Source organism: Cynocephalus volans, chromosome 7 (assembly GCF_027409185.1).
Source record: "Cynocephalus volans isolate mCynVol1 chromosome 7, mCynVol1.pri, whole genome shotgun sequence".
Classification (NCBI taxonomy): domain Eukaryota; kingdom Metazoa; phylum Chordata; class Mammalia; order Dermoptera; family Cynocephalidae; genus Cynocephalus; species Cynocephalus volans.
The window spans coordinates 107,149,643-107,293,821 of record NC_084466.1 but is presented as its reverse complement, the minus strand read 5'-3'; the positions used below and the strand labels follow the sequence as shown (position 1 = coordinate 107,293,821).

The window sequence follows — 144,179 nt, the reverse complement described above, 5'->3', positions numbered from 1 at the left end:
ACTTTGAGACAACTCAAGAAGAAATGATCAAATCACCTTTTCCAGTTTCTATTTTTATTTTTTAAATTTTTGTTTTATGTTTTCTTCCCCCCCCCCCACCCATCAACATCATATCTGTTCACTTGTCTTAACAAGTTCAAGGAATTGTTGTGATTGTTGTGTCCTCTCCCCTGCCCCATTTACTTGTTTGTATATTTATTTATTTATTTAAGCTCCCACAAAGAAGTGAGAACGTGTGGTATTTATCTTTCTGTGCCTGACTTATTTCACTTAATATAATTTTCTCTAAGTCCATCCGTGTTGCTGTGAATGGTACTATTTTATTCTTTTTATAGCAGAGTAGTATTCCATTGTGTAGATGCACCACAGTTTCCTTATCCACTCTCCTGATGATGGACATTTGGGCTGGTTCCAACTCTTTGCTATTGTAAATAGTGCTGCAGTAAACACTGGAGTGCAGGTATCCCTTGGACATGATGATTTCCATTCCTCTGGGTATATTCCCATGGAATAGCTGGGTCATATGGTAGATCTATCTGTAATTGAGGAGCCTCCATACCATTTTCTGTAAAGACTGAACCATTTTGTAGTCCCACCAACAAAGTAAAAAGGTTCCTTTTTTCACTGCATTCTCACCAGCATTTATCATTCTCAATCTTTTTCATATTAGCCATCCTAATATGAGTGAGATAGTATCTCAAAGTGGTTTTGGTCTGCATTTCCCAAATGCTGAGTGATGTTGAGCATTTTTTCATGTGTCTGTTGGCCATTTCTATATCTTCATTTGAGAAATGCCTATTTAGCTCCTTTGTCCATTTTTTAACTGGGTTACTTGTGTTTTTGCTGTTAAGTTGTTTGAGTTCCTTATGTATTCTGGTTATTAATCATTTGTCAGATGTATATTTTGCAAATATTTTCTCCCACTCTGTTGGTTGTCTTTTTGCTTTGTTAACTGTTTCTTTTGTTGTGCAGAAACTTTTTAGTTTGATATAATCCCATTTGTTTTTCTTTTTCCTTTGGGTGCCTGTGCTTTTGGGTCATATTCATGAGTCTGTACTGAATAATACTTCTTGAAGTTTTTCCCCTATGTTTTCTAAAGGAGTTTTATTGTTTCTGGACACATATTTAATTCTTTAATCCACTTTGAATTGATTTTGGTATGTGGTGAGAGGTACAGGTCTAGTTTCATTCTCTTGCATATGAATGACCAATTTTTTTATAGTTTCCGGAGTTTCATTTGTTATTGATTTCTAGTTTTAATCCATGTGGTCTAAAAAAATATATGTAATAAGTCCAATTTTTTGAATTTGTTGAGACTTGATTTGTGACCTAACTTGTGGTTTGTACTGGAGAATGTGCTGTGTGCTGATGAGAAGAATGAATAGTCTGAGGCTGTTGGATGAAATGTTCTGTAGATATCTGCCAAATCCAATTGGTCTGAAGTATTGTTTAGATCTTGTGTTTCTCTGTTGATTTTTTGCCTAGATGATCTGTCCGATGTTGAAGTGGGTGTTCAAGTTCCCTACTATTATGGTATTAGTATCTGTCTCTTTCTTTAGGTCTAATAGTGTTTGCTTTATAAATCTGACTGCTCTGATATTGGGTGCATATATATATTTATGATTGTGATGTCTTCTTGTTGGATAGATCCTTTTATCATTGAGTAGTGGTCTTCTTTATCTTTCTTAATGGTTTTTGGTTTAAAGTCTATTTTATCTGATGTAAGAATAGCTATTCCAGCTCGTTTTTCACTTCTATTTGCATGGTATATTTTTTCCCATTGTTTCGCTCTTAGTCTATGTGTGTCTTTACAGGTGAGGTGAGTCTCTTGAAAGCAGCGTATTGTTGGGTCCGTCTGTTTACGAATGTGCCTCAGGATAATTCAAATAATTAATAATTAATTAATAATATAAAGAAGTCTGACTTTTAGTACATAGAAATGGAATTTACACCCTTGCCAGACTATTTTTGGTTCCAAAGATGACTTTTTCTAGACAGGGTACAAAGAAGATAATTTAATTACTTTTTCTAAACTTTGGGACATCTCAAAGAGAAATGGTTAAATCAATTTTTCTAGTTTTTAAAAAATATATTAAAAAGAGTTTTAATCTTCTTACAAAAACAATGTATATTGCTGTAGAAAACAACTCCAATTTCACCAATGAGAGAGCACTTTTCTTGATATTTAATATTTAATATATACCAGGGATAACAATTGTTTCATGCTTGTGCTTTAAAATTGGCCAGCTGGGATCATGGCAAAATATTCATTTTTCATGGTACTTTCTTTTCTTTTTCCTTTTTTTTTTTTTTTTCTGATCCTGAATTTGCCCTCAGAATCTTTCTCAACACAGTGCCTACGGAATCCATAAACACTTCGTCCATGAGTTTAAACCTATTTTCTATCTCTTGTGCTCTTCCAAAGCCTTCACTGTAAGCCCACCTAATCACATATAGAGAAGCATATACATATATTTTAATAAAATTTACTGAGTTGACTGGCTTCAAAGCATGCAACTGCCTTATTAAAGTGGTGCCATCTACCCTGTTTTCTATAAAAGGTACATCTCTTGAACACTAATCAAAGGATTTTCTCTGCAGCTTCAGGGAATGGTGAGATAAGGGTAGAAATTTGAAAGGACTTACACAGACAATCACAAAAAAAGTTCTGAAAACGAGCTTTAATTTGAACAGTTTAAGTGCAGAATTTTCAAAAAGAAACTTTGTGCTGAAACTACTTAATACCCAATATTTTGTGTTAAGTCTGTGTGCTTTCCAAATAAGGTGTCCCCTGTCCTTCTAAATTACCAAGTATAAAAGCTATAATGTTATATATTCCCAAGGGGCAAAGAGTAATTCAGACATGAAGTAATTTTAATAGAAATCATTCCTCTTTTCTTGGCAAGAGAAGAATTTCAGTAGGAATTTTTCAAAATTACAAAATATCCTTCCCTGGGGGATCCACGCCGCCACTTAGCAGATTTCTCATTTCATTTAACACAAATATTTTGATCCTCAAGGGGAAATGTGCTCAGTTACAGTTTCTGCATTACTGTCTCCCAAAGATAAATGAGGTGCTTTTCTCCAAAATGGACACAGGAGAGGTAAGGTGGAAGGAAAATGGTATAAATCCCAGGAAAATATGTCTAAAAACAAATCATTTACCAAAGCCCTTAAGAAATAAAAACAACCTTTTTATTTCATTTTCTTCTCAGAATGTTTTCAAACAGGAGAGATACTAATTGTCCTGGGAAAATTAGCTTGAAAATCCACCTGAAGGAAAAAGAGAAGGTGATCTTGGAAGGAGACCTGGTTTTCCCCCCACCTTCTAGTGCCAGTGATCACCGAGGCTTCCTGGATGGGTGGATGGTGAGAAGCTGTGGGTCTGCACTTGGACCTGGCTGGACAGGGCTCTGACTGAATAGCTGGTCAGTGTCTGCTACTGTGTTGTGGACGAGGATGCTCTCCTTTGCTGATCTTGTGCTAGATGACATTTCTGGAAGTGCTAGCATACCTGTGAAGAATGTGCAACTTGTCATCCATGCCTGTCCCGAAGTGTCCTCTGCCCTCAAGTTCTTCTGCAACTGAGCACTTAAACCTGTCCTTTTCAACCAGCATGAAAAACGACAGCTTGTCCCACTGCTACTTTCATTGGGATTCTGCTCTTTGACAAATAACAGGAAGACTAATTTCCCACAATTCATGATGAGGCATCAGTGGGTCCTGCCATGGTCATCAGTGGTCCTGTAGAAAATGCTGAGCTTGACGAAAATAACTCGAGTGATAATGTTAGGCACCATGAGCCGCTAGGGAAAATATTTGGAAGAAGGTAGGTCTTTCTGTGTTCATCAAAGTAGGCATCTTCTTATTCTGTCTCTCTGAAAGACTGACATTGCTCTTGAGGTCAGCTTCAGCAAGCACTACATTTTGGTGATGAAAACATTCCTTTTTTAGAAGGTAAATGGTTGTAAGGCTTTCGGTGGAGGAGACACTAAATGAGCTTTCAGATAAACCTTGGTGTCTTCAAATAAATTCAGGTTCAAAGCCCCTTACATTCTCACCTTAGCATCAGGCCTCAGATCTCTGTACTTGAATTAAAAACCCCAGAACCTAAAAACACGATGCCATGGACCATGTCTGTCGTTTAATCATTTTACCCCAAGGATAATCACAGTGGCTGGGTACATAGTGATCAATAAATGTTTTTGTCCCAGCAGTCTAGAAAGGTTAGCAACACCAAGGGAAATGGCTTAAATAGACTCATCAGAAGTCTGCTTCAGTCATACAACATGTCTGTCATGGACTCATGGTTGTTAAAAAATTCAGGATAAGGAACAATTTTAACACACAGGCAGTCAGATGTCACAGTTATTTTTATGTCCTAATGGAATATTAGAAGTTTCATGGCCCAATGAATTGACGTCAGTGTCCAAGGTAACTGCCAGATGTTTTGGTGTTAGGCTGCAAGCCCTTTTGGAGGAGAGAAAAATCAACTCTCTAAAACCACAAGCCGTTGTTTAAAAATGCTTTTTTTTTAAAGTAGAGTTTTCTGTGACCATTTAAGATCTAAGAAACTTTAAAGTGATATGAAAAAACACCATAATATCATTACTTTAAATTAGACTTCAAATGAGCCTTTTTGGAAGGAAACAGACTTTGTTAGGCTGATAACCTCTTTTCTCTTCTCTGTCTTCTGCTTTGACTATGACGGGCTTAGCAGAGTCATTCCTAAGTAGAGAACATCACTTAAACCCTGTACTAATAAGGCCAGGATGGGTGATAAATTTCCTGTGGCCAATTTCAGAATGAACAAGGGTTCACTTAACTCTGATCATTTTTTCAAATGTGTGCCATGAAATGTATCCCCTGAGATGTGGGACAAGAGTGTGTACATCCATCTCTACTACTAAAGAACTAATACTAATAATATTAGTTATTAATATCAATAATAAGAACTAGTATATTTTGAGTGCCTACTATGGACCAAACTCTGTGCTAAGCACTTCACATATAATCTTCACAGCAATCTTAAAAGATAATATAAACAATCTCATTTTATAGAAGAGTAAACTAAGGTTCATAGAGGTTGGATAACTTCCCCAGGATCACATGCTACTAAATGACAGGTGTCAGATTTGAAGCCAGGTTCTTCCAACTCCAAGCCCACCCTGAATCCTTTATGCCGGTCTGCCTCCAATAATACCATTTGTAAAGCAATTTATAATTGGTAAAAGACTTTTCCTTTATTCTGTTTCATTGAGTGCTGAGACTTACTCATTAGGTATGTGATACTTGTCATTGCCTTATGGATAGGGAATGAATGTTAAAAGCAGTTAAGAAGCTCATTCATGCAGATGGGGAAAGACCAAGTTGAGCCTGGAATCCAGGTGGGCTCTTACATTACACCAAGGACATCCAAGATTTCAGGGCCAGGGAATGTCCATAACTTGACCTTTTGCTAAAGTGAGTTGTTCCAGGACAGGGACCATACTTTATTTTTAACAACTTCTTACTCTTCCACATCCATTGCTTTACAGTGTCCAGAAACAGCATTCTTAACCAAAGGTTATGGATTGGCTTAAGGACATCTGTATACCCCTGATATTAAAAAAGTAGAACAAAAGGTATGTGCGCATTTTTTCTGCAGAGTAAGCCCATATATTTCATTGGATCCTTGGAATGCAAAACCACTAGCCTAAGGTGGCTCTCCATAGTGGCTACATGTTAAAAGCATTTGTTCAGCTCTTGAAAAATCATGAATGGACCTCACTGGGACTTTAGAATCAGAATAACCTGGGATGGGGAGACTAGGGTAGAGATTAAGAAAGTACTGTACAGATTATTGTAGTGCACTAAGAGTGTTGAACACCACTGATCTAGAACATCGCATTTTCATCTTATTTGAATGAGGAGAGACAAGAGAAATTGGGAAATCATTTCTTGAGGGTGGTGTAAGTGGAGAAGGAGCAAACTGAAGACAATATTTGTTTCCTCTCACTTGTATTGGTTTTTGTCTTCTGCTTTGAGCAATAGCTTTTGGTCTCGTTATGCCAATGTTTTTCTTATAACTGCCTTAAACCTTTTCTATAAGTAGGTGGAAGAGTGGTAGAGTGTTGTGTTTTGGATTATTTACTGTTGTTTTTGTGGCAAGAAAGAGAAATAGATTTTTGAATAGTTAAACAAAAAGTGGGAGAATTGAAGTTGTCAGGAATGCTTACAGAACTGAAGATAAAGCTGAAGATCCAGGCTTCTGCGAAGGCCAGAACATGAGAGTTCCTGGAGCCCCTCAGCTCAGCTCCCAAGACCCCCAGCTCCTGGGTTCCTCTAACCAAGGTTCAAAATCTGTGAGGCTCAGATTGGTTCAGGTGTCTTCTAGCTATGGCCAAGAGGTGGGTACAGTCACTAGGAGTCCACCTCTGTGTACTGGGGACAATTCCAGGAAGAGGAGGAGTTTCACAAACTTAGCAGTCATGTAAGTTGAGGCCTCTTCTATTCATTAATAAATTCAGGTTTAATCTAGTCCAAGACCCAGTGTCAAGAAATAAAAGTGGAGGCAAAATAGAAGAGTCACAACTTCAGAAGAGAATCCGCTAGAGGATTATATTTATGGCTTGAGTTGATTGTGGCTGAAATGCAAGCAAGATTATCAAGAGACAGTGATTTTATGGTACTTACCCTCATACAACTGGTAAAGGATCTATTGGAAGAACCATATAACTGGCTGAAGCGAGGCTTAGATGGGGGCTGGAAGGGCATGGAATGGAGAGGGCCTGGGCCTAAAGCGGGGTTCTCAGCTTCAGCACGCTGTTGGCTGGGTCTGGATAATTCTTCGTTGTGCATGTGTGTATGCGTGTGTGTGGATGTGGGTGTCCTATACATTTTTTAGGATGTTTTATAGCATCCCTGGCTTCTACTCAATAGATGCCAGTCATGACAAACAAAAATGTCTCCACACTGAGAAATGTATCCTTCAGAGCAAAATTGTCCTTGCTTGAGAAGCACTGACCTAGAGGATAATTCGTGAGTGACTGGTTCAATTCACGAGTGATTATTTAGCTCTTACTGTATGCATTGTGCTGGTCACTGGAGTTATAGAGATGATTGAGACACATTCCCTCCCTTCAAACAGTTCATACAATAATAATAGGAGAGAAACAGACACAAACAGAAAATAGTAAGTTTTGTTCTCTGTTGTATCATCAGCACCCAGGACATTCCTTGGAACATATTACTTGCTCGAATAGTTGTTGAAAGAATTAATAAAAATATATCCTTTATTAATTGTGTGACTTAGAACAAATTTGATCATCTCAAAGAACCTCAGCATCCTCATTTATAACTTAGGTATAATAATACTCACTTACAGGATTGTAGTGAGCTTTAAATAAAATAACCCTTGCTTGGAACATGCTAGGCAGTCAATTAAAAATTATTATAAAATGTAAAATGTAAAATGCCAATTGGAAATGTTTACTGGTTCTCTGCAATTGCTGACGAACACACACAGCTGAACAGCCAGGCACAGAGAGACGTGATTTTAAATCTAGGGGAAGACCCGAGAGCAAGCTCACCCCAGCTCTTATAAGAGGGGTCATTCCAGCAGCACCATCCCCCTTGATTGTATAAAGAAAGCTGGAGCTGGAGAGAGGGAGTTACCTTTGGAGAAAGCTGAATTCTTCTCCTCTCTACGGGATGGAACTTACCAAGTGCTAACCCCCTGTAGTCAGAAACATATAAGATATCCATCCCCTTAAGTAAGGCAAGGGTGAGGTTGCCCCATGTAACAGTTGCTGTATGTGATGTTGCAGGGGAGTGGAGAAGGGTGTGGAAGACAGAGTGCACCTGAGAAACGGGGGAACCCAGGCGGGGGGAGGGAATGCCTGCAACACTTGGTCTGGCAAGAAGACCCGTAGCCTGGTGAGAGCAGTTGGGGCACACCTCAGCTCACTGGGAAACCCTGGTGTGTGGGACCCGAGAGTAGGTGGCTGAGGGGTGGACATGTGCAGAGGCTGAGGACCGAAGCACATTTATAGCCATGGTGTAGAGGAGGAGGCCAGTTTGTGCCAGCATCTCCCACAGGGAGGGACACTCAGGGGTCCTCTGAAGAAATAGCAATTGTGTCCTTCCCCCACAAAAAAGCCAGTGTTTGGAAGCTAGGTGTCCTCAAACACCTAAATGCTGCTCAATAGAGCAAGCAGCAGAAAAGAGACAGAGGGGCTGGACGGTTAGCTCAGTTGGTTAGAGTGTGCCCTTGTAACACCAAGGTCACAGGTTGAGTTCCTCATATTAGGCAGCTGCCCCCATCCCCAAAAGAAAGACAGAGAACTCATGACCATGGACACATCGATGGTCCAGTTATGGGAATCAAGGTTTATGGCCACAGCAGAACTAAATAAGGCTGACTTGATGAAAAGTAATGGGGCTCCTGGTCTAAGGATCCTTCCATCCCCTCTAACTAGAATCGGGATAGGTCTCTGAGGCTGGGGCAAGGCTGAGCCTGAAGTGGGATGGGATTCGAGGTCTGCAGAGCAGAAGGGTGAACAGTTCATTACCCCAACCCAATCTCACAGATGTTTTGTGCTTGTGTGGCACGATAGCTGGTTTTGTGCAGAAACCCTGACTTCTACAAAAAAAAAAAGCATCTCACTTCGTGTTCTATCAACAGCACCAGAGGGAGTCTTCATTTCCAAAAGTAATTGCCGCAAACCTGTTACACAATATCACTCATTAGTTGCTAGGACTGAGCGTTGAAAGTACATTTCACAAGATAATGAAGTTGTTTCCCAGGACTAAAATAACCGGTTATCTGACTCTTAGGTTCATCCCACATTAGATGTATTACACATACACCTGTCAAAATAAATAACTTACTTGAGATGTGTCAGAGCTCACAACAAGCTGATGAGGAATGCATAAGCTTGTAGAAAGCAAATCAGACAGGCTGAGTGAGTGAGGGGAAAATAATGGTCCGTGTCAGCAAAGGGACAGCCCAGCAAGAGAGATGAAAGCCTGGGGAGATTTTAAAATGTCCACGTTCCCATTCCTGCAGGTTTCAGCGAACAAATAGGGCCACATGTGGTCACACCAAAAATATCAGTTTGAAATGAATTCCTGGCTTCAGTGGTGTCTCATGAAGCTGGCTCTGTAATTTACAAAGGTGACAGCCACAGCCATAGAACTAAAATGGGAGTTTTCAATGCAGTAGCATGAGACAAGTGGGGGGAATCATGTGCTAGTTGGGACAATACATTTTATCTGCAACAGGTGTCATTTAACAAACAAACAAAGAAAAACAAACAAACAACACCCCCCCCCCCCACCCCCGGACATCCTGCGCCAAGCAGGAAGAGCTGCAGGTGTGGACTTACAACCTACCTAATAAATGGAAAATTCCTTTTAAGGACGTTTTAGAGAATAATCAGAGTAGCTTCCAAGTGGAAATAATGAGCTTGGGAAGGTATGGATAAGTCAGATAATAATAACAACAGTGAAGAAGGAGAAATAAATCTTGCCCGATCCAGCTAAATAAAGAAAGAAACATGACATACACATGGTATACACAAATGAGTAAGTGCAATAGAAAAGGGGGGTGAGGACGAGGAAGATGAACATGAGTAAATATTCTAGGGTTGACAGTGTTGTTTCAATGGCAACAGTCATCTGTCTCACATGTCATTCTTGAACAATACCATCTAATAAAACACCCTGAGTGGCGCCAGCAGTTTGCAGCTGTGACTGGTGTGTACCTAAAGAGCTCCAATTCGATGGAGTACCCTTCAAGCCAAATGGCCATGTGGAAGGCCTAGTTTTGTCTGTCTCTGGGCTGACAAAGTCTGAGAACTAACTGAGCACGAGCAGTTGGCCCAGGCGTTTGAGTCTTGGTGTCCCCCTCCTGAATTTTGCAGCTTTCATCTCCCTCAGCAAGACAAATCACAGTTAAGGCAATTTTGTGATCTGGCCATCAGAAGCTTCACTTAGCCAAAGACGGAGGAAGAATGAAGAGAGGGAGAAAATTCCCTGAAGGGAAAGCTATAGTGAGAGCTAATGAGCCCATATTAGGGTTAGTTTTCCAGCCTCCAATGATATGGCTATTATGAGCATTACTATTATAATAAAATGAATAGAATAAATAGAGTCATAACTATGAGGAAAGAATCGTGGACTGTGGGGGCAGATGAATATGGATTCACACCCTGCCTACTTATGGCAAATTGCTTAATCTCTGTAAGCCTGTGTTCTATAGAAGAACACTATGTATCTTGTGAAGTTATGGGAATTAATTGAATGAGACTTGCCTTTACTGAGTACTCTCTACATGTTAGAGCTTCTGCTAAAGTAGCTACAGTATCTCAGTTAAAGTGCACATTTATGAGATGTGAATAATGATTTGCCCCTATTTTACAAAGAAAAGAGGCTAAGAAAGGGTGAATAATTTGTGTGAGGTCACAGGGCTTATAAGTGGTGGAACTGGGATTTGAACTAGGTCTGTTTGGCTCCAGAATCTGTGCGCTTAACCTCCAAGTGAAAATGCCCAGCACAACCCTTGTCGTATGGTGGACACAATAAATGGCAGCTCCTACTATTATGACCACTGCCTTAAATCCATTATATAACAAGAAGAGATGTAAATAAAATAATTATTATTGTTGCTGGTGTCTTTTTAATCAAAAGAAGTATAAAATGCCCTGCCAGCTCTCATAGATAGTTTGTTTAGAAAACTATTATGGCTTTCACTTTATAGGGACATAAATCAAGTGAACAAAATCAAAAGGCAGAAAAACTTCTTACATCTGAAAAGGCTTAGAGAAATCTTCCACTAAAACATGAGGTTCCTTGAGAAGGCTGATGTTCCTGCAATATCTTGGGATGCTTGGAAGTATAAGCTCTTTTGTTAGAAAAATAAAGGGGTTGATTAGATTTTCCAAGGACTTGCTTTAACAGACTCTACATTGTTTATTCTGAAAGTCCAAACAATATAAAATTTTATCCCAGATTAAAAGCATTTATTTATTGGAAATACTGGGATAGACAAGATTTAAGAAAGAGCTTTCAGTTGCCTGCTGCAGTCCAAATTGGGATGGGATTTGCTTAGATATTTTATTTCCTTCTGCAATTGTACTTTTTGGTATAAGAAACCATAAACATGTTTAAAGAAGACAATTTATCAGACAAAGCTCCTATTAAAGAATGTACACTTAATTTTTTAATTGGGTGGATAAGAATTGCCAAGGTCTGGTCAAAAGAGTTTTTTGAAAAATAACAACAGTTAGGAAATAGGCCAGGTGATTAGCAACCTATTTTTAGGACTTGGCAGGCCAGTTTTATTCCTAAGAAGAAAAAGGGCTTAATCTATTTGTAGAACTTGATCATAGCCCAAAGCCATTTGTCACTTCAGGTTAAAAAACTCTGTCCTAATTTACTATGTTAAACAGTCTATGCTAATCTCTCTGGAAACCCAATCTTTTCACCTCATCACCAGATGGCACCAAACATCTTTATGGGAGAAGAGAGGTGAATGGAAATATTTACTTTCTGGTTTTTTATCTTCAAAAAATCCATTTAAAATGCTAAATGCTCAGAGAACAAGATATACACAGCAGTAGAGATAATTTACCGTGTTAAACAGTCCCACAGCCCTGGATCAATTCCATATTTTCTAAAAGATTGAATCTGATAATCCCAGGAAAAACCAGTCTTTCTAGAGTCATTTTTTTTTATTGTGGTAAAATATACACAACATAAAATTGAGCCTTTTGACTATTTTAAGTATGCAGTTCATTGGCATTATATAGACTCATAATGTTGTACAATCATCAACACTTTATATTTCCAGAACTTTTTCATCATCCCAAACAGAAACTCTGTACCCATCTAGTCATTAAAAAATTTTTAAAAAAATAATTATATATTTAGAAAAAGTTACAACAATAATACAGAGAGGTCCCGATACACCTCACCCAGTTCCTTCCAGTGGTTACAGCTTATGTCTTAGTCCATTTGGGCTGCTATAACAGACTGCTGTAGACCAGGTGGCTTATAAACAATAGAAATTTATCTTGTACAGGTCTGGAGTCTGAGAAGTTCAAGCTCAAGGTGCCAGCAAATTCAGTGTCTGGTGAAGTCCTGCTTCCTAGTTCACAGACAGCTTTCTTCTCTCTGTAAGCTCACATGGCAGAAGGAGCAGGGAGCTCTCTGGGGTCCCTTTTATAGAGTCACTAATCCTACTCGTGAGGAACCTACCCTCATAACCTTATCACCTCTCAGAGACCCCACCTTCAAATACCATTATACTGGGCATTAGATTTCAACATATGAATCTGTGAGGGACATGAACATTTACTCTACAGCACCTTATGTAACCATAGTACAATATAAAAAGCAGGAAATCGACATTGGTCAATGTTTGTACATAGTTCTAAGACATTTTATCATACGTGTAATTTGTGTAACAACTGCTGCTATCAAGATATAGGACAGTTTGAGTGAAGTGTACAAATCTCACCTCCCTAAAGTCCTTTACCCTCCCCTGTTCATAATACAGCTGTCTCATACATTTACTCTATAGATATTGAGAGCCACATCACACATTATACCTTTTGCTCCAACCATCAAACAATCTAGAAAACTGAGGAAAAGAATGTATCGTATTTACCCATGTTTTTGTTCTTTCTGTTGTTATTTCTTCCTTCTTGATGTTTTTAGATTCCTTCTTTAATCACTTCCTTTCTGTTTCAAGAACTTCCTTTAGGAGACATCTACTGCTGACAAATTCTCTTGGTTTTATTCATCTGAGAATGTCTTTCTTTCCTCTTCTTTCCTGAAAGATAATTTTGCTGCATATAGATTTTGGCACTGACAGTTCTTTTCTTTCAGCACTTGAAAACTATGTCACCTCTTCTGTCCTCCATAGTTTCTGGTGGGAAAGTCACTGTATTTGAATTGTTTAGCCCTATAAGTAATGTGTCTCTTTCCTCTTGCTGATTTCAAGATTTTTTTTTTTTTCTGTATTTTTCTGAAGTTTAACTATAATGCATATTGATGTGGGTATTTTGGAGTTTACCCTATTTGGAGTTTACTCAACCTCTTAATCTGTAAGTTTAAGACTTTTGCCAATTTGGGGGCTACTCCCCACACTCTTTCTCTTCTCCTGGAATTCTAGTAACATAAATGTATAAATGTTAGCTCTTCTGTTATAGTTCCACAGCTCCTTCAGGATCCGTTCTTTGTTGTTTTTCTTTTTTTCCTTTTTTTTTTCTGCTTTGTTTTTGTTAGTCTGTGTTCTTTTGTTCTCTCTGCTGCTCAGATTTGGTCATTTCTATTATTCTATCTTCAAGGTCATTGAGTTTTTTCCCCTCTGTCTTCTTCAGTCTACTACTGGCCCTATCCATTGAGTTTTTTATTTTGGTTAAAGTGTGCATTTGATTCTTCTCTATATTTTCTACTTTTTCTTTTTTACTGAGACTTTCTATTTTTAAATTTCTTTCCAGTGTGATTTTAATTGCTTGTAGAAGCATTTTTGTGATGGTTGCTTTAAAATCCTTGTTGGATAATGACACGACCGTGTCATTCCTTGGGCCCCACAGTTTTCTCCACCTTTCAACATCTGCTTGTGTTTGCTTTATATACAGCGTGTAGGACTTTTGGTTGTACTTAGTGGGAGGAATAAGGAGAAATACATCTATATCATATTGGTTCTGAACCAGATGTCCTAGAGTCATTCATTTTATTCATTTTATTTATTTTATTTTATTTTATTTTATTTTGTTGTGTAGTTGGTGAAACACAGGCTGCAAGTAAAGCTACAGCAATAATAATGCTTTTCAGCTGAAAATCTGGGGTTCTTGTAGACCTCACCAGTTTATTAACTTCTTTCTGAATTGTACACTTTGGGAGAAAAGCAACACTCATTGGTCAATGATTATTTCTACCATATGAAGTGGTGGCAGCTTTTTGTTTTTGTAAAAGTGTAGGAAAAGAGGTTTCTTTTTTTTTTTTTTTTTTCCTTAAAAACATCAACTGACTTTTTTCTTAGAAACTGTCTGAAGAGCCCATTTAAACACACCTGAAGACTTGGAAGTTATATTCATTCTAAGCTTTTTGATCTTGACAGGGAAGAGTTATGCTCTAAAGTGACACAATGTCATTGATTATTAAATAAAGGCGCCATGGAGGGGGAAGGAAAGCACAGTCTACAGTGTGTTTTATTCTTGTTCCTGACTAAAATAAAGCTGCTGAGTTATGAGCTTTAACTATCATGTCACAGTGAAAGCAGTCAAGGTTGAGTACACCTGCTAATTACAGGCCACGCTTAGTAGGAACACTCAGTTGCTACCAGCAGTCTAGACAAACCACAACCTTTTTCTTAGACTGGAAATATCCTCATTGTAGCTCCAAAGTTAGCAAGTAGATTTAAGAGCTTTTAGTTTTAAATTGCTACGATTCCCAGCTCCAACGACACTGTGCAGTATGGCATCCATCAGGAATTGGCAATTTTTTTTTTATGTAAGGAGCCAGATAATGACATTTTAGTTTTTGCAAGCTGCACATATGTTGTTACTACTCGACTTCACCCTTGAAGCATGAGAGAAGACAGACAATGCACAAATAAATGAGTGTGGCTGTGTTCCAATAAAACTTTATTTACAAAACTGGGCAACAGGCTATATTTTGCCAATGGACCATAGTTTCCCGACTCTTGGTATATACCATGTGGCAGGAAACTTTACTGAAGTATTATTTATATTTTTCTTCCTATAGATTCTCATTTTTTCATTCCCCATGTGTAGACAGGTTCTTTTATGCTTTCTTGTTTTAGGGATTTTGATAGGGAAAAATCAGAAGTAGCTTGAAATCAACTTTTCTTCCTACCTATTCTGAAATGCAAGGCAGAAGCTACAAGCTGGTGTCTGGAAGCCTGCATGTCGCCAATGACATATTTTTCTTGGCCCAAGTGATATTTTGAAAACATTTAAATTATTAACTAACAGTTAACAATCAGAATGTTTCATATAAAAATGAAAATTTCTGACTTTTCTAGAAAAATGAGCAGATATGGTAAAATAGAGCCTGCATGCCTCGTGGCAACAACTGGCTAGAGCAGAATGGCAGCTGCTCCTTTGGACAGTTTGCCCCAGTCCCCACCACTCTCTGTTGTCTTCTAAAATAAATTCCAGTGTTAGTTGCCATTTATAATTTTTTTCTTTGGCTTTTTTTTATGGTAAAGAATTTTTATCTTAGTGTCTATACTAGTGTCCATACTTATAGTTATAAACCCTTGGGCTTCATTTTTCCTTATCTGTCATCCTTGGCATGAAGCCATTATGGGAATAATGCTAAATGTCCCATGTGAGGATGCGAGAAGAAAAAGAATTTAAAAGGAAAGGAGAAAGAAGAAATTTCTTTAAACTGACAAGTGTTTAGATGACTGTGGAACCCCAGAGAAATAGGGCCACTATTATGCTCTGTGGCCCTGGTAGCTCTAAAATGTGCTGCAAATCCCTTGACTCTGTTTGCTTGAAACAGGGCCAGCCTTTGTAAATGCCTCAAGGAGAAGAACGTGATGGAGTTGATACTGGGTGATGTTTGAAGCAAGAAGCCATGCCATTTCTGCTGCTTTATCTTGGGACACTCCTGCTGGGAACCTTCATCAACCATGCAAGAAGTCTGGCTACTGTGAAGTGATCATGTGGAAAGACCACCTAGAGAGATCTCAGTGAGAAAGAGAGATGCTCAAGGAGCCCAGCTGTTCCAGCTTCCAGCTTCTTGAACATTCTCAGCCCAGATCCCAGATATATAAGTAAGAAGCCTTCAAGATGGCACCAGCCTCAATCACCATCTACTGCAACTTAAAGGCAGATCCTGAGTGAGAACCACCTAGCAGAGCTGAGTCAAGCCCTAGCGCAAGATAAATGATTATTACTTTAAGCCACCATTCTGGGGCAGTTTTTTATATAGTAACAGGTAGCCAGAACAGTAGAAATGCTGGGAAAGAATGGAAAAACCCCAGAGGGACAGCTGCATGATGCGAGGTGGCTCCTTGTCTTACCTGAGGTTTCTATAAACAGAGAGCAGCTGATCTTCAAGGGACTTCTGTGGAATTGGCCAGAGGTTACAGATGGTGACCAGAGGAGAAGGGGATTAATGACTAGTGATCCCATTTTCCTGGCACTACACAATTCTGGGACAACTGTTGGAGGGACAGCCAGAAGGAAAAAGAAGGAGAGAAGATTCTAACTTTGGAGCTTGAATTTCCTGTCAGTCCAGCTGATGGCATCTTGGAGTCAGTATTAAGTGGATTTAAAGGCAATTTCAAATGCAATTATTTCTTAAACATTCTAATTTGAGGACTGTAATTCAAATTAGTGTAAGAAAGGAAGTACTTGGTTGGTCCAGTATTTGAAACAACACCTCTTTTCCTCTGACTCAGCCAATTACAAGTTTGGTAATATGACGGATGCTATTTAACCAAAAATGTTGTAAGATTGGTAAACATATGACATTTATCAGCTCTAACAAATACAGTGAATAGAATATAATTGAAGAAAAATATTTTTGTGGGGAGAGGTCCTGGGGGTAGGAGAGTAAGATCCTGAAAAAACTGCTTCTAGATCCTGTCCTCCTTCCTTCTGCTCTCTCTCGATAGCATTTAACCTGAACTTAGTTATGGGGCAAATACCACACTAATCTACTGCACAGACAGTGTCCATTTTCTTTGCAAAACTGGTTTGACAGTTTTGACTAGCATGTTTATGAATTATTTTGACTGACCTGATTGTTTTGGTAAAAGCTATTTTAGAGGCCACTTTTCACTGATTTATGTTGTTTGGGTTTCATGAATAAGGACATGAAATAGGACATAAAGAAGAAAAGCCTGACTTTTTTTTTTTTTTGCTTTGTGTTATTGAAATTTCTTAAAAATTAAAAAAAGGAAAATATAGAAAGGTTGCTCAATTCTAATGGTATATTTTCTTTAGTGAACGAATTGAAAGTTGATTTGAAAATAAACATTGGCTTGAAATGGATGTTTCCATGGATTATGATTAGACATTCAGATCTGTGTGTGTGCATGTGTGAATGCATGTGTGTATATGTGTATTTGCGCATGCACGTGTACAGTGAGTGTGGGTGTGTGAGTGTGTAAGCACTTCTCACTTTGTTTTCCAGTCCAGCGCTTTGGATGAAGAGTTTGGAAAGTTCTCAGTGAGCTCTCTGAACTTCTTTCCACTTCAAGTAGTTGCATTTTAAACAAATAAATAAATACAACAGTGAGTTAATTTTGTGAAGCTTCCCTATCTTGTGTAGGCTTCTAAATACAATTTCTTGAAATCACAGCAATTTGGATATGGAAATGGGTTTGAGATTGTTTTAGAAAATAAAGGTGGCAGGTTCAGAGCCTGTCTGAATGAAAAGGATTTTGAAAAGTAATCGAGAAAGGAACCTGCGGAGAGACTTAAAAATGAGAGAAAAAGCCTTTGATGAGGCCCCAGAAAGCTTTCCTGCAAATGAAGAGCAGCTAAATGAGCCATTTACAAGCAAATAACTGGAGACTTGAAGAAAAAGGAAGAAGGGACAGTTTTTGTGGAGGTCAAGTAATATGGTAGTGCTAAGTTTGGCAGCAGCAGAACTGAGGAAGCAGTAAGACTCTTAATTGCAATTTCTGAACCTTCTAGTTGATGGGAAGAAGAGGGAGAGCCAGGGAAAGATGTCTGAGCGCTCCTCATCCTGATAAGAAGTCTCGTGAAAATAGGTGGTTGGATTCTCTTTTGGCCCCCATAATTCCTATGACCCTCAGTTTTCTCAGCTTTGGGAGAAAAAAAGTGTTGTAGGATTTCTTCAAAATAAATTCTCCTCAAATCCATGACCCCTTAGAAGTCAAATATGTACCTGCAGAGACCATCATATGCTAACACACACACACACACACACACATACACACACGCACGCATGCACGCACGCACACACACACACACACACACAGAAAATTGTGCAGCTAAAACCGAGACATACTCTTTCATGGCAAACAATGTTTTCCATAGAGTTGGCCTCTGAGTTTCACATATTAAGATGATACAGTGGCTTAAGCAGAAGGACAAAACCAAGTCTACAAGGAGCAAAAAGGAAATTGGAAGCAGGATGTCTTAGTCATCTCTCAGAAAGGCATCATCATTTTATTTGTGGTAATGAGACCTGGGCCATCCTCACCTGAGTTACCTAAGACTCCTCTTCAATGCTTCTAATTGCAGAGAGAGCCAAGATTCTGTTTAAGGTCGGGAGAGAGATGAAGATACTCTGACCCCCTCATCTGACGGTGGTAAGTAAAGAGGGCTCTTGGTTCACATATGTTCATTCTTGCCACAGTATGTAGAGAAAATTACCTCAGAATCAAGACCTGGGCCTCCTAAGGGCCATAAATTCAGGAAAGGAGATGATTCCAGAAGGCAATGAATTCTTTCTCCATTAATGTGCATCCCTTAAGACAGTCACAATGAAATGGTTGTTAGCAGCAAGATGAGTTGTTCCAGAAAGTAGGATGGATGGAAATAAACGATTCTTTCTTTGATTTAAGTCAACTGTAAGTGTCTGAGAAATGGATTGTCAGGAAAAAGTGCAAATAGAAACATTGCCAAAAAAAAAAAAGGAAGAATGAAAGAAACTTAAGAATTACATCAGACACCCAGATAAAAAATAACCTCAAAGGACCCATCAGGATAAAATCAGAAGTGTCTTATTCATAGCCTTCAATTAAAATAGCAGCACTTATAATTACCATACAGTACAGTGACCCCATTTTCATAAATAATCTGAACGTTGCTGTTAATGACAATGGTGTCAGAAAGAAATGAATTCTTCCAAACAAATCAGTCAAGGTTCCTTGCACCATTTCTATAGCAACTAGAAGCAAGTTACAAGACTAGGCAATGGGCGATTCTAAGTAAGAGAAGGCAAACCACTTTAGGTTGCTTATCAAGTTCAATAAAAATAATAAAAACTATTCATCTCATTGGACTCTCTAATGAAGACTGTTTAAAGTCCTTCAGTTTTATCAACCTCATCTAAGGAATGAGTTCCCAACCGGGCGCCCTTGAACACCTCAGAATGCTCACAGGTAATAGCTGGGTCCTCTAGCTATTTGCAGTATTTCAAAAAGCCTAATGCAAATGGTGCATTTATTTGTGTAACCCTTATGAATTCTGAACCTACATCATCCAATATTTATGTGAAACCACATTCAAACAAAACATAGTCCTAAACTGTATTAAAAAAAAAGGAGTTTCACTTTTCATCCGAGACACTTGAACAATATTCCTTCATAATCTCATCAGCATTCCAGTGTCCCCCTTCCAGTCTTCCTTTTTCTTCCACCTGCCACCACCCCAGAGCCTTTCACTTATGAAAACTCCCTAAAATTCTCCCTCCACCAGCTGCCCCAGGAGCTTTTTCTCTTTTACTCCCACTTTCTTCTCTCTCTTGATTTTGTTTTTTCTCACCTATTTCTATGCAGCTCCCTCTAACTTCTCTCATACTCTTTCCCTACCTCTTTCCATTTCCTCTTGTCCATTTTCCTGTTTCTGCCTCATCCAAGTGCAGGGAAGAGCACTCTGCTCAGCGGTAGAAACCTTACAAGCAAGGACAGCAGTGACATCATTTCATTTATTGAATGAAAATGTATCCATTAATCATTTGAGCATTGTACAATAACAGGATCTTGTCTTAAAGTGACATCTTATTTGCTAAATCAGGGGTAGCAACTGAAGCCCTTTCTGGCTAACTTTCTTCTTAACCATTCCTCCCTACAGGTGCCCCTGTGGTACTTTCAAGGAATCTCTAAGGTGCCACCACACATACCTTAAAAAAGTGTTGTGTCATGATTATTTTCTCAGCCACTAGTTTGGCACTGTCCCATGAAGTAACTTTTCAGGTGTGTGTGTCATGTTTTCCCAACCAGTCTGCATATACTTGGAGACAGGAGACAAGGACTGGATGTCTTCTATACCATGTTTCACCGTGCTAGGCAGTCAGCTGGCATTTTATAAATATCATACTGTTAGTGATACTAAAAATCATGAGCCTAATTTTTCTAGCAAATTTATTTTTCCAAGGGGCATACACTTGGGGAAATTCTATAAAATAGTTTTCAATAGAAGTATTCACTGCAAACATATCCCTTTGGAGATTCATGATGCTTATCAGTGTATTGTTTTACTTAGCATATCTCAAATTTACTTTGTGTCTCAGTCTGTTTGTACTGCGATAACAAAATACCCGAGACTGGATAATTTGTAAGAACAGAAGTTCCTTCCTTACAGTCCTGGAGACCAGGAAATCCAAGATCAAGGCATCAGCAGATGTGGTGTTTGGTGAGGGCTGCTCTCTGCTTCCAAAATGGTGCCTTGTAGCTGTGTCCGCATATGGCAGAAGGTGGAAGGGCAAAAGGCCTAGCTAGTTCTTTCCAACCTTTTCACAAGAACATTCACCCCATTCATAAAGGCAGAGCCCTGTGACCTAATCACCTCCCAAAGACCCAACCTTCTAATACCATCACCTTGGGGCTTAAATTCCAACATACAAATTTTGGAAGGACACATACATTCAAACTATAGCACTTGGTCATAAAACCTCATTTCCCCTTTCAAAACATTTCTCAACATCCCTTAGAATGAACATGGATCTCCCTTTGGTAAACTTTGGCCTAGGATCATATAATAAACCGGGAGATGAATCTAAAATAAAATCGTTTTCTTTTGGCTTTTCTGTTTCTGAACTCTATCTTTTCTTCTGAACAAAAAATAAAGCTGTAATCAGGTGTGAAGAGGAAAAACAAAAGCGCAGGGGTAAAAACATACAACTTTAGAATTTTCCTTTTATATCATCTGCAGTGCATTTAATCCTGGCAGCCTTTGTTTAGTCCATTTTCCCCTTGTGCGGGTCAGACTTGAAGTGATACATGCTTTCTGTTTTCTCTGGACACCAATCAGAGAAATTTTCTTTTAACATCTGGTACTGCTTAGAAGCTAAAAAAAAAAAAAAAAAAAAAAAAAAAAAGAGAGAGAGAGAGAGAGAGAGAGAGAGAAAACCACTTCATGAAAAAGCTATTAGTAGACAGAGAAATGAGGTCTTGGTGTTCTCACAAAGGAAGGAACACTTAAGGAAATTAAAACACATACACACACAAACTAGAAATTTGAATGTGGCTGATATTTTTTTTTCCATTGACAGTTTATTGTCTGTTCTGTATATAAAATGACCCACAACAAAACACGGTGCCTTCCTTACATAAAGCAAAAGCTGTCAGACACTTACACAAAAAGGACAGCCCAGGGGGAAATTATATGAACGATGCATTGAATTGTGTTAAATGGGTCATGGCTAGCCACTAAGAGGACATTTCCTAAGAAGGCAAACAATCACTTATTCAAGAGTAGCCCCACGAAGTAGGCAGAATGGTGAGGAAGAGACACAGCGATGATCACAGGCTCCAAGAGATGCCTCACTCCTGGGGAAAGCTGTTAAGATATTGCTGAGTATGCTCAGGGGGAAGCCCTTGCATTTCAGTGAGGCCATGAAAGATTAAAAATAAAATTAAGCAGCACAACAACAAAAATACAGAAGAAATCATTCACTCATTTAGAAAACCTTTTTTTTTTTTTTTTTTTTTTTTTTTTTTTTTTTAGCACTTATCAGGGAATATATAGAAAGATTGAAAACAGCATGGTCTCTACCCTCTAGGAGTTTAGATCCTAGGAGGGAATAGAAACATTTGCATGGGTTACTCTAATACCAGGCAGGATACAACGATTGCTGTAAGAGTTACAAATCACTCTGAACATTCAGAGGAGGATCCCTTTGATTTTTTTTCTTTTACAATATGTTCTTTTCTGTGTTGATCAGATCAATATTACTAGTATATATTGTTACAAATTGTACTTTTTCTTTATGACCCTTGTCCAATCCCTCCCTATCCCTCTCTCCCTCCCCCCCCATCACTGACAACCCTAGGTTTCTTCTCTCCTGAAAGAGTAATGGTTACTCTGTTGATTTGTTGCCTCAATGATCTGTCCAATGTGGAGAGGTGTGTTCAGGTCCCCCAGTATTATCACAGAGCAGATGCTTCTGTCACTCTGGAATGCGCTTTGTGGAGAGAGACATCCTCTTCTTTTCTTTGGTCTCTGCTGGTAACTCTCTTTGTGTCAATGCACTCTAGTTACAAAGTGTTTTCTGAGAATTTATGTGCAAGGTACTGTTTGAGACAAAGATAAGTAAAATGATTTCTGCCCTCTGTTGACTAATATCTGTAATGACAGTTTCAATGATTTTGTTGGTACCCAGCCACCCACCTTTTAAAATAGGATTTAGGAAACTATAACCTGTGTGGCATATCTGGTCCACTGCCTGTTTTTAAAAGTAAAGTTTTACTGGAATACAGGCACATCCATTTGTTTACAGATTGCAGCTGGCCAGTACGGGAAACCAAAACCTTGACCCTGGTGTTACAAGGCTGAACTCTAACCAACTGAGCTAACCAGCCAGCCCTTGTTGCTGCTTTTAAGCTGTAACAGCAGGGTTGAGAGTTGCGATGGAGATAGTATAACCAGCAAAACCTAAAATATTTAACATCTGACCCTTTACAGACAAAGTTTACTGTTCCCTGTACTAGAAGACAATCCGAAATATTAGTTAAGGAATCTCTTCCGTAAACTATTTGTGTACTAAACAACCCCCCATTACAGACACAGGGTGATTGTTCCCATTTCAGTATGATGTTAGGAAGTACAACTGCTAACTGCAGACTCTTAGAGGTTGGAAGATCCTTTAGGATTTTAACATTTCCTTATTATCCGGAAAAGTGGATACATTTGATCTAACTTCCATGCTTGTTTTTTCTTCACCCGTTGTATCTCTGGTGCTGAGTACTAAATAGATATTTCTGGGATGAAGATTAGGCTCAGAGAGAACTATAAACTAGCCCAAAGGCACACAAAGACACTGGTGCAGAACCAGAATTCAGGGTCTCTCTTTCCCCAGTGAATGCTCCTTCCTTTTGTTCTAGAAGTTTCTCCCCTGGACTCTTGCAATGGCCTCTTCTTGTCTCACAGATTATATCCTTGCCTGCAAGGTCCATTGCTACCGGAAGGATTTTTCTAGAGCTCTGTTCAAAAATCTCTAGTGCTTTACCGTTACTGAAATTCAATCTATATTTCAACTCTTCTCCTATGAAGACTTCTTAAATCTCTCACCATTCTTGCCCCCTCCAAATAAAATGAACCCTCCTATGTGACTCCATAATTTCTGTCTATTTATTGTAGGGAAAAATGTGTGTTAGAGTAGAAAACTATGCACCGTTTAGAGCCCATTCTTCCAAATTATCTGATTCTATCTTTGTTAGTTTGTAGTTAACTGAGAGTAATGCAAAAACAATATCTATAAATATGCAAACAATTCTATCAGGTGAAAGTTTAATTGACTTCCCTCACTAGTATGGAAGAAGTCAGTTTTGTCGCAGTTTGCACAGTCATTACAGTACTTCAGATCTATAAATGGATTTTATATAGCTGTCTTTTGACTTCTTTGAATCAGTTTAACATCTGTCTCATTCTCTCATTAATAATGACTTATCGTCTTTAGTACATTTGTATTTTATATCTGTATGAAAATCATGATTTGACCTTTTTAAAATTTACCCTTTAACACATTTCTTCAATGTTTATTGTGCAACTACTGTATGCCAAGCTGAGTGCTAGGAGCTGGTTATGTAACGATGATCCAAACAGTCATGATCCGTGACTTCAAGGATTTTATGGCTTAGCGGGGGAGATAGATATTTTCAAAAAAATCACAGATATAAATAATATTTAAGGGCCATAAACAAATTATGGGTGTTCTAAGAGAAAATCAAGAGAAATTGGTTTAGGGTGACCATGGGCAGTGAGGAAGTTAGGGACGTCCCCCTCAGACAGTGGCATCGGAGCAGAGAATTAACAAGGCAAAGAGAAGGTGGTAGAAGAGTTCACAGGGAAGTGACAGGGGCAGAGCCCCCATAGTGGGGTTGGGGGGGCGTGCAATGTAAGAGGGACAGAGCGACAGCAAATGAGGTCTTTAGATACCAGTTTAGGCCTGGCAGTCCATAGTAAGTAGTTTGGGTTTTAAGTTCAACAGGAGAGGACTAAAAGGTTTTATGAAGATCTCTCTATTTCTACATAGAGAATAGACAAGAATAAGGGTCAGAATTAAGAAGCTACTGTAGTCATATAGTGTCTCTTCTAAACCCTCATCTCAGTCTACATTCTGAGATAATGGGGAACACGAGGGTTAACCCCTTAAACTAAGGACAGAGATCATGTGTTATTTATCTCTGAATCTATCTAATTTCTTGTGTACACAGAAGGCATGAAATAAGTGCCCACTGACTTAAATGTAAATCAGTGTTCTAATAATAATGGTTAACCTTTATTAAGTCCTTACTATGCTTCAGACTCTGTATGAAAAGCTTTGCATGAATTATGTGATTTAAAACTCATAATAGTTCTGTCAGGCAGGTTTGATAATTATTTTCATTTTACAGATGAGATAACAGAGGCTTAGGGAGGTAAATGACTTGCCTGAGGTCATGCAATCAGTAAGTGGGGTAAAAGCAGTTTTGCTTTACTCTAGAACTTGAGCTCCTAATCAGAAACTGTACTACTTCCCATTCAAGTATTTGAATAATGAGTTTACTTAAACAGATGCTGGTTCATTGTATCTGTCTTTCTTTTTAACCCTCCAGAAGATTTACAATTTAACACATCATATTTTAAATTTTATTCAAGCTCTAAGTCATCATTTTGGAAACCGCAGCCTCCATTCAGACATTGCCATATATACTTTCTCTTATCCCTTCAAAGGGGTTTGCTATTAGAATACAGCACACAAATCTCTCTTCCATTAGTGATTTATGTCATCTCCAAAATAATTTTACACCTAACAACATCACCTATATTGTTTGACAGCAGGAGTCAAGTTGTAATAAAAATGGACCCATTCATTGCATCTCCAATTGAAACATAGATAAAAGAATAAATATTTGCCAATGTAAAGGAGCCAAACTCAATAGGAAAAGGACCATTTTGTTCCAGATTCTGTGGGGATTTCAAACGATGTAGGAAGAGAAGAAAAAATACAATCTAACTGAGTATTTGACTTCATTACATTAATGCATCTTCACTGTATTCATCTACTCAGACAATTACAAGTGACAAGATATCATAGTAGCAAATTCTCTCCACATGAATAAAGAGCAATTTTGGATTATCTTGCTATATTGACTTCTCATCACAAAGAGTTCAGTTTCTTTCTTTTGCATGTAGCTGGGGAAAATTGTAATTGCTTTAACTGGTTTTGATTGACCAACTGATTTAACAGGACCATAAATATAGATGTCAGAACAGCAAACACTGAATGTTTATTTCTATGATCCTTCTCTAGATATTGACAATCTGACCCATGAATCCGCCAGCAGGTAATCTCATAGATCATTTTCTCTACAGGAGATTCTTGCAGTTGGACAGGTTTGTCAATATTCCACGCAGAGGGTTTTGATCAAGGACTGCTTTGTAATTGTCTGGAAGATACATTAAACACCTCACTTTCCCTAGTGTTCTAAAGACAGAACAGTCACTTCAAGTGTAAATTGCTCACACCAAGATTTTTCTATCTAGCTATTTTAAAAAGTGTGTTTCAGATCCTTGCTGCTTAGAAAATTCACAATCATATAAACATGACATTCTCATCCATTTCTCTGAAGCTATTCCCTTGCTCGTCAAATCAGAGTGTTTAAAAAAATCCCTAGTTGACAAATCTTTTTAAATTTAAAGAATACAACTGCTTGTTGATCTAGCCAACTAACTCCTGCCGTATAAATGTCTTTAGGAGTTCATATGTTTCGGTTCATACTGCCATAGTTAGACATTAATAGGTAGCTGCTGAGCATGCAAAACAGACAATTGACAGCATCATCTGGATAATTCACACCCTCAACTCTCTTTCATCAGAAATGTTTAGCAAAGGGTGGGGAGACTTGATGGGGGTGTGTGGAACCTCAACTGATAGCATGAGATAGTTGAAAGGGGAAGAAAGGAGCTAGGAAATAGAGGTAAAGAAGAAAAGGTAGAAACATTGAGGTCAGGGCTGCTCCTTAGGCAGGTGGGAAGTGAAGGAGGTCAGCGCCCTTGTCCCTGCCTTGCTTGGACCTCTCTCCCCCTCCTTCCACACCGATCCCAGTTTGTATGGAAAGTCAGAATTTGACCACAATATCTGTCCAATTCCTTCTGTTTCCAAGAATTTTTTTTTTCAGTATTCCTTTCTAACATCATCAGGAAAATGAATTGGAGAACATCTGTTCTGATTTGTTTTTCCCTGAGTGTGAGTTAGCAGAAGGGAGGAATAATAGGATACTTTTAAATTACCAAGATTGTGAAATTTTGACCACATTAGTAGGGTGTATGGTTGGGGGATAGGAATGGGGTGGGTGTTAAAACATTTGTGTAAGAAAAAGTCTATAAATTGTACTCGCCTCGTTAAGACACTAGTCAAGCTGGGGTAGCTTGCCATAGGCCATAAGGAAGAAATAGTTTTAGTGCACAATGAGGCAAGCCCAGCAGAGGGAAGAATTAGAGATCAATTTTAGCTTGGGCATAACCACGCATCTGCAATGGGAGAATGCTAAGGTCTGCTACCTGAGAAGACACCTGTGAATTCACTGTCTAGATGACAGCTGTTTTCTCTCTAGCCAAGACTTCGTGCTGAACGTCACAAATTCATTGAGAGCCTTGCTGTAGGTAAGCTCAGAGGCTTTCAGGTTTCAGTGGACTTAAAATAGGGTTAGTTTTAGTATTGATTGGCCAAGAAAGCTGTCATAGATTATAAGAAGGAACCTCTTTCTAACAAATCCTACTCTATACATAATTCAGTTAAAAACAGGATTCCCATTTGAGAGAAACCTGGAGAGATTTAATAGGGGAGGGGATTTAGGAGTTAGAGGACTCCTGACCACCCTTCTTAACTCACTCTACTGACATTTAAAAATTGCAAATTAGGGAGTAAAGGAGACAGTCAGTTTCTCTGTATATTTCATCCTCTTGCTCTAGGAACTGATAAAACAGCTCTTCAACACACAGGTGGAAGTGTGAATCTGAGAGCTAATGAATATTGGAAATGTTCCCAAAAAATCACAGTTTGAGAACAAGTTGTCATGAATTAATTTTGTCTCAGCACCCCGTTCAAATGGGTTGTAAAATAGACTTAAATTTCAAGCTTCCCATGGGCAATCTTATCTTGTCTTTGAGGTCCAATTTGAAATGGGGGGTGCAGTATTTGCTATGGTTAGTGGCAGGCATTACATTCCACATTAAAATGCTCATACACTCTCCCTCCTCAACCTGTCTAGCTTTTGTGTGAATACTGGCAAGAGTTATGACTAAATCTTTAATCATAGCTGTACAATGATTAAAAATATATCACATATTCCCTCTCCCAGTCCTTCCGCAGAGGGGCAGGTTTACATCATAGTGACAGTTTGGGTTTTATAGAGACGAACTTGAACCTGAGTCTCCGCTCTTCTGCTTGCTGACTATGTGACCCTGGGCAAGTTACCTCATATCCCTGAGCTTCAGTTTCCTCATCTATAAAATGGGGATAATAACATATGCACCTTCCCATGTTGTGAGGATACAATGATATAATGTGAAGGGGTTTTCTCAGCGTCTGGCACATGTGAAGTACTCAGTAAAAATGAGCTGCTGCCATTATGCCAAAGTTTTGACCTGCCACCTGGTAGACCTTGGTGATTTATTACATTTTTTTCTTGAGACCAATTAACAATTTCAAATACTATCAAGAAAGTGTCAAGGTAGGTATCTCTCATATACTGAAAGAAATAGAAGAGCAATATTATATACTGCTATGGTATTTCCAAGCTCTTATGCTTATTATCTCCTTTGATCCCTGAAACATCTTTATGAAACAAGGTGGATGTTATTATCCCTATTCTGTAGGTGAGTTCACTGTGGTTCAGAGGGCAAAAGGGACTTGACCTGTTTTGTTCTCTGTGGTAGACTCAGGTGAAGTTCTCAGGTCTTTTTACTCCTATGTAGAACAAACAAAAGAAATGTGATTATCTCTGTCCAGTCTTCTGCATAGCTGGGTGTCCTGGTCAAATGCCTACATTTTCCCCAGGTCTTTGTCAATTCTATCCTGGACTAACTGGCTTATGAAGCTTCTGGACCAACAATGTTATCTGCTCTCCAGGTATGTTTCAGAAAACAAGCCTTCATATTTTTCAGTATAATTTTCTTTAGAAAGTCAATTGAGAAAAACAATACTGATGGAACCTCATCTGAAGAATAATCGTCCATTCCTCCATGATAAAAATGTTATTATTAGGTCAAGTGAAATAGTCAAAGAAAAAGATTCATAAAGATGTGCTTTTTGTCTGCATAAGGATGTGCTTTTTGGCTACTTGTGAAATTGGTTTTATTGAATGGCCATCAGGCATTGTTGCCTTCAGTTTAATTCATTCATGTTAAAATAAAAATAGTCCAGGGAACAAGTGTGTGGTCATTATATTGATATGAGGATATTGTCCATTGAACAGATTTCACCATGTTTGAGTGGTTGCATTGTGCTAGGGGTTAGATCCTAGGGATGTAATAATAGTGTACAAGACACAGTCCCTGTTTTTGGATAGTAAATAGGCAAAAGCTTCATAGGGCAATACATGTGCCATAGTAAGTGAAGGGCCACTGTGGGAGTCCCCCAAACTACCCCTCACTTCTGATACCAAATGCAAATTTGGGGGCCCCCAAGACCACCTCAGATTTGCTAGAAGCACTCACAGAACTCACTGACAGGTGTTACACTCATCATTATGGCTTATTGCGGCAAAAGGACACAGATTAAGCTCATTCAAGGGAAGTGGTTAATAGGGCAGAGCATAAGAGAGTTCCAAATGCATGTGACCAGTTGTCCTGTTGCAGTGCAATTGTGGGCAGTGCAAACTTCTCCCAGCAGCAATTCTGACCTACATATGGAGTACTAGTGTCCCAAGGAAAGCTCACCTGAGACTTGATGTCCAGAGTTTTTATTGGAGCTCATTTACATAGGTAAGGATGACCACTCATGAGGCTGACCTTAGTTTTCAGCCCCTCTGGAGGTTAAGCTGATACCTCGTGGCCCAATGCTTCCACCATAAATCACATTGTTAATTTATACTGTAGGGTGTGGCCCAAGTAAACAAAGACCTTATCAGGAAGGACTCTCCAAAGATTTAGAGATTATCTCTGAGAGCCAAGGACTGAGGTCAGTTTTGGGCAGGGTTAATTCTTCCCTGCACAATCCCACACCAGTTTACAGTGCCAGAGAAGGCATTTTGGAGGGAAAAATGTGTAAATCAAGATCTACAGAACAAGTCAGAGCTAGCCGGGGTCTTCCAGACAGAGGAAGCAGCGCATACAAAAGCTCTGAAATAAGAAACAGCTTAGATTATTTGTGGTACTTCAGGATGTCCAGAGCAGAAGGTGTGCGAGAGCAACTGGCCAAAGATGAGCCTGGGGAATACAGCTGGGGACAGACTTGTCAAGCATCAGAAGTTGTGGTGTGTTGGAGCCTGCTTGTTACAAGCTTGAGAGAGTTAATTGCCAACTATGCAGAAACTTTGCAAGCTACTTTTAAATACAGTTATCATTAAAACTTAAATTATATAAGCTTATCACTAAATAAATTGTATTAAAAAATTAACACTTAAAATGTGTAATTTCCTAATTACTTTATTATATTTTCCTATTATCTATGAGGTTAGTTATTTCTATTATGTCTCTATGGTAAAAACTCCTCCCAATCCACTTTCAGCGACATCCCTTTGGCAGCTAGAAATCAACCATGGTAGGAGCACTTATACCACCGTAATTGGCAAGTGTTATAAGTCAAGGCCCTGCCTCCTTCCAAGAACTGATTGTTAAACATTTACCAGCACAACACTTCTCAGAAGCAATATTTCCCTGAGGACAAAAAGACATCTAAGATTGTTATGTTGGAAAGATATAATAAATTTTGCACATTGGGGAGATAATTTTGGTTTCTGAGTGGAGAGTGGACAAGAATGGATGCATGGAGTCTAGTTGGAAGGTAGTGATACTGTCCGCCTTTGTAAGGACTCATGGGCAAAATCTGCCTTCTGTACTAATACCAGGGACAGCCCCACCTCACCAGTGTTTGCCTTTTTGTCTTATGCTTGCTATTTATCTTATAATTGATCATTTTTCTTTCTTCCCACTTGGAAGTATGAAACCAAGTTTGTGGTCCACCTCTATACTGTGGTCTGCAATTTATGCCACGTGTTTTTTATGCCCTTGTCTCAGCTTCCTTTTATTTTCCCACCCTTATTTTCCCCTTTGATACGATATTCTCATTTCCAAAATTTATCTGTGTCCAGTGGATTTCTAACACAAGGTAGGCAGTAATTAAAGATACAGATTTAAAAGGCAGCCTATATCCTCCCAGGTTCACATTTATAAGAAACATCAGCAAGGACCCACAACTTTTTTGTTGTTGTTGAGAGACTTTCTTTCACCAGTTTTAGCTTGGGTTTGAGGCTCCTTCATATAATCAGGAAAAAGGGAGGATATTTATTCTCTCAATTAGCTCTGAAAGGGGGCTTTATTGAAAAGGTGAACCACACAGGGGAGTCTTGAAGGAACAGAGCTGGTGGAAGCCAAATATGCTGGATGGTATTTAGGACCCTCACCTGTCACTCCATCCTGGGGCTGGATATGCAATAAACAGGTCCAGCTCATTTGTAGATATCATCGTGTTGTGGTAGGAGCCTGGCAACTTTCAGAGGTTCATTAAAGAGGGATTCTTTTGAATTTAGGATAGGTGTCTTTAGGGGTCACCCTGGGCAGGAAACACATTGCTCTGTTTCCTCCCATACTAATATTTTTACATTTATTCTTTCATTCAGTCTAATAATAACAATCCTATAGGTGGATATTTTTATTGCTTCTTTAGAGAGGAGGAAGTAAGGATTCGTAGTGCTGAAAGAACTTGTCCGAGTGGCAGAGACAGGATGTGGGTCTGTACTACCCACCTCCAGCGCACCCTTGTTCCCTTCCTCAGTAAATTCTCTACACGAAGTGCAGGTTCAGCTTTGAACCACTCAGAAGGGGAACAGGGGAGGGAGGAAGCTTGATTGTCTGCACAGCTAAAAGGACTGGACATTTCAAAGGTGTGTATAGTGACACACCAACAAATCTTGGGAGAAAGGTCCCAACATCCTGAACTGTATTTTAGGAAAACTTCAAAAATGTTTCGTCTATTTTCATTTTTGTTTTGTTTCTGAACATCCAAGATAATTATGTTAACACTTATGATAATGATAGCAGCTAACATTTATTGAGCGTTTACTATGTGCCTGGCACTGTGCAAAGGCCTTTACATGAATTGTCGTTAACCCTCATGACTATGACGTATATACTATTATTATCCCCATTTTATGGTTGAAGAAACTGACACTCAGGGAGCAAGTTAAGTAATTTGCACAAGGATGCACAGTTTATAAGTGCTGAAGCCAGGAGATACCAAATCCCGAGAGCTGTCTTACAAAATCTAACATGTGTCAAGGCATTGGGATAACCTCTGGACTTTAAAGCCACAGAAAGTATAAAATGTATGCTTCCTCATGATTGCATTCTGAGGAATATTCTTTATATACATAACATCTGCCACCTAAAGGACATTCACATAGAAATTGTAGCATTACGTGTCATTATTCTTGAGAAAATAGTTCCAGGTATTAGAAGCGTCGGATTTCAAAAGGAGGCTGGCGGCCCCGTCCCACCCTCCTCTCCCACCTCCACTCTCCTCCAAAAGGGACTAACACATTAAATGCAATGTCAAAAATGATCTATGTGTGTGTGTGGACAGGGAGCAGGAGTGGAGAAGGGATGAGCGGGCTAGAGAGGAGAGGGTCAGATGACACTGGCACATTCATTTGCCATACAGGACTCAGATCTGATGATCTTTTATCATACTTCCAAAACTGCTATAATCAGCTTCACTTGCATCCTGCAAATCAAGCATTTCTATGAAACAATTTCTTCCTGTGCTCCCAACTCTCAACTATAATTAGAATCAGCACAGCCATTTAAAAAAAAAAAAAAAGATATAGTCACATGCTCAACATATACATTTACTGAATTTTTAAACTAATTGTGGGCAATTGATCCATTTCAGCTGTCCTCTTGGTGCTGTGTGGGCAGTCCACATTCAAGCAATGAGCTCAGAGCTGGTGTCTGGAAATGCAGGGGCTCTGAGCCTGCTTCAGTGTGCCCTAAAGATAAAGCCACCGATGTTCTCTGACTCTTCCTGAGCGGTGAGCCTTAACTTAGCTGCTCTCCTTGTTGGCATACTGCTTTTGATATACTGTATCCTTTTAATAAAGAGCAGTGATGCTTGGTTCTGTACGATAATGAATAATTCAAGATTTTATTTGGGGTTCATTGTGAATAAAGAGATTTGCCATCCTGAGGATTCAAGACAATAGAAATATTGTTAGAAAAGAGCTCCCCTGATGTTACAAGGTCTGTTTGCCAAGGCCCTAAAACATAAAACACTTCACCATTATGGTATACTTTGTGGATAGGTGACTTAAACGAAACAAAACAATAAAAAACAAGAAACAAGAACCACAACCCTCACAGGTACCGTGCAATAGGAGAAACTCAATTCACTCCATTCGTAAATGTAAATATCTGCATTCTGAGAGAGCTAGAAGAATGCTGCCTTCCATTTTCTAAACCCAGTGCTCTTTCTAGGCCTCCATCACTAATCCTCAGGATTTTGGCCATTATCTTCTCACTGCTCTGGGCCCCTTTTGTCTATTTCCTACCTCCTCTCTAATCAACTTGCATAGTACTCCCTCTGTGATTTCTTTAAAATGCAAATTTGACCTTGTCTTTCCCCTGCATAAAGCCCTTTAATTACTTGGTTGCCTGCAATAACATCTCACCTTCTTAGTATGACATGTAAGACCTTCCATGATGTGACCTTTGCCCAGCCTGTAACTTTTCTCCAGTGGTCCTAGATCTAATTATTACAACTAGACTTTCTTGACATAAATATCTAAGTTAATTTTTGCAGCAATCCTATGAGAACCAGGTGATAATCCCCATTTATAAATAAGATACTGGATTCCAGAGGGATTAAATAAATTGTCCTTACGATGATGGTACTGAGATTCAACACTTACTGGCATCAACATTTTTGACCAGTTTTTTATACTGTCTCATAGTTTTGTCCTTTGAAACTACGTAAGTAGCAAACAAACCCAACTGATATGCTAGAGTTTGGATGTGTTGTCCTCCTAAAACTCATGTGGAAATCTGATCCCCAACTTGGCAATGATGGGGGTGGTTTGGGTCATGGAGGCGGATCCCTCATGAATGGATTAATGTTTGCCGGGGGTGGTTGGGTGGGTAGTGATTGAGTTCTAGCTTATTAGTTCTCGCAAGAGAACTTTATGGGAGCCTGGCACTTCCCCCCTCTCTCTCTTGCTTCCTCTCGCCATGTGATCTGCTTGTACCTGCTGGCTGCCTGCCACCTTCTGCCAGGAGTAGAAGCAGCCTGAGGCCCGCACCAGATGCAGCTGTCCCAGAATCATGAGCCAAATAAGCTTCTTTTCTTTATAAATTATCCAGTTTCAGGTATTCTGTTATATGCAACACAAAAACAGACTAATACACCAATCCAGAGAAAGTACCCCTTTCTCTGCATTTCTACCCTATTTTGGTTGGTTCTTGTACAAAAATGGGAGCATCTCATGGAGCCCTGGAACCTGAACTCAGAAGATCTGGAATCAGGTAAAGGAAAAGCACCAGAACTCAGAGAAGATTCACTCTCAATGTCTCACCTCTGCTTTTCACTCCATTCCTCTCTCCCTGCAGAAAGGATTTCTCATGTGTCAGCAGATGGCCTACTCACAGCCCCCGAGTTCAAGAAAGAAATCTGCATTTGAATCGAATTTTAGTTGTGCCTACAACACAGCAGGAAGAGGAATCAGATTGGCTCAGCTTGGAGCAGGTGAACACGATGTTTAATTGTCAACCATAACATGGCTCCCCAGAAGCCATCTTCATGAGTGACCTGAAAAATGAGCAAAAGAAACCCCTCAATTCAAACACTTAAAATTTTCTTTATTAGCCAATAAAATATAATCATTGCATTTGGTTCATGTAAGGTTCATGGTTTTAGTGCAGTTTATTCCAGATTTTTTTTTCCCTTGGGTATGGTTGTTCCAAGATACTTATGTGCAGATATACATTACGGGAAATGCCATTAGTGATAAATACAGAAAACAGCTTTTCATTCCAATGCCTAGAACTGCCCTCACTCACTGAAGTAGCCGCAGGGTTGTCTCCCCCTCATATTCAGTGTGGAATTTCAGGGAGTCCAGGATGGCCCCTTGGACCTTTGAGAATTTGTATGCTGGGACTTTGGTCTTTTTCCCTTGATATTTTCCTGAATTGCATAACTCTTCTAATTCCTTGCAGATATTTTACACTTTGAAGGTAATGAGTGTAGAGCCTTCCTTGAAAACAAATTTAAAGAAGATGAATACTTGCATGAAGTCACTGGTACCTAAAGGAAGTGAGAAGAACACTTTACCAGAGGCCAACGGTCCCAGTGGCAGACCTGCCATCACAGTTGTGCCCAGATGCAGAACCACACAGGCAGACACACTCTCTCATCATGCCTAGCTTAGAGTAGCTTCTAGACAACAGCCAGACATTGTGAAGGCTGTCCCCTCCTGCTCTTCACAACAGCCTAGAGACAATAGTGGCTGCAAATTAATAGCTATACCTTCCCGACAGCAGCTGGTCTCCTCTGGACAGGGTGAGTTCTTAATGACTCTCAAGGTAAGCATGGGAACACAGTCCAACATGAATACAGAATTATTTATGGTTCAAAGACTCAAACACACAATGGCTACATCTACATCAAAGCAAGTTATTTCTTCTTTCCAGGTCTCAGTTTATTTATCTGTAATATGGGGATAATAATACCTTTCTCATAAGGTTGTTTTAAGTATTAACCAAGAAAAAAAATACATAGTGTATAGTACCTTTCAATAGATACAGCAAGCCTATAATAAATGGTAGCAAAGAAGCTACTTAATTGCTTTTGCTCCACCTTGTTTTATAAATAAAATGAATAATTTGTAAAGCCTCAGAAGAATATGCTCATCAATGCTTTTATGGTTGGCACTTTAGCCCTACGTTCATTAGAAAAAATAGTCAATGTCATTAATGAAACAATCATTCTTCCCTACTCTCGTTTGTGGACACTTGCCAGTCTGCTTCCATCAGGAGGCTGGAAAGGCAGAGAGGAAACTGGGTATCAGGTCTGTCACTCAACCCGGCAGTGGTGCAAGCTAGGAAAAAATGGCTTAACCACGCCTCAGTTTCCTCATCAAACATCTGGCCTGTATCATAGAGTTGTTACAACCGATAGAAACCATAGCTGGGAAAGTACTTTTTTAAAAAAAGTTTAAATTTTACAAACTTGAGTTGTGCCTACAAGATCCAGAACAGAAACCTTGCAGCCAAGATATTTACTCAGACTGATTCCCTTTAAATAGAGACCATTCTGGGAGAAGTTCAGGAGGAAAATCACTGGTTCCTGCTAGAAATTCTAGCTGTCTTCTATGGGCTAAACCTATAGATTTATCTTACTAGAGTTAATTCAATTCTTTCAGTGACAGGAGAGGAAATAATTTTGTTAGAATCCCTGACATAATTTTAACAAACATAAACTGGAGCTTATCAAACAGTCATTGCTTAGTTGCTTGGATTAGCACGTTCATAGAAACAAGTAATCCTGGCTCTAAATTTCCTCTCCCACGCACTGACCCATCATTCTCCCATCACTCCTCAAGGACGAGCATGTCCTCATGGATGCTCTGGGCCACCATTCTGGTGACACTCCAGGAGAAGGCATGAAGGGGATCATAGTCCTCATCCTGCTTGTGGCTCTTTTTTTCTTATTCCTGTCACAAAATATGAGGTTGGACTGGGTTGCTTACCCTTCAGGACACGCCCTTTACTATTGTCAACATCATTATAAATAACAGTATTAATAAACCTGAGGTGAAATATCGTCAGTTTCTTTTATTTTTTTCAACTAAATCCCGTTTGAGTTCTGTATGTCAGAAGAGCATGAAGTTTGGGCCGGGCCCATGGTGCACTCGGGAGAGTGCGGCGCTGGGCGCGCAGCGACACTCCCGCAGCGAGTTCGGATCCTATATAGGAATGGCCGGTGCATTCACTGGCTGAGTGCCGGTCACGAAAAAGACAAAAAAAAAAAAAGAAGAGCATGAAGTTTTGCATCTCTGTCTTTGAGGTTTCCATCCTTTGAATTTTTCAAGAGCTATAAATTAGGTTCTAGGAGCACAAAAGGATGTAAATGTCATTCAGGCTCCTACATGCAAGAGGAGTCACTCTGTCATTACCTATTGCTGCCACATGGGGTTACTGTTGACAACTGGTCCTGAGCAGTCTGGCAGTTGACACTGGAAGCTGATGAGCCATGTCCTGGCTCCTTTGCAGGAGGGTGAACCTACTCCCTCACTGCCGAGTTTCCAAGAGTGCTCCTTGCTACGCTTAGACTCCCATGGTCACAGTTCTTGGTTCTTAGCAATTTTTGTCTGTCCCAAGCTATCTCCTAAACTTCCATCCAGGTAGCTGGGATCTTGCCCTCACTTGGATCTCAGTTCCCTTTCTCTCCTAGAAGTCAGAAAGAGTTTTCTTTTCAACAGTCATAACACAAAAATATTTTATTACACTGCCTTTTCACAGCTGTGAAGCTAGCAGCCCTCTCTCGTAAGAGTGACTGAGCTAAATGCCACCAACAGACTCAACCTCTATTAAAACGAATGCCCTGAAGATGTCTCCTTTCCCTACTGTTACCACTATGTAGTCACTCTTCTAATGGCATCGATCTCAGGAGTGCTATGTCCCGCTATGTTTGGGAGAGGGAACTACCTCTAATGCCCTGACATGGTGTATCCTTCTGAGGACAGTGCAGAACTGCTGGAACTGCTCTTGTTGGAGCAAAAAAAAAAAAAAAGAAAAAGAAAAAGAAAAAAAGAAAAAGCAGAAATGTAATATTATTGGGCATCTAAGCACATAACAATAAAAACAGATTAAATGTATTGGGCACTTATTCTTTGTCAGGTATTGTTCTAAACACTTTATACTTACTCCCTTTGTTAAGCTAGTAAGGACAGAGCCAGAGTACAACCTCAGATATAATCGATACCCAAACTCAGCAGCTGCTACCCACTCTGAGTAGATTCAGCCCTGTGGCTCACAATTTGGTGAGCTGAATTTTAGCCCCCTCAGGCTCCCCTGTGAATGCCATTGACTGCACAACAACAGTAGCCCTGTCCAAACCCATGTTTTAAGTTGACAAGGAGAGGCAACAGTAGCAGGGTGTTTAAGTACCAGGGCTTGGGGACTAGAGGACTTTGACCAAATCCTTTCTTCTCTAGTACTAATTCTAGTACTAATTTATTTCATTTGATTTTGTTTCTCCATCTGTTAAATAGGAGTAATACTTGTCTTATGGGGTTTTTGTAAGGGTAATTGATTTTTATTCATTTAGAGTGCTTAGACTTAGCACATAGCAAATGCTCAACAAATATTAGCTTCTGCAAAATTGGCATTTTAACCTCAACATCATCAGTGAAGGACTTGCAGGAAAGGGGTATGATCCAAAGGAAATATTTCATGGAACAGACTTCTTAGAAAAAGAAGGCATTAGAAGAAAAAGGTAAAGGAATGAAGGACCCATGAGATTCACAAGTGTTCCCAGAGGAGGTGAACTGGTAAGAATTCAGGGCAGAATCCCTGTTGAGGAATAATAAATATATGTTTATCTAAGGTATCGCATTTCTCCAGGGTCTTTGTCTTTCAGAAACCTGAAGCATGATGGCAGGTGATCAGCTGAGAAGCAAAGGAACCCCATTGTCCAGAAGTCTCATCCAATAGCACCTCTTCCACCACTGAACTAAGGGCTCCCCTGGGCCAGCAAGCCACCACTTCCCACCAGTCCTCAATGACTGTTAAAGACAATGAGAGCACACAAATATCTGAATTGCACCAAGGTCTCCATGATGAAACATAACTTGTAATCAGTTTTGAGCCAATGGCCTCCTGAAGCATGCGGGACCACCCTCAGGATGTCTGGATAGCATAATGCCATCTCACCCCCCGGACTCAGTACTTAGCAGAAGACTCTAGTATATGATGTCCTTGTTTTAGACAAAGGTACTTGGTCTCTGAGATGAGCCACCATGGACAGGGCTATGATATCCATGGACATCTTGGTCCACTTGACTGTTTTTAAATGTTATATCATTGTGCATCGACTATTAATCACAGCTAAGGGTTAGAGAACAGAGGAGAAAGAAAGCCCGTGGTGGGAACTGAGAAATCATTCAGCAATGGGGGAAAAGTCAATGGTCTCCTTTCTTAAGAAAAGCATCGTAGTATGCTTCACTGTCATTCCACCCCTTCTGACACTGAATACCTAGTAACTTTAATTGTCACCACTAAGGTGACAATATAGTCTCTAAGGACTGGCAGACCTCAAGAAAAAGAGTGAGGATTCCAATATTGATTATTCCCAAATAAATGGGTTTTGATGAAATCAGGAAGTTGGCTTTATTACTTGCTTTTTGGGTATGCAATGACTGAATTGTCAACAGGTAAATCAAGACCATGAGAAAGTGATGGCAAGCCTTGACTAGCTACTCAAAAGCAAAAGATGACCTCAAATCTCTACCTCATTGCAGAGGTTTCTGGCTGATAAGTTCAAATTTAAGTTAACCCACTTGTCTCCAGTGTGCAAGAAAAAAGAGAGACATTTTTTGTCTCTCCTGTGCCATGTGTTTTTCATTTCATGTGGGACTTACATGTGGTCCCTAAATTTTCATTGCTGGATAACAGGAGACACATTGGCAGCAGATCCCTGTACATTTGGTTTGAAGCAACGAAAACAGCATTGGAGACAAGACCTGGGTCTTTGTCCTGCCTCTGTTGTTTATTAGTGTGTGATAGGGCATAAGTTACTTAATATCTCAGGTCTCATTATTTTATTTTATAAATGAGGAAGCTAGTACTTGACTTCCTGGCCATACAATGGGATTGTAAAGCAGTTAAGTAATGTGAGTTAGGAAATTAGGGACTGTGGATTAAAGCTCTTTGAATAACCACAACAGAGAAGTGCAAACAGTTAACAAATTCAAAGACTCACTGCAGGTAACGTTGGCTGGGGGCTTTTCCCCATTCGGGGTATGCTGCCAAATTTCTCAAAACCAGTCTATTCCCAAGCACCATTTTTATTCTTTTGTGACGTGAAAGGGGATCACAACCCTTGGCTTGGGGTGTTCTTCATCACACTCAGCCAGTGAGCGCACCGGCCATCCCTATATAGGATCCGAACCCGTGACGGGAGCTCCACTGTGCTCCTAGTGCCCCACTCTCCCAAGTGAGCCACGCGGCCGGCCCCCCAAGCACCATTTTTAAATCTCACATGCACCTATTGACTTTGTGTACTCTGCCTTTTGACTTCACATCTCTACTGAAATTGTTTTTTGAAGGTCACTAGTGATTTCCTCATCTTTAAATTTAATCTGTACTTTTCTTCAGTTTTCATCCTTGACCTCTCTGTAGCTATGGCGCCTTTTATCTACACCTTGAAGTTTCCTTCTATGTAGGTGACTCTGTACTCTTCGGGCTCTCCTCTGACATCTCTGTTTCTTTCCCACTGATTTCTTTTTTCACCCCTAAGATAGAGGAGTTCTCCAAGGTTCTCCTTCCTACTTCCCCTGTGATTTCATTCACCTCAAGTCTTCTTCAGGTTGTACCATGAACCCTTCAAAACCATTATGTCTTTTTGGCCTTGGCACAATCCTTCCTTCCATGATCTATAAATTTTATAATGACCCATTATTTAATTAGTCATAGATGTGAGGAACTTCATTTAATTTGGGTATGCCACTGCCCAACCAGTGATCAATCCTGCCAACTTTTCTCTAAAATGTTCTGACTGCCCCCTTCAAATCTAGGCCCTCATATCTCTCACCAGGACTCCTTAGGACCTCCAACCTTTGGGGTAACCATCTTAAAAGCAGAGCCCCAATCATTTCTGGTGATTCTCTTGATCACAAATATCCTCTATTACTCTCCCTTCCCATACATGGAATCATAGCATGGTATCCATATGTTCTCCATGCCTGAGTTCCACCCTACCTGTTCAGGGAGGCATTCCTGACATCCCCACACATGTTCAGGATTCCAACCAAACTTAGTAGTTCTCTGATCCCCAAACGCCCAATTTTTATCACACAAATGAATAAATGAATGAATGTGTGTAGGAATATACTAAGTTCCTTTCATTTCTTATTTCTGAGCCTATCTCTTCCTATTCATTCCTTTAATCATATTATCTGCAGTCACTTCCATCTCTCAAAAACCTACTGATTCTTCTAGACTAAATACAAATGCCTCCTCCTTCTTGAAGCTTTCCCTGATCACACCAGTCGACACAATTGCTCCCCCTCTGAGATTAGAAAGTTCTTTGATGGCCATATGGCACTTATTAGAGTCCATTGTATTTCTCAGTGATTTCCCTTCCCCTCTCTTAGATTTAGTGTTCTCTGAAAGGGGAAACCAGGTCTTCTTCATCCATGTAACCCACACTGTCAAGAATCCAGCTTTATATGTAGCTGAATTAAATGGAAAGACGTTGCTTAGGGAAGCTCCCAATTTTGATTGATTTAAAACTAGCTTTCAAGCTATTGGCTTAAAAACATATGAGCATAATTACTGCTTTTTTTAGGTCAGACCCATCGTCTATCAATATTCAACTGCTTTCCTCAGATCTATAACACTTAATCGAGGCTTACTGTGCACGAAGTATCATGGCAAGTGTTCACCAAGAATCATATATAACCCTCACAGAATCCTTTTAATGTAAGTATGTTATCTTTGCTTCACAAATGTGGAAGCTGAAGCTCAGAGAGGTTGAGTAAAATCCAAAGATTACACAGTTAGCAAATGGCAGAGTTGAGATTTGAGCTAAAAAAAAAATGTGGTCTTAGCCTTGACCACATAATAAATATTAAGGCCAAAAGTTTCTCTTGGTACATCTGAGTTTTTCTCCCTAACCCACATTGATTTGTTTATCCATGAATCTTAATTTATTCTCTTGCAAATCAATTTCTATTTTTATCTTGTGCTACCTATTGCATTCATGAGTTGAGTCTTGTCCTAATCTCTTTTGGCATGAATGCAACACTTGGGAAAGTGCTGCTGTGTCTTAATGTACTCAGCTGTTCACTGAAGGGGATAAAGACATAGATATTTCCAGTGGCAGCTGTCTGTAAACCCCTGCCCTGTTTAAAAACAAACTTAGAAAACTAGGCTCCTGGGGCCAGAGAACCATGTGTAATTTATCGTAAGATGGAAATACTTTGGGAAGCCCAAGAGGCAAAAGAAATCCTTTCACCTACTTCTTGCAGGAGCTCCAAATGGCCAGGCTTATATATTTTTCCAGTTGCAAAGGCAGATTTTTCCCTGTGAAACTCAGAAAGGCCTTTGTGGTAACTATGAAGTGAGGCAAAAGCACACTCAAATAACTTTTGAGGTTGTAGTGCTTGCTTTCTATAAATCTGATGAGCAATGACCCCTAGCAATGGCATGTTATTTCAAAATAAAGCAATCAAATTCATCAAACATTTATTGGGTTGCTACTTTGTTCTTATCTCAGATTATGGTTGGGGAATATTCTGGGATCCCTAGAATCAGGAAGTCAAACACATAGTAAGTGCTCAATAAGTATGTGCTAAATTGAAATCAGTATGGCCTTGGAACTGAAGCGTTTCTCTGAAATAGCCTTTATTTTTTCCCATATAAATGGGTGAGGTAAACCAGGTGATCTCAAAGTCTTTTTCAATTTTTAAACAATGTAAAAAAAGAGTGCTTTCACAAACTTATTCTGTACTCTGTTGTCCTAATCAAGTGGGACATATAGAATACATAATCCTATGAATTGGATAAATGTCATGCAAGATAGTGAACTAGCCATGTAGCTGATTCCAATGTAGTAATTAGGACCATATACAAGTTCTAGTAAAAAACATAAACATTAAATAACAAGTGAGGATATCAGTACTAAAAATGTACCATTAAGTATAGCAAGAAAAATTATAAAATACTCAGGAATAAACTTACATAAAGTATGAAGAATCTATATTGACAAAACCATACAACTTTACCCTGGGATATAAATAAGGTGAGGAAATGGAATGATCCAATATGTTTTGGCTAAGAAATTTCAATTTACTTAACAAAACCTGTAAGTTGAACCCCATTTGGGCTTTTTTTGGGGAATACAAGTAAAGTTAACTTAAAGGTAACTTGGAAAGATGATATATTTGTGAATACCCAGGTAGTTTTGAAAAGAATAACAATAGGTTGTCCCCCAAAAAACATCATATTGTGTTATGAAAGCTACAAAAATCATAGAGCTTGATATTAGTATCAGAAAGAACAGATAGATCAATAGAATAGACTGGAAATTCTAAAAAGCATAAATTCTTGTAATAATTTAGTGTGTAATTTCCAATCACTATGCTTATCAATCAGACAAGGCTATGCCATGTAACAAATTATTGCCAAACTCAATAGATTAATACAAAAAAAGTTTATATCATGTCTACTGTATAATCTAGTGGAGATCACAGAATGAGGAGAGGAAAGGATTTTGCTCCACAGAGTCATTAATGGATCTAGGCTGATTGATCTCCACTATGATGTAGCTGAAAAATTTTAAATATATGGCCTCCAGGATTGATTGCAGCACCAGAGAGCTAAGGAAGACTTTATACATGCTATTAAATGCTTTTCCTGGAAGAAACAAACTTACAGGCCTTATGACCTGCCTAATTGTAAGAGCGCTGAGAAGAATGAGTAGGCCATGAACATTTTGTAAGGAATAAATGTCTCCGCTACAATAAAGAATATATGACTTATTTTTTCAAAAATGGTATATGGGTAAACTAATTCAGTATTTTCAGATCAACTAAAGCTAAGATAATCTGTTACCAGCAAAAATGCATTATAAGAAATGCTAAAGTAAGTTCTGCAGGCTGAAAGGACATGACAGGAAACAAAATTTAGATCTGCAGAAAGGAATAAAGAACATCAAAAATGGCAAATATGTGAATAAAAATATATTTTTTCTTCTCTTAATTTCTTTAAAAGACACCTGATGCTTTAAAAAATGTTAACATTCCATTGTAGGGTTTATTTTCTAACATGCATAAATGTAAAATATATGATGACAATTGGCAAAGAAGGTGATTATAAGGAATCATACTGTTGCAGGGTGACTACATTTTATGTGAAAGGATACACTATTAACTATAAATAGACTATGATAAATTATGGATACATTTTGTAATTTTAGATCAGACACACATACACGCAGAGACAATAGAGAAATTAAAAAGGGACACTGAAATCTATTAAATTAACCAATAAGAAGTCAGAAAATTAGCAGCACAGGAAGATCCACAAAAGAATGACGGGACAAATAGAAAACAAGTAGCAAAATGGTGAATTTAAATCCAACCATATCAGCAACTACATCAAACATAAATGCCAAATAAAAGACAGAGATAATCCAGCTGGGTGAAAAGTGCAAGAACCAACTATATGATATTGACAAGAGATGCATATTAAATACAAAGGTGCAGAAAGTTTGAAAGTAAAAAGAATGGAAAAAAGATATACCATGCAACAGTAAGCAGAAGAAAGCTGGTGTAACCGTATCAATGTCAGACAAAGTAGGCTTAAAGATAAGAACTATTATCAGAGATAAAGACAGACATTTTACAATTAATAAATTGGTCAATTCATTAGGAAGATTTAACAATCCTAAATGTATATGCATCTAATAATAGAGATGAAAAATACATGAAGCAAAAGCAACCCCATCTAAAGGGAGAGAAACAAGTACACAATTATAGTCGGAAAATTCAAAATATCTCGTAATGAGAAAAAATTCACAAAGATGTAGATAATTTGTACAACATTCAACAACTGCAGATTAAACATTCTTGTTAAGTAGACCATATGTTAGAGTATAAAACAAGTTATACATTTTACAAATTGAAATAAAACAGGATACATTCTCTGATGACAACAAAATTAAACTAGAAATAATAAATAATAATAATAGCATGTCTCAAAAGCCCTCATATATTTGTATATTAAACAGCACATTTCTTTTTCTTCTTCTTCATCTTCTTCTTTCTTTCCTTCTTCCTTTTTTTTTTTTTTTTTCGTGGCTGGCCAGTACAGGGATCAAACTCTAGACCTTGGTGTTATCAGCACTGTACTCAACTGAGCTTAGTGGCCAGCCCTAAATAGTATGTTTCTAAATAACCCTTTGGTGAAAAAAAAAATCACAAGGAAAATGATAATCAAAAAATGTTATGCACAACTTCACATCAACAATGTTAGATGAAATGTACAAATGCATTAAAACACAACAATTACCAACACTTACACAAGGCACAATAGAAAATCTGGATATTTCTGTATCTATTAAAAAACTGAATTCATTTAGAAAACTTCCTAAAAGAATATCTCAGGCCTAGATATTTTCAGTGTTAAATTTTATAAAATATTTAAGAAAGTCATAATATCATTCTTACACAAAACTCTTGTGGGAAGGAGGAAAAAGGAACACTTCCTTATTCATTTTTAAAGGCCAGCATAACCCCAATAGCAAAACCTGACAGAGATATTACAAGAAATAAAAATAAAAGAATAATAAGCCTCATAAAAATAGATGTGAAAATCCTTGACAAAATAATAGTAAATGGAACACGGAAATATATAAAAAGGACAAAACAGCATGATCAAGTGAGCTTTATCCCAAGAATGCAAGACTGAACCACCACTCAAAAATCAATCAATGTAATTTACATCATTAGTGGACTAATAGAGCAAAGCCATATGATGATACAATAAATTCAGGAAAAGCAATTGTCAAAATTGAACATCCATTTATGAAAAAAGAAAAAAACAGAAAACACCAGTAACATACTTGGTGTTGAGAAATTGAATGCTTTCTCCCAAGATTGGGACCCAGACAAGGGTATCTACTCTTATTATTTCTATTTAATTTGTATTGGAGGTTCTAGCCAGTGCAATAAAGTAAGTAAAAAAAGTAAATTTACAAAGATTGGGAAGGAACAAATACAACTATCTTGACTCACAGGTAACATGATTGTTTATGTAGAAAATACTAAACAATTGTAAAAAAGAAAACTACCACTATTAATAAAAATGTAGGAAGTTTCCAGGATTCAAGTCAAACATACAACAATCAAATGAATTCTATATATTAGCACCAAACAATTAAAAAATAAAATTAAGAAAAATAATCCATTTATAATAGCACTAAAAACATAAAATATTTATAAATAATTACAACAAAAGATACATAAGATGCCTCTGCTGAAAACTACAAAACATTGCTGAGAGAAATAAAAGACCTAAATAAATGAAGTGATATACCATGTATTGAAGACTACATGTTAAGATGTTAATTTTCACTAAATTGATCTATAGATTTAAAGCAATTCAAATCAAAATCCCAAAACACTTTTTGGTAGAAATTGACAAGGTGATGTAGAAATGTATACAGAAATCCACAGGATGCACAATAGCCAAAGCAATCTTTAAAGACAACAGTTGGAAAACCCACTGTACCTGATTTCAAGACTTATTATAAAGGCTACTGCAATCAAGATGAGATGGTACTGGCATGAGGGGAGATAAATACATCAAAGGAACACAGCAGAGAGTCCAGAAAGACACACACACATAAACAGTCATTGATTTTCCACAAAGGAATCAATTCAATGAAGAAAGGAAAATTCTTTTAACAAATAGGCTGGAATAACTGGATGAGCATATGAAAAAAAAAATAACCTTAGTCCCTACCTTTATACCACACTAAAAAGTAATTTGAGATGGATCACAGACCTAAGTGAGAAAGCAGTATCTCTAAACTGAAGAGGGGGTGAGTGAAGAAGAGGACCTCTAATGAGGGTATGAGAATTTTAGACAAGAAAAAGACCCTTAAATCCATTTTCTCCGTTTTGTATTTGAGAAAACTGGCTCAGAGAGGTAATAAATTTATCCAAAATCACACTCATCGTGTATCTTGGTGGCACGTCAGTATTCTCATTTCATTTCTTCCTACATTTTAGGACTTCCCCAGAAAGCTAAATCTTAACAGTGTCAGGATAGCCTGACAGTACCCCAAATCCAATTGCAACAGTTTATTGTCTGCATTCAATCTAAGGGTATCACACATCAATCAAAATAGAGTCAGGCTGTAAATTAAAGCTGCTGATCTGATGTATAGAAGAAAAAAAGTAGTCGAGAATGGACTCATGGTGTCCCACATCTGATTTATGACACATGATTTATCAATTAGAAGACCATATAACAAATTATCCCTTACATATCAGGGAATCACAGACATAAAACAAATAGTAAAACATTCTTCCAATCCAGAATCCGTAGATTTTTTTATATTGATATATCTATCATCTATCATATTTAATATATTAATCTATCCATAATAGATATATTTTGGATGTTATATATTATTCTATATTACAATTATAACATATACTATATTATAGTATATTGTGTATATATTATATTAACATATGTTATACATATGTTATAAATATATATTATACAATATGTTATGGATATTTTATACTGTTGTATATTATAAATATAGTGTATTATGGATAGACCAATAGATATGATAGGTGATAGATATATCAATATATAGGTATATGTGATATAAATAGATATACATGTATATAGAGATATACAGTTGCCCAACATTTCTGGTCCCATTGCAAAGATGAAACTGAGATTCAAAGAAGTTAAGATTCTTTCCATTGCTAAGTGAAATGCCAAGCACAGAAAGACAAATACTGTATAATCTTACTTACATCTCGAACCTAAAAAAGTCAAACTCATAGAAGCAGAGAGTAGAAAGTTGGTTACCAAAGGCTGGGGTGGGGGATGGGGCAAGGGGAGATGTTGTTCCAAGGACACAAAGTTTCAGTTAGCCAGGAGGAATAAATTTTAGAAATCTATTGCACAGCATGGTGATTATAGTTTATAATACCCTATTCTATATTTCAAATTGTAAAAGAGTAGATTTTAAATGCTCTCACTATAAAAAAAATGGTAAGGGTGTGAGGTAATGGATATGTTAAGTATGTTAATTAGCTTGAGTTAATCATTCCACAATGTAAACATATATAAACACATCACATTGTACTCTGTAAATGTATACAATTATTACTTGTCAATTACATAAAAACAAAGAAATTGTGACATTTGGCCATCATCAACTAGCTAGTAAACAATATGTCTGAGACTTGAAGCTGGATGTATTTAGAACCAAATTCGATGGTTCAATAGTTTAGCCATTGCAATGACAATGTCTTCCCAATATTTGAATCTACCAAACCTGATGGCGCTGAAAATAGTGTTTGATGGAAACTGAACCAAGAAAAACTAGATCAAGCCACAATTTTCTGGGTTTTGGAAGAAAACACTCCAATGCAGCCAACTGGCTTTCAAGATTGAACTTTCTCTGGGAAATGAGCACACTGTTTATTCATCACCTGTGCAATGCTGGGCACACAGACATGATTAGAAATATTTGCCTAATGTCATAACACATTTATGTATATGTGGCAGTCTAAGGAGTTGAGATTTCCAAATGACTCACTCTATTTAGTTTTATCTAGCTATTCAGCATGCTAAAGTAAATGAATGCAGCCTGCCTCAGCTATCAAACTAATCTCTTAATTCCAAGGCACCCAAACGTGTATGTTATTTTTCTCCCTTTTCTTTTTAATACAGGTCAGTAGTTCCAATAATGCCACCTGATAAAGAAGTCAAGGTCTTTTAAAATTAATGTTCACATGTTCTCAGAAATTCAGTTCTCATTTTAATTTAAAACAAGTTCTTTTCTGTCTCTCTCTTTTTCTTTCAGAGAGTTTTCTATTTGAAAGCAGTCAAGTGTATGTTATCATTGTACTGGCAGTTCCTGAATGATTTTGGAAAAGATCAAAGTCCTTTGTTAATTGCTAAATATAAGATATTTAATCATTTCATTGTGATTTATTGGGTGAAAATAAAATATGACAGCCTCCTCCAAAATTAATGTAATAGTAATAAGTGGATGATATAGCAAAATATAATACGATTTCTAAATGTTAAATCAGTATAGATTTGTGGAGGAGTTTGTTAAACTTGCCAACTTACTTCTTTCCCCCTTTGAGAGTGGAAACTTTCTCCAGTTGACCCTGGGAAGAAAACTTGTGCAAATACATACCTCTTTGTTGGCTCAATTGAATCACAAGAGAAAGAGGATGCTATTTTGCTCTTCACAGAATCAAGAGCTGTTTTGTTGGACAACAAGGTGTTTGACTAAGAATTCTGTCCTTTCTACTCTCAGCAGTCAGAAAACAGTTGATTGAGAATGTTTTACATGTCCTCTGCTTTTTTGTATTTTTAGTTTTGATATTTGAATCTATGTAACTGAAAGCACACTCACCACACTACTAAATCTCAGGTGGATTTCCATTTTTCACTAGAAACTTTCTGTGAAAGCTTCGACTAATGTCTTTAAAATGAACTTTTGATTCACTTAGCCTTGTGGTTTGATAGGTCAATGGTCATATTATGGCATCTGTAGGGACCTACCTAAATCAGACATTGACTGGCTCTCAGTATTTCTTCTGTTGGGTTGATCTTGGAGCACTGAGAAATATGCATCCATAAATAAACTGACCCTTCATGTCCTACAGCCTTGCCTCCATGGTGCAGAGACTCTGAGGCTCAATATTTGAAACTTATTAAATATGCAGTAAAGGCTAGGTATTATTATTAATAATATTTTGAATAATACTTTTTTGTATTGTACCATTATTGCAACTTACCACATACTTTCATGTTTATTCTCTCAGACACTTCAAGATGAAGAAAAATAATTGTTCTCTGCTGGGATTATTTAATTGGTTTAGGCTCAAATGTAGAAAAATGAGTTAAACATTATAAAGCATTAATTAGTGGAAATCCAAAAGATCTAGCATTTAAATTTAACTGGAATTCTCTGCTCTCAACTTGTAGGAGAAAGAAAAATTATGAGAAAGTATGCTCATATCAAGTACTTATTTATTTATTTTTTTAAATTTTATTTTGTCGATATACAATGTGGTTGATTATTGTGGCCCATTACCGAAACCTCCCTCCCTCCTCCCTCTCCTCCCTCCCACCCAGCAATGTCCTTTCTGTTTGCTTGTCGTATCAACTTCAAGGAATTGTAGTTGTTATGTCTTCTTCCTGCCCCCCCCCCCGGTTTATTTTTCGTGTGTGTGTGTGTAAATTTATTTGTTTATTTTTAGCTCCCACCAATAAGTGAGAACATGTGGTATTTCTCTTTCTGTGCCTGACTCGTTTCACTTAATATAATTCTCTCAAGGTCCATCCATGTTGTTGCAAATGGCAGTATTTCATTCATTTTCATAGCTGAGTAGTATTCCATTGTGTAGATATACCACATTTTCCTTATCCACTCATCCGATGATGGACATTTGCGCTGGTTCCAGCTCTTGGTCATTGTACAGAGTGCTGCGATGAACATTGGGGAACAGGTATACCTTCGACTTGATGATTTCCATTCCTCTGGGTATATTCCCAGCAGTGGGATAGCTGGGTCATATGGTAGATCTATCTGCAATTGTTTGAGGAACCTCCATACCATTTTCCATAGAGGCTGCACCATCTTGTAGTCCCACCAACAATGTATGAGAGTTCCTTTCTCTCCGCCACCTCGCCAGCATTTATCGTTCAGAGTCTTTTGGATTTTAGCCATCCTAACTGGGGTTAGATGGTATCTCAGTGTAGTTTTGATTTGCATTTCCCGGATGCTGAGTGATGTTGAGCATTTTTTCATATGTCTGTTGGCCATTTGTATATCTTCCTTAGAGAAATGCCTACTTAGCTCTTTTGCCCATTTTTTAATTGGGTTCCTTGTTTTTTTCTTGTAAAGTTGTTTGAGTTCCTTGTATATTCTTGATATTAATCCTTTGTCAGATGTATATTTTGCAAATATTTTCTCCCACTCTGTTGGTTGTCTTTTAACTCTGTTAATTGTTTCTTTTGCTGTGCAGAAGCGTTTTAGTTTGATATAATCCCATTTGTTTATTTTTCCTTTGGTTGCCCATGCTTTTGGGGTTGTATTCATGAAGTCTGTGTCCAGTCCTATTTCCTGAAGTGTTTCTCCTATGCTTTCTTTAAGAAGTTTTATTGTTTCAGGGTGTATATTTAAATCCTTAATCCATTTTGAGTTGATTTTAGTATACAGTGAGAGGTATGGGTCTAGTTTCATTCTCCTGCATATGGATATCCGGTTATCCCAGAACCATTTGCTGAAGAGGCAGTCTCTTCCCGAGTGTATAGGCTTGGTGCCTTTGTCAAAGATCAGATGGAAGTAAGTGTGTGGGTTGATTTCTGGATTCTCTATTCTATTCCATTGGTCAGTGTGTCTGTTTTAATGCCAGTACCATACTGTTTTGGTTATTATAGCTTTGTAGTATAGTTTAAAGTCAGTAGTGTTATGCCTCCAGCTTTATTGTTTTTGCTCAGCATTGCTTTGGCTATGCATGGTCTTTTATTGTTCCATATAAATGTCTGGATTGTTTTTTCCATTTCTGAGAAAAATGTCTTTGGAATTTTGATGGGGATTGCATTGAATTTGGATATCACTTTGGGTAGTATGGACATTTTCACTATGTTGATTCTTCCAATCCAAGAGCATAGGATATCTTTCCATCTTCTTGTATCCTCTCTAATTTCTCTCAGCAGTGGTTTGTAGTTCTCATTATAGAGATATTTCACATCCTTGGTTAACTCAATTCCTAAGTATTTTATTTTTTTGGTGGCTATTGTAAATGGGCAGGCTTTCTTGATTTCTCTTTCTGCATGTTCACTATTGGAGAAAAGAAATGCTACTGATTTTTGTGTGTTGATTTTGTATCCTGCTACTGTGCTGAAATCATTTATCAATTGCAAGAGTTTTTTTGTAGAGGTTTTAGGCTTTTCGATATATAGGATCATGTCATCTGCAAACAGGGACAGTTTGACTTCATCTTTTCCAATCTGGATGCCCTTTATTTCCTTCTCTTCTCTGATTGCTCTGGCTAGTATTTCCAACACTATGTTGAATAGGAGTGGTGAGAGTGGGCATCCTTGTCTAGTTCCTGTTCTTAAAGGAAAAGCTTTCAGCTTTTCCCCATTCAGGATGATATTGGCAGTGGGTCTGTCATATATGGCTTTAATTATGTTGAGATACTTTCCATCTATATCTAACTTATAGAGGGCCTTTGTCATGAATGAGTGCTGAATTTTATCAAATGCTTTTTCAGCATCTATAGAGATGATCATATGGTCCTTGTGTTTGACTTTATTAATATGGTGTATCACATTTATTGATTTGTGTATGTTGAACCAACCTTGCATCTCTGGGATGAATCCCACTTGATCGTGGTGAATAATTTTACGTATGTGTTGCTGTATTCTGTTTGCTAGTATTTTAGTGAGGATTTTTGCGTCTATATTCATCAAGAATATTGGCCTGTAGTGTTCTTTTTAGGTTATATCTTTACCTGGTTTTGGTATCAGGATGATGCTTGCTTCATAGAATGAGTTTGGGAGATCTGCATCTGTTTCAATCTTTTGGGATAGTTTGTAAAGAATCAGTGTCAATTCCACTTTGAATGTTTGGTAAAATTCTGCTGTGAATCCATCTGGCCCTGGGCTTTTCTTTTTTGGGAGCCTTCTGATAACAGCTTCAATCTCCTTTATTGTTATTGGTCTGTTCAGATTTTCTGCGTCTTCATGGTTCAGTTTTGGGAGCTTGTGTGTGTCCAGAAATTTATCCATTTCCTCCAGATTTTCAAATTTGTTGGTGTATAGTTGTTTATAGTAGTCTCGAATGATTCCTTGTATTTCCAATAAATCAGTTGTAATATCACCTTTTTCATTTCTAATTTTTGTTATTTGAATCTTCTCTCTTCTTTTTTTTGTTAGCCATGCTAATGGTTTTTCAATTTTATTTATCTTAAAAAAAACCCAACTTTTTGATTCATTGATCTTTTGTATTGTTTTTTCGGTTTCAATTTCATTAAGTTCTGCTCTGATCTTAATGATTTCTTTCCGTCTGCTAACTTTAGGTTGGGATTGTTCTTGTTTTTCTAGTTCTTTAAAGTGAAGTGTTAGTTTGTTCACTTGCCATCTTTCCATTCTTCTGAGGTCAGCATTTAATGCAATAAATTTCCCCCTTAATACTGCTTTTGCAGTATCCCACAGGTTTTGGTATGATGTATCATTGTTTTCATTAGTTTCAATAAATTTTTTGATTTCCTGCTTGATTTCTTCTTGGTCCCATATGTCATTAAGTAGAATGCAGTTTAATTTCCATGTGTTTGTATAGTTTCCAGAGTTTCGTTTGTTATTAATTTCTAGTTTTAATCCATTGTGGTCTGAGAAGATACATGGGATAATTCCAATTTTTTTGAATTTATTGAGACTTGATTTGTGACCTAATATGTGATCTATCCTGGAGAATGATCCATGTGCTGATGAGAAGAATGAATATTCTGAGGTTGTTGGGTGGAATGTTCTGTAGATATCTGCCCATTCCAATTGGTCTAGAGTCTTGTTTAGATCTTGTGTTTCTCTACTGATTCTTTGCCTAGATGATCTGTCTAATATTGACAGTGGGGTGTTCAGGTCCCCTGCTATTATGGTATTAGTGTCTATTTCCTTCTTTAGGTCTAATAGAGTTTGTTTTATAAATCTGGCTGCTCCAACATTGGGTGCATAGATATTTATGAATGTTATGACTTCTTCATGGATCAGTCCTTTTATCATTAAGTAGTGTCCCTCATTGTCTCTTTTTATGGTTTTTAGTTTAAAGTCTATTTTGTCAGATATAAGAATAGCTACTCCAGCTCGTTTTTCTTTTCTGTTTGCATGGTAAATCTTTTTCCATCCTTTCACTCTTAGTCTATTTGAGTCTTTATGGGTGAGGTGGGTCTCTTGTAGGCAGCATATAGTTGGGTCCTTCTTTTTAATCCAGTCAGCCAGTCTGTGTCTTTTGATTGGGGCATTTAAGCCTTTTACATTAAGAGTTGTTATTGAAAGGTGTTGATTTATTCCTAGCATTTTATTGGTTGTTTGGTTGTCTTAGGTGTCTTTTGTTCCTTGCTTTCTGATTTGCTGTTTGTTTTCTGTGTTTGTTGGTTCCTTAGGTTGTAAATAGTGTTTTTGTTTGTCTGTTTTCTCTTCATGAATGCCATTTTTATTATACTAGTGGGTTTTGATTTTTCTTGGGTTTTTATGGCAGTGGTAGTTATTTTCCGGGACCAAACCCAGTACTCCCTTGAGAATTTCTTGTAAGGGTGGTCATGTGGTGGTGAACTCCTGCAGTTTTTGTTTGTCTGAGAAATATACGATTTGCCCTTCATTTTGGAAGGATAGCCTTGCAGGGTAGAGTATTCTTGGCTGGAAATCTCTGTCTTTTAGTATTTTGAATATATCATCCCATTCCTTTCTGGCTTTTAGGGTTTGTGATGAAAAGTCTGATGTTAGCCTGATTGGGGCTCCCTTATAGGTGATTTGATGCTTCTCTCTTGCAGCTTTTAAGATTCTCTCTTTGTCTTTGAGTTTTGCCAATTTGACTATAACATGTCTTGGAGAAGACCTTTTTGGGTTGAATACATTTGGCGATTGTTGAGCTTCCTTGATCTGAAGATCTGTAATTTTTCCTATACCTGGGAAGTTTTCTGCCATTATTTTGTTGAATATGTTTTCAATGCAATCTCCTTTTTCCTCCCCTTCTGGAATACCCATGACTCGGATATTTGAACACTTAAGGTTGTCTGATATCTCTCTCAGATTTTCTTGAATGCCTTTGATTCTTTTTCTTTTTTATTTTTTTTTTGTCTGCTTGTGTTATTTCAAACAGCCCATGTTCAAGCTCAGAGGTTCTCTCTTCAACTTTCACAAGCCTGCTGGTTAAACTCTCCGTTGTGTTTTTTATTTCGCTGAATAGCTTCTTCAGTTCGGCAAGTTCTGCTACATTTATTTTCAGGACATTGATTTCCTTGTATATGTCCTCTTTCAGTTCCTGTATATTTTTCCTCATTTCATCATGATGTATAACTGAGTTTTCTTGTGTCTCGTTCAGTTTCCTTAGAATTATTACTCGAAATTCCTTGTCAGTCATTTCAAGGGCTTCTTGTTCTGTAGGATCTAGAGCTTGAGATTTATTAACTTTTGGTGGTGTACTTTCTTGATTTTTTGTATTTCTGGTATCTTTTTTTTGATATTTATTCATTGTGGCAGGGGTTTCACAGTCCACAGGTTTGACACTATTGACTAATTAAGATGTTGATGTGGTTGCCAATTTGGTATGGCTACCTCTGTGACTGCTCAGTTGGCCACTAGTGGCTTGCGTGTGTGGTTGCCTCGGGTCTTGGGCCTCTCTGGGGAGCCACCTCTCTGGTCGGCTTGGACTCTGCCGGGCTGCTGGATCACCGGGCGGTACCGCAGGGTATGTGGTCTCTGCTGAGCTTCCACCTCCCGTGCAGGACTTCTCCCTGTTCCATGCGCTCTGGCCCGGGCTGCTGGGATGCACCGTGGCACCGCAGAGCATATGATCTCTGCAGAGCTTCCCCTTCCCCTACAGGATGTCTCCCTGCTCTGTGTGCGCTAGGCCAGGCTTGGGATGGAACCGGGTGGCAGCAGTGAAGCCTACCTGCTGCTGGATCACGCAGCGGCAGTCCCCTCACAGGGTGTGTGGACTCTATGGAGCTTCTATCTCCCTTGTTGGACGTCTCTGTGCTCCATAGCATTGGGCCGGGCTGCTGGATCGCGTGGCAGCAGTGTGGTCCCCGTGGAGTTTCGCCTCCCCTGCCGGACGTCTCCCTTCTCCGAGCGCACTAGGCGGGGCTGGGAATGGAGCCGGGTGCCTGCGGTGAAGCCTCCCTGCTGGATCATGCAGTTGCAGCCCCACAGGGTGTGTGGTTTCTGCTGAGCCCCTGCCTCCCTTGCTGGACGTCTCCCCACTCTCTGCGCATGCGGCTGGGCTGAGAATGGAGCTGGGTGGCTGCAGTGAAGCCTATCTGCCGGATCATGCAACTGCGGCCCCATAGGGCATGTGGTCTCCGTGGAGCTTCTGCCTCCCCTGCTGGACGTCTCCCTGTTCCATATGCACTTGTTGTTATGTTATTATAGTTTAAATCAGTTGATTTGTGGGAGGGAGTGACGCTAGGGACCGTCTATTCCGCCATCTTGACATCCAATGTGCTTCCGAGTGTTCAAAATGATGGACATTGTGAACATGGATAGCAGCATATAATAAATTTACAGATGCAAAAACCTGATTGACAAATAGCTGGTCCAAAAACAAGCGTCCCTGACTGACTCCACCTCCGCAGTGTCCAGGCTCCGCCCCCCCCCGTGACACGCTGGTGCCGGCGTAGTCCCGGAGGAGGCTCGCCTGTTCCAGTTGGGGTTGTCATGGTTCAAGTACTTATTTTTTAAAATTAATTTTAGAGAAATGTACTAGGGATAAAACATTTCATTCCATGCTGCTGTATTTCACATCTTTATTCAAAACACTTCAATGCAAATCTTTGTTTACAACAAATGTTGGAAAATTAACCCATTCAATCATTTGTTTTTTCAACCATTGCTCTTGAATGCCTACTATGTACACCATGTTGGAGGGTCCTAAGTGAACAAAGATACATATAGTTATGTTTATTTTTCTCATATTAACTTAGAAAGGTAGAGTAATGTATTTCTTAAAATGTTTTAATAGTAAAGGCCAGTCCAAAAGTATTTTCAAGATATCCTTACTTAATGAAAAAATGAAATTAATAAGAATTATTCCATTCCCTGAAAATTCTAATTGAGATTTTGTTATATAAGTAAGGTATGAAATAGCTTTTCCATTAAGTGAATATGTATAGATTTTTTTTTTCTGGAAAAATCTCATTTAAATGAAGAAGCAATCTTTTGAGCACTGTAGAGTCATTTAATGAGGCCATAGTTACCTGAAATAATAGTGAAGCAAATATCGAGATAGGGAAGCAGTAGTTTCCATAAATCTGTGACAGTTAGGTTTGTGCAGACTATTTTGCAATTAACTTTTAAAATAGACTTACTGATATTTGTACATTTGAATGAATGCCATTTCTTTCAGGGTAACAACCTTGGAAAACATTGACTTAATTCCCACAATATAGATACCACTCCAAATAATATTTTTAAATCCTTTAAACATTTGAGCATTGCCCATTTAAAAAAAATTCTCATTGGTAGCACATTTTCACTCTTTGAGCAGCTAACACTTTAATAAATAATTAATACATACGCTGTCATACTTGAGGAATGATTCAAAATACAAAGACACATAAAATAATATTAAGAATATTCACCTTTTTTCCCTCTGAATTTCTTTAAAGATTTTTAAAAAATTTAATCTTTAAATTCTCTGTGATTTATATTGATGCATGACAAGGCTATCTTATGTTCCTCCTAAATTTTTGTTTTCTCCCCCAAGAGAGTTTAGTGAATGCGTTTTCCTTTTCCTCCTTGGTTGAAAATGTTACCTACAGTGGAGACTTTGGGAAGAAGCTTCCCAGTTCATGATGATTGCAGTTTTCTAAAAACTGGCTCTACCCTCCACCCCTAAGCCATAGAGGTGGAACACTGAGTCCTGATGGCCTGGGCTAGTCAATTTTTCCTGAGAATTTGGAGTCAGGACTGAGGGTCGGGTGACCTGGAACTAAGAGCATCTAAATGGAAACGGTGCTATGTGAATGGAGAAGCAGGTCTGTAGAGAGAAAGGAAGAAAACAGGTGCACACAGAAAGAGGTGAGAGGCACGTTGGGGAAGTTAGAGAATGGGAACAGACTCAGAAAATTGTTATCAGTTCCCGGTTTCAACCACTGTGTAGTCTCTGCTTTTGGGTGCCAGAGAGTCACCTAATGGTAAAACTTCACCTTCTTACTGAAGTTAATTAGAATTAAGTTTTCTTCATCTGTGTTCAAGAAGTACATTGACTAAGCTTTTGGGTGCCAGAGAGTAACCTTACGGTAAAACATCACCTTTTTACTGAAGTTAATTAGAATTAAGTTTTCTTCATGTGTTCAAGAGGTACATTGACTTAAGTTCAATTGTGTTTTCCCCAAATTTATGTTCACCTGGAACCTATGAATGTGACCATTTTTGGAAATAAGGTTGGGTCTTTGCAGATATAATCAAGTTAAGAAGTCATACTGGATCAGGGAAGGCCCTAATGCAATGACTAATGTCCTTATAAAAAGAGGGAAATTTGGACACAGGCACCCAGGGAGAACACCATGTGACTACAGAGGTAGAGACTGGAAGGATGCCTTTGCAAGGCAGTGAACACCAAGGATTGCCAATAACCACCAGAACCTAGGAAGAGGCAATAAGTATCCTCCTTTAGAGCTTTCGGAGAGGAAGTGGCCTTTGATTTCGAATTTCTAGCCTCCAGGACTGTGAGGCAATACATTTTCGTTGTTGTAGCCACCCAGTTTGTAGTAATTTGTTATGGAAGCCAATACACTAATAAAATACCTTTAGCACACACTAGTCTCTAGTTTTTAGTTCTGTTTAATTGCCATGTCTGCTTATTCCTACAAGAACATCATATTGCTTTCCTTCTTTCTGCTTTTTAGTATCTTAATGTGGTTTGGCAGTTCTGTCATTCTTCTTAAATGTTTTCTTAACTATTATCACTAGCTTATTATTCCAGGATGACATTAGACTCATTTTTACAAAGTCCAGGGGACCTTATAAAATAAATTTAACTGGCTTGATGAGTTTTTGTTTTTCTTACTCTTAATTTATAAGATTATATTATTGTGATCAGAGAATGACTCTTACAATTTCTACTTTGGGGAATTTATTAAGGTTTCTTTATGACCTGGTATAGTGACAATTTTGGCAAATGATTTTTACATATTTGAAAGAAGGGTGTGTATCTTCTCTTGAAGGACACTGTTAAACATATGATTTATTCAAATCATAGTTATTTCTTATTTCTAATTTCTTATTTCCCCAGCCTATCAAAAACAGTGAGGTGGGTAAATATGACCCAATGTGACTGTGACTTTGCTAAATAATCTTTACATTTGGTTGATGCATTTAGATGCCATGTTGTTTAGTGAGTAAGACTTACAGTATTCATTTTGAACTATACTTTCTATCACTAGCAGTTGTTTATCTTTACCTTATTAAAGGCTCCTTGATTTGAATTCCACTTTATTTTCTATTATTATTGTCAGCTTCTTTCTTCTTTTAAAGCATTTGTATTCCTTTCTCCATTCTTTAATATAGGATTTTTCATTTTATATTGTTTTTAATTACCAAAAACATGCAACCTTGCTTAAAAATTCAAACAACATGGAAGCATGTAGGGAAAAATCTGAAAATTCCCACTTCATCAACCATCCACTGCAATCTCCATCCCAATCCTAACCACCTTCTCCCAAATAATTAATATCAACAATTTGGTGGGTATCTTTTCAGATAATCTTCTTTTTAATTACCACTACACATTTATTCAACACTTTATTTAGACAGTAGTAAAACAAAAATAAAACCAATGAAATATTTACATATAAAATATAAATTTAGAAGTATAGATTATAAATAGTAAGCACACAAATAGGAGCTCTTACATGCAAATGCTCATACTGTTCCCACATCTGCATTGTGTAAAGCAGCTACTCTGACAGCTATATAAAATATAGAAATCATCTCTTATAAGACAGAGGAGAGCTCAGTAGACATTCAAACTGGAGGACCTAAGTTTTCAGAGAGGGGGAAACCTCTAGGAGGTGAGCTGAACTCTGTAGCCTTGACCTTTTGGCAATTTGCTAATTCTGGGTATGGGTAGTTGCCAAGAATATGGACTTCTCACCTATGAAGAGCCACCACTGGGGAACAGAGAACAAGCAAAGCTTTTTGCATAGACTTGCTGGGATCTCATATTGACACTTTGGCTGTGTAGACTTGCAGTGGATGGGAGGTTTTCATGTATATGGGTAATTTTTCTTTTAGGATTCTTGCTAAATGTCAAATGAGCATTTCCAGTGCTCCGTCTCAACCCTGACTCAACACAACCCCTGACTGGGTTAAAATGACTAGCCACCACTTTATTGGTCTACTAGAAGGAGAGTGAGCATTCTCTGGAAGAAGATAACATCATTCGAAGCCATTGCAATTTTTAATGCACAATGTGCAGCATGCAGAACAATCACTAGACATTCCAAAAAGCAACAACACATGACAAAAAACCACAAAAAAATATGGACAATAAAACAGATCTATAGATAATACAGATATTATTGTTAGCTGAAAAGGACTTTAAAAGTACTATGATTAGTAAATTCAAGAAAATAGAGAGAAAGATGAAAAAATATATAAAAAGATAGTAAGTTTCACCAGAAAATCGGTAACTTAAGATCAAATGGAGATTCTAGAAATTAAAAAATGGATCTTACTAAATGAATTTTTCTGAAATTGTTTTCTTATTCACTAATTTCTTAAGATCTAATTTATTGGCAATAAATATAGTTTAGTACTTTCTCCATCTACCTTTTGTCAGAGATCACTCTATGGAAGTAGATAGGGGTATCACTCACTCCTTATCATGGCTGCATATCATATGATATACTGTAGGTTATTTAGTCAGTTTCTTATTAACAGATATTTGAGCCATTTCTCATCTTTTGTTACTATGAACAGTGAGGTAATAAGTAGCCATGTGTGTACATCTGTTCCCATTTTTGTCAGGGTACTTTTAGGTTAGATTCCAGAAAGTGAGATAGTTCGTCAAAGGATAAATGTGTAGGTAATTTTAATCCCTTCATACAGCTGCACTATTTTGCGTTCCCTCTTGCAATGCCTGAGAATGGTTATGATCCTCTGTGGTACAGGATCCTAAGTGGGTCTTTCTGAGTCTCTTGTGCTCCAAAAAACCTCACCCACTCAAGTAAAATTAACTTACATCATTGTAGAATGATTTTTGGAAAAGCAGATCACTCAGATCAAACAATCAGATTCTAGGTACAATTTCCTACTACGTCATAAGCACCATGTGGCCGCAATGTACCCAAGTTGTATAATGATGATCAGTCATTTTACATTCTCAGCTGCATTACAATAATTTAATGATGCAGTCTGGGGATACAATTGATCATTTAGTTATTGCACCAAAGACCTAGGAGGCCATGGTCTACCACAACTGAACAAGGGTATTCTTGTAATTAAACCAACTTGCAACATCACTCATCCTTCTCTATAGTTTTCCCTTTTTTCTCATTCCTATTATTTTCTCTCTCTTTTTTTCCCCCTTTTTTCTGACCGGAAAGGGGATCGCAACCCTCATCACAGTGTCGTCTGCACCACGCTCAGCCAGTGAGTGCACAGGACATCCCCATATAGGATCCGAACCCGTGTCCTCGGTGCTACCAGCACCGCACTCTCCCGAGTGAGCCACGGGGCCGGCCCTATTTTCTCTTTTCTTGATTCCACTTGTTATGGATTTTCTATTTTATTGCTCTTTCCAAGGCCTTGGCTTCTGGATTGACTAGTTAAGATTGCTTTTATGTTTTCAATTCCATCAGTTTCTGAGTTAATCTTTAATAGCTGCTTCCTTCTACTTATTTAGAGTAATTTTAAAGCTATTTAGATAATTTGGTTTTTTATTGTGGTAAAATCCACATAACATAAAATTTACCATATTAATTGTTTTTAAGTGTACAGGACAATTAAAATGCATACAGTGCATGAGAGAGCCCACTGTATGCACAGTATTGTGCAACAGATCTCTAGAACTTTCTCATCTTGCAAAATTGAAGCTCTAGACTCGTTGAGCAACAACTCTCCATTTTCGCCTCCCACGCCCCTTCCTCTTACCCCCAGCCCTTGGTATCTACATTCTACTTTTTGGGTCTATGAGTTTGACTACTTTAGCTACCTCATGCAAGTGGAATCATGCAGTATTTATCTTTTTGTGGCTGATTGATCTCACTCAGCATAATTTCCTTCACCCATGTTGCAGTGTATGACAGACAGAATAGTCTTCCTTTTAGAGGCTGAATAATATTCCATTGCATGTATATGTCACATTTTGTTTGTACATTCGTCCACTGACAGTCATCTAGGTTGCTTCCACCTCTTGACTATTGTGAACAATGTTGCAATGAATATGGGTGTTCTCCCATATCCTGCTTCAATTCCTTTCGATTTATACCCATATATTTCCCATATTCTCTTTTCAGTTCCTTTGAACATATACCCAGAAGTGGTATTACTGGATCATATGGTTATTTTATTCTTATTTTTTTTCGAGGAATCACAATATTGTTTTCCCCAGTGTATGCACCATTTTACATTCCCATCAACAGAAACAAGGGCTCCGATTTCTTCACATCCTCAATGGCATTTGTTATTATGTGTTCTTCTTTTTTCTTAAATAGCGGCCATCCTAACAGATGTGAGTGATATCTCATTGTGATTTTAATTTGCATTTCCCTGATGATTAGTATTGAACACTTTTTCAATATTCATGTTGGCCATTTATTTATTTGTTGATCTATTTATTTATTTTTAATATTTACCTGTACATATTTGTGGGGTACAGTGTGTTATTTCAATACATGCATATACTGCATAATGATTCACTTCAGATAGACAGCACACTTTTGTGCCTGTTAGTCCACCATTTCTCCTCCCTAGCCCCCACTCCCCTTCCTGGCCCTTGGTAACCATTATTCTACTCTCTACTTCTATGAAAACCACTTTTATTTTTTACATTCCACATATGGATGAGATCATGTGGTATTTGTCTTTCTGTGCCTGACTTACTTCACTCATAGTTTCCAGTTCCATCTATGTTTCTGCAAATGGCAGGATAGCATTTCCTTTCATAGCTGAATAGTATTCCACTGTGTATATATACCACAGTTTTTTTTATTCATTCATTCATTGGTGGGCATTTAGCTTGATTCTATCTTTTGGCTATTGTGAATAGTATTGTGATGAGCATGGGAGTGCAACTGTCTTTTTGATATATTGATTTCATTTCCTTTGGGGATATACCCAGTAGTGTGATAGCTGAGTCATAATGTAGATCTATTTTTAGTTCTCTGAGGAAGCTCTATACTGTTTTTCACAATGGCTGTACCAATTTACATTCCCACCAACAATGTAGGAGGATTCCCTTTTCTCTGCATCCTTGCCAGCATTTGTTATTTTCTGTCTTGTTGGTAATAGCCATTCTAACTAGGGTGAGATGATATCTCATTATGGTTTTAATTTGCATTTCCCAGACGATTAGTGATTTTGAGTATTTTTTCATGTGCTTGCTGGTCATTTGTATGTAGTCTTCTGAGAAATGTCTGTCTAGGTTCTTTGATATTTGTATGTCTTCTTCGGAGAAATGTATAATCAGGTACTTTGTCCATTTAAAAAATTGGGTTATTTGTTTACCTGATATTGAGTTATTTGAATTTCTTTCATATTTTTGGTTTTAATCCCTTATCAGGTACATCACTTACAAATATTTTCTCTCATCTTGTAGGTTGCCTTTTCATTTGTTGATTGTTTCCTTTGCTGTGCCAAAGGTTTTAAGTTTGATGTAGTACCAATTATCTATTTTTGCTTTTGTTGCCTGTGTTTTTGGCATCATATCTTTGTTTTGGGTGTCATATGCACTGCCAAATCCAATGTCATGAAGCTTTTCTCCAGTATTTTCTTCTATAAGTTTTATAGTTTCTTATCTTATGTTTAAGTCTTTAATACGATTTGAGTGGATTTTTGTGTATGATGTAAGATAAGGATCAAACTTCATTCTATTGAAATTGGATATCCAGTTTTCCTAACACCATTTGTGGAAGAGACTATTCTCTCCTCACTGTGTCATCTTGGCACCCTTTTTGAAGGTCATTTGACCATACACACGAGGGCTTATTTCTGGGCTCTCCATTCTGTTCCATTGGTCTGTATGTCTGTATTTATGCCAGTCCCATACTGTTTTAATCACTGAAGCTTCATAATATGTTTTGAAATAAGGAATTTTGATGTCTCCTGCTTTGATGTTCCTTCTCAGAACTGTTTTGGCTATTCAGGATCCTTTGAGATTCCATATAAATTTTAGTATGGTTTTTTTGTTTCTGCAAAAAATGTCATTTGGAATTTGATGGGGATTTCATTGAATAGTTTTGGAGCCAATATTTTAACAATATTAAGTATTTCAATCCATGAACATGGGATGTCTTTCCATTTATTTGTGACTTCCTGAATTTTCTTCAGCAATGATTATAGTTTACCATGCAAGTTTTTGCCTCCTTGGTTAAGTTTATTCTTAAATATTTTATTATTTTTGGTGCTATCATAAATGGAATTGTTTTTTAAATCTATTTTTCAAAATTTTTATTGTTAGTGTGCAGAAACACAACTAATTTGTGTGGGTTTATTTTGTATCCTGCAACTTTGCTAAAAGATAATTCATTTTTAATCATTCTTGTTTATATACTCCTTTAATATACATGATTCAATGTACACAGTTTTCTCTAAATATATCTTTGAGTACTCCCTATAGATTTAGATACATAGTGTTCTTGCTGTTATTAACTTTTAAATAGTTAATAATTTTCATTTTTGTTGCTCTTTAACTCAAGATTTATTCAGAAGAATGTTTTAAATTTCAAAGTGGCTATAAATGTGTATATGTAAAGATTTTTTTGGAAGTTCTTATTTTATTGCCTTATTCTTAAAGGATATGGCTTGTTTGATTTCTGCTTTATCACATTTTTAACTCTTTAATGGCTTGACACTTGGCTAAATTTTATAAATGTTTCTTCCACATTAGGCAAGAATTTTTTTCTTTGTTAAATATAGAATTCTATAAATTGATATTACCATAATATTATGTAGGTTCTCACACAGCTATATCATGACTACCACATGGATTTAAGCAATGATTCCAAGATGCATTCTGATATCAAAGATGTTACAATGTGAAGAAAGTGTATCTTCAAAATGATTAGATAGGGTCATTAATTCCTAAATAATTGAGATAATATACAAATGTTGGGTGTAAATTTTGAAAAAGCAGAAACAATATTTTTAAAGTGGGGTACAGAATTTCCTAATATTACAACAAACAAACAAACAAACAAACAAAAAACCCAAACCCATCTAGAAGGCTTGGAAAGAAAAGTAAGGAAGGTTGTTAATCATATAATTCAAATGTTCTGTATCATTACTTATTTTTTGTCTCCTTGATCTGTTGAGTTCTGAAAGAGGCATGCTGGAACTCTTACAATGCTTTTAAAATTGCCCATTTATGCTGGTATTTTTAACAGTTTTGCTTTATATATTTTCATTCTCTGTTGTTGGATGAGGAAAAGTTAATGACTTCTATATCTGCTTTTATTGGATTGTGCCTTTCATCAATATCAAGGAGGGATGGTTTACTTTGATAAAATTTACTTTCCTAGATTGCCAAATAATAAAGCTTTAGTATGGCATATAGAAAGTGATTTATTATACATTTCTTCTAGGTCTTGCTTTTTCCTCTCTCTCTTTGCTGGTTGTTGATTTGCAGAGTCTAATTAGCTTTGACTCAATGCTCAACTGCCATCTTTCTCTCACGGCTCCCACTGATTTATTTGGATTGTTCTCTGGTTATCCTGAAAACTACATTTCCCAGAATTCCCTTCTACATATGATTCTGTGTTAGATTTTTTCACAAGAGAAACCTGTGTGAGATTTTTCAAGGTGGAAGCAAAATAGTGGCTCTTACTCCCTTAAAGTCTTTGCAGGTAGGCAGGGTGAAAGATGGATGCAGAAGTGCCCAGAGTGTTCTGGGTTGTCATTTTCTTCTGCCTGGTGTCCAGCTCTTCTTCCAAACTGTGGCCCTCACTGACTAACAGATGTCCTAAGCCCATCATCAGATGGTTGGCTGCAGACCCAAGGAAGTACAATCTATACAGAGGCAACACCTTCTCACAGCCCTTTCCATGAGCTCCCTTTTGTAGTATCTCTTGTGGCTACATGTACTAGGCTCTTCAAATTTCCCTGTGAGTGCTAATGTCTCTACCTACTTTAGGAGGAATAGTTAATGATTTTTCTCTGTTCCTCCAGCTACTCCTTCTGGATTTCCACTTACCTAGCAACTCTAATAATTGTCTCTCTGTTGCCCATACTGCTCTATCACCCTTTTTGCTCTGCAAGCAGATTCCCATTATATCCAGAATTTAGCACTAATGACTTTACTATGGAGTGAATGCCTGAGGTTGCTATTCTGTACACTAGGAGGCACATGGCTGGCTTCGCTGCTTTGTAAGTGATCCTCTAATAATCCTAAAACCTATTTGATTTTTTCTTCCTGTACTTGACATTTTGCTTGAAGGTTCTCAAAAGTTTTATAGGAAAAATTGCTTCTTTCTTGTGAGGCTGATCTTCTCTGCATGTGTATTAGAATGCGTATTTCTCTGTTCTGTCAACTTATCATTTTCTTTTTATCTTCTCTAATTTTTAAAAAATGTGTGGTCTGGTGGCACTTTCCTGATTCCTAATACTCTCATGAATACCTTTTAAAAAATCTCTCTGTTCTTTTCTTCAAAACTTTTAAAATAACTTTTTCAGAGTGTGTTTTTATAAAAACTTTTAACTTGATTTTGTATTTTGATATATATGGCAATTTTTGTAAGTTAATAGAATAATTTATTTCATTTATATTTAGTTTAGAAATCTGACAGTTTTAAATCTCTTTAATTTAATTTTATATATTATTAATTTTTTTGGTATTTCTGTTTTCTTTTTCTATTTTTTCTTTATTAATCATGTTGTGGTATTTTATTAATTCTAGAGAGTATAAATGTTATACTTCCTCTTTTTAATTAAAGATAATATAAATGATGAAGCTTTATTTTTTATTCATTCCTTTTTAAGATGAGATTATTAAAACAATTTTAGACCTTCCTTAATTTTCTCTTGAAGACTTCCAGGTTTTTTGTTTGTTTGTTTGTTTGTTTGTTTTTTGGTTTTTTGGTAGTATCAGCAATTCTATTCTCCACTTTAAAAATATTGTTTCTATGAACATTGGGGAACAGGTATACCTTCGACTTGATGATTTCCATTCCTCTGGGTATATTCCCAACAGTGGGATGGCTGGGTCGTATGGTAGATCTATTTGCAATTGTTTAAGGAACCTCCATACCATTTTCCATAGAGGCTGCACCATTTTGCAGTCCCACCAACAATGTATGAGAGTTCCTTTTTCTCCGCAGCCTCGCCAGCATTTATCGTTCAGAGTCTTTTGGATTTTAGCCATCCTAACTGGGGTTAGATGGTATCTCAATGTGGTTTTGATTTGCATTTCCCGGATGCTGAGTGATGTTGAGCATTTTTTCATATGTCTGTTGGCCATTTGGATATCTTCCTTAGAGAAATGCCTACTTAGCTCTTTTGCCCATTTTTTAATTGGGTTGCTTGTTTTCTTCTTGTAAAGTTGTTTGAGTTCCTTATATATTCTGGATATTAATCCTTTGTCAGATGTATATTTTGCAAATATTTTCTCCCACTCTGTTGGTTGTCTTTTAACTCTTTTAATTGTTTCTTTTGCTGTGCAGAAGCTTTTTAGTTTGATATAATCCCATTTGTTTATTTTTCCTTTGGTTGCCCGTGCTTTTGGGGTCGTATTCATGATGTCTGTGCCCAGTCCTATTTCCTGAAGTGTTTCTCCTATGTTTTCTTTAAGAAGTTTTATTGTTTCAGGGTGTATATTTAAATCCTTAATCCATTTTGAGTTGATTTTAGTATACGGTGAGAGGTATGGATCTAGTTTCATTCTCCTGCATATCGATATCCAGTTATCCCAGCACCACTTGCTGAAGAGGCAGTCCCTTCGCCACTGAATAGGCTTGGTGCCTTTGTCAAAGATCAGATGGCAGTAAGTGTGTGGGTTGATTTCTGGATTCTCTATTCTATTCCATTGGTCAGTGTGTCTGTTTTTATGCCAGTACCATACTGTTTTGGTTATTATAGCTTTGTAGTATAGCTTAAAGTCAGGTAGTGTTATGCCTCCAGCTTTATTTTTTTTGCTGAGCATTGCTTTGGCTATTCGTGGTCTTTTATTGTTCCATATAAATGTCTGAATAGTTTTTTCCATTTCTGAGAAAAATGTCTTTGGAATTTTGATGGGGATTGCATTGAATTTGTATATCACTCTTTACAATAGCCAAGAGTTGGAACCAGCCCAAATGCCCATCATCAGATGAGTGGATACGGAAAATGTGGTACATCTACACAATGGAATACTACTCAGCTATAAAAACGAATGAAATACTGCCATTTGCAACAACATGGATGGACCTTGAGAGAATTATATTAAGTGAAACAAGTCAGGCACAGAAAGAGAAATACCACATGTTCTCACTTATTGGAGGGAGCTAAAAATTAATATATAAATTCACACACACACATACACACACACACACAAACCGGGGGGGGGGGGAAGAAGATATAACAACCACAATTATTTGAAGTTGATACAACAAGCAAACAGAAAGGACATTGTCGGGGGGGAGGGGGGGAGGGAGAAGGGAGGGAGGTTTTGGTGATGGGAAGCAATAATCAGCTACAATGTATATCGACAAAATAAAATTAAAAAAAAAAAAAATTGTTTCTTTTTTCAAAATTGGTTTGCTACATTTATATATTATCTCAATTATTGAGAAATTAATGACCCTATTTAATCATTTTGAAGGTGCACTTTCTTCACATTGTAACATCTTTGAAATCAGAATGCATCTCAGAATCAATAACTCTTAGAATCCATGTGATAGTCATGACATAGCTGTATGAAACTTAAGTGATATTCTGGTAAGACCAAGAAAAGACTAAATTTAAAAATATTTAAATATTAATTGGTTTAATTCCTTTTTTTCTTTCTTTGTTTACTTTTTTTTCTATTTATTCTTATCACTTAAGATTACTTCATTCTTAATTATCTGTTTACTAAAGTTTTAAAGCCACTCCTCTTTGTAAAAGAAATGTATGTTTATGGAACACTAAGAAAATGCCTGTACATCTGAGAAAGTCTTTCTGTCTTCTCAAATATAAGTGGTTTTACTGACTGTAGACATCTTGAGAAATCATTTATATTCTCAAAATTTTGAAGATTTCATTTTCAGTCATTTCATGTTGAGAAGATTTTAGTGCCAATAAGATTTTTTTCTCCATCATGTACAAAATGATTTCTTTCTTCTCCCTAGCTTCTCATAATAATTTTTCATTATACCTGAAATGTATACAGAAAACATTTAGAATTCTGATGAATGTGTATTTTAATTAATTCTGTCTCATTCTTGGTAAAAGTCTTTTTGATCTAAAGAACTAGCCCTTACTTCAGCTCAAGAGCCCTTTCTTCTGCTATTTCTTTGGTTGTTGCTTTCATTAATTTACTCTGTTCTTACTTATTATATGTATATTCTCTTGATGTGTCATTTATTTCTCTTTTATTTTTGCTAATTTTCTCATTATCTGCAACTCTTCTGAATTAATGGAAAAATGGTCTAATTCTGTCTTCTGCAGGTTGCAGTTCTCTGTTGTCTTCAATCATTGTACTTTTAATGAGTAACTTAAACTTTTATTCCTAAAATAATATTTACTGTTCTCATTCTGTTTTCATTTTTTATATTCAATATTTTTCAGAATTTCTTTAACATACTGAGAGGTTTTTTTCTGTTTTTTTTTTGTAGTAAATTTGTTTCTTTAGAGAAATTTTATATGATTATCTACTTCTCACGTGTTTACGTCTATCTCTATCTCCATCTCTCTATCTATATATCCTCATTCTTCTGAACTATTGAATATTTTTAATATGCCTGACAATTTTTATCTGTATATTCATTCTTATGGGAGTAGAAGATTTCTTCATTTGTCAAGTATTAGTAGTTGTGGTAAGTTTCGTTAACGATTATGTTCCTAACCATTTGAATATTTCAGGCCCAGCTTATGGATGAAGGAATGGTTACTATTTTGTGTGGTTTTACTTTGGAAGATCACAGATCCATTTTTTCCCCCGTGAATAGTGAGGAGAAAGCAAAAGTCAGAAGCAGTTACTTGGTAGAGAGAGTCTCTCCTATGTGCCTAAGTGTTTCTTTTACACACCTGTCCAGGTAGTTAGGTTACTTGGAGCCAGCTGCTTCCATTCCTCAACTGCTAAAACTCCCTTTTGAGAAGCAGCTGTAGTGACTGGACCTGGATCACTTCTCCAGAACTCCTGGATTGCCTCCTGTCTCAGTCGCCTTTAGTCCCTGCTTCTCTGAGAGCAGTTTCACTTGAGGAAATCCCGTAGTGTTTGTGGTACCATTGCTGAAATGGTATTATAGCCTCTTAATACACTAATTTAAGGATGTTATTCATTCTGATATTCTTGTCAAAGTATATGGAGTGTTCATTCATAAAATGTTTTATTACTTGTTCGTCACATTTTTTGTGCTCCTAGAGAGAACTATTATCTATATGATCTATTATTAAGTCAGGTTATTACCTGTTATCAAGGTCAATGAATTTCATGCTGTTTCTTACTTGATACCATTCAGCCCGAAATCTGGACAGAACAATGAGAACATTTTTGCTATTTTTCCAAGTGCTTCCCAAATGTCATACGAAGTTCCCAGTTATTATTTCATTCAATAAATATTTATTAAATGCTTATATTTCCTATATATAAGGCATGCGTGTCATAGGACAGATTCACTTTCAACTAGCTATTTATATGTTTGATGTGATGGTCTCAATCTGATTCTCCATGACATGGTCACAACAGGTTAGAAACCAGGGAGCATTTTTTTTTATACATCTTCAGAAATACTCATCTATGGATGTTACTTTAAACAAAGTAAAATAGCAAGGTCTGAGCATATTTTGCCATTTTAGCAAAAAGAAATTCGATATTTTGGGGAAAAAAAAGTATTCTGTAAGATAGCAACATGTAATAGCTTTTCGTGGACATTTTCCAGGAAATGATACCTTTGGTGGGAAATGGTACAGAAATTAGGACAGTTCACCACGAATTATTTTTAGTCAATTTAGAGGAGATAGAAAGATTCAGTAGGAAAAAATCAGGCTTTGGAACCAAAAAGACCAGGTTTAAATTCTGCGCCCATTATTTTCTGCTGGACCTTGGATAAGCCTCTCAAATTCCTGTAAAATGGGAACGAAAGTATCTCCACTCCAGGGCTCTGGAGCACTGGCTAACACATGGCCCTACAGGCTTCAGTAGGATTTTCTCATCAATGGCAATATTCTAGGGAAAGCTCTCTTACAAATCCCGATTTTTTCCTCTCTGCCATGTCAGCAGTCATCTACCTACCAACCACTGCATTCTTAGAACTTCTAGAAATTGAACTGTTCTGTGATACTTAACTTTTATATTTTGTGAATAAGATTTTTTCAATACTTATTTTCTTGATATCTTAGTCAATTGGTAGAGCTTCACAATGTTTCTTTCTTGTGCAGATGAACCAGTGTCTATATTAGTGGATTTAATATGAATTTCCTCATAAGCACTTCCTCCTGTAAGAGTCAGTCTTTTAATATCCATGTATGAGTACCCACCTATATGAAGAGGTTGTGATTTGGATGTATGACATATGCCAAATTAATGTAAGGCATCACTGTGAGTCATCAGTCACCTTAAGGTCCATTTGCATAACATCTCTTTTAAAACGTTCTTGACACATTTAGTAAGATTCTTGTCAAGCAAAAAAAAAAAAAAAAAAAAGAAAAGAAAAAGAAAAAGGCTCTGAACACTGAATCGATGAACTGACATGCTCATATTCTTTTTATCATCATGGTCTTGGGCTTTTAAGAAAAGCTCCTTTTTAAAATGACCAAAAAATCATTGTTGTACAAGGATGAGGAAACTTAAATCCTGGTGAAACTTAATTGTTTACTCTTCTCCAGGAGACCTCGCTCTCTCATTCAGTAATTTAGGAAGCACAGTTTCCTTTTAAAGCAGGCAGAGAAGTAGATTATGCTCATTAACCAAGATTCTCAGTTCCAAGGTGAAAATATAAGCTCCCATCTCCATAGGAAGTTTGTTTGACAGTTTGAAGGACAGACCCAACCTGGGTAATGGGGCCAAGATTTTCTCCAGACTTTCATGACATCAATTCAGATTCCAGTTCCATCAGTAGCAGAAAGCAGTCATCTATATGGTGTTATCTTCTCATCTAGCACACAGTTATACTGCATTACTCAGACTCCTTTAGTTAGTGTGGCCATGTGGCCAAGTTTTAGGTAAGAGAATGTGAGCACAAGTGACATATACCACTTCCAAGTTTGGATCAGAAATCTCTGGTGAAAGCCTCTATTCCTTCCTTTTCTGATGCTGAGAATTCAGAAGATGACTTTGAGGCCTCTAGGGGATGTTGGAGGACCAAGATGGAAGAAACACGGGTCTTTGAATCACCACATTGCATTGTCACATGAGTTATAAATCAACTTCTCTTGTGTAAAGCCGTTGAGATTTGGGCGATGTTCCAGTAGTCAGCCCATGTGGCATAGGAGCTCCACTCTATGCAACCTACGTTCCACATGGAAGCCCCTTACACTCTATGATCTGAATCCAACCATCAATCTTCTCTTTTATTCTTCCCCCACCCCCTTTAAATGATTTTTCCCAAAGAATATTAATAGATATTACACTTGATAACACTGGCTCACGCAAGGATTAGCTGGTTCATTTACTGTGGGGCTTCTCAGCATCTTTATGTTTTTTGAGTCTCTAAGACAGGGCTAGAATAAGCAGTATTTTTCAAGCATATTTTGGAATTACCTCACTTCCCATTTTTTTAATTAACATATTGTACAGTATACTTTAGGAAACACTACTCTAGACAATTAAATTTATGTCATAGGTCTTTCTACATTAGCTTCCTGCCTCTGCGTTATTCTCTTTCATCTTAGTGTGATTAGCATTCACGTTGTTTGCTGTATGTGAAGAGACACATGTAGACAGTCGGTACCCAAATTGTATAGCAGTGTTTTTAAAAAGTCAAGGGGAACTATTTAGATATCTCCCATGTGTGCTGATAGGAAGGGAGGCTCCTCTGTCCTCCAAAGCTACAATATTTCTTCCTGTGATTAGTCCTGATTTCTGAAACTCCCTTGGTACTATTTACAGGTTCTCATATATCTAACCCAAGTGTAAGGCAGTATGGTTTTGTGAAGTGGAGACAATTAACTGGCAAATATTTTCGTTGGGATAAGGTGTTATGACTAATGCATTGTCACACCAGCAATCAAGTTTGTGGACAATAGGGCACAGCCTACAGAAGTTTTTATTAGAGGTAGAAGAGAGAAGGAAATGGAGAGTTAAATCTACCATTACTTTGGTGGGAGTCTCGGGCAGGCAGCAGAGGGGCAAGCTATGAATCCAGACATATCCAAGTCTTGTTTCATCTGTTAGTAACTAGGCCTGGGGTAATTTGATTTACTTCCTTAATCTTTAGTTTTCTAACAGCAAAAGAAAGATAATAATATTTACCCCAGAGAGTATGGAGGATTAAGTGATAAAATACATAATTAACATTAGCTATTATTTTTATTATTATTAACCCAGTCTTTTATATGGCACATCCAAAACAAGCCAGTTATGTACCAATGAATCATATGCTTTTGTTTAACAAAGGAGACTCAAAGGGACATTGTTGAGGAAAGAAAGTGAGTTGTTTGTTCTTGAAATTCTGTTTTTATGCCACTCAAAAATTGTGGTCTGACTATATCCGTTTATGAATGTATCACATCGTTCAAAAGAAAGAATGGGATTCTTTCCATTGCTTAGAAAATTGATAGTTCTTGTAATTCTTACACATGTATAACCCCTTCAATTTAGAGCGATTCAATTTTGATCACCTTTTTTTTTTTGAATATAGGTATTTAAGTATTACACGTATTGTGCTTCCTAGGTCTTATTTCTAATCAATATTTAATTCAACGAAATGCTACCTCATCAACATCAATGATCTTTGAAATAAGGCACTCTCAGACCAGAATTTAGAATTGTTTTTTAAACATTTATTCCTTCACTTGTTGTCGGCCCAGCTGTTGTGTTCCTTCAGGGAATACCTGGTGAGTACATTTTCTTTGTGAGACTAATTTGTCTTTGTTTAAGCTCTGCTTTAAAGTTATTAAGAGAAGAATCTAGCTGACATTCATTGCTGACATATAAATACACTGGGAAAGAAAAAAGTCCTCTTGAGATACAGGGGTGGATGAAAATGACTCTCCAGAAAGTTGGGTGAAAAATTGGATAATTTTTATTGATGTGTCAAATAGCAGGTCCTTTTGAAAATATTCCCTTCTTTATTTCCATCAACCATTCCTGTGTTTTGCATTCATTTACACATCCATCAACAGATACTTATTAATCAGCTAGCATATGCAAGGCCCACTGTTTAATACCACTTTTTTATTTTGTTTTTTAAGTTGTTTAAAATATAGATCTACTGTATGGTTGAGGTGTTGAAACACAGAAACACACAAATCAGCAATGTATAAAAACCAAAGAAGTAATACATAACCTAAATAATCGTCAACATTTATTGAGTGCCTACTATAGGTCAGGCATTTTTTCTGTGATTTACCCCCATGTATAGATGAGGGATTTGTGGTATGTGGGTTTGGTAATGTTACTAACAATGTACTGCTAGTAAGTATTGTAAACAGAATTGGAACCAGTCTATTCTCTGAGTACTTTTAAACACCACATCATACATATAATAAATGCATTAGTAATTAATTATTAGATGCTTAGAAGATATTAAATACTTTAAAGACTATCACTGCTATCCAGAAGGACAATGATACTTCATCATAACTATGGAGGCCATTGTCATAGACAAGGCTCTGTTACTTTTGTTTTTAATTATTGTTATTTTAAAAATTATTTTATTTTTTAATTTATCAATATACAATGTAGTTGATTTTCATGTTCCTTTACCAATTCATAAAGCTCTGTTACTTTTGGATCATGAATCCTACATAGATATATGTAAAATCAAATCCAACCTAGAATGGAAATATATATAAAAAATAAATTCAATTTATTAAATATATATATTTATATATACAACTATATATAAAGAAAAACTATATGTAAACCTATATTAAACCTATATATAACTCACCAGAGAATTCACTAGAAAGTATAGAGAGATCCTCTTTGTTCCCTCTTCTCCACACTCCGCTATTATAAACATCTTGCATTAGTGTGGTACATTTGTTGTAATGTACATGATGAATAAATATTGATGCATGATTATTAAGTAAAGCCTATAGTTATGTTAGGGTTGTCAATGTCTTATACAGTTCTCTGAGTACAATGTCATGCGTCCACCAATAGAGTATCATACAGAATAGTTTCTCAACTATTTTTACTTTCCTCAAAATCCCCTTTGCTTTTCCTGTTCTTCCTCTCTTCTCTCTCTGAACTCCTAGAAACCACTGATATTTTTACTGTTTTTATAATTTTGCCTTTTCCAGAATGTTTTAGAGTTGGAATTGTATAGTATGTATCTACATATGTATATATGTATACATGTATATATGTATCTTTTCAGAATGGCTTCTTTCACTCAGCAATATGCATTTAAGCTTCTTTCATGTATTTTTGTGGCTTGATAACTCATTTATTTTTGTCACTGAGCAATATTCCACTGGCTGGATATACCACGGGTTGTTTATCCATTCACCTTCTGAAGGACTTCAACGTTGCTTCCAAGTTTTGTCAGATATACACAAAGCTGTTATGACATGCACATGAAAGTTTTTGTGTGGACTTAAGTTTTTAACTCATTTGGGTAAATACCAAGAAGCATGATTGCTGGATTGTATACTAAGACTGTGCTTAGCTTTGCAAGAAATTGCCAAACTGTCTTCCAAAGTGGGTGTGCCGTTTTGAATTCCCATCAGCAAAGAATGTGAGTTTCTATTATTCCACATCCTCACCAGTACTTGCTGTTGTCAGTGTTTTGAATTTTAGCCATCCTAGTGGATGTGTATTGATATTTCATTGTTTAAATTTGCAATTGCCTGAAGACATAAGATGTAATTTTCCATCTCTATATCTTTTTTTGGTAAAGTGTCTGTTCAGATCTTTACCCATTTTTGAAGTGGGTTGTTTGTTTTCTTATCATTGAGTTTTAAGAATTCTTTATATAATTTGGATAACAGTCCTTTGTCAGATTGTATTTTGCAAAGATTTTATGACAGTCTGTGGCTTGTCTGTACATTCTCTTAACAGTGTCTTTCGAAGAGCAGAAGTTTTTAATTTTAATGGTATTCAACTAATCAATTATTTCTTTCATGGATTGTGCTTTTGGTGTTGGATCTAAGAAGCCTCATTCAAACCATAGCACACACCAAATGATTAGTAACAGAAGCAAAATCAGCACTCGAGTTTTCTGACCTGTAAAGCTATAGACTAATAAACTTTTTGTTGGCTTTTTACCATAACGTTATGTTGATCCCTGTAGAAGTTACCTATTGCTGCCTAACAAATTACCTAAAAATGTAACTGTTTAAAACAAAAAACATTTATCATCTCACAATTTCTTTGGGTCAGGAATCCAAGCATGGCCTAGCTGGGTGCCACTGGCTCGAGAAGTCTTATCAGGTTGACGCAAGATGTGGTGTCATTTGAAGAAGCAAACGAGGGAGAATCCACGTCCAAGCTCACTCACATGTTTGTTGGAAGGCTTCAGATTTTTGCCATATAACCCTCTTGAAAGGAGTATTGGCTTCCCCCTGGGCAAGTGATGAGAGAGTAGAGTGGAGGGGAGGGAGGGAAGAGAGAAAGAGAGAGAGAGAGAGAGACAGACAGAGAGACAGAGACAGAGAGACAGAGAGAGAGGGTGCCCAAGACAGAAGCTGCAGTCTTTTATAACCTTAAAAGTGACATTTTGTCAATTCTCCCATATTCTATTCATTAGAAATGGGTAACTAAATCAAACCCACACTTAAGGGAGAATATTACACAAGAGTATGAATACCAGGAGACAGAAATCTCCAGGAGTCGTCTTCAAGACTTCTATCACAACCGTACATTCTGGCTTCAGTCTTTTGAGGGCAAAGTTATCAAGAAACAGGAGGACTTGATGATAAAATCACTCTTTGCTAGCATCTCTCCCTTACTCAGAGAAGAGAAAAACTATTGATCATGGAAGTAGTGGAGACTGATATTTCTGCATAATAACACACTGTTATGGGTTAAATATGTCCCCCAAAAGTTCATGTATTGAAAACTTGCCCCCCCACTGTAACAATGATAACAGGGTGGGAAATCCAACTATGGTATTTAAAATGTGGGGCCTTCAAGAGGTAATTAGATTGTGAGGACTGTGCCCTTGTGAATGAATGATCCATTCATGGAGTCATGGGTGTGGTTCTGATGGCTTTAAAAGGCGAGCAAGTGAGGAGGTGAGCTCTCTCTCTTGCTCTTGCCATTCTCACTGTGTGATAACTTGTGTTGCTGTAGAGAATCACCTCACCAGGACGAAGGCCCTCACCGGATATGTTCCCTGGACCTGGACCTTGGACTTCCCAGCCTCTGAAACTATAAGAAATAAATTTCATTTCTTTATAAATTTCCCAGTTTCAAGTATTTTATAAATTTCCCAGTTCCAAATATTTTGTTATAAGCAACAGAAAACAGATTAATACACAGACTTTGATCTTCCATGAAGTCATTTCTAAACTCTAATTTTAAAATCACAGTAACATCATTAAGTCTATTCTTTTCTCCACATATAGGCCTGGCCATATCTAGGTCTCTCACCAGAGGATTTTTTAAAGGGATGAAAAGCCTGTCCTGAATCAGGGAAGACTTTAAAATTTCAAAGACCTTTCATCTGAAATGGTTTTCTGATACACCTTTTCACATGGTTCTTAGAATACATACATTCAGAGAATATATGAATATCAAACTAAATAAAACTAAATTAGGAATACCAAAAAATCAAAGATATATAAGTTTTTCTTTTTTTCTTTTAAGAAAACCACTTAACCTTCAAAACAGCCCTGTGAGCTATGTAATACTATTATTCTGTGCACAAGAGAGATCTGCGAATTTGCTCAATATTGTGCATCTATAGTTGACTCACAAATTTGATTATATGGTGGCAACGTATAATCTGTATTTCCAGGCACTCAGATAATCTATATGCTTCTGAACCAAACAACAGAAACAGGGAGAAAGCCTGAAGGATGGGAAAAAATCTTCATGTGCCTTCATCTCATAATTGGACACCCCTTCTTAGGCCACTTACTTTGAAGAGATGCCTTTTTATAGAGACTGTTGGAGGAAGAGGGAAAAAATATAATTTAACCCAGGGCTTAGAATAAATCCTGTGAATCTCTAAAAATTTGTTGGAGATGTTAGGTCCTGGAAAGAACTATACTTAAAAGCTTCAGGATTTTTTCTGATTCTCCTTCTATATGATGTGTGGATGTAAAGTCATTATGCAGGTGTTCTCTGTACTGAGAGATCACTTTGATAAACCTTGAAGTTTTTCAAAGATAAAACAAATATGAAAATTGAGATTCAAGAAAATGTGGACTCCAAAGCTGAACAGTTCTCCATAATCATGTAAAAAACTGTTTCCATTTTAGTTATCATTTCATCCTATTGTATTATATTTCCCTGAGAAAAAAATATATTTTCTAATTTAAGATTTGAACTGACTCATCTCTGAAAAATATTAATTGTTCTTGGATGATGGGTTTGAGTTCTTTTTCCATAATTGGGGCAGAGGTGAAAAAAAAAATAAAGAGTCAGAGTATTGAAGGTATGGTAGAATTGTTTTCATCTGATGTTATTGGAAGGATCCTGAAAGGAATTGAATTGGAATTTCTGAAGCTCAGCATTGACTATTTTATAGAGGTACTGTAGTCTATGTTTTCCAGAATGGATAAACCATACTTTGCAAAATATATTGATATTGTCTATTGGGCTAATGTCAAAAAATGAGGAGATGCAGATATTAAGGCCTGATATCTGTGGGACCAAGTGTGAATAGTTCTGAAATGAATGGACTTCCTTGGTGCCAGTCACTCCTGGAAGAAAGCTGCTATCTCATGAGGGAGAAGAAGGGTCCTGATATGCCCTTTCATTCTTAACTAGATCATTGGATAAAATATACGGAACAGTTATTTTCAGACACCATACAGCAGGCAGAGCAGGGATGAGATTTCTGAAAGGAGGTGAACAAACGAAGTTAGCTCTATAATTGCCCTGGCTTTATATCTAAAGACTTTTAAAAATCATGGCACTGGGACTGGAAATCCAAACATAATTCAGAAGTTTTCTTGAGTTAAACGTGGTGATTGGAGCTCAGAAAGGCTGAGGTGGCTAGAATTTGAAAGGCAGATTGCTGAGAGAAGGGACATATGCAGAGAAATTGCTTTAGAAATATGTATATTTCTTTCCTTGAGTCTTTGGCCAAACACCAATTTGCATGTGCAAGAGTGACACAAACCTGGACAAAGAAAAACTTCTGAGGAAAAACACTTATTGGTGTGGGGGAGGTGTTGTAAGGCAAACAATTCCCAAAATTTACATAGGTTTTAGAATCATGTAAATCCCAAAGCCTACTGGAGAGGCATGAAAGAATACACAGAATATTCATTAAGGACATCTAAAGGGAAAACTACTCTCGACTCAATCAGAAAGATTGAAAACAAGACTCAAGAGGATTAAACTAATATGCAAGTTAAACTTCCTGTGGGAATAAAGTCCAACATTATTTATAGAAATATAACAAAATCCAGCATTCTACAAAATAAAACCACAATATCCAAGATTCAATAAAAAAATTACTAAGTGTGCCAAGGTACAGAAAAGTTTAATACACAGTTAGGATAAAAATCAGTTAGGAGATATCTGGTTTCTGGCCTGAAAGGTCAAGAGCTTGGAAGTCATTACTCCCATCTTCACAAGAAAAAATAAATGAACAACTGAAAGTCAACAACTCTTCTTAAATCTCTCAGAGAATTGAGGCCACAGGACAAAGCACTGGCCCTAAATTGGAAGAAAGAATGGATCATAACCTATATAGCAGGAGTGCAGGAGAAGAAATCTTGGTGGGAATCAATACTGAAGTAGGAAAACTTAAATTGCAATTGATAAATTGCTAGAGGTTCAGTGTGAATAAGTTTGAAAGTTAAAAAATCTGGGGGCCAGGGATAGTTAGTTTTAGGCCCTTTCACTAATGTGAATTTTGCCTCCAGGAGCCCTAAAAGTTCTCACAGTGAAGATTGGAGAAAAATCTTTTTGTGCTTCTAGCAGAAGCAAGGGAAAAGTATCCATTTTGAAATATGTCCAGACAATTTTGCTCTTAACAAGGCCTTCCCTCAAGAGAAGGTATTTTACCAGAGCCTAACTGACCTGGGGGAAAGAAAATACCCAGACCTCACTAGCCTTTCTGTCTCACAAAAAGGTGAAACAAAGCAAAACAAAACTGAAAAGCAGTTGTGAATGTCGCAGCCGAGGACCATAGGCTCATGAAAAGACTGAGACCAAAACATAAAACTATACAATACTTTTCCTCTCCCCACATATTACATGACATTAATAAAAGGGGAATGCAACTGAAAGTGAAAAAACTCTAAGTAAACCCAAAGACGACAGGGAAGAAAAAAACCAGTACACCAGAGGAGATGTTTGCATCTGACATGTATAGCTCCAGCAAACAATAAACACAGCCTAAGTGGCAGCCATATAAACATAAAACCTCACACTAAATGCCTATTTACCTCAGTTCCTTTTACCCAGTATGTTATGTCTGGCTTTCAAAAAAAGTTACCAGATATACTAAAGGACAAAAAAATAGTTTGATGAGACAGAGCAAGCATCAGAATCCAACTCATATTGCAGAGGTGTTGGAATTACCAGACTGTAAATTTAAAACAACTATGATTCATATGCTAAGGGTTCTAGCATATGAAAAAGTGGGCAATTTACAAAAATAGATGGGTAACGTAAGGAGAGTGATTGAGACTCAATATTGTTAAGATGTCAGAAAGAATCAAAAGAAAATGCTAGAAATTAAAAAAAAAACAAGTAAAGAACACCTTCGACAGGTTCATCAGTAGACTGAACAGAGTCAAGAATCAGTTAGCTTGAAGAAGCCAATAGAAACTTCTGGAATTGAAATGCAAAGAGAATAAAGAATGAAAAAGAACAGAATATCTAAAAGCAGTGGGACAATTGCATAAGGTGTAGCACATATGTAATGAGAATACCAGAAGGACAGAGAGAGAGAAAGATATTCAAAATAATAGAGGCTGAGATTTTTAAACTTAATAGCACCAAACCACAGACACCAAAAAAGTCATCACCTAGGCATATTGCATTCAAACTGCAGAAAATCAACAACAAAGAAAATTTTGAAAGAAGCCAGAGTGGGGAAGAAAACACTTTACTGTAGAGGAACAAGGATAAAAATTACATCAAACTTCTTATCAGAATCCATGCAAGCAAGAAGAGAATGGAGTGAAATATTTAAATTGTTGAAGGGTAAAAACTACCAACGTAAAATTTTGTATCCCATGAAATTGTACTTCAGAAGTGAAGAAATAAAGACTTAGACAAACAAAAATTAAAGGAATTTGTTATCAGTACATTTGCCTTGCAGGAAATGTTAAAAGATTGAAGGGATACCTGCACTCCCATGTTCATCGCAGCTCTATACATACAATAGCCAAAATATGGAACCAACATGTGCCCATCGATGGATGAGTGGATAAAGAAAATGTGGTATACGTAATATATATACACAATGGAATACTACTCAGCCATAGAAAGAATGAAATTCTGTCATTGGTAGCAGCATGGATGAGTCTGTAAAAAATTACGTGAAGTGAAATAAACCAGACAAGGAAAGAGAAATACTGCATGTTCTCCCTCATAAGTGGGAGCTAAAATAATAAACATATAAATAAAAGAAAGAAAGAAAGATGCAACATTCACAATAATACATTGAATTTTCAAAAGGAGAACTGAGGTTACTAGAAGCAGGAAGGGAGCAGCGAGGGAAGAAAAAAGCCACGAATAGCAATGATTATGTATATTATTGAATATAATAATTATTCTGATTTGAGCAGCACATGTTGCTCACAAGTACTGATATTTAACTCTGTACCCCACAGATATGTACAATCCACTATGTTACAATAAAAAAATTAAATAAAAAAAGAAAAATCATGATTTGTAACATGAATATGCTAATAATAAATAATAAAAATTAAAAGAAAAAACACCCCTCAGGCTCTGAGTGGAAAAAAAAAAAGAAATGTTAAAAGAAGGAAAATGCTATAGGTCAGAAATTTGATTCTACATAAAGACAGGAAGAGAGTTAGAGAAGGAAAAAATAAAAGTAAAATAAAATCTTTTATTTTTCTTATTCTAAATTTATCTAACAGATAATGGTTCATTCAAAATAATAATAGCAACAATATATTCAGTGACTATAGCTAATTGATCAATAAAGTGAATGACAGCAATGTGGCATGAGACAGGAGGGAGGGATTGGAAATACTGTGTTGTGAGGTCATTGTACTACCTACGGAGTGGTAGTGTTACTTGAAAAAGGGCTTGGATTAGTTGTATATTTCAAACTCCAGGGAAACCACTGAAAAGAGTAAAAATGTATAATTCATATTAATATTGCAGAGTTGATATCTGAATGAGATAGATAGACAATAAGCGAATAAATAATAAAATATGTAATATTTTGGGCTTGTCCGAATTCAGTGGTGTTTACAACTAATTGATCACAACCAGATTTCTTTGTTCCCCCTCCACTCCCACTGCTTCACATGACTAGCTTTAAATATATATATATATTTGCACATATATATATGTGCAAATATATATATATATATTTTTACATATAGTACTTTGAATGATGATATTGTCATGGAAAAAATTAAGTAATGTGTATATCTTGTTGTTTGGGTCTTTATTCAAACATATCGACTGTAACAAGATATCTCTGGGACAACTGGGAAATTTGAACAGGAACTGGTTATTTATGATGCTGTTAATTATGTTAGATCTGGTAATGGCATGGTGGTTGTGTTTCCAAACCAAAAAGTGCTCATCATTCAAGGGTGCACACTGAGGTATTTATGGATAAATTAAGATTATGGAAATATTGATAATCAGTCATGTTGGTTAACAGATATGTGAGGAAGGGTCTTTATACTACTCTTTCTAATTTTTTGTATGTTTCAAAATGTCCATAATACAAAGTTTTTCTTTGTTTTTAAGGAAACTAATGGTCGGGAATAGTGAGTAGGTTGTGCAAGGGGTGTTGTAAGACCAAACAGGGTGATGACTAAGAAGGTGGCATTGAAGCAAAGGCTTGAAGGAGGTGGGGGAGGAACCTATATGGACCTTTGTGGAAAGAGATCCCGGCAGAAGTAGGAGCTAGTGCAGAGCCCTGAGGTGGGAGTGTGGGAAGGGAGGAAACTTACTCCAAAGAAACCTGGGCAAAGCTGTAAATAAGAAATGAAAATATAGCAGAAACTAGCTTCCCCTCAGCTTATAGGTACTAATAGTGCACTTGATTCTGTCTTATGCAACAGAACGTTTTTTATAGTAACATGATGTCAGTTAAATTGTGGCATCATTTTGAGAACAATTATTTAGAGTTTAAAGAAAAAGAAATTGAATATTTTAAGTGTAGATATTATGAGCTCTTTAAAAGTCAAAAATTATTACAACTTTTCAGACTAGAAATAAAAAGGCCACTGAAGCATCCTACAGGTTTTTATTTCTAATAAGGTAAGTATTGATAGCTATAACCCACAAAAAACAAACAGTTCTTTGGGGTCCTCAATATTTTTTTTAAAAAAGAGTAAAGTTCTTGGGACCAAAAAGTGAGAAAACCCCTGTGAATTATCCCTAGTCCATTTCTTGATGTGACCTCCTGAGAAGCCATTTTTATGGAATTCCAAGCACCCAATCAGTCTCTGGTTAAACCCGGGCTTTTGTTTCTTCTACTCCAAGAAGCTGGTTTTCAGTGACTTGAAGCACTTTGACCAAAGTGCTAACTTTGCTCTTTCTTCCTTGCATTGTGGGTTTTTAAAAAAAATCTATTTTGTCTGTTTATTAATTTTTTCTTTTTTCTCTTTTATTTACTTTTTCATTTCCTTACTTTTTAAAATTATTTTTGTTTCCCTCTCTTTTTTATTTTCTTTTCCCCCTTTTCTCATTTTTTCTAGTTTTTCTTTTCACTGTTTTCTCTTAAATATAGTTTGTATTTATCTTTGTTTTTTTTTTATTTTCATCTGGCATTGTGTTTTGATTCCATAAAAGACCAAATCGTCAGGTGGGCTTTAGAAGTCACTTTCTTTTTAGGTGAACTGAACCAAACTTCTCTCCAGCTTTTTCTTATATTAAATGGACCTTGGGACATGTTGACTCCAATTCCATCAGTAAGTCAACCATGCTGCAGGACCTCTTGGCCATTTCTGCCAATGAGAACACCCATATTGGCAACAACCGGCCAAGTGACCTTGTGGTTACACTTAACCAAGTATGACTTGGCTAAGGTAAAGTTGGCCCAGCACATCCTGACTGGGAAAGAGGTGGCTGTGAAGATCACTGAGGAGACTCAGCAGAACTCCTACAGCCTCCAGAGACTATCTTGAGAAGTAGAATCAAGAAGGTTTTGCATCATCCCAACACAGTGAAAATATTTGAAGTGATGGAGTCTAAGAACGCTCTCTACCTTGTCACTGAGTGCCCTAGTGAAAGAGAGCTGCTTGAGTACCTACTAGCTCATGGCAAGAAAAAGAGGCTTGTTACAAATTCCACCAGACAATGTCTGCTACACAGTAATGCCACCAGAAGTGTATTGTTCATTGGGAATTAGAGGCAGAAAACCTACCCTGGATGCTGATAGGAACAGAAGGCTGCAGACTTTGGCTTCAGGAATGGATTTGCCTTGGCAATGAGCTGGATAACTTCTGTGGTAACTCCGATCATGCTGTCCCAGAACTTTCTCAGGGCCACAAGTATGATGGACCCATGGTGGATGTGTGGAGCCTGAGTCATCCTATATACATGGTCAGTGGAGCCCTGTCCTTTATGGTCAGAACTTCAAAAAGCTGCAGAAGTATACACTGAGCAGAATGAACCTTATTCCCTGTTACTCATTCATGGAATGTGAAAACCTCTGAAGAAATTTCTCATTCCCAATCCCAGTAAGAGAGGCACTTTAGAGCAAAACTTGAAGGATGCATTAATGAATGTGTGTGCCATGAGGATGAGGAACTAAAGCCCTACGTGGAATCACTCCCTGACTACTAGGATTCCTAGCTGATGGTGCCAGAGTTATACACAAGAAGAGAACTAGGCCTCAGTGATAGGCAAAAGAACAATGAGGTAATGACCACCAATCTGCTCCTGGGCTACATGAGATCTGAGCCGTGGGGCTACATCATCACCCTGAAGCACCAGCCTTCAGCTAATCTGACCACCAGCAGCATTCCTTCCCCATCCCACAAGGCAGTGTAGAGCGTCTCTGCCAACCCCAAGTGGCAGAGTTTCAGTAGCCTGTCATTCCCACCTTGATTACTACAGTAAGACTTCTCAGAGGAGCAGCAAAGAGCCCGAGGAGGATCAGGAGAAAGGGTGAACTGCCAGCAGCTTATCCAAGGTGCCTGCGAGCCCCTTACCCAGCCTTGATGGGGAGAATACCACTTCTGTAACCTCTGTGAACAGCAACCTCGCCCGCAGCATGCCTGAGAAGGAATATTCCACTTTTGGAGAGGGCTGGATTTGGCCAGTCCTCTATTCAGAGGTTCCTCCAGGGCTTCTGCTTTCACCACAGTCTTCCCAGCCCATCCTGCCTACACCGGCAATCCAAATCCGTCTTGGTGTAGCTCAGCCAGGCCTGGACTGTGCCCCATGGAGGGTAACTGTGAGGTGCTGCAGCTGGCGGAGTCCTCAGTGTGTCCTTGTGGCCTTCCCTTCTGCCCACAACATCAGAGGAAGTGGCAGGGTCCCAGATGGAACAAATTTCCCCTGGGGTGTGTTCAAAGGAAACTCCATTTATGCTGGGCAGCTCCACCAGGACCAGCAGAATTTGCCCAACTGTGTGACCCCACGTTCTCCCTTTGGCAACAGTCAGTGACCACTGAGAACTCCTTCAGCACATTTTCCTTCAAGGTTATACAAAGACATTGGTTAGTTCAGATTTGACAGAAGGAACCTGAAAGCAAAGACCAACTGGAGACTCTCAAACCTGGAGAGGTCAAGCCAAACTCACTACATTTTATGTGGAGCATGAAGATCGCAACTAAATGGAGCCCAATGAGATTGGGGGGAGGTCAGCAACATGCTTGGCACAAATGGCCACCAGTGAGGGATGAACCAGAAATAAATGCCATTGTGCATGCATGGCACACAGGGCCCAAAGGATTTTGTATAGTAGAGGATGGAGGCAGTCTTCAACAGGATTCCGTTTAAGTCAATATCTGGCACCTAGTGCCTTTAAAAGCACTCCCTCCGAAATAACCAAGGAACTTAATCTTTAGCGTGTTTCCAGAAGCTTCCTGGGAAACAAGAGGAGGGGCTGGCTGGTTCCCTCTGCCACTGGTTACTCAGAGTCCCCTGCTCCTCATCCCCAACTTTAGTGACTGGACTGGTGTGTTTCCCTGGGGCACTTCTCCCTTCCTCTGCCCTTATCCATGTTTTCTGTTTGTGGGGAAAAGGTGATGGCTCTGTAGAAATAAAGACAATCCAAGTGAGAACAAACAGGCTATTTTTTCAGAGCTTGCTGTAGCAAGGGAGTCAGCCACCATCACGTTCATTAGGCAGAGACTCCAAGGTAGACAGGAGAGAGGGAAAGGTTTGTAGTGGAAGAAAAAAGAATGCTTCAGGTGTTCTCTGATTGGAGATTGTTGGTTTTGAGAAGCTTGAGTTAAGCTAGCAAGAAGTGGGCATCTTGATTTGGGGAGCATAACTCTGGTTGGTCCTGAGTTAGAAGAGGCAATGTGGGGATAAGGGGGGGATAAAAAAAGGAAAGCTGTTAGTCATTTATCCAAGATCTGACATTCTGACAATTCTGGGTTGATTGCTTGTACAGGTTGTGGTTTGGCTGCCCGGGCCTATTGTTGCAGGTGTTGTAGGTCAGAGTGGGCAGGGATTTCTCTCAGTACTGCAGTCACACAGATAATTTTACCTGAACTATGTAATTTTTTAACACACGCACACACACACACACACACACACACACACACACACACACACACACACAAGCATATAATCAAATTACTGAACATCAGTGATATAAAGAGATCTTAAAAGCAGCAGGAAAACAGAAACACATTGTATAAAGAGAACAGTGATACGAATTATCACTGACTTTTTCTGAGAAACAGTGTAAGCCAGAGGGCAATGGAAAAACTTCTTTCAAGTACTGACAGAAAACACTAGAATTCTCTATCCAAAAAAAAAAAAAAAAAATCCTTTATAAGTGAAAGTAAAATAAACACTTTTTCAGAAAACAAAAGTTGAGAACATTGTGTGACAGAAGACTTGTATTACAACAAATGATAAAAATGTTTCGAAGGCTGAAAGAATATACCAGATGAAATTTGGATCTATGCAAAGGAATGAAGAGCACTGAAAGTGGCAAATATGTGGGTATATACAAAAGTGTTATGTTTTGTTTTGTTTCTGATTTCAAATTTCTTTGTAAGGGAATTTACTGTTTAAAGCAAGCTTCATAGCAACATACTGTGGGCTTTCTAATCTAATGCATGTAGAAGTGAAATGTTTGACAACAATAATGCAGAAGATGCAATGGGGAATTAAGGGTATACTGATGTAAGATTTTTACATCATATGTATTAGTGATATATAATATAAATGCATCTTTAACTGTAATAAGTTAAAGATGTATTTATAGACTATAAAGTAAGTCTATAGTTAGTAAGAGTAAGTCTAGAGTTAGTAAGCCACAAAAAGAGATAAAACCATAAAACATAATTAATCTGAAGGAAGGCACAAAAGGGGAGCAAAGACACAAAGAATGAAGGCAATAAAGGCAAAACAAACAGCAAGATAATAGATCTGAACCAAACATTGATAATTACCTTCGATTTAATATTCTAAGTTCTCAAGTTGAAAGGCAGAGATTGTCATATTGGATAGCAGTTAGACCCTAAATACATGCTGTCTATAAGAAACTCACTTTATATAGAAATAAACAGGATAAAGAAGAAAGAGTAGAAAAAGACACACAATATAATCACTATGAAAACACTGAAGTTGTTATATTAGTACCTGACAAGAAAGACTTCACAATAAGAAATATTACAAAGAATAAAGAGAGACATTTCATGATAATAAACAGAAAACAAGTCTTAATATGTATGCAACTAATAACAGATACACAAAATACATGGAGCAAAAACTGATAGAACCGAAAGGACAAATAGGCAAACTTACAATAATAGTAAGAGATTTCAAAACTCCCTATTAATTATTAGAACATGTAGATGAAAGCTGGGAATATACCCAGAGGAATGGAAATCATCATGTCGAAGGGATACCTGTATTCCAATGTTTATTGCAGCTCTATTTATAATACCTAAGAGTTGGAACCAGTCCAAATGTCCATCATCTGATGAGTGGATATGGAAAATGTGGTACATCTACACAATGGAATACTATTTTGTTATAAAAAAGAATGATGGACTTAGAAAGAATTATAGTAAGTGAAATAAGTCAGGCACAGAAAGAGAAATACCACATGATCTCACTTATTTGTGGGAGCTAAAAGTCAATCAATCAATAAATATACAAACAAACGGTGGAAGGGGTGGGGAAGAAGACACAACAATCACAACAATTCCTTGAACTTGTTAAGACAAGTGAACAGATATGAAGTTGATGGGCGGGAGGGGGAGCAGGAGGGGGAAAGAGCAATTGGTAAAAGGACACGAAAACCAACTACACTGTATACTGATAAATTAAAATAATAAAAAGAAAGAACATGTAGATGGAAATATCAATAGGAATTTAGAAGACAATGCTATCAGCCAACTTCACCTAACTGAAATTTATGGAGCATGTAATATAAAACATTTCACCCAATAACAGCAGAATGCAAATGCTTTCAAGTGCACATGGAACATTCACCAAGACAGCTTCTGTTCTGGGCAATAAAACAAACCTTAACTAAAGAATTGAATCTGAATTAAATAAAAGAATTGAAATCTGACCATAATAAAATTAAATTGGAAAATTAAATAATGAAATTAAACCACACATTGCTAATAGATAAAGGAAGAAATCACAGGGAAGTTAGAAAATATTTTTAACTGAGTGAAAACACAGTATATGAAAATTTGTGGGATGCAGCTAATGCAGTTAAGAGGGAAATTTATAGCTTTTAACATATATGTTAGAAAAAGAAAAAAAAGCTCTAAAATTAATAACCTAAGCTTCTACTTTAAGAAGGTAAAAAAAGAACAAAGCAAATCCAATAGGTAAAAAGAAGAAAATCATAAAGAGAAGAGAAGAAATCAGTGAAGCTCTCAGTGGAAGACCTTTGTGGATTCTGAGAACAGCCATAACTTTCACTGCTTGGAAGTTGTTTAGGTTGTCATGCCTGTATTCTCGCCCATTTTCAGCACATGTTAAAAGCTATGTCTTGGCCTCCACAGTCATGGAGAGTTAAACAATTTCAAAATGGTAAGAGGAGATTGCAGAGGAACACAAGTGAAGTGTGGCCACTATTAGGGTAGATGTGAGAGTCATATAAACATCTTCTGGAGATGGCTAGAAATATGTGAAAAGAGAAACTTGGGAAAATATTGGGCTTTCTGTAGTCAGGTAGGTTCAGAACTCTGAGATTTAGGAATTAATGAAACATTACCTCATTGGCTAGTTAATGGGGAATATTTGAGTCAATAAGTTTTGTAAAACTATGTATTTTCTCTATGGTTAAGAATGGACATCATTAGAAGTTTTCACTGTAAGGAAACATTTAAGATTAGGGAAGGTTTTAGGAAGAGAGCCGGTTGGCTGGACATCAAAGTTCAGGGGGAAGCTGTAAGTAAGAACTGACATATGTGACCTGGGATGCCTTGACAAGATACTGCCATCCAGAAGCCAGTTTTGTAGGCCATGGCCACTTTTGGGTAGTGGGAATTCCCACTAGAACCCTGGGTCTTCTGACTTCTATTAAAAGGCCTTTCCCATATATGATTTTTTTTTTTGGATTAATAGTGTGTAGAACTGAATTGTTGGGAAGCTATTTATCCAGCAAATATTTATAGAATACAAGGGTACTTCAACAAGCTTATGGAAAGATTTGTATTATCTTTTAATTCTAATTTTCAATGTACTTTTTACCCTTGTACTTTCAAAGTTCCATGAATTGTTTTAAGTTCTGGAGGCCCAGGAATGAATAAGAGAGACATGCTCTTGGTTTTTGTGAAACATACCTTCTGGTGGGAGGAAAGATTGAGAACAAATACCCGAAGAAGTAAATATAGAAGGTAATTTCAGTGCTGAAATTCAGAGGAGGAAAAGGCGATGTGATGGAGGGAGTGGTAGAGAGGTGGGAGCAACTTCAAAACAGGTGGTCAGGGAAGCCTTCTTTGCACAAGTGGCATCTGCAGGGAGACTGAATGATAAGACAACCACGTGAAGATGGGAACCTTCCAGGCAGAGAAAAGTACAGACCTCCAGACTGGAATATTCTGTTTGAAGCTGGAACTCTTGTCCAGGAGAGGTTGCCATGAATAGCTAAGGAGATCTGGGGTGACCTATCTTTGGTCCTCCTTCCACCACCCTTTAACTCTGGCCTTCACTTTTCTCACTTGTTAAAGGGGGTATGTCAGTACCTCTTCCATTCCTGAAACTTATGGGATAGCCAGAAACATTGGACAAAATCTGTTACTTGAAAGCAAGCTGAAAATCTAAAAAGCATCCTCCAGCCAGAGGGAGGTTAGGATTAGAAAGCCTGTGGAGAGCTGGAAAGCTGCCTGATCCCCACAGAGGCCAAAGGAATGCCACAAGAGCTTTCTTCATTCTGCCTCATTTGCTTACATGTGCTTGAAAAGCAATGGCCTGGCCTCTGCTCTAGGATTAGGGTTAGCTTGCAAAACAGGTTGTTAGGCCCCCTGAAAGGAAAGTGCTAGAGCTCTTGGAACAGCAGTGAATAAGAGATCCTCTCATTTGGCAATATAGTTTAGCCCCAGACTGTGCTGTACCTAGGTTGTGCTTAAATTCAGAACCATGTTCTGCCTGAAGTGGGACAAATGCTTTAGAGATACGTTCATAATTATTTCCTTCAGACAGAAGCCAATAAATGCACAGGGGATTTTTAAAAAGCTTTTCTCTTGTTTCTGAGAAAGATAAATAATTACATTTGAGTTTATGTCCCCAGTTTGGGGAAAGTTTTAAAGACAGGTTTGAGTCCCATTGAATTTGCAGCGATATCCAGAGAGCACATTACATACACGCACACATACCCACCCACACACAAACACACACATGATGGCATTTTGAGGGTGCCAGACTATTATTCACCCATAATGAGCCCATCTAAATGAATGGAACAGGAAGGAAACAGTTTACAGAAGACTCAGGTATACCATAAGGAATCCACTGCTTTGGGGGAACTGGAGAAAGGTTAGTGAAATTCCACAGACGGTCTACCACATTCTTCATGAATAACTCATGAGAAAACTAAAAATAGGACAGCCTTCCATAATGTTAAGTATTTAGGAAGCAATAGAACATGTACATAGATTTTTTTATTGGGGACATCTCAGGCTGTCTGAGTGGCTATCTCATTAAGAGAAGTACTTAATATCTGTGGATATATAGATGAGGTTGTAGCTCCCATTGAATATAATGTATGTTTGGCACTTAATGTAGCATCCTTAATTTAAATCTTTTAGGGCTGTAGTAATTCTATCCCATTACTATCTAGGAAACTATCTAGGGCCGGTGTACCCATTTAGACAGGTGACAGGTATGACAAGGAATGATAAGGCTGAGCTATAAAACTAGCTCCTTTAGTGTAATTCCTCAAAGGTCTTATGCCTACTTAAGGCCGAGGGTGAAAACCTGTAGCCCTGCCTCTTGATGAACACTTCTGTGGATTTTTACCCCTCTCCAAGTCTGGTTTGAAAACTCAGATTAGTAGCCAACATTTTAAAACTGGAATACACTTGAATTTCAAACTTCTTGTGGGAAAGAGGAAGGCTCAGCAACATCAGGCTTGTGTTCTTGCGTGGCTACCATTAGCTGGAGTTGGGTAGCCACTTCCACTTTAAACTGGACATGTGGGTTTTGTTTCCTGGTACTCACCCAGTCCACTTCATTTATGTACTTTGTCATTTGAGTTTGTAACCCCAGTTGTAGAGACATTATGCGTTTTTCCCCTTACCACCATTCTTGTTGCTTTAGGAAGGAGGAGTGATGTTTGATACATAGGATTATCTCTATCAAATTGTGATCTAAAATCCAGCTATGGGCCAGTGATCTGGAATTAAGTGTATTTATCTGCAGGGAAAATATTAATTCAATTTTACAAATGTTAACTGATACCTACTACATGGCCACATGGTAGGTAGGACATGTGGAAGAAAAGACATGATTCTTGCTCCCCAAAAGTGCAGGTGAGGCCATTAATATTTACTTAATATGTAGTGCATTTGAAATGAAAACATAGTAAAAAATATAAATACCTGCAATCACTTACCAGATTAGAGAAAAAGGAAAATTGCATGTCATCAGATTTTATCATGAAAGCTGTTTCCTATGTATAAACAAAGACATTGGAAAAAGTAAATGGTGAGAACTGTCAGCATTCTGAAGGGAACTTCTGAGTAATTATAAAGAGGTCAATGGTACTTGTTGCTTTGGAATCATTCTTCTTAAGATATTTTTAGAAAATTTTGAACCATTATATTATTTTTCTCTGTTTCTTTTTAGGGACATGCAAAGAGTGAGTGGAGGGAGACAAGAGAAGTGGACAGGAAATAGAAAGGTGAAAAGGGTAGAAAGAGAAAAGGATGAAAAAAGGTTAAAAAAGATGTATGTGTATACATAAAAAATAGAATCCTGAGTTGGAACTAATTCAGGTGAAAGAGAAATTAAGAAAGAGAGAGAGAGAGGGCGTGAGAGCAAGCGAGCGTGCTGTGCACGTGCTGAGGTATGACATAGACACGTCTCTGATGAAGGTCAACAATGCCCTTCACACTGAAAAGTCCAAAGACCGGTTCTCAGTCGTCATATTGTTTAACTTACCAGAGCCATTTGACACAGATGATCGCCCCGTTCCTCTAGAAGTACGCTGGCTTCCGGGATACCACACACTCCAGGACTTCTTACTTGCTCCTTTTCAGCTTCTTCTGCTGATTCTCCCAATCATAGTGCTAGAGGGCCCCCAAGACTCATTGCTCAGGCTCTTTTCCTTCTGCACTGACCCTTACTCCCTTAGCGATCTCATCTGCCTCATGGTTCTAAATGCCATCTGCACGCTCACATACCACAGCCCAGAACTTCAGACTTGTGGATCCACAGCATATCCAACATCTGCATGTCTAATAGGCATCTCAAGGGTGATATGCACAAGAATAATTCCTCATAGATCTTCTCAAAGCTGTTCTCTCTCATTTGGCTCCATCTCAAACAATGGAGACTCCATCCATTCTGGTTTAGGCCAAAAAACCTTGGAGTCATCCTTCACTCATCTGTTTCTCTCAGCCCACACTTAATCAGCCTGCAAATTTATGACTTAAAAATCCAAATTCATATTACTTCTCATCACTTCCATCACTATCATGTTGATGATACCATCACCTCTTCCCTAGCAATAACTTTCAGAGTTCTATTCTTATCTCACCAATAGTCTATCTTCGACAGAAAGAACAGATCTATTATTTTTATACACAAGAGCATGTTCATCCTCTACCTAAATCCCTCCAACAGCTCCCCATCTCACTCAGAGAAAAATTCAAAGTCTTTACAATGGACTCCAAGCCTGTAAAATCTGGGCTCCCATTATCTTGCTGAGCTCATTTCAGTAACTCTTCTCCTTGCTCACTGTATTGAAACCCTACTGCCCTTTTTGCTATTCTTTGAACATTCCAGACATGCCACTGCCTCAGAGCCTTTGCATTTACTGTTCCCTCTGCTTAGACTGCTCATACCGCAGGTATATGATTCAGTCCTTTACTCAAAACTTAGCTTCTCATGGAGGCCATTCCTAACCACCCTATTTAAAACTGGAGTCTCTTCACCTTCCAGGCACATTTAATCTCTCTTTCTATTTTTCTCCACAGCACTTATTATCTTTTAATATATTATATCTTCTCCTTGTTTGTGTTGTATACACCCCCACTAAAAGGTAGGCTTCTTGAAGAAAGGCATTTTGTCTGTTTTATTTATTACTGTATTCCCAGTACCCAGAATAATACTTTACAAAATAAAGGTTCTGTAAGTATTTGTTGAATGAATCAATGAAGCAATGAATGAATTAAAGGAGGAAGTGGTGTGACTGGTTCTTGGGTCAGACAGCTACCTGGTTGAAACTCTAGGTGGCATCACAATTTCAAGATAACCGGTTTCCTAGATCATTACTAGGGTCTGACTATGTCCCTCAAAATTCATGTGTTGGAAACTTAGTTCCTAATGCAACAGTTTTGGTGGGGGTGGGGGAACTTTTTGGGAATGTGTTTAGGTCATGAGGGTCCCTTGTGAATGGATTAATGCTGTTATAAAAGGATTTGATGGAAGGAGTTTGGTTCTCTTGCCTTTGTGTCTTCTGCCATGCAAAGACATAGCAAGAAGCCCCTCATTATATGCTGGTGCCTTGATCTTGGACTCACCAGCCTTCAGAACTGTGAGAAATAAGTTTCTTTTCCTTATGAATTACCCAGTCTCAGGTATTCTGTTATAGCAGCACAAATGGACTAAGACAATTGTCAATTAGGAGAGCAGGTGGTTAAGTACAGAGAAGGTTGCAATGTGTCATCAGAATAGAAGCCATTGACCATTTTTCTTCTTTTTCACTTGGCCATGTGCCATTCTCTACTTCCTCTCCATTCACCCCCTGCCATGGGGACGTATGTGTAAACTGAGAAAAAGATACTGGTATAACAGTTGAAGGTGTCATAAGAGTCTTGTCACCTGCCCACACAGCTTACTTGTGCCCTCTGAACTTGCTCATGCTTGATACCAATGGTATGAATGCCATCCTGTGATGGATCTCAATGCCTGATGGGCAGCATTGGTCATATGGTCACATGATGTCCCATGATCTAATACTCCATCTCTAATAGGGAGCAGTAGCATGCAACGGAGCTATTTTAAGATGGCCTAGAATTCTTTACAGTAGATAGAATGGCCTTGTTACAAATATAGACCTAGGAATGTATATTATTCTTCTGTTATAATTTGTCATAAACTCTACATAACATCTATTCTTAGCATAGACAACTCTAATGCCATAAAGCCTGCTAGGTCTGATGCCCCAAGTGGCAGGGTTGCACCTTGGATTTTTTGCAGATCTCTTTCTTTCCAGTGCTCTGGATCCCATACGAAGCTGGAAGTTTTTCATGTCTTTCATAAATGGATGAAAACAGCATTCATAAGCGTGGAATATGTTGCATTCAGAAACTAGAAAGGCCTACCAGGTATTATACCTTCTTCATAGTGGTAAGAGTTATGAGACGCTGTAATTTGTCATTTACTTTGGTGGGGATGTCCCAGCATAACCTAGAGCATTAGACTCCTCAAAAGGTTCTTGATGTGTCAAGCCTCTAAATGTTCATAAGATTTATCTTCCACTTTTGGAGCATAAGTCTTAACAATGCTTTGATACATTTTGTCACTTCGTCCACATACAGTCTGATTAACATGACGTCACTCACTGAGAAGACTAATGTTCTGAGGCAGGTACATACGGTTCATGTCCTTTCAGACTATGTTACGACTGTATATATGGCTATATATATGACTATATATATGAATGTATATATGTGTATTTCTAAGTGGTTAAGGTAAAGGTAAACGTGGGAGAAGGAACATATTCTTGGGGCCAAGACAATAAATGTTTTGTCTGTCCCATGTGAATGAAAACTACTTCTGGTCCTCATTCCTAATAGAGTTGGAAAGGAATGTCTTTGACAGATTTATGTCCATAGACAATACAGCTAAGACTATGTTAATTTGCTCGAGCGAATACATATCTGGCACTGTAGCTGCAATTGAAGCTACTTGTTGAGTTGAATTTCTGGTAATCTACTCTCATCCTTAGAATCCATTTAGTTTTCTTTTCTTTTCTTTTCTTTTTTTTTTTTGGCAGCTGGCCGGTACAAGGATCCAAACCTTTTATCTTGGTGTTGTAGCACCACCCTCTAACCAACTGAGCTAACCAGCCAGCTCTCCCTTTGGTTTTCAGAAGGAGTTTCTTAGCCCTTCTACTTGGCTTTTCCACTACAACAGCTCTTACCTCACAGACTATAGAAGCAATGTATAGGTTCTGATAACTACCAAGTATGTTTATACTAATTATTCATTCAGGGACTGGGGAAATGACCAGGGAGTAGGTCCATGGGCCACAGAAGACTCATAATAAGCAGGACCTGGGACAGAACTCCATTTATTACATCGTCTCCATGTAGCTCCACTCTGACATGAATCCATGATGAGGCTTTGAGTCCTTAGTTCTTAAAATATTTGGATATTTCTCTTTCTCCAGTGTAAAATTATTCAAGTAAATGGGCAGAGGTCCCTTTATGGAAATACTGAAGGAATCATTATCAAGTAACTTTGCCATGGTATTGTGGGATCTTTTCTCCTGGGGACATGGCCCTTACATCAATCAATGTATAGGAGGTCTGGAATGGCTCTGGTCTGGACAATGGACAAAAGATTGTGAATTTTTATTGGAGTATCCACCCTCAGTCTCTTCATCATCCATCCTTGATTTCTTTCCATTGTACAACTTGGGCATTATCTTCATAGACTGACCATCTATCTTGATCTTGAGAGTACCATATTCTCTTCATCAATTTCATGGCTCTTTGTAGATCAGTCTCTTTGACTACCACTTTGACGTTACTGGTCATTGTGATCATTGTGTTCACCTTGTCTTTGTCAATTAAGTGCAGTCACCTGGCTTCTGTTATCTCAGGATTCTCTCAGTCTCATTATTATCAGGAAGCTCAGTTCTTTAACAGGATCTCTTATTGCTCTTGTCTACCAAGGACAGCTGTCACTGAACTTCTTAAAGAAGCTCTCACCAGCACATTCCTTATCACTTTGGTGAATGGCTTGTTCTCCAGGCCCTTGCATAGAACGTTACTGACTTGTGGGTTTTCTGGTCTTAGATAGTATATCCACTCTAGCAGGCTTTTGATCATTGTCTCCACCATCTGTTGCATTTCTGCTTCATTAGGTGTTGGCTATTGCTTTGTCCAAGCTGCTAGGAGCCATCCTAGCAGTGTATCAGCACTGTCTCCTGGGGTTCTTGATGGGGTATAAATCCTGTATCACAGGGGAGTGCTCACATGTAGATAAACTCATATCTTCTTCCAACTTCGCATTCTGTTCTCTTTGGTAAAGTATCTTCAGGATTCTATCCCCTAAACTCACCTGCCTGTACATGTTGACCAGATACTGCAGCTTCTTTGGTATGTAGTCTCTAACCTCTCTTAGCAGGCCCAGAACTTGCCCAGCTGTATTATATTGCAACTTCCCCCATGATATGGTGGCCAGGAGGGAAGGGGGGTAGGTCATGTGGGGGTGTCTGCTGTTTCACATGGCAGAAACTTCTGCACCTTCTTCAAGCAAAAGTGGATTGAGGAATCTACACTTTCAGAGGGAGGAGTGGACCACTTATGAATGGCTGGGGGAAAGTGAAGGAATCTAAAATTTCAAGCGTTTTCAATTATCAACCAGCATACTCCCACTGCAAGTCTCAATATCCCACTCTTGCCCAATCAGTGTCTTGCCCTTACTACAGCATCCATGCTGGTGTTGAGAATTCCATCTTCTCTGTAGTTTTGCCTGGGTGTGACCCTCATCTTTTTCTGTCCTCTGGCTGTAGAAGATGAGAGTCTCCTTTCATATTACCAAGGATGTGGAACAACAACTGAAAAAGGTCATCTTGAAGTGTGGAGGTGTGAGTGGGCACTAGTTGAGACCAATTTAATTGCTGTTGTGCTCTTCAACCATGACAAGGGGCCCATCAGTGCCTGGCTGATGACAATTCATTGGCATGCACAGCTCAGATAGAGGCTGAGTCTTGTCTGCTGTGGAACTGCCTTTTAGCTCTATTCTGAATACTTAAAGACTATACCAGAAATGCTTAAAAATTCTTTCTTGGAAACAGACTGTTGGTAGCTGCTTTCTTTCCTCTCTAAATACATAGTTTGTCACCACATGCATTAATTCTTCATTAAACAATGTCAACATTCCACTTGGTAGAAATAATTGTACCCTTTCCTTAGGTGTAATTATCCTGATGAAATTAATTAGTCAACACAGCTACTAAAGGAGGAGCCCTGCATTTGGAAGGGATTCAACTCATATGTACCATGTGGTTGAGATTTAGCTTGGCACTGGATTCAACTCAGCAATATGCACAACCTCACCAAGGGCTCCTTAGTTGGTTGGTTGTTTTTTCCTGTAAAGGTAATGATGTCCCAGGAACATCCAGTACAAAGAAAACATTACATTTACTAAGATCCTAGGCATACCTGTTATGCTGACAAAAATAATATGTATATGTTATTTAAAAAAAATGAAAAGATACATAAGAAATTAGGGTTCTAATTTTGCTTTATTCTTCTTGCCTGTTTGCCAATTTACTGGACCTTCAGATAATATTGTACACCACATAAATCTCTTCCCTCCTGTCAACTGTGCATTTAGAGTTTAGGTTTTACTAAAACAAATACAAGGAAGCAACTCTTTATTGGCTTAAGACCTGAAGAAGTTTGTGAGGGTGAACAGTTCCTTTCAAATTTTAAACCTTTAAAATTATCCTCAGACCAGACTATTTCTGGGTGAAGACATTAAAAAAACAATTCAAAGGCTTTCAAATCTCCATTGCTAAATTTTCTAGGGTGACAGTTATGTTCTGTACCTTGATGGGGATTTGAGTTACACAGGTGTTTGCAGTTGTTAAAATTCGGCTAACGATCACTTTGGGATCACATAAAAATATTCAAAGCAAATATTGAATTCAAAGGATATATACAAGGGGTCTTCAAAAGTTTGTGAAAAAATGTAATTGAAAAATAATACGCATCTTTCCATGAACTTTTTGAAGACCTCTCATATACTGAAGTATTTATGGCAGAGGGTACCGATGTCTGCAATTTAATTTGAAACACACCAGAAAAATAAAGGGGGGTGAATGGATGACTAGAGGGATGGACAGATGGAGAATTATATTGTAAAGCAAGTCGAGTGAAATATTTCTGGCAGAAACTAGGTCACAGGTACAGGAGTGTTCCATGTAAAATTATTTAAACTTTTTTATCTATGTGGAAATTTCCATAATAATATATTGGAAATAATTGTCATTGCCAATTAGGCAATTGCCAATGAGGCAAACTTTCATCAAAATGGGGTGGCAATTCAATTCATCCAATGTTTATTTGGTACCTGTCCTGGCAAAGCTTGGTGCTGGATATGAAATTTCACTGGGATTCCATGCTTAGCAGTTTTTCTGTACCTCACGGAGCAGCTTCATCCTTTTTCTCTAATTCTGTTTTCCACAGGAATAATTACAGCAAGTGTATCCCAATACTCTGGGATTCATTGATTTATCCATCAAATCGTCATCCTCCCACCCATCTATCCACCCATCTGTGTTTCTTCTATTTCTCTCTTTAATACGAGGGATTTTAAAGGCTATCAAGACAGAGTTCTGCAATCAAGAAACTTAACAGTGTCCTGCGGATCTTAGTGTCCAGTCACAATTCCTGCAAGTTCCATTCTGACCTTGTTTATTCATCCTGTCATTCAAAATCACTTCAAAACCAGGGATGTGATGTAAGATATTTGAAAACATACTTGTCTGCATCTGGAACACTTCAAAAGTAGTACTTCTGATTTTTGTGGTTATTTCCAAAGCCACAAAATATTCTAGTCATGAATAAAGGACCAAGGCTTTCCTGTGGGAAACTTTAGAGGAAATCTAACAAAACTTTTCCCAATTGGAGTAAACCATTAAATACTTAAAAGCATTTTAGTAGCATATAAAACCAAACCAAGTCCTCTGAAAATCATGGGGCCAAATCACATGTTAAGTTTAGAATAGTACCAACTGGATGTATCTAACTCAGGTCCTGCCAAGGGAGTTACTGCTCCCTCCAGGGCTGTCTCCTTTTTTTTTTTTTTTTTTTTTTTATTGGTTTTAATTAAGTTTTACAGAATAAATTAGTTCACTATATTTGGATCACATTTGCACACACTGATGAAAAGTTCTTTCTCCTTTCCAAATCAGTGCTTTCCTGCTGAAACAGCAATCTGTGCAATGCAAGTACTATTGAAACTCTGGTCAATAAAAAAGGTCCATTGTAGTGGGAGGGAAAGAAGATGGGTAAGAAGGATGAGGAGGAGAAAGCAGATCAAAGAAAGTGGAGAGGAAAGGGGTAGAGAGGAAGCAAGAGGAGAACAGAGAAGATAAGGGAAAAATCAGAGAAAGTACCTGAAGCCGGCGGCTGCAAATACCTTGGTATCCTTAGTTAGAGCCAAATGTGAAAACTTGCCATCAGATACTAAATAAGTCTCTGGTTTGCTTTCTGTAATCAATTGACTTTTTGTTCAAATTCTTCGTATCTCATTGTTTGCCATTAGAAAGAGGAATGCAATGTACTCTGCAGTCCTGACAATCGAAGATCTAGACTTGGCCCTTCTATACCATCTACAACAGGAAAAACATTTCTTTCCTCTATTCTTGCTTTGGTATTAGGATTCCTGTATGTTTTCTTTCACCTGCCTTTGCTTAAGCTTAGGCATATAATTAAAAACAAAGAAACAAACAAGAAATAAACTATTGAAAAACCCATGTTGCTCCAAAGAGAGAACTTAAAACTTACAGTGGTAAATCCTTCCACAGGATGGTGTTCATCTTTCTCTGTTTCTTGTTTTTTATCTTTAAAAAATTGGAGTGACTATGACTAATGTTGCAAAATGATTTGGCTGATTATACATATACATTTCTAATAGTATCACAGGATGTTTGGGAGCTATTTAGGTTACACGGTGCATTGTGGGAGCTGGAGATGAAAGGGATACTGCAGTTTGAGTATTAATGAATGCAAACTATGAGATGGAGATTAGCATGCAGGAAATTTATCAGGGAACGCTCATGGGATTGACACCAGTGTAATGAGAGGGAAGAAAGCAAGATTGGGAATAGGGAGAAGCCGGGCTGTGATGCAGTTTAAGTGAACATCTTAGCCAACTCATGGAGCTCTGGAGCTGGGATGACTCTTGCTATGGTTTGCTTTCTCCAAAACTCATGTTGAAATTTAATCTCCATTGTTACAGTATTAAGAGGGTGGGAAATCTCACTATGGTATTTGAAAGGTGGGACTTTTAAGAGGTGATTCATTCATGAACAATGGGTAAATGGATTAATAGGTTATCATGGGAGCAACCTGCTGGCTTCTAGGAAGAGCAGGTGAGTATGTGAACACTCTTGCCCCTCTCTCCACGTGATGCCCTGCGCCTACTTAGGACTCTGCAGAGAGTGCCCCCCGCAGAAGGATGCCCTCACCAGATGCACCCCTCCAAATGTGAACTTTTCAGCCTCCAAAACTGTAAGAAGAAAATTTTGTTTCTTTACAAATTACCCAGTTTCAGGTATTCTGTTATAAGCTACCGAAAATCAGCTGAGGCAACCGTCCACAGCTGTTCCTTTTGGGGACCAGAGGCTGGGCCTTTATATTTCTGCATTGAACAGTCATTGGATATTGGCTGTGCCACAAAGACAACATACTGTTTGCTGAGACAGCTCTTTTTAGCAGAGGCACTTCCTGGAAAGGACTGACAGCTGAGGGCTGTCACCAGCAACTGCTGGAATAAATCCTGCCTTTCTGCAGGGAGATTTTCTGGCACATAACAGCATTCACTACAGGGAGTATTTTTTTTTTTTTTTGGTCTTCTTTTAAGCTTACGTACCCAAGTATGTGGTAGCCGCAATCTCATGTAGTTCTTTGCATCTCCCCACAGACATACAGTTCATCATGGCTATTCAATTTCAATTTTTTTTTTCTGTTTCAGTCAGCTTGGTTCCCTGAGCAGCTATAGATGCAACCTCAATTTTCCTAGCAGCTTATCTTTGCATGTTTGGTTTGAAATTGAGAAAGACCAATGTGCTTTAATGAAGAAATTCTACCTTCTGCAATCCCTAGACCGGGGGGGAGCAAAACATGACCCATCGATGAGCAGTGTACAGGTTCTGGATTGCTTTCTACTAATTTTTCTGATCTGCTTGCTAGTACAGAAATGAATGGGGCTTGCTTTTCTGTTTCCTGCTTGTAAGGAATGTTAATATAAGTTTCAAGTCAATCCACTGGTGGATCTATATATATATTTTCCTTAGAGAGTTTAAGAAGGGCTCACTAAATAATACTCTTTTCCACCCATCAATCTGTGTTAGGGAGATGTATGACTGGTATCTAAGGCACTGTCAGGGTGTTATTTTCCATGTTCCTCTCACATGTCAAATATAAAAATACAGCCTGTCAGTGTATGTGTGATATGGGGCATTGTTCACAGAGACTGTGGAAAATCCTGCAGCGCTTCCTGATTCATCATTTCAACAGCCTAATCATTTCATAGCCCAGTTAACAAAGCAGTTAAGGGCATTCTGACTTAGGGGGTACTGAATCAGGGTCGATTCAGAAAGGGCTGAACAATCCCAAAGAAAAAAAAATGTTCTAGAGAAAAGAAGAGAAGCCTTGTCTTTGTCTCCAATTTCAGAGTTACTCATCTTTTTCAGAAGGTTGTTTATCAGTTAATTATTCTCCATTGCAACCTACACCTTGACATTTTGCCAAAGCGGCCGGGAGGCCTCCTTAAATCAGAATTTCTACTTTCAGCTCACCTGTCACAGCTAAAGGCTCCCTCGAATACATTGACATCGATTAATATTTAATGATTGAATAGAAATATTGGCTCAGCACTTTTTACTTTTCTTCCTTTAAATTTTTTTTTTTTTTTAAAAAGGCTTTAGAGTGGCCTGTCCTTCATATACACTCAGTTCTAGGTTTCTACAATGAGAAATTTATGTGGGTGCTAAGAAAGGTAAAATGGCAGTATTTGCTCCAGGAAAAGGTAGACTGCAATGGAGAGAGAGAACTAACATTCATGAGCACCTGGTCTGTGCCAGACACTGCCCTGGGTACTTTTCATAGTTTATCTCCGATACTCACAGCACCTCCACAAGGTAGATACCATTATTTTCATCTTAAAAATGAAGAAACCAGCTCAGAAAAGTTAGAGAACTTGCCTGAGGTCATATATTCAAGGGGCAGAGTCAGTATCTGAATCTTGAATTGTTTGGTTACATCGTCCCTACTCTTTCCAAACACAAGTTACCTCCTTGGGAGACAGGAAACCTGAGGCCCATCGAGCCAGTGCCCTAACTATTTATTTATCTATTTTAGTTGATGTCATCTTTATTTTTACTGATATCAAATGCTTTTAAAAAAATTTATTGATATTATTTTGTACATTCTAGGATGTTGCTGCAGAGCAATTGGGAGGTAGGAGGAGAGGGGAAAGGGGAAGGGAATGGGATGGAAGAAGGAAGGAGGAGGAGGGGCTGGATTGAGGCCTGTGGCGCCCCACATTCCCACAGGGGTGACTGGGGGGGCTTCCAGTGGTGGCTTGGTCATTGCCCTATTTGACTTCAACAATCACTGTGGTTTTATTCCTCATTTTTCCCATCTGCTAAATGGGCTATAAGCCAGACGTGGAATTCTAGTTTGGGCTCTTTGAGACAAGAGATTCTGGTTTTGAATCAGGTCAATTTTTAGCTTACATGAGCAATACCCTACATACATTTTTTTTTTTAAAGGCATGCATGTGGAAAAGAAAAATAGAAAACATTTCTTCCCAAGGCAAGTAGTAAGGTATATAAAAATTCTAGGAAAATTAAAATATGGATAGTGTGTATTCTTAAGGAGATCTATCACCATAACAATAACAGTGCAGAGGGAGTGTGCTAAAGGGAAAGAGAGCAGGTATTAGAATCAGACAGACCTGGGTTAAATTCTGCTTCTGTTACTTATTAGTGCTGTAAACTGGGGCACATTTTATTATCTCTACAAGCCTCTGTTTTCTCAGCAATAAAATGAGGATACTTCACAAGATTTTTGTGAAGAATGGAAGAGGTAATGTATTTAAGGGACCTAGAAAAGTGTTAGGCACATAGTGGGCACCTGCTAAATACTGGATTGGTGTCAATATTAAGAAGGATATAGCAATCATATCAACTTTCATAAATGTTCCAGGTCAGTTCATTTTATCATTTGATGACAAAGATAGACACCTGCCAAAAAAGCACATATAGATAAAAACACAAAGGAACCATTTCAATGACAACGTCCTAAGTGTAGTGGTAGATTCATGAATAGCGGGTTTCAGTGGACAAAAGTGGAGCACCTAACAGCTCTGAGGGTCAGAAAGGACCTCCTGGAAGAGATAGCCGTTCTGCATTTTAAGGCATGAAAGAAGGGTTGCCAGAAGTTGTAGATGACTGGCTGTCTCACAAAGTCTATTCTCTCCTCTGTAACACTAGGGATACACCTTTGCACATGGTTGTCCAGTGTGAAACAACATTACCCAGCCTCCTCTGTAGCTTGGTGTGGCCATGTAACTGACTTGTCATCAGTGTGTAATGTGCATACAATCTGCATCCATTGCTTATATGGAATAGCTTATTCATTCACCTATAGAAGGACATTTGGTTTGTTGGGCAACACATGACAAAACTTTTTGAATTTCATACTTTAAATAGATGCAGTTTATTGTATAGGATAAACAAAATAATAGGAAAAAAGGAAAATATCTCACTCTTCAAGTTTTCTCTTCCTTCCTTCCTTTTGGCTGGGCTACAGATGTGACAGTGGCTCAGATTTGAACATGGAGCCAAGGACAACATTCTAGGAAATGACAGAGCCACAAAATAGCAAGAGCCTGGGTCCTGATAACATCACGGCACAGAGCTGCCATTCCAGCCTAAAATTCTTTGCTTTGGACTGGCAGATAAGTAAGAAATCAACATCTATCTCATTTAAGCCATTAAGTTTTGGGGTCTCTTTGCTACATAGCACAGTCTGTGTCCTAACTGTACTACTCCATAACTTGTTCAATATTTCTTAAAGGATGTTACCAGTACCACCCGCATCAGAATTAGCTGGACTACAGGGGCTGGCCGGTTAGCTCAGTTGGTTAGAGTGCAGCCTTGTAACACTAAGGTTAGGGGTTCAGATCTTGTACTGGCCAGCTGCCAAAGCAAAACCCAAACCAGAAGAGAATGACCTGGGCTACCGATTAAAAATGCAAATTTGGTAAGCTGGATACCAAGTTTAAAAGAGACAGGAGAAATGGCAGCCTGGAAACCTGGAATCAAGGACTACAGGAAATAGAGGAATGAACCCACAGCAGGAACAGTCTGGCCACCATTCAGGGTGATTTAACCAAAATTAGACCAAATCCTTGGGGGAGAGAAGTGCAGGGAATCTCCATTTTAAACATGCTCTTAGGTGATGCTTATGCAAACTAAAGATACAACTATCTTAGATTATTAACTTTCTATTTTTTCAGGGCCTGTGAAAAACGAGCCAAGGCAGTAGGGCATCACTTTGTGTAAGATTATATATAGGAGGTCATGAAGGTAAAGTCAGGATAATTTTTCTATAGTTAGAAATCTGTGTAGGAATCATTGTTATACCCTTTTAGCTTTGCTACTCAGAATTGATCTGTGGATAGCAGCCTTAACATCACAGTGGAGCCTCTTAGAAATGCAGAAGCTCAGGACCAATCCCAGACCTACTGAATCAGAACATGCATTTTAACAAGATACATAGCTGATTCAAAGGCATGTTAATGTTTAAGAAGGCTTGTAGTTCTCTTCCTTAGAAATAAGTGTCTGACCCAGGCCTGACATTTATATAAGTGGTGACCATGGTTATAAATTCAATGGGCAGACCTCCAAAATAGTAAAGACAGTTCTAGTAGTCAATGCATTTTTTTTTGACAGTGGCTGTACCAAATTTATGCACATTTAGTGGTGATGTAGTGGTCCCTACCCTTACCATCAGCCAAGCTCATGGTGGATATTACAAGATTAAAAACACCTGGCATTCAGCTCTGGGACCCCCTTTATTTTATTATTACATAAGTATCACCCCTTATCTGGCTAAATAAACACCCGACAGGTGACTTTCACTCCTTTTGGTAATAAGGCTCTTCCATGTGTCTTTTCAATTAAAGAACTCTGAGTGCATCTTCCCATGGATGTTTGGAACTTGTCTTACATATTAGCTGTAGTTATGAAATGATACACAGTCAAATGTGCATACGATGGTGTGTCAGTAGATATTCCAAGTGTAATACATCAAAATTTCCTACTCAGGCAGAGTTACAGTCCCTGTCCTGGAAATAGATGTTTGTTGGCAGCTCTTTTAGCAGGTCACTGGGTTTGGTTCTATCCATAATTGCTTTGGTTCTATTCAGTAGTTTGGTTTCCCCAATGGGACTGAGAGTTTCATAAGGGCAAAAGCCCTCCTTTTAGCAGGCTGACCAGTCAGGGGCTGGCCTAGCTTATCACTCAACACGTGTAAGGTTTGGATGGTTGGGGAAGATTCTCTCTTCCCTTTGTTCAGGGTTGGTGGAATCAGAGAATAATTTTAGAAATCCTATTTGATGTCAAGGTGGAAAATAACAGGTTAATATGAATTAGTCTATTGTTAAGAATAGCAACAAAAATGTCCACAGCTGTAATCATAATAACACGACCTATCATTTATTCATTTATCTATCATTTATTTTTTAACAGCTTTACACTTGTTACCCTGTTGAATTCTCCAAAAGATCATGATAAATTGGGAAACTGAGGCTCATAAAAGTTAAGTAATTTGTTCAAGATCACATAACTAGTGAGTTGAGCAACCAGAGTTTGACTCTTGATTTGCCTGATTCTAAAACTTCTTCTTTTACCTACTAAGATGTGAATTCTCAAAACAAGCCATCCAAAACCAGGGACACTAAGCCGATGACCAATTTTGAGGAACAAAGCCAATGAGAATTCATCTAATCAAGTAAGACGCAAGAAGAAATTGATATAAGATGCAAGATGGTATGGATAAAATCCAAAGGTACCAGCTAATGCTTACATGTAGTAGACATTCATAGGATTTTGGCTTTTCAAGGGTCCATTTCCCCTTCTTATCATCACCCTTTGTCCTGTAGGGGAGTTACCTCTTCCTTTCAGGATAATATATGGTGAAACCCTAATTGGGAGTCCTGCTGTTGCAAACAAAAGGAGCAGACGTGTGATCTAAAGCTGACTGGACACTCACTAACTGGAATTTGAACCTTAAAATGAAAAAATAAGCAGACGGTGCATGATTGGAGTTTAATCAGCCTCAATGGTGGCCAGACTGTTCCTGCTGTGGGTTCATTCCCCTATTTCCTGCAGTCCATGATTCCAGGTTTCTAGGCTGCCATTTCTCCTGTCGCTTTTAAACTTGGTCTCCAGCTTACCTGTCAACTCTCTGAGCTCCCAGTATTCTTTCAGTATATTCCCAAGTCGATTTCTGTTGATTATACTCAAAGAACCCTGATTGACACACCAGGGTTGTATTTTTTCCTTTCCTTGTATTTTATCAATTCCTTGTACCTTCAAGGGTAGGTCAATGATATTTAAGGAGACCTACCTGAGACATAGAAATGAGATTATATATTTGCACTTCTGTGTCCTCTACACAATACTGAAAAACAACCACCAAAATCTTATTGCTTTATGAGCAATAAATAAGAGTAAATTAATTTCTAGGAAGCAGGTATAAATTTTTGAAAGGAAGGTATAAAGTATAGCCAAGGAGGATATGGTTGCATAACAAACCTTCTTTAATTCAGTACATGTGTGCTTGAAATTTACTACTAAGAAAAGTTTCAATTTTAAAAAATCAGAGTAAACATTTAATGACTTTTCAGTGATCTGTGAGGTTTTAGCCATTAAAATAATCAAGATGGAATTTCTGACCATTGGTTCACACTCTGTATCTTGTTTTTCAGTTGGAGATCTGGACAAAGAGGCCAGTCCTTAGAATAATAAGAATATGATCAGAGAGTCAAAATACCATGAAGTGGGGGATAGGAGAATTTTCCTTCTTAGTGAGAATGGTCATTGTAGATGAAAGCCTACCAGACTCTGTGGGTCATGGCAAAGAGCTGTGTCCACTACTGAGTATTACAGCTGAGATATAAGAAAGGAAGTCAACCTGTATCTAAGTCCACAAAAAAGAGATCAAAGGCAATTCACATGCTTTGTCTACTGGGGAAAAAATCTGTAGAGGTCTTTCCTTGTTGAAGAAAAAGTAAATAGAAGAATAAAATAAAAAAACAGAGGAATATTAAAAAGATTGCACCACAAAGGAAGAGAACATTAGTCTAAAGACTTATAGGAGGAACCACACTTAGAAAATGATTTGTTGCAGTAAACAGAAGGGAATTTTAGAAAATTGAGTTAAATGTGGTGGAATGCAAGAAAACCAGTTCCTGTGAAACAGTAACAGAAAGTCATAATGAAAGATATTGGGTGAGATGAGAAGAAAGATTTCTGAGTAATGAAGGACATCTAGAACACCAGACATCAGTATAAAAATGAACGATGGTGAAGAACAGATAGACACTATAGAAAAGCAAATCAACAATGCATTGAGCAAGCTCCAGAACTCATAAAATGCATAGAAAAATGATTTTTAAAAAGGACAAAAATGATGAGGGAAAAGATGGTGGCAACACAAGGCAGAGAGGGAAGAAGAAAGCTAATGGCTTCACATGTTAAAGAGGAGAAAACCAGAGCTGCTTGAGATGAAGCAATAATCAAAGACATATGCTGAGCAGAAAGCAGCTTCTCTGAGTCATACAAAGGCTTAAGTATCCAGAACAGAAGGATTCACTGCGTGCTAGAAAAAAATCAAAGAGAATTACACTTGAACATGTCTGACCAAATGTTTGAATTAAAAGAATAAAAATAAACTCTACCTTTGCCCAAGCAGAAAGAAAAACGTTGCCTACAAAAGCTGGTCTTAACCTTTCTGTAATAACAAATGCCAGAATTTGAGAAAAGTCTTCATGTTTTGGGGAGAAAAGTTTGCAACCCAAGAATTTACAAACCATTTGGATTATGTTTCATGTGTGACAGAAACAGCAAGACCTTCACCATCGTTCGAAGGCTCAGAAACTACTCACTGATATGAGACTTCTGTTGTTTAAAAATATTACGTAAAATGTACTGGAAACATACAAGAGATAATAATAATGAACAAAAAGAGGAATTCTAGACACTGTGCTGATTAAGCCACCCTTTGCATTCTAAACTCAATAATATCTTGGATTTTGTAATCCAGGGCCTGAAGGGGTCATGAGGCTAGGCTTAGCCTTGAAGTGTTTCCCTGCATTCCTTACTGTTGCCGTCTTCTTACCAGATGTAACTCCTGAGCTGTATCATTTACCCCATTGGACTCCCTTTCAGATGGGACCCTTGCAATGTTCATGGCACTCTTCTCTCTAAGTGCTTTTAACAGTGGATGGCCCATGTACAGAGCTGGGTTAGAAGACGTGGAAAATAACGATGTGAAGGATTTGCTTTTGTTCTGTGCAGAAGGAAAGTTGCCCAGAGGTATATTCTGGCTGTTTTCAATGCCAAGGAACATGGCTAATGGTGTTCTATATTTTTCAAACACATGTTTAATAACTTCAGTCATTGGATTTAATCTGGAAAGGATTATAAACAACCTAGAGAAAAATTTTGTCGCCAGGGCCCTCTTCATACCTTTTTACTTTAGCTGTGTAAAACAATTATGGCCATTAAAACTCTATAGGGAAAATGCAGCTAAATGTTAGTCATATTAACCAGTGGGTGATTTCATTTTTTTCCCTTATAATTTGCTGTAGTTTTTCACAATTGAGCATATATTACTCTTACAATTAGGAAGAAATAAAATAAAAAACCACAATATTCAAAGGATACAAACAGGAAACTCAGAAAAGCAGAAAACTGACTGGCCAGTAAACATATGAAAAAATACTCTGCCTTATCAGCAATCAAAGACATTCAAAATAAAACCACAATAATATATCTTTTCAGATATATTATATATTGGGCAATAACTTAAATGTTTGGCTATACCTTTAATGGTGAAGGTATAATGGTGAAGGAACTTTTGAAGCAGGAAGTTAGAAAGAGACAAGAGTGGGAGAAGGAAAAACTGGTTATTTGCAAATGGGACAAACCAGTTCTCCGAGCAGGCATGCACATACCTGCACAGAAGCAGCCATAGGAGACACAGGCATTTCCAGACAGAGAGCCTTGCCATCAGCTAGGGTGCCATTTGGTTGGACCAATGAGCTCCCACTAGCTAGGGCACCAATCACTTTAACAAAGAGGACAGAGACTACATTCAGGGCTCAACTAATGACCAAACGACACGAATCCAGCTAAGAGGGCTTAAAACTCCCCGGGAATGTAACCATCAGTGCTCTTGAGCCACTCTCTCTCACTAGAGCCTACTCCATCCTCTCCAATGTGCACTCTTGCTTTGCTAAATAAAACTGCTCTTTGCTCTTCACTTCTGCTGTGTCTCATCCAATTATTTGTTGAGACACCAAGAACCCAGATTCAGCCAGTGGGACCTGCAATTTCCCTCAACACTTTCACATCCTACTGGTGAAAATATAAATTAGTACAAACACTTTGGAGATGAATATGGCAATATCTAGGAGAGTTGACAATGTACATATCTGTGATCTGGCAATTATAATTTTAGATCGCTGCAGCATTGCTTATAAAGACAAAAAAATTGGATACAACATCCATCAACAGAAAAAAAAGGATAAAATGTTTGTGGCATAATCTATATTGTATTTACCATAACTGAATGTGAGCAACATACAACAATGTAGAAAACCCAGAAGACACAATGTGGAGAGGGCAAATGCAAGTTACAAAAGATTATTTATAGCATGATCCCAATTTTATAAGTTTAAAAACATAAAAACCAATTCCTATTTTGTTTATGGATACAAACATATGTAGTCAAACTGTAATAACATACAAGGAAATGATAAATTCAAGATGATGGTGTTTATCTCTGGAGAGGGAATGAAGGGACTTGAAATTGGAGTAGGGTAACACAGAAGGTGTTGGCAGTTCCACACTGGATTTTTCCTTGAGCAAACATAAACATCTGAGGCATGTATACTAAAATGTAAATATCTGGCATTATGGTAGGTACAATTTCATTTGCTTGAAATGTCGTAGTAAAAAGGAAAATAAAATATTAACAATATATTTTATTTAAAATGTTTTTTGTAAATATAAAAATAAAGTCTATTTACAATTTTAAAGTGCTATATGATCACAAACAGATAAAATATTTATAATATAAAGATTGCAAGCAAGGAAATAAAAAAGAAATCAAATACTAATTATATGTGGATAGTATATAATTTTTTGATTTATTTTTCTGTATTTTTTAAATTTTAACTTTTTATTATTAGCATATTCATTATTACAAATGCTGTTTACCCAACCTATCAGTCCCCACACCCCCTTGCTCCCTCCTATCTCTAGCATCCTTAGGTTTCTTCTCTACTTCTGAAAATTCAACGTACTGTGGTGGTTCCTTCCTTCCTTCCTTCCTTCCTTCCTTCCTTCCTTCCTTCCTTCCTTCCTTCCTTCCTTCCTTCCTTCCTTCTCTCTCTCTTTCTTTCTTCTTTCCTTCTTTCTTAGCACCCACTTATGAGTGAGAACATGTGGTAGTTCTCTTTCCTTATGTAGCTTATTTTACTTAACATAACTTTCTCCAGATGCATCCATGTTGCTACATATGGCAGAATTTCATTCTTTTTTATGGCTGAGTAGTATTCCATTGTGTATATATACCACATTTTCCTTATCCAGTCACCTGTCAAAGGACACTTAGGTTGGTTCCATATTTTGGCTATTGTAAATAGAGCTACAATAAACATGGGAGTGCAGGTATCCCTCCCACATGATAATTTCCATTCCTTTGGATATATACCCAGTAGTGGAATTGCTGAATCATATTAAAGCTCTATCTGGAATTGTTTGAGGAATCTCCATACTGTTTTCCATAATGGTTTTATTAATTTACAGTCCCATGAACAGTGTAGAAAAAGTCCCCTTTCCCCACATCCCCACCAGCATTTGTTATTCTCAGTCTTTTTAATAACGGTCAGTCTAACTTGGGTAAGACTATATCTCAATGTGGTTTTTATTTGCATTTCTCTAATGATTAGTGACACTGAAATTTTTTTCATATACCTGTTGACCATTCATATGTCTTCCTTTGAAAAATGTCTATTCATCTCCTTTGCCCATTTTTAATTGGATTATTTGCTTTTTATACTGTGTAGCTGAGTTCTTTATATATTCTGGATATTAATCCTTTGTCAGATGTATAGTTTGCAGATATTTTCTCCCATCCCATATGTTGTTTTTATGTTCTGTTGATTCTTTCCTTTGCTGTGCAGAAGGTTTTAGTTTGATATAATCCTATTTGTTTACTTTTATTTTTGTTGCTTGTGTTTGGAGCCTGATTCATAAAATCTTTGCCCAGTCCTACTTCCTGGAGTGTTTCTCCTGTTTCTTTTAGTAATTTTATGAGTTTAGGTCTTATATTTAAGTCTTTAAACCATTTTGAGTTGATTTTGATATATGGCGGGAGGTACAAGTCCATTTTCATTCTTCTGTATATGGATGTGCAATTTTCCCAGCACCATTTATTGAAGAGGCAGTCTTTTCCCCAATGTATGTTCTTGGTACCTTTGACAAAGATCAGTTGGCTATAAGAACATGAGTTGATTACTGGATTTTCTATTCTATTCCACTGATGTGAGTGTCTGTTTTCATGCCAGTACCAGACTGTTTTGGTTACAATAGCTTTGTAATATAATTTAAAGCTGGGTACTGTTATGCCTCTGGCTTTATTTATTTTGCTAAGGATTGCTTTGGCTATTGGGAGTCTTTTGTTGTTCCATATGAATGTTTGGATTGATCTTTCTATTTCTGTGAAGAAGTCATCGGCATTTTGATGGAGATTGCATTGAATCTGTAGATTGCTTTGGTTAGAATGGAAATTATCATGATGTTAATTCTTCCCATTCAAAAGCATGGTATGTCTTTCCACCTTTTTTGTTCTCTTTAATTTCTTTCATTAGTGTTTTGCAGTTCTCCTTGTAGAGATCTTTTACCTCCTTGGTTAAATTGATTCCTAGAAAATTCCTTTTTTGGCAACTACTGTAAATGGGCTTGCTTTTTTGATTTATTTTTCTGCTAGTTCATTACTGGAGTATTAAAATGCTACTGATTTGGGGGTGTTGATTTTATATCCTACAACATTACTGAAATTGTTAATCAGCTGGAAGAGTTTTTTGGTAGAGTCTTTAGATTTATCTATACATAAGATCATGTCATCTGCAAACAGGGACAGTTTGACTTTGTTCTTTCCAATCTGGATGCCCTTTATTTCTTTCTTTTGTCTAATTGCTCTGGCTATTACTTCCATTACTTTGTTAAAGAGTAGTGGTGAGAGTGGGCCTCTTTGGGGCTTGCGCATGGTCCAACAGCAGTGGTGTTGGCACCTGGGACCAGTGTGTACCTGGGCTCCCACTTGGGCCTATTTTTTATATTTTCAAAGTTTTCATTATAAGACTACTTTTATAGTTGAAAATATATAGAAACATTAGAAAAGTATGATAAAAATGTAGGTTTGAGCCATATTGTGAAGGGTTTTGAATGTCATGGTAGGTTTTTGGCTTTATAATATAGACTATCATTTCACAAACTGTGTCCTGTGGAACCCTAGTGACCCTTAAGGAGTTAATTTGTGTTCCTGTGGAAGAGGGTTGCAGGAACACAAAGTTTAAAAATGATGGCTTTCATGCTTCCTGCTTGAAGAAGCACAATGGACATTTATACATTAAAGACTCTGAGATGTTCTGCAGTAAAAACAAAACAAAACAAAAAAACACAACACAATAAAAACTTATTTAGCATTTGTATAACCCTGTGTTTCCTAAATATAATTGCAGTTCATTTTATGAAGGAGTGTTTATTATCATTTAGGGGATGTTCATTTCCAGGGAGACCCAGTTTGCAAAACCTGCTCTTAATGACAAAGATTTCCAAAACATAGTACAGAAAGTGGCACAGTTAAAGGAGAGATTTTGGAAACTGAAAGTGGTAGTGTTGGGCAGGAAAAATTGAGTGAATGAGGCTGGATATGGAGAGGCCAAATGGGCAATAATTGCAAGAGGTAGTTAGCAGGTGATAAGGGTTTCAGCATATTACTGACCGCCTTAGCTAACCATCACCAAAATCATACTCCCGGCACACAATAAATACTTATTTCTCACATGTCTGAGGACCTGCTGAGATTCAGCCGATCTGGCTCCTAGCTGTAAGTTGGAGCAAAATCGTGCCACATGTCTCATTGTTCATAAATAAGAAGTTACCCAAAACATGCTCTTCTTATGGAAACATGCAAGCTTATTTCAAGTTTTGTATCATGTCAGCTAACATCCCATTGGTCAAAGCAAATCACATGGATGGCCAAACCCAAATGAAGAGGCAGGGCATTGTACTCTGCTTACCATGAAGCCAAAGCAAGTCACAGGGCCAAGCTCAACATCAAAGGGATGGGGAACTATATTCCTCCCAGGAAATCTGGGAGTGGAGGGAGGAAGGGAGTATTTTCTGAATAATAATCTAATCTATGACTCTATCTCATCTACAAAATGAAGAAAGCACAGCTATTTGTTAGATAGTGGAACTCTGCATATATTGAGTCCATCAGCATGGGGTCCATTGCTGAAAGAAGTCAAGGACACCATGTGCAGACTGGTTCAGCCTGGCACAACCCAAAGACAGTAGTGTGAAAACTGACTCCACCTATACCTTGGCTGATTTCCAGGCATGAAAACAAGTGAGTGACAGTATAAGATGCCTGGGAATTCCTGAGAAGAAATTTGCTCAGAAACCAAAACAGGATTGTAGAAGCTTAGCCAAAATCAGTGTCTGGCAGTGGGAACCAGATGGGTAAGAAGCTTATCACTCACATTTCTCACAGCTTTCTATTAATTGATATTTAGTATTCAGGGACATGTCTACGGCCATATCACCCTGAATGCGCCCGATCTCGTCTAGTATTCAGGGACATGACAAAGTCTAGATTTCAGAGAATAATTTCAATCCTCAAAGGAAAAATAGGAATGATTGTGAATATTTTGGAATAATGTGCATTAAAACTATAGGATCAAACAACCTGTCACATTTTTAGATCCTCTACATTTTTATTACAAAATGGTTTGGCACCTGCTGTATTCTACATTTAATGCTTCCCAAAACTATATCATATGGATTTTTTTCTGTTGACATCTCCATATATTAATGGTGTCAATATGGTGTATAGGCAACTCTTCCTACTTGGAGGCACACAGTGTCTTTCTTGTTCTAAAAGGTGACAATAAAATATGTTTTGAGTTTCTATTTACTGGTCAGAAAACTTTTAATAGCACAAGGCTTGTGGTTAACTGTGTTGCAGCAGAACCTGGAAAATGAACACATGGATAGAAGGGAGCAGAGAAGGACCTGACATGTGGCCAAATTGTGAAAATGGCAAAATTTGTTCGTGGTGTTTGGTCTCATGAATACCATGGCCCTTTTCTTCATTGTCACAAGCTCAGTGACCTCACAGTCTCCATTCTGGCTCTGGGGGCAGGAATCTGAAACTCATTCCCATCATTGTATAAATAAAAGATAACAACTCATGTTTTAAACATTAAAGGGAAAATCTATAATGAGTGGAGAATATTGAGAATGGTAGGTGGGGAAGTATTTTGGAGGATGGGGACTGTCTCAGTGATCATAACATCTTATCAGGAAGGCACCAGACATGCTCTACCTACAGAAATACATGTGGATATGAAATGGTTAATGACATGCTGAGCCTATAAAGAATACTTAATATGTAGTACTAAAAGTAAAAAGGAAAGGGAAAGATATTCTAAATTTATGATACATTTCTTCTATGGAGTGTGATCCTATTATTTTTAAAAATATAACTCAAAATATAAACAAACCTCATAGGGTGCTAGAGATCTGAAGCTTTGGGAGATGGAGTGTCAAGCCATTCTCATTAATATTTAGCATTTAATTTTATACCTGTTGAGTCCTTACTTGAATAGTTAATCATACCTAGAAATTCTCCTAAGTACCAGTAGTTATGTTGTCTAAGTTAGATTGTTCATTGCTATCCATCCAATATCCAGTCCCAGATTAGTAATTATTAGTAATAATAATGAAAATGATGATAGCTATCATTTACACAAAATGATCTTAATAGATGTGATGGTTAATTTTCTGTGTCAACCTAACTGGGCTAAGGGATACCCAGATAGCTGGTATAACATTATTTCTGAATATGTCAGTGCGGGTGTTTCTGGAAGAGATTTGCATTTGAATCAGAAGACTCAGTAAATGTGGGTGGGCATCGTCCTATCCCACTGAGGGCCTGAATAGAACAAAAATGTATAGGAAGGTTGAATTTGCCATCTTTGATCGAGCTGGGACATTCATATTTTCCTGCCCTTGCACTTTGGTGTTCTTGGTTCTCTGGCCTTTGGATTAGGACCAGGACTTAAACACCATCCCCACTGGTTCTCCAACTCCTTGGACTTAAACTGAAACTTTCATCATTGGCTTCCATGGTTCTCAAGCCTTTGGGTTTGAACTGGAACTACACGACCAGCTCTTCTGGGCTTCTGGCTTGCAAACATCAGATTTCATGATTTTTAGCCTTCATAATTACATGAAACACTCCCTCATAATAAGTCTCTTTTTATATTTTTATATGTATCTTATTGGTTTTGTTTCTCTGGAGAATTCTGGCTAATACAAGAACCTGTCACCATAGTCCTGTTTTAAAGTCATCTGGTCTCTATCACTGACAAGAGGGATGAATTGTGGGTGGTCACCTTGTCCCTTTAGGTTTTGTTTCTATTCTTTTATTTATCAAACGAATATTATTGAGCAACTATTCTGTGTAAGCCTTTGCTAGGTGCTGTAGGAAATGCCATGCCAAGAGAAAAAACACAGTCTTTGATCACATTTAAAATACAATGTAGTAGGATATATATATATATATATATATATATCCCCTGTATATATAAGTAGGATGTGTGTGTGTGTATACGCACATCCTATTTATAGATATGTAATATATAAAAATGTAATTCAATTATAGGCACTACAAATCAAGGAAGTGATCTAACAAAGAATCGAAAAAAAGAGACGTTTGTCAAATGGTGGCGATTCCCCCTTGACTGCATTGCAGCTTATGTATAGCAGAGTAGAGGGAGGAAAGGCAGGAAGATAAATTGAGAACAGAGCATAGAAAATTTTGAATTTCCAGATAATGGGATTAAGCTTTATTTACAAGGTACTGGCATGTCACTGAATCTCTTTGAGCAGATGTTTGCATGATGCGAGCTGTGCTTTGGGAGAATTACTCTGGCATCATGGGCAAGATGATTTGGACTAGAGGGATGTGGGACAATGGCTTCAGGCTTCAGGACACACCACCACAATAGCTTAAGTCAAAGAAACTATAGACTTGAACAAGGGAATTGACAACAGGGGATAGAAGAGAACAAAATTTTTATTTATTTATTTATTTGCTTTTTAAAAAAATTTATTTTATTTATTGAATCAAAATCGATTATACATATTTTGGGGGTTGAACATTGAGATATGTTGATCAAATCAATATTGCTAACATATGTATTGTTACAGATCGTAATTATTCTTTATGCCCCTTGTCCAACCTCTCTCCTTCCCCTAATCCCTCCCCCTCCCCCCTCTGATTACCCTAGATTTCTTCTCTCCTTCTGAAAGAATCACGGTTACTCTGTTAATTTGTTGCCTAGATGATCTGTCCAATGCTGAGAGATGTGATCGGGTCCCCCAAGATTATCATAGAGCAGATGCTGCTTCTGTCACTCTGAAATGGGCTTTGTGGAAAGAGACATCCTCTTCTTTTCTTTGACTCTGCTGGTGACTCTCATTGTGTGAATGCTCTCCAGTGGTTGGTGGACCATTTGTGTGGTGCTTGTGGTGTCTAGTCGCTTTCGTGGCAGCCATGGTTATTGTGGAGGCTGCAGTGGGCCACCTACATGGAGGTGCTGTTTCTGGTATGCTCCTTGGCACTGGCAGTATGCCTGGTTGTGGGGTGTGTCTGGTCCCCTTCTCCACGTCTCTGGTCCCTGGGCAGGCCCCAAGTCACTGGTGCCATGTGCCAGGTTGTGGGAGGTGTATGCAGTCCCCTTCTTCATGCCTCAGGTCACCAGGTGAGACCCAAGGAGCTGACTTGGTGTGCCTGGTTGGGGGAGAGTGGTCCAGTCCCTTTCTCCATGCCCCAGGTCCCTGGGCAGGTCCCGAGGTGCTGGCACGGTGTGCCTGGTTGAGAGAGGGTGGTCTGGTCCCCTTCTCCATGCCCTGGGTCTCTGGGTGGGCCCCGAGGCACTGGTGTTGCATGCCAGGTTGTGGGAGGAGGGTCCAGTCCCTGTCTCCATGCCCCGAGTGGGCCCTGAGGCACTGGCATGGTGTGCCTGGTTGTGGGAGGGCCATCCGGTCCCCTTCTCCATGCTTCGGGACCCTGGGCAAGCCCCGAGGTGCTGGCGTAGTGTGCCTGGTTGTAGGAGAGAGGCCCAGTCCCCTTCTCCATGCCTCGGGTCCCCGGGAAGGCCGTGAGGCGCTGTCCTGGTGTGCCTGGTTGTGAGAGACAGGTCTGGTCCCCTTCTCCATTCCCTGGGTCCCTGGGAGAGCTCCAAGGTGCCGGCATGGTGTGCCTGGTTGTAGGAGGGTGATCTGGTCCCCTTCTCCATGCCCTGGGTCCCTGGGCAGGCTTCGAGACACTGGCTTGGTGTGCCTGGTTGTGGGAGAGAGGTCCAGTCCCCTTCTCCATGCCCTGGGTCCCTGGGCAGGCCCCGAGGTGCTGGCATGGTGTGCCTGGTTGTAGGAGGGTGGTCCGGTCCCCTTCTCCATGCCTTGGGTCCCTGGGCAGGCCCCGAGGTGTGGGCATGGTGTGCTTGATTGTTGGAGAGAGGTATGGTCCCCTTCTCTGTGCCTCGGGTCACTGGGTGGGCTCCAAGGTGCTGACACGGTGTGCCTGGTTGTAGGAGAGAGGTCCGGTCCCCTTCTCCATGCTCCTGGACCCCGGGAGGGCCCTGAGGTGCTGGCACATTGTGCCTAGTTGTGGCAGAGAGGTCTGGTCCCCTTCTCCATGCCTTGGGTCCCTGGGCAGACCGTTGCACTGGCACGGTGTGCCTGGACTGGAACTAATTTTTGTCCTCTGCTTCTAACACAGGGGAACTTCCTGTGGGAACCAGTACTTGAGTGTGTGGTTGTTTAAACTGCTGCTTTGCTGCTGTTTGCCTAGGGAAGGCTTTTTGTGCAGCTCAGGGTTTAATGGTTGACTTTATAGGTACTTCCGGCTCTCCAGAGACCTGGTGGGTCGGTGTTTTGTAGAATCTCTGATCTGGGCCTGAGTTTTTTCATCAAACTGCACCCCATGCAATTCTGTATTCCCAACCAGTCTCCTCTGAGTGGCCCTGTGTTGATTGGGGGGCAGGTTGTCTGTCCTTGCTGTGTCCCAGTGTTCTCCTGGTGTTCCCGTCTCGCCCACCGTCCACACTCCAAACACTTCCCATGGGACTGGCCAGGTGCCAAGTCCCTTACGATGACTCACCAGCCTCTGAGTGGCTCCCCTTTTTCTGGTTGTTCTGGCTCCTCATTCCTGCATGGGTCCACGGGACCCATTAGTGGTCTTGCTGTCCTGGGGGCCGCCAAGGCCCTCTCCTCCCCTTCCGCCTCCAAGTAACGCCAACTGAAGGGCACAGCTGCGGCTTCTGCCGGCTCCTGCTCCATGTGCTCAGCAGCTTGAGCCTTAAAGCAGCCGTGGCCTGAAATGCTCAGAGCAGCTTTTTCTTTCTCTCATCATAGTTTTTCCCACCTTCATGAACTCCGCAGTTCTCTCCTCCTCTTCCCCTGAGCTCCAGTGGCCCCAGCTTGGCTGATGTTACATTTTTATAGTTGTAAATTGGTTCATTTATGGGAGAGAGTGATGCTGGGGACCATCTATTCTGCCATCTTGACTGGAACAGAGATCAGAATTTTTAGATGAAGCACTGATGAGGAGGTTTAGAGGCAGCTGGGAAGTTGTCAGTCGTGGCTTAGTTTTTGAATGTCCCCAAATTCCCAAAGACCAGAGTTTCTCAACCTTGGCACTATTGATAATTTGGACTGGATAACTAGTGATTATGAGAGATTGTCCTGCATCCTTGACCCCTGTACACTAGATGCTAGTACTGACCCCCTACTCCCACCCCCAGCTCTAGACATTGGCTACTTACCCTGGGGGACACAACTATCCCCAGTTGAGAACCGCTGCCCTATATAAAACCAGTAGAGCAACTGCAATATAAAATCCAAAAAAACAATATTTCTTTCTCTCTCTCTCTCTCTCTCTCCGATGGGGTTAGAAAAAAAGCCCCGAGAGCAGCACAGACATGTGCAGTATCAGCATCTTTGTAGAAAGAAGTAAAGGGAAGGCAGCGTGGACTCAGAAAGTGCTGAGCACCAGAGCACCCCACATGCCTAATAGGTGCTTACTGGAAAAGGTGACTCAACTGGGTGGGAGTTTCACAAGATCTGAGTCATGGGTGAGAGCCAGGGGACTGTATCTGACAAGGTCTAATGGTGCTGGAGCAGTCTGGGCCCTATAAGCCACTGATAATAACAAATCAACATTTCCTTCTAAGAAAAACTATTAAAAGTAGATTCCAAATTGAGCAGAACAGGGACAAAGGGACCAGGTCCACATGAAAATGGGTTTAGGAAATAAAAGAGGGAGATCTCACAAAGTACAAGCCCATATATTTCTACATTGTAGAAAATAATAGAGATAGAAAACAGAAGAGGGAGTTCTAGAGTCATGAATCTAGAAAAGTTATTTCAGCCTCTCCTCCCTCGTAAACGTACACAGAAGCTCATTTACTTACATATGAGCAAAGGAAAAAGTATGCAGTTTAATAAAGACAGTGAGGAGCGGAATGAATTCCCTATGACCTGGGAGGCACATGGAAAGACGTGCCCACAGAACAGATGAAAACTGAAACCCAGCGCAGCATTTCAAAATGAGCTAAAAAGAAACCAAGCCAGTGGTAGAAGCTGTGACAATAAGTTACAAGTAGAATGGCTCAGACTTAAGGTGATTAAGGAAGATTTAAAAAGAGAAGTTTTCATAAGTTAAGAAAAAACTAGAAATAAAATAATAGAATCATTTCCCTAAAGAAGTTGAGCCAATAGAAACACAAAATCTAATAAACAGAAAGGATAATATGATGAAAATAGAGTATGGAAAGGAAGAAAAAATTTTAAATCAAAATGATATGAATAAAGCATTTTAACAAAACATCTGAGAGAAAGGGATAATTTAGAAAATTCAACATATGTCCTAACATAGGATCCTTGGACTTCAGGGTTTGTGGATAAAATTCAGGTGGAATTTTATGAATGAACTTGAATGGGAAAAAATTATGTCTTATTTTCACTAACCTCTACTTGAAATATAACAGTTTTCTTTGGTAATCAATGTATACACCAATCCACAGTAGTATTAACAGTACCAATGACTTTATTTCCCAAAATAAGTACAATTGTCACAATATCAAATTACAGTTTTTAAAAATATCTCCAAATATCATTTATGTTCATCACTCTTTCATATAGTTGTTAAGTATATTTAGATCTTATTAGTTAAGATCTCTATCTTATTATTTAATATGGTAATAAAGAAGTAAATACATTACTACAATACGATTTAAAAGTATTTGAATAAATGTACTTCAGTATAGTTTACTTTAAAATTCTATCTATTCTATTTTATACACCTAAAAATATTATTCTCAGAGAGATCCATTGGTTTTATCAGACTGCTAAATTTCCATGACAGAATAAATTTCGTAATCTCCATTATATAATAGGGATCCCTGAAGAGAAATTATAATTAGAAAAATTCCTGAAATAAAAGACAATTTGAAATTACATATTAAAAGGACTGGGAAATTAACCCATAATGGCCAACACCATCCTTTAAAGAAAACATCCTTAAGACATCCCAGTGAAAAGACCAATAGAAAGAAAATTAGATTGCCATCAGCATTTTTAACAGCAACACTTTTAAGACCAAAGAAAATATAGTATAATTTTAAGATGCTTGTGGAAAGAAAATGTGAGCCAAAAATCTTATATTCAGCCAAAATGACCTTTAAGTACAAAAAGCATCTGGTCAACTGATATAAACATACAGGAACACAGAGAATATTGTTGTCATGTGCCTTCCTGAGGAATCTAACAAACCAGGATGAAATAAGAACAGAATTTAAGAGCAAGCATTTTGAAATTTTTATGGCACATTGACATTGCCATGATATCCAAGCACATGAATTATTTCTCTAGTAATTTATTTTCATCATATTTTATAAAAGTTTTGTTTCATAAAAGATTAAAAATTTTTAAAAAATGCCTGCACAAAAAAATGAGCTTCAGACAACCAAATTTACCATCAGCACTAGTAGACAGCATTAGATATCAATTTACCTGTGCAATTAAGATCAAACACACACTATAAGGGAGACAGTCTAGCATGTAGTGTCTACATTCTCTGACAATGTAGATAGATAATGTGACTATTTTAAAAATGGGGGTGTTGGGGAAAGGGGAGAATATATGAAAATTGGCTTCTAGTTTTGCCCACTGAAAAGGCCCAGAACAGTAAACATATTATTAGTAATAGGCATATCTGACATTCAGGTTATAGACTTGAAATACTATTTCCCATTCCTTGGATTTGGATGGTTCCAAGTCTGAGGTAAGAAATGTATATGATGAGGCTACAATATACCAGACAGCAAGAAAACTATCAAAGGTTACAAAGGCTGTGTCAAAAAGACTCAGTAGCTAACTTGAAGAGGCTCCCAGCAAACAAATATGGGATAATTATCTCAGAGAGGATAATTGCATTGGATTCAAGCATATCAGATAAGGTTAATTCCATGAGTTCATAGATATATAAACATGTGCACAAACTTGTTCAATTTGGAAACAAATTTATTATTTCCTAAACCAATAAATAAAGGAAACAATCAAGCTGTCCCGTTATTTGTATATGGCCTGTATCTTGGAGCAATTGAATGGTTCATGAAGAAAATCTTCTCTTTACTGAAGGATTTTAGCTAATAAATTAAGAAGAAACGAGATAATTAGAATATCACTATTTTACAACTCCTAGTGGATTGATGAATCCAGTCAATGATTATCAGTGGCTACTAACATCACAAAAGTTGAGACAATCAGATATGTATTTTCCGAGGGAGGTATATAAGAACACCTGTGAAGTATTCTTGCCAAATCTCTAAATCTAACTACTAATGTACAAGAAATGCAAATTACAGAAGAGGGTGTTCAATGATAGCAAGGAGATGCAATCAGTAAAATACAGACTGAGGTAAAGTCCATAGGACAAATTACTCAGTTTCTTCAACAATAATAAATGGATCAAGAAAAATTAAAGAGATGAAGGGGGCCTATTTATTAAAAGAGATGTAACATACATATCAATGCATTACAGTGTGAATCTTATATGAATTTCTCCCCCCAAAACATTTTTGTGACAATTGGGGAATAAGAAAACTGCTACCTAGATATAATATTAAGAAACTATTTTATTTTTTAGGAGGTTTATATGATGATTTATTTTAAAGACTCTCAGAGATATGGTATTAGCCAGAGTTCTCCAGGGAAATGGAATTAATAGGATATATACATATATATCTGTAACTTTATTATGTAATGCATTATCATAAATCTCTTTCTGGACATATGAGTGTACTTCAAAAGGGTTCATGGAAAAAGAGAATTAAAAGATAATACAAATCTTTACATGAAGTTTTGAAGTGCCCTTGTATATATATCATATATATGTATCACATGTATAGAGAAAGGGATTAGTTATAAGATGTCGACACACAATTACAGAGGCCGAGAAGTGCCACGGTCTGTGTTTTGCTAGCTTCAGATTCAGGAAAGCTGTGGTGTAGTTTGAAGGCCCGAGAATCGGAGAGTTGATGATGTAGATTGCAGTCTGCATCTGAAGCTCTGAGGATGAGAATCCCCTAGGGCATGGAAGATCTATGTCTCAGCTCAAAGAGTTGGCAGTGAGCTAATTTATCCTTCTTTTACTTTTTTGCCCTATTCAGGCCCTCAACAGATTGCATGATTCCCACCCAAAGGAAAGGGCAATCTTTACTCAGTCTGCTGAGTGTACTTTACTCAGATCCAAATGCTAATCTCTTCTGGAAACATTCTTAGACACACCCAGAAATAATGTTTAACCAGATAATCTGGGCATCCTGTGGCCCAGTCAAGTTGACACATAAAATAAACCATCATACATACTTAGTATTTGCAGATAAAATGATACGATATCTAGGATTCGCTTCAACATATTCTAAGGTGGTATTGGTGGAAATATGGGAGAAAGAAGAAAGGCCTTGAGGTAATAATCATTGAAGCTTGGTTGCAGATACCTGTAAGTTCATTATACTATTTTCTGTTATTTTGTGCATCTTTGAAATTTTCACTAATACGAAGGTTTTAAAAAGTGATATAATAGTACTTTCAGGCTCAGCTAAATAACTAGCTAGTGGTTGATACTACAAACTTTATAATTATTTCATCCTGGGAAAATATTAAGGAAATATTTTATAAGTATGAGATGAAGAGAGAGAGGGTCAGGAAATATTTAAAGTTTTCCAGGCTCATTTAGTAGGAAAAAAGTGATAGAGTATAAATATGAAAATGAAAGAAAAGTGAAAATTCAGGAAAGGATCTATTTTGTGGAAAAGGAGTATTTGAGCTTTGGGTACAATAAATTTTAGAAAGCTATGGCCATCAGACAATGAGAAAAACAGGTCTGAAGCATGAAATGGTCACACTAGAAGTGTAGCTTAGAGACTTGTCTACTCAAATAGCAGAAGCTTCTAGTGTATATGAGACCACTGAGAAAGAGACTGTAATATGCTACAGTTTGAATGTGTCCCCCAAAAAGCATGCATTGGAAACTTAATCCCCAGTGCAAAAGTGTTGGGAGGTGGGCCTAACGACAATGGTTAGATCACGAGGGTTCCACCCTCATGAATGAATTAAGGCTGATTATAAAAGGGGTTGAGGCTGAGAGTTCCATCTCTTGCTCTCTTGGTCATGTGCTCTCTTGACGTTCTACCTTCTACCATGGGATGATGCAGCAAAAAGGCCCTCACCAGATGCAGGCCCCTTGACCTTGGACTTCCCAGCCTCTAGAACTGTAAGAAATAAATCTCTGTTCTTTATAAATTACCCAGTTGCAGGTATTGTGTTATAAAAGCAGCATGAAACAGACTAAGACACCATGAAAGAAGGGAAGATAAGATCAGCGCCTTGGGAAATGCCTACATGCAGAGGGAGAAGAGAAGACAAGGAAGAAGGAAAAGTCACCAAAGCTAAGGGGAGGGGTGAGATTCCAATCAAAGGATGTGATCAAGAGGGTCACAGTTACAAAAAGACAAAATAGGATACCAAACAAGAGAATACCACTGGACTCGGTGATTTGGAAGTCACCAATGAGTTCTGAGAAAGCAACTTTAGGACAGCGGAAGGAGAAGAGGTTGTGCTGTAAGGAATCCCAGCAGAGATCATGATGTGCAAGTGAAAGTGCTAAACCCTTTCAAAAAGTTTAGTAGGGACGACAAAGGGGTACAGAACAGCACCAAAAAGGCCAGCAAAGTTAAGAACAGGGTAGATCTGATCATATCTACAGGCAGAGGGGAAGGCATGTGCAGAGTGGGAGACATTAACAATATAAAAGAGATGAAATGCTGGGAGGGAGAAGGATTGGTCAAGGGTGGGGGTGGGGAGCCCTGCTATAAGCCATCTTTAAAATGCCTCCCCACTCTCACGTGTAATTCTGTCCCTGCACACTTTTCTGGCCACCTGCTGATGGTAATTCAGGCATTTACCATGTCTAGGGGGAGAGACAGAGAAAGAGAGACCCTGCTGTCTGGAGTGACAAGGATGGGTGGAAGTAAGTTGACAGGCTCTGTCTGGGGCATCCTGCCTACAGTGACAGCAGCCCCAGCTCCCATTCCTCAGCTCCCATGCTTTTCAGAAGGGCTTGCTCTGTGATTGCTGCCATATATTATGAAAGTGCTAAATCAGCCCGAATGATGGTTTACATACATTTGTTTATGAACTATGGTCCTCCTACAATGTATGGCATAGAGAGGATTACTGTCTTTAGCTTTTAAAGGGGTTAGTTAGGTTTAGGAAAGAAGGCAGCAATTTTAAGAGCACTTGAAAGACTCAAATTCACACACCATTGAATCCTACTCCTGAGGAAAGAAACACGACTCTTCTTTGATACTAAGAAGATCACAATTATTCCTCTCTGAAAAGATATTAAGGTATATCTAAACACATAATGTGTATTTTATGTTCCTAGGCCTTCTGTTTCAAGCACTGCTACTTTGAATATTCAAGTATTTTAAATCAAGATTAAAACAGGCCTTGGGATAACTAGGGAGTATTGCCCTTAAGTAAAAGGACCTTGAGACACACACACACAAAAATCATCATCTCCCATTTGCATAATGCTTTTTATTTTTTTCAAAGCCTTTTTCATATCTATTATTTTACTTGATTTTCACAACAACCATGTGAGGCTGTTCACTTTAAAGAAATGAACTTGAAAGCGGTGAACGTTTAAAATGCTTCCAAAAATCGTAGTAAAACCACAAAGAAAATTCCCAGGACATCTATACCATAGCTCTAACTTAAACTGTATTTACTGCAAATTGTATTGACTCGGAAATGATGGTGGCTCGTAAATACAGTGTCTCTGTCCTGAACCACGTTCAAACTGCAGTTGTTATGAATACAAAAGAGCTTTCTGAGTACATAACTGTAGTTTTGCTGCATTAAAGCAAAAGGCTGGCGTGTGGACTAGACAACAGCCTGTAACTGTGTCTGTTCTGCATGGCAGGCATCTCGGGGCCTGCCAGCAAGAGGGATGGATTTACATATATTGACTCAATCCAGCGCATGAGTAACGATCAATTTTCTTGATCTATTCTATTCTGTCAATCTGTGCTTTTGCTAGCAAATGAGGAGACATTGCTGTCAGCCAGAAATAGAGTTTCCTGGGCTTATGTGAGCTTTTAAGATCTCTTTTCTACTTAATTAAAAGATACATACGATGGTTGACAGAGAGCAGCCGGCTAGTCGAAGTAACAAAATTTGCTATGTATAGATGAGTTCCTGGAAGAAAAATCATGAAAGATGGCTAAATAAATACAAAGGCAGACTTCCATGTCTGAAGATAGTATATTTTGAAGTCAATTTTATTAATAGAAAAATAAATACAAAAGGACAAATATAATTTGTCTGTCAGGAGTAGCCAGTAAAAGCATCCTTTCTCAGTCGCAAATCACTCTTCCAGGTAACGATATGTAAGCTGTTGGACAAAATGAAGAGAAAATGCTTATCTTTCTGGTCTCTCATATTAATGTATCATGTCATATTAATTCATTTGCTTTGGGCTCAGATAATCTCTATCCTTAAGCTGTACTGGAGGTGCAAATAGGGTCAAATAATGTATGCAAAGTGGGCTGGAAACATTCCTGTTAGGGAATACTAGGAAAAGCTTTACACCCCAGGTTTCCTTTTACCTGAAATGTGCTGGTGATACCAGCAAACCCCTCAGGTCCTCCAGGCAAAATCTGAATTCCTTTTGCAGAGTTTTACAGGGGTTAGGTAACTGAATGTTTCTGCTAGGGGGTGCAGTGATGTAATGTTGCAGTTCTCTAACTTTCAAGTGTTTGGGGCAGATAGAAATTCTGGATCTGTACAAGAAGTGGGATGTGATTATTAACGCAGTTATTGGCTCTACTGAAGTACCGGGCTGGTTGGGTTGCACTTGGCTTCTGTTTCCTATGACCCTCCCGAATGTCAGTGTCAAGTACTTCAGAAAATGTCTGCAACTCACCAGGGGACTGATTTTAGGAATAGCACATGTTAGGAAGGAATGATGGTTGAAGTTCCATGCTACAATGAAGCGAACCAGACTCTGGACTAGCAGCCAGGAGGTCTTCGTTCTAGGCTCTTCCATGGATCAGACATATAGTCATGAGAAAATTACTTCTTTTTTGGGACTTCAGTGTTCTCATCTGTAAAATGGAGACATAGTTGTAGATGCATGATTTTCAAGCTGAACTTAAGGAGTCCCCTCAGCATCTGTCATTGGAATAAGGTGGATGGGGCTTTAGAGAGCCTCACTTCTGTGATAAACTTAGCAGCTTTTTAAAAACCATTTTACGTAGTGTGCTTCCAATAAGATTTTTTCAAACCAAAGCTAAAAAGGTTTTACTATCATGGCACTAGAAGATCTTGAATGTTTCCTATATCTCCAACAGTATCTGATGAACCTGGGTGCATCTGAACCTCTTGTCCACTGGGTTTCTGATTAAGAATTATGTTTTCCAAATCCCCGGCATGGATTTAAACTCTCACCTCTGATTGTCAATTTTTCTTTGTCATGTTTGACAATAATAGCCCCCGTTTTGTTAGCTCATGGATACAGTGCCTGGCACATAGGATGAATGCAGTAAATAGGTATCGAATGGTTTCTTGGTCCCCTGTAAGATTCATTCTTCTAGATTTTAGGCAAAGGAATGGATTTTAGGCAAAATAAATGGCCAAAAAATGCATGGGTACCAGAAAGGGCAAGTGTTTGGGTCAGGAACAGCCAAAAAGGAGATAACAGTGAAATTAAGGTATTTAAGATCCTTAAGAATCAGGAGGTTGAGACAAATTCTACACTTATTTCCTAACCCGTCTCATTTGGTTTGGAAATGAAAGAGACATATGGTGCTCTTTGAAAAAGCTACATCTCCCTGTCGATCTCCGCCTCCACTGCCACCGCCTTGACACATGGTGCCAGATTCTGATGCTGAATGTTTGCCCTCTGGAGGCAGTGGGACGAAAGAGTTCAACTCAAGAACAGCACAAGGGACCGCATCAGTAGAAGTATTCCCTTTTATTCCATTCCCACTACTTTTAGAACTAAGGAAATTGGGACCCAGGGTGTATACAGGACTTGTACAAGGACACACATTTAGGTTGTGGAACAGACAAATATACTTGCCCTTATGAATGAATGTTTCTTGATGAACAGGTGACTTTATATTTCTCCTGGCTCACAGATACATGTAGAACTTTCAAGGTCCATGAGTCAGTCAGTCAACCTGTATTTCTTGAGCATCTATTATGTGCCAGAGATGGTGCTAGGCACTCAGGATACAGTCATAAATTCAACACACTTTCTACCTTTACGAGATTTACAGTCCTGTGGAGAAGACTCTCAACAACATTCTTTTGAGTAAAGACTAAAAAGTGGTCCGAAATACTGTGAGCATAGCATTAAACAGGTAAGAAGGGAACCCATCCTTATCTGGGGGGTCAGGGAAAGCTTTCCTGAGAAAGCAATGGTTAAGCTAAGAGCTGAGCAATAGAAAGGAGACAGATAAGGTGAGGTTTTTCTAAAACTGCCTAATAAAAACTACCTGGGCATTTGCTAAAAATCGCACATTTCCAGGCTCCTTCTCTTAAAGATTCCGATTCAGTAGATCAAGAGGTGAGATCCAGGAATCTGTATTTGTAACTGCCCCAGGTTATTCTTGCAATCCAGGAAGTTTGGGAAATTCTGAACAAAGTGATATGCTTTTCCAGGAGGAGGCACTACACTGAGGGTAGAGGGGACCTGAGGAAAGTCATTTTGACTAGAGGGTTAGAGTGTGACGTCAGGTGAAGGTCAGAAAGAATTTGCTAAACATTATTGTAAGACCTTGGAAGCTTGCACAGTGGCAGAGCAGAAGCGTAAGTGATTACTGTGATGTGGGGAGAACAGGAAATTGATATTTGCTCTACAGAAGGAACTGAACATGCTAATTCTTCAGAAATACCCCTAAATAGAATTTGCTTTCATCTGTTTTAGACATTTTTATTTAATACTAAGGAGAAATGTAATAAGAGGTATAGTTTGTGGAGGAGTCTTAGACAGATCCCTGCTTTCTAAAACACCTCCTGTAATGATGCATAAAATTCTACAGGGAATTACTTTTAGGTCTACATTTCAATAGAGTATAAATAGTCATGGCAAAGCACTCTCCTTCCACCACAAATGTGGGTGACTTCTTTGTGTTAGACACGGTGCTTTAACCTTCTCAGCTGCTTATGTGGCTATGCAAATAACTTTCAGGGGGTATCATGTGCACAAGAACGTGAAAGATTAGTCATACTTACCTTATGTTTCAGAGTTAGGTGCATCTTACGTACCTCTAAGTTTTATATACCCTGGCAATGGTTTGCTGGAGCTGGCTCCTACTGGCACGTTGGAGCTGATAGAGTACATTTGTAACTCTGTTCAGTGACTTCACACTGGTAGCTTGAAATCGGCCATTGTGGGAACATTTACGCTATGGAAATCAGCAACTGGCTCTTTTCATTGCTGAGAGCCTGTTGTTAGACATTTCCCAGCACATCAACTGCCTGACAGGTACCCAAATTTTTACAGTTGTGGCTACTTCTGCATGAGAATATTCTCTGACCAGAATCTGCTACAAATAAAGCCCCCCACCCCCGTTCTCACTTTGGTTAAAGAGGAAAGTCTTCCCCAGAAACTTCGGCACACTTCCATTACTTCTGTGTGGTCAGACCTGTGTCTCATGACCATTCAGGGGGTGGGGCTGGGATAGTGAGTGTCCAGCAAAGGGGAACGGGGCCACTATGTTTGGTCGAAGCCAATCCTTACTCAACTGTGAAGCTGAACACAGTAATCCTAAACAGAACTGAGACTCCTTTAGCAAGGAAGAAAGGGACATCATCCTCGGCCAGGAGATGAACAATATTTCCCATTAGTAGTACAAGAAAAGGATGAACATCCAGAATCCTGAACCATAATAGAACTGAAATAAGTTCTCTGTTTTGTTTTTGTTTTAACAGCTCTTGGCATTTTATGCTCAACCTCTTACAGCCATGGTTCTCCACGTGTGATCCTCGGATCAGCAGCATCAGCATTATCTGGGAACTCGTCAGAAATGCAGATTCTTGGGCCCCACCTCAAATCCCCTGGATCAGAGGCCGTGGAAGGAGGAAGTAATGGGGGGCATGACGAAGGACGTGGCCCAGCCATCTATGTTTTAACAGGTGCTCCAGATGATTCCGATGGATCCTAAAGCTTGAGAATCACTGTCTTAAGAGTGTGCCTAACTCTATAAATGTGATAATGTGCAAAGTGAATCTCAGTGAATGATAACCACCTGCTGGTGCTAGGCACATAGTAGGCAATTCATTCATTCATTCATTCATTTAATATACATTTACACTTGCTATTGTTACCCTGTGTCATACAATCCATTCCCCACTAGCAAACAGAATGTTCTTTTAAAAATGTAAATCAGATCGTACCATTTGTTTGTTTAAAACCTTCCAGTGGCTTGCATGATAAGATGAAATATAAACTCTAAGTCATTCCATGACCTGGCCTGCCTGCCTCCCAAACTCCTCTTTCTTTCCAGCTTGGTACCTCAACTCTGCTGATCTGCTTTCTTTGGTTGACTCTATCTTGTAATTCTAGATCTGCCTCAACTGTCACCTTTTCAGAGAAGACTTCTGACTACCTTCCCAAGTACACATCCACTTGCCCCTACTTATCTTCATCAAGTACCCACTGATTTTCTTCATGTCGTTCGAAACTGTGGTGTCTATTCATTTTCTTATTGTCTGATTCTTCCACTAGAACGTAAACTCCACGAGGGATGCCCCCTGCATCTCAGTGTCTAAGTGGGCCCTGGAATGCTGGAGTTCTCAACACGTATTTGTTTCATGAATTTCCAGGAAGTGCCCTAGATGTTCCAGAATTGAGATCTGAATTTCTAGAGAAAATTAACAGCTGGAATCGGCACTTTGGCAGAAGCACATCATGTTTCCTTTTTGCACTTGTAAATTATAATTTATTTCATTTGTAGAAACTGAATTTGCTTATGGGAAGTTCTTCAAGGGATCATGAAGCTCACTTCCCAGGAAACGATCAGTCGGCTTAAGGTTGAGTCGGCGGTACATTCATTTATTGAGAGAAGATTGCTAGGAACTTGAAAAATAGTATCACAGTGCTTTATACCTTGCACCACACCACACAAGCAAGTAACTGACGCAGAAAACTTCCCATAGCCTTACATTTGTTCTCCCGGGGACCCGCTGGAAACTAATGATGAAATCAGACTCCAGTGCCACCTAGTGGTCATGTTTAGTTCCTCTAGAAGTAAAATCCAATATAATCTAATACTGATTTTTCACTTGTTTACGAGGTTTTATACACATGGGCACATATGCACATGAGCATGTGTGTGTGTGTGTCTTTCCAATCTCAGATATTATTTCAGTCATATTAATGATGATGCAATTGGTCAAATTCTAGGAAATTCATGAGAAACACTAGCCCTTCATGTTGTCATATTGTAATAGAAACGTGAGTGTTTTATAACTAATAATTGTGTTAGGTGACCATTCATTAAGCTATACAATCAATCTCTAAGCAAATAAAACTATTTGACACCCTCATGTAGTTGTGAACACAGGTGGGCACTCAGCGGCAAAGGAAGAATTTAGAATTTCTGATCTCTGATCAACAGCCTTCATCCTACTTTATTGCATATGGTGGTAAAAAGTTTGTTTCCAGATGTTCCATCTATCCGTGTTTTTCTGCTCTCTCCACTGGCTTATAGTAAGGCCCTTTGCAAAAGATAACCAAAATCATCAGTTGGAGAAGCAAAATGTTGATTTTAAACAAAAATTAGAACCCTCAAAAGTTTTTTATAAAATAATTTTCATCTGTAGCCATAACATGATTTATAGGATCCACAGGAACAAATCAAAATTAATATTCTGGGTGCATCTAAAATGGACCATGCCCTGTGCTTATACACACTCAACAATCCTGCATAACAGTGATGATGACTCCCTATTTTAAAAAAATGGACAGTAAGACTCATAGAATTGGCCTTTGTGGAGTCCCTAATATATGCCGGGTATCATGCCAGGTGTTTTAGATACACTCTTTTATTTAATCCTGCAAAGTTTTCAGAGGAAGCGTCTACCTGTTCAGATGGAGAAATTAAAGCTCACAGTAGTTATTTTCCCCAAATCCCATATCTGGAGATTGGAATTGGAGTCCCTATAGCTCACTCAACATCTCTGCTCTTTCTACACCTTCTCCAAAATTTTGGAAAGAATTTCGATTGTTAATTTTATTTTTATATTTCTCCCTCCATCCCATATGCCATCAGACAATTAGCAGTTTGAGGGCGGGGATCCCATCTGATGCCCGGCATGTAAAGATTTGTTGAACGAGTAGAAAGAGGCAGGGTTGAGAAGGTTCCAATTCGGCAACCAGTCACCTGATTGCCATTTTTATTAGTTATTTATTGTTGCAGAAAACGTTTCCCCCAAACTTAGTGGCTGAAAACAACACACTGTTGTTATCTCACAGTTTCTGTGGGTCAAAAATTCAGAAGGAGGTTACCTGGGTCACTTCTGAGGCTGCAGTCAATTTTGCCCAAGCTCAGCTGGAGCAGGATCTGCTTCCAGGACCACTCAGATGGCTATGGGCAGGCCCCAGAAGATCTGCATCCAAGCTCATTCACGTGACGGTTGGCAGGCCACATCTCCCTACCATGTGAGCTTCTCCACGGAGCTTCTTCACTACACGGCACCTGGCTTTCCCCAGAATGAAGTGATCCAGGCGTGACTCATGAAGTCCCCTCCCACTCAAGGGGAGAAGGACCACTGGGGGCTATTTCAGAGGCTACCAACCCCTGTGTTAGTGGCATATCCGTTGAGTATTAAGCCTTGAGATTACTCTAATATTCGAGATCAATGCCTTTCCATACTAATTGTTTTGTAATCTCGCTGACGCAGGCTTTTATGGTTCTGGTGTTAGACAAACTAGATCCAAATTTTAACTCCTTCACTTCATAACTTTGATGCCTCTGTTTCTAATACATGAAGTAGACATTGTAACAGTACTTGCCCCGTAAGTCTGTTATGACGGTTAAATGAGATAGTATCAGTAAATTGCCTAGCACAGTGCCTGACACATGAAAACCGAGCGACCAATTCCAGCTAATATGGTCTAGATATACTTGTGACTTTATTTTTAATTTTCCAAAGGACTTTCTTATGTGTTATTTCGTGTTTTATTCTTATTATTTAATTCATTCTCTTATTTAATCCTAGTAAGATGGTAGGATTTTATACACTTGGACCCATTTTAAATACTTAACATTTGAGACACATAAAAATTAAATGACTTGCCAGTACACTTTGAAGGCAGAGGGGCAAGGAACATTTTCACTACCTCATGCCTATATATTCAGTATTTATTGTCATAGAGCTATAAGAATCACCTAGGTAATGAAACTAAAACTTGTTTTAGAACAGAGTCATATTTTGAATGTCATAAAAGAACCATCTATGAACTAACTATAATACATACACCACACTCTAAACTGCACTGTTATCGTAGCTTAGGAAACCCACAACCTGGCTTCACTTTCTCATTCTAAGAGTACGGTTTTTGTGCTAAGTTAATGAAAAGCAACCTCACGAGACTCAGATTCTATCCCTTAATTTGAGAATGTTCTACCAAAAGGCCTAAAAGATTTTTCTCTGATAAATTCCAAGTGATATTTTACCTAAGCCAACAGTAAAATTCTGTAATAGAGACCTCAAACCACAAATACATTCCCATTTAATTCCTATTATTTTCCAAGTCTTCAACCCCTTTTCTCCCTTTGCCTCCCAGAAAACCCCAAATTCAGGCCAAACAATAATGAAGAAAAATATTGTTGACTATGTGTCATAATCACATCTGTCTTTGGAAACAGAGGATTCTATTCCCCAGATGTCAGATTGAGTCTTGAATCATTTTAACTTACGGAGCCGATCTATTCAGAAGAAAGGTCATTTTATTATTGAAGTTCAGTGTCTCCTTCTCTCCATTTCCTCATTTACAAAATAAATAAACAGCAGCTTCTCTGTACAAGCTGTAGCAAACCTGTGCTGCTGAGCTCTTTAAATGATCATAGCTTTCTTCTAAACCCTCTGTTGTCCGATCTCACATATGCATGCAAGCTACCCAACTTCTAAGAATTCTATTTGTTAGAGTTTTCAATGTGCTTTGGAATGGTTAGAAGGAGGAAAATGAGGGAGGGCAGGAGAGACGGGTTGTTATAGATGAAGACGTGGTGAAAACAACACTCGATGGATTTTTAAGTCTAATTTTTGAAAAATTATTCAATATATGTCTAAGAGAAAACAAAGTTCAAGCACCTTTGTGGAAAATCAAACAAGGTAGTTGGTGCCACTTCAATATTTAAAAAGAAAAAAATTTCAAAGTCAGCTTCTTTATGTCTCTTTCCCTGGCTAGCAGGCTTGATTCTTCTGGGAGGCCTCCAAAGGCAATAGGTCAACACCACCACTGGTGTCCATGTCCAGCCCTACAGTTGAGCAAGAGAATCATGTCACCACTATGACCTAATAGGACACTGTGGTCTTCAGAGGTCTCATAGACTTCAGAGCTTGCACACCAAAATACTAGTGCCACCTTACGAAAGGGTCTGGATTGAAGTGGTGTGTGTGTGTATTGAAATCTGTAAAGTTCACATGTATATTTAAAGACATATAGTCAAGCATGTGTATATATTGTCTATCTATATATTTTTACATAATCAACAATCTATAAGCAAAGTTCCAAGGTCAGGCCACATCTGTAGCATGGCATACAGCCCTGGGTCACACATTTTATGAGGGTCACGTGCATTTTCAGAAATCCAAAGGACATCTACTATGTATTGCTGATCCAACATAATAGTAACAATAATAGCAAACATTTTATAGCACACTTACTCTGTGCCAGGCTGTGTGCAATTATTTTACCTATCAGAAGATAACAGCTCCAGAGGGATTCCTTCTATTGTGAGGTAGGACGTAGGAAAATAATTCCATTTTTTTGACAGGAAAGTGTAAGTGAAGTGGCAGAGAATTCAACCAGGCAAAATAATATGCCTCAGTTTTTTATTTTTAAATAATCTCTTCCTTCAAATAAAATGTTGTATATCCATATAACAGAGTATTGTTCATACATGAAAGGAATGAAACATGCTACAACATGGATAAAACTTTAAAACATTATGCTAAGTGAAGAAGCCAGATACAAAAGAATAAGTATTGTATGATTCCATTTATGTGGAATATGTAGAAGAGGCAGATTCAGAGACAAAAATTAGATTAGAGACCAGGGGCTGGGGGAAAGAAATGGGGAGTTATTGCCTAATGGGTACAAAGTTTTTGTTTGGGGTGATAAAAATGTTCTGGAAAGAGATAGTTGTGAGTGTTCTACAACATTTTGGATATAGTTAATACCACTGAATTGTACACTTAAAAATGGTTGAAATGGTAAATTTTATGTGATATTATTTTACCATGATAAAAAGTTAAAGTTTTAAAAATGAATACCCCCCCACCCCAATATTATCTCTTCCTTCTTGCTTACTCAGAAAAGAAGTTGGCTTAAATGGGACAGTTTCTGAAGAGGAGAATCAGTGTCCCAAATGGCAAGTCCTGGGCCTGCTTGGAGGTAACTTGCAGAAGGGTCTAATTGGGAGAAAATATCTGGACTTCAAGCCAACAGTGGTTCCCAGGAGTAAAAGCACCCTTAGGTGTGGTCAAGAGGAGCCCCTGTTCTGAGCCCCTTACTTTAGAGCAGCACTGCCCAGTAGAACTTTCTATGATGATGGAAATGTTCTCTTTCTGCCCAGTAGCCATTAGACACATGTGGCTATCAAGCATTTGCAAATATGATCAGCATATCTGAAGAACTGAATTTTCAAGTTTATTTAATTTTAAATAATTTAAATTTAAATGCCCACATGTGTCTCATGGCTATTGTATTGGACAGCACAATTTTAGAAAGTTCCACACTGGGTCTTCTCTAGCCATGCCCCTCCCCAGCAGGTCAGAGCTAGAAGGGACCAAAGGGTCACAATTGTCTTCTTCCTCTAGGCTCCTTAAATGGTAGGAGCGGGCCCAGCCAGGGATAGGTGGGTACCAGAGACATGAAAAAATGTCTGTCTCAGCCAATTTAAGGGAATTTGGAATTAGATTCATACTTTAGGAATAAAGAGGCATATAAGAAATTGGCAAGAGTTGACTTTCAATCTAGCAAGTACAGACTTGAAAACTAGGGTCCTGGTGGGAGAGCCCAGGAGCAAAGAGGGGAACTAGAAGGCTGAGCGAAGGTCTGTGCTCATGCAGTCACCTTGGGTAGCTCTTTGGAGATTATTCTCTGGAGATCTGGGGGGAAAGGAGGGAAGACATATTTTTTTCTGGGCCATTTTCGATAGTGAGAGAGGAATGTTTACCTTCTGTTGGAGGATGGGACCTTCCTGGCTCCAGGCCTGGGTATAGCTGAATCCTTTAGGGACAGGCCATGAGCCCCCACAGTGGTGTTGGAATCCATACCAGATTTGGAAAGGGGTGGTGGTCATGTAGAACTAGTGCTCAATAATTTGGCCCGATTAAAACTGTGTATCTTCAAGTTTCCACATCTTTTAGGCACTTCTGCATTTCCTTTCGTACTGCCTTCTCTCTGAAGAGATCACATTTGCCATCCCCTCCCTGAACTGCAGAACTGAAGACATAGGTCAAAATCAGGGAAAACTAAGTTTGGCTGAAGCAAAGCCCCTGTAATTTGGGGTTGAAAGGGTTGAATTATGGTTCTCCTTTTGCTGATTCTTTTCTGTGAAAAAGCCCTTTACTTACTTTGTCTTGGCAATCCCTCAATTAATTCAGAAAAATTACACCTTTAATTTCCCTTTGGAAATATTTGCAAAAGTGTAGAGAATTCACTTTCCTAAAGGCAGACAGCTGCCTTGATGTGTCTGTACAGTATGTGATTAGAGAACCACTGAGAAGCCAGAAAACGTGCCACTGTATTTACTGCTGTGGGAGGGAAGTGAGGAAAGTGGGACCTGCTTTCCTTGACGTCTCGTGGAATCCAAAGAGGAAAGGTTGGGTTGTTCTAAGCACATGGCTAGCCCTGGATCAGAGGAAATATAGAGACAGAGCAACTGGCATTAAGTTAGCATATGTTGAGTGCCTGCTCCACTAGGGGCAGGTCTCGTGTACTCACCCTCTGAAGCCCATTGTATCCAAAACAAGCAATTGAGGCTCAAGGAGGTTAAGTCACTTGCTGGAGGCCACAGAGCTGCTGGGTAATAGAGCCAAGGGAGAACTGAATTTGTCTGACGCCAAAGGTGGTTATTGTCTTTGCCCTTTTTCATCTCAGTTTCTCAGGCCCGTGACTCCTGATGCTCTCATAAATCCCCACTCTGTCAAATCTTCCCCTAGCATTGCCCTCTCGGATGTCCCCCACTCCCATAGACCCCATATACTCCCCACCGGACCTGTCTCTTTTCCCTCTCCCTGAAATCTGCCGTGGACTGTTCTTATTTCTTCAGCACCTGCTAGTCTCACTTTCACTGACTTATATGAAGAGACTAATAAACTGCTCATCACAGTGATATCTGCGTTTGGAAAGAGGTCATCTATGGCCCAAAGGAATGATTCTCTAATATGGAAAATATCAGGTACCTAGACAGTCTGATCGAGAACTAACGTTGCTACCTCTGACTGTCCATGGGTCCGTGTGCTTGAGGAGAGGGTTGCTGCTAGGGCAAGACTCTCAGTAGTATTCTCCTGAAGTACCTCATAGACCCGTAGACAAGTGTTTTTCAATCTTTTTTCAATTATTGCTCCCCTAAGGAAAATTTTTTCTAAATCACCCTTCCCATGATATACTGTTATCTGTTTATGTACTAAAAGTAAATTGTGCTTTACACAAAAATACTGAGATTTATTAGATCCCCAGGTTTTTGCCCCATTGGGGGCAATATCACTACAGTTAAGAATTTGTGCTAATAGACCAATGCCTCCCCATGTTTTTGAGAAACAGCATAGTGTAGTGCTAAGAGCATACTCTCTGAGTTAAAAATCCCAGTTCCACTACTTGCTGGCTAAGTGATCTGGACAAGTTATTTAAAGCCTCTGTTTCAGTTCTTCAGTATGTAAAAAGGACATAATAATAGTTCTTTCTTTATGTGATCAGAGAACCACCGAGAAGCCAGAAAACGTGCCACTGCATTTACTGCTGTGGGAGGGAAGTGAGGAAAGTGGGACCTGCTTTCCTTGACGTCTCGTGGAATCCAAAGAGGAAAGGTTGGGTTGTTCTAAGCACATGGCTAGCCCTGGATCAGAGGAAATATAGATGGGCATCAAGAGAGTTATAGATGCTTATAAAGGACTCAGAACAGGTCTGTAAGCAGAGTTAGAGTTAATTATTATACATTATATTTCTTGTCAAGGTGCACATAGAAAGTGATATTATTTGTACTGCACACTGGAATAAACTGGAGGGAGGATGAATTTGGGGGTGTCTATGGGGCTTATTGAAAAAAGTTTTTACGTTTTGTAGTTACTATAAGAAAAAATACAGACAGAAAAAATATCACTTTAAATTTGTATATAACTTTCAAGTAAAATAATTTCAAAAAAATGGGATGAGACACTTGAACTTACTTATCATTTGCAGAAATCTTTGCAAAAGTGGGTGGTGGTAAATGGTTCAGGAAAGAAGCTTAAGGACCTTAAGTGTCAAAATAACAATTATGAATTCAGAAAATTTTTAGAGGGAGTCACTTAAATCGTGCCTTAAGATCATTTGAAGCACGGTAACTTTTGGAACGGTGGCTTTAAAGAAGGATGAACATTTTTAGCACTATGAAGATGTATGTCTTCCTATCTCCTGGCTGACTTGTGGCTTGTTCTTGGCACGCAGGGCTGTGCTGCTTCCCAATGTCTGGAAACTCTAACACTGACCACTGCCTACACTTTTTCATGGAAGGCAGGTCCAGAATAAATACAAATGAGATGAATTTTTCCTAATAGAAGTCCTTTCCAGAAGCACATTACTAATTTGTCTTGATCCAAAAAGGAGGACCCAAGGTGGTTCTCTTAAACAGGAACTATTTCAGGCCAGTTCTGAGCAGTCGCCTCATAGTTTATAAATGGGAGAGGTGGGAGGTGTCTTGAGCAGCTACAGCTCAGGACCGGAGTGGGAAGGCCATTGCTGTTGACCGATTTACAGGGCATGCTGATGGCCAGGTCTGACCACATGAGACTGAAGGCTGATTTGGGGCTCTGAAACCCGTGGCTGAGCTGGTTTCTTTCACCCAGCCCCAGTGCAGGATTACGCTGAGCTCATGTACCTTACCCTTTCTACCGTGCCTTGTAAAGAGCACTGGTAGAGTCCTGAAAGTATAGAATTAAATCTCCTATTTGAATAATTCTATGCTTCTTCCTATTGTTTCCCAGCAGTGAACTCAGAGAAGAACTGCATGTTCTAGCCAAACCTAATGATTGTTTTATAAATATTTATAAATCAAATGCTATCTTCTTTGTCTTCTCTCCCTGGCTATACATTATTTGGAGGCCCATTCTTTCCTTTGTGGCAGCTCCTTGAATGTTTTGCTGGGTTGCCATTTTTCTTTCATTTGCATGCCTGTACTTTGGAAGTCTTGGTTAAGAAGCTTCATTCTGAAGTATTTAAAATTGGCCTCCAAAGCTGCCTTGTTGTTTACATGTGCCAAAACCTAACTGAAGACTCTCTGTAGGGATTTATGGTTCTTTTGCAGAGGAGAGGACCCATTTAGTAATCATTTATCAACAGAGGAAACTTCACTCTGGTTGGGACAACGTCTTTTCTCCATTAAAAAAAAAAAAAAAAGAAAGCACCAAAAATGAGGAGGAGGGAAAAAGGACAACACAGCTGGAGCAGAAAAGTCAAGAATGGAAACGAATAACCAGTTCCGTTTCTCAGGTCTTGTTCCTAGGAAGACTCCTGTCCACTTTCTGGCAGTGAATGACACTCCACTCGTGGGGTCTGGAAGTATGCCCCAGTGGCCACGGCTTTCACAAAGTGCTGCCAGACTAATGAGATTAAGTTAACTGCACCAGAAATATTATACTGGATTGATCTCTTTTTTATTCTAAACATGGAATCGCTATAGAAGCTAATTGCTAAAAAAATACAGGTTCCCGTCTGGTACCATAGATTCTCCTGATCTTCACTGATTGTGATGGGACAATGTCACAGCAGGGGAGGGCACAGTGAGACTGACAGGTGGCTCAGAGTGGTCACCACCTTAACCAGAATTTGCTTTCCTCATTCCCAGGTGTACCTGCAGCCAAGATTTTATATCAAGATCTTTCAGGAAGCTAATCTTGATGTCAAAGGGGAAAAGTGCTTGTCCAGGCTGCTTCACTAGGAGGAGTTTTGGGGAGCAGAGGTACATAATCATAACGGTAATAATTACAGCCACCACCACCTCCAGAAGAATAGCATCAGCAGTAAGAGCAAGAGCATGTCAAGTTTCTATGTTGTACCAGGATGTGCTTCATACAAAGCTCTTATCTCATTCCCTTATTTTACAGTGACACTGGGAAAACACTTAGCACAGATAAAAATATTTGGGACAACCCTATAGGATAGGTGATATTATTCCCAATCCTAAGAGAGATGAAGGAATTAGGACTTAGAGGGACTAAGTAGCTTGCCCAGGGTCAAGGAGTGGCATAGCCGGATGAACTGGAGACAATCTGACTCCACAGCTGGTGCTCTGAAGCCACCCTACACTATCCCTTTAATAGGGAGCTGGACCTTGGGGTCAGTAGAAAGAGCACTCATCTGATTATGAAGAGCACTTAGAACGTATTTCCTGAATTCTTCAATGATCCTATAAAGTCCTCTCTATAGGACATGCTTTGCTCTTCAAGATACCCCAGTAGACATCAAGGCAAGCGCTTAGTCCCTAGAATGTCCTTTAAAGAAAAGGACAAGCTCATCTTCTGGAGTCATGTGAACAAAAGGGTCTCCATGAAACCAAGTCTTGGATTCTGAAGGGTGGTGTGGAGCTGCACCAAGTGCTAATCCAGGGTGGAGAATCTCATCTGGAGACATGAAATTCCTGACCCGCCGAAAGTTGAGGGAAGGAATCATGGAGTGATATGCACCAGACCATATAAAAGGCTGGCAGCCAGTGAGCTGCCAACCCACAAGCCACAGACCCAGCAAGGTACCAAAACTACCCTCCTCCCTGGCCTCTGTGGGAAGGCACAGGAAAAGGGGTCTGGGAATTAAACTTAACAATTTTTAAAATCTGAGTAAATCAAAACAGTGAAGGGCCTCACCAAATTAGATCTAGTAGACCACTTCCATCTGGGATACATGGCATGATGTCTAGCAATGGTTTCCACACTTTCACATTTTCAAACAGTAAAACCCTTTTTAAAAGCAAAGTGTCAAGTAGATATCTGCTCTATGAAAGAGTTAAAATGGAAGTTTCTCAGATTGTAGCTGCAGCTTCAGGAGAGGGGACACGTGCCCACCTGATGATCACTGCTCTGTTTACAGTGTCACTGAGGCATCTCCAGAGGCCCCTGATTTGCAAACAATCCTTTGCTACATTTGGGGGGAACACTTTTGGGGAACATTTACGTTACTATGAAAATATTTTACAAAGCAAAGACAAATTGCAGTTTAATCAAATTAATATATTGTCCTAATGATCACAGAATTTAAATTGGTAAATTCCAAGTTAATGATGGCTGGCTGACTTTGTTCATTTCAGTATCATAGAATTTAAAAATAAGACTGTTTAAAATAGAACTTTTCAAACTTTCACAGAATAGGTAGACGAATGAACTTCCATGTATTAATCACCAAGGTTCACCAACTATCAACATTTTGCCAATCTTTTATCTATCTCAAACTTTTTTTGAAGTATTTTAAAGAAAATCTCAGATTGTATATCATTCTACCCAAAAGTACTTCAATATTCATCTCTGAACAACAGGACTTTTTTTTTTATTAACCAAATGATATGTCATTTTGAAACCTAACAAAATCAACAGTAACTATTACAGGTGTAGCACTTTAAGCCTGGAATTATAAACCAATCAGCATTTCTCCAAGTGTATTTTGAGGAATACTAATTTTGATAGATATTAATTGGTGTTTCTAGACTAAAGGGTTTCATGAACAAATTACATTAAGGAACTCCTGATTTAAATAATATTAAATTGTCTACCTGCAAGATTTCTTAGAATTGTAATATGCTAATTTCCTTGTGACTCTCCAAGAGGGAAATAGAATATGCAGAAGTTTTGAAATTTATTTGACCAGTGACATGTTTTTTTATGAGACAAGTGTTCCACAAAATACATTAGAGCAGAAAGCTGATCTCAGCTCCTATATTGTGAATTTCTCCAGGGACCTTCCTGTTTATATCCCCCAGAGAGTTCCGTAACCAGTCTTGCTTTCAGGGGGCAATGAATAAAGATGTTGGATGGACATAGATTATCATTATACAAGACAATGAAGATGCTGCTCAGAAGAGATCTACAATCTAATTAAAGAGAAAAGAAATACTGTTCTAACAACTAGAGAACCACATGACACAGTGCTACATTGAAAGTTATGGCTGTAAGTTCAACAGGAATCCAAAGGACAGATCCCTCTGGCCCTGTTGAGCTCCTCTTCCAGAAGGCATATGATGAAGATGAAGCTGGGAAGAGCCTGGAAAGATGGTAGGAGAGAGGAAGACATCTGCAGTATGACGGAGTAACATGAGTAAGATCACAGAGATGTGAATAATTACGGGGTTCTCAGGGAAACTGAGGAAGCCAGACAGACAAGAGATTGGTGGAAAATGAGGTCTGATAAGAAATGATGGTCTGATGATAAACTAATTGAGGACAGGGATTGTATCCTTTGTGACATCCTTCTAAACAGAATACCTTAACTACGGCAGGCTCAAATAAATAGATATTTATCTACTGAATTCCATCGAAGGGAGTGAGCCGTGAATTCACACATCTCAGCATCAACTCATTGACCAGTGTAACTAGCCTATCAACTGCTACAGGCAAGACCCTAGGAGGATTGGCCCAAGGTAGTGAGGAAGGACCGAAAACTTGAACATAGGGCTCTGTAGTGAGGATGAAGGTGGGGGAGGTCGGAGGAGGACTGAGTTGGTAAAACAAGAGCCGAAGGGAATTGGGGCCCAGGAAAGCAAGGAGAGAAGAAAAAAGGAAGATTATCAAAGGGCAATATGGAGTCCTCACTTGAGCAGAAAGT

The 144,179-nt window shown here is 38.3% G+C and overlaps 1 pseudogene; it reads left to right on the top strand.

Annotated features, from left to right (window-relative positions):
• Nucleotides 1-83,809: 83,809 nt before the first annotated feature.
• On the top strand, nt 83,810-131,103 carry LOC134381707 (serine/threonine-protein kinase MARK2-like; annotated as a pseudogene).
• The last annotated feature ends 13,076 nt before the right edge of the window (nt 131,104-144,179 follow it).